A 117,563-nucleotide genomic window follows, 5' to 3' on the forward strand; every position below is an offset into this window, starting at 1 on the left:
ACTCTTCAATGTTTCAAGTGTGACGCAATAATAATAATTCTAGATAACGCATAACTTTCGGTAGCGCACTAGTTTAATTACAATGTGGAACATGATGATGTTTCTGGAACTATTAGTTAACTAATTAATCTAAACAATTATCAAGCTTGAAAGATATATTAGTAATTCAAACTATATTTGGAGAGTTTCGTGAATTACCTAATTATTAATATGGTGACTAACAATTTAGATTATAATTTAATTTAGAAAAATTGCCGTCACACTTTAATATTAAATGTAAATTCATCTTTGGTATGTAGACACTTCACATATACCTGGCCTCCTTTGTATATTAAAAAGACTTTAAAATGATGTACATTTTTTCCTCATTAATTACAACACTCTCCAAAAAATTGTAAAAATAACTTGAGTATTGTTATTCACTTGAATGTATTTGTCATTATTTAATTATTTACACGTAATAATAGTATAATACTATTCACTTTAATTTTATGCACATAACACCATTCATATATATAAATATTTTTTCAAATATGCATGCATAGTGCTATTCTCATATATGTGTTACTATTATTTTTAGAGAAACTCTTTAGAACAAGTAATTTTTAGTAATTTTGGCCATCAACAACACAAATACTAAATTATCTTACCAAATTTTTTAATTCACGTCGTTTTTTTGTTGCATGTATGCACAAGACAGAATTCGAACTTCCAACACTTGTTTAAGTGTATTAGTAAATTAATTATTAAACCAACCCAATTTAATTATATGTATTCGTATTATTTATTATTCATCTATATATATGAGAACTATTCACATGCTACCAAGTGAATTATTATGAGATTCTGACTAATCTATACTTAACAGCGATAACATTAGTTGGAATTTATTTCGCTCAGATCTTGGCTAATAAAGGTGATATTAGTCCAATATCTAAGCCACATTTAGATATGTTAATCTAATTTGGTACGAAAAAGGAAACAGCTACTTGATAAAAATGTCCAATGTGTAATATTTGCAATGTTCTGAAAATCGGACTGGACCGATCGGTCCGATCGGTTTAATCGTAAATCAAATATTTTTACGGTTTGGTTTAATCTATAAAACTGCTAGTTACAAAATCGTTTAAAAATTACTGAATTGATCGAAAACCGATCAGTTGGATCGAACCAAGAGTCGGCCGGTTTTTCTAAAATGGTATTGTTTCGCGTTTTGGATAAAAAGAAAAAATGGGAAGCCTTTAGACGTTCAGTGCCTCCTCTCAACTCTCATTCTCTCAAGCAGCTCTCTTCCCCCAAAACAAAAATCCTAGCAAACTAGCAGTAGCCTCCACCGCCGCCGCAAGGAGGAAGACACTGTCGTTATCGTTCTTGAGCTCTCCAACTCCTGTTTACTCCAACTCCTCTCAACTTTCACTCTCTCAAACGAAGCTCTCTTCTCCCAAAAAGAAACCCTAGCTTACAGTAGCCTCCACCGCCGCGGCAAGGAGGGAGACAGTGTCGCTGTCCGTCGCGCCGTCGTCGTTCTTGAGCTCTCCAACCCCTATTCACTCCAATCACAGCTTCGTCGTCGAGCTTAGCGTTCGTCGTCTGGTCTACCTCTGCTCATCTGCGCTTCTGCTGCCGTCCATCGTCGTGCTTGTTGCCTAGTCGCCATCGTCCATCATGCTTAACCACTTTCTCACATACTCTGCCCAGATTGCTCAGATCGAAGAAGGCAATGGCTTCTCTACTCACTGCTAGTGCTTGTTCTTCTTTTTGTTTTATTTTTTTCAGCAATTATACGGATTAGTGAATGATTAATTGATTATTGATTAGCTCTGTTCACTGCTATTGTGATGTAATTGTTATGTGTCTTCTTTGCTGCTGTGCTCTGTTGACTGTTGTGCTGTGTTTTTGTTTTCAATTTAAATTTTTCTTTGAGAACTTAGTTTTTTCATGCTTGATAAATTGTGCCAATTATGTATTTCTTGAAATTGGTATGACTCTGTAGATTCTAAATAGTGTGCTTCATGTTTCTGATTTCGACAATTTGAGTTGTTTATGAAGCATAATTCACTGTTATTGCAAATGATTTGGGACCACTTTTGAGAAGTGTATGAAGCAGATTACTTGCTGTGTTTGGAGTTGTGTATTAATTAAATTGGTTAATTTATTATTTGGGTCATGTTACAACTTGTAGTCAAAGAGAGTTTAAAGTTCCGATATTCACTAATTAGTTGGCAATGTTAATATTATTAATAATATTATTAGTAATACTAATCACAAAGTGGAGAGAAATTGTAGAATTTGTCACATGGGTTTAATTTGGAGAGTGATAGTTCTGAGTTTGATATTCCAATTGAATTGGGTTGTGCTGAGACATGGTTCAAGATTAAGGGAATTTGTGAGTATAAAATCCTATCTTTATTATTTCATTTTTTTCAATTGCAAAATTTAATTTTTGATATTTTTTAATGTTGAATTTGATTGATTATGTGGATATTTTAGACACTCTTTTGTTTATGATTCATGGAATTGAGAATTGGATTATTTGGTACTGTCCTATATGTATATTTATTTTATGTCTTGGTGCTAAGTCAACAAATATTCTCAATTACTTACCATTATGGTTTTCTTCTTGAATACAATTTTATTTTTCCAAAAGAAATCATAGAGAATTAGGGTTGTGAATTGTTTAACCGAGTGATGAGTGTAAAGTTGAAGATGATGATGACAAAAGTGTTCAGAAACATGTTTTAAGAGTGTTTTAAAAAAAATTGAATTTGTATTTTGATAAGATCATATGATAGAAGATATTTTAAGATTTATATTAGATTATAATTATATTTTAGGATATATATTTATAATTTATTTATTATTTTATTTTAAAACGGTTATTTCGATTGGACCACGATTGAATCGGTTAGATTAATGAACCAATAAACTAGTAATAACTAGAACGGTTCGATGACTGATCCGGTTTTTCGAACCTTGAATATTTGACTTTAGAATAGGAATTTGTTTATTTACATATTGAATTGTTTATTATGATTAAATATTTCAAACTAAAAATATATAAATTGTTTATCTCATGTGAGTCATTGTGAATATACTTTTCGTTTTTATGGGACTAGAACTGAAATTAAAATACTTAATATTGTGTTTGGTGATAAGAGATTAAAATAAAAATTTCAAGTTTTAAAATATAAAATTTTAATCATTTCAATACTTCTAAAAAATAAAAATATAGGGAACTAAAATTTTTTAAAAACGGAGATGAATTATTTTTTTTTTTATTTAAATACTCTTCTTTAATTTTTTAAATTTTAAATTTATTTTTCAATCTTTATATTTATCTTAAACCAAACATAATACTGAGATATAACTCAGTCCAATACGATTTACACTAAACATAATACAAAAATTTAATTTAATTTAATCTCTATCTTTTAATTTTTATCTCCAAATCTTTATTTATGAGTCTTAATCTCCCTTCCAAATCTTTATTTATGAGTCATAATCTTTATTTTTATGGATGATTTTTCTTTTTCGTATTTGAGTATTTTCACAGATATTTACGGTTATGGATCTCAATTGTCATCCCTAAATCTAACGTTGACGTTTATTAGTTAAAGGTTATTAGCTATTTTTTTAATAAATAAATAAATAGTATGAGGTCGCCTTATGTTAGTAAAAAGGTTATTAGCTATTTTATAATAAATAAATAAATAAGTTACCTAATAAACGTTAGTAGGTCGTTGGGGCTTGCACTAGCTAGGTGCTTTGTGACATAAGTCCAATAATAATTAAAGATAAATTCTTAAAAGTAGTGAATTAGGTGACAATAAGGAAGCTTCCTTTTTTTGGTTTTTTTTTTTAAATAAATAAATTAAATATTTTATTTCAAAAAATACATAATTTAGAGAATATTTATTATTTTGTATTTTATTACGTATCTTATTTATAATATAAATGAATTAATTATGAATATATTTTATTTATACTGTAAATGAAATAAGATATACACAAATTTTAAATAAATAAATCGTTTGCATCTGTGATATATAAATGAGATACGTAACGAAATTTAAAAATGTAAATAATATTCAAAATACTTATTTCAATAAATAAAATAATTAAAATATTTATGTAAAAAAATAAAAATGCTATTTGTATATCAAAATCAGTCATTAAAATTAATCACCAATATATTTGTATATAAATATATATGTGGTTTAATTTATTTTCAATATATATTTGTATTCCAATATGTATTTTATATTGGTGGCTGACTTTGGTGGCTGATTTTAATGTATACATACCATAATTCTTAAAAAAAAAATCCCCTTTTTTGGTTGTTAATCAAAGAAAAAAAAAACCTTCCTTTTTTGGTTTGGTTTTCATTTACCACTAGATGCATGCATTGTCAATAATTTACCACGAGTCATTTATTATAGAGACAAATTACTTTCGGTTTCGCTACGTTACCAACAGCATATCTGTCAACTTCTGCCAACTTTTATTTATAATTGTGTTTTATAGAAGTGTGTTCGTAGATGTGTCTAATAAAAATGTCTTTTTATAGCTGTGTTTAATAGAAGTGTCTTTATAGATATATTTTCTAGATATGTCTTTATATATATGTATTTAAAATATATTAATTATTAGACACATCCACGAACACACTTCCATGAAACACAATTATAAATAAGAGTTGGCAGAAGTTGACAGATAATATGTTGGTAACCTATATTTTTTCAATTACTTAACATAATTAAAACCAAACACTTAAGACACACGCCAATGCTAATTTATATAGCTTTTAAAGAAGGTGACTATAATTTACTTCATATTTACTCCATCACTATATCATATATATTATTGTGACAAACATTCTAGTTAAATAATAAAAATTGTCTGTTCCCCTAATATGAAAATTGTTGGCTATATCCTTCATCCTCAACTAACTATCAACTATCAACCTAATCATAATTCATAACCACTAAATGGCATTGCAAGAAGCTTAAAAAATTCAATAATTAATTATTTTCATAAGGAGTGGCTCCCTTGTCCATGCAAACCCCAAACATTTTCCATAGTCAATCTCACCTCCACCCCTATATATAAGTATCCTCACATTCCCATTCTTCACTCACTTCCATTTTCCTCAGTTAACACTAACATATCCATATATAGCTCTTTAATTTTTCCCTTATTTGAAGCAAAAAATAACAAATACCCCAAATTACCCTTTTCGGTAATTCGGAGCTGGCAAACTCAGAGTCAAAGGCATGCCTAGGGCAATTAGGGGAAAGAAACAAAAGAGTGGTGAGGGACTTCTACAAAGCCTTAACCTCCAAAGACACACAAACACTTTATGGGCTTGTGGCTCAAGACTTGGAGTGGTGGTTCCATGGACCACCATGCCATCGCCACCACTTGGTTCCATGGCTGACTGGATCCTCACCATCGCCACCGTCTTTGGTTCCTGATCTCGTCGTAGGGTTCGGCTCAGTTGTTGTGGCCGAAGGGTACGACGAGACCAATTTAATCTGGTGGGTGCACGCATGGACCGTTAATGAAAATGGTGTCATCACTCAAGTTAGAGAATATGTGAACACTGCCCTAACAGTGACTCAACTTGGTGTTGCCACGTCACCATCACAGGCAGTGCAAAATGCCTCTAAATGCTTTAGCATTTGGAAAAGCACTCTTTCGGATGAGTCCGTACCTGGACTCATTCTAACAATTTAGTATTTTCAAAGGAAAAGTCTAGGGGCCAGCAACTTTGTTAAATTCTGGCCAGCATATAACTAGTAAAGAAAAGTGAGTCATTGGATGAAATCTCAAACCAATCTCACACCATTAAAACTATCATTGATAGCTATTTGATAGCTACAAATCATAAAAATTGCTGGCCCTATCATTCCTCATTTTCAAATGTTTGTTGGCATTTGAATACTAATTCGATTAATGTCGAAATCACTGTATATGATGCATGTTAATAATGGAAAACCCTTGTTAGGTTTTCAGAACTGAACATACTATGCTCTTTGCCAGCATAGTGTCATGTTGAAAATGTATTGAGTCATATAGGTACCAAATTAAAAGAGTGAGTGAGTAGTGAGTGTGATCTAGTCAGTTGTTTTAATATCTTATCTTATATGTTCTGTTTGATTCTAGTTATGGTCTTGTGGAAATTATGGGTGGTTATATATGCAATCACATTAATTAACCACGTCATATGCCACGTCCTATCATTTGTGGATGTAATGTCACCGTGCTTTGTTTGTATATATGTTTAGTTTTATTAGCTTTTCTTGATTAATAAATTCCAATGTAAAAATATATGGTTGCCAACAATGGTACACATAAAGTGTGTGTGTGTGTTTTTTTTTTTAATTTTAACCTTTAATTCGCCCATTAACCATTAGTAGTCACTTGTAAAAGTGGTAAACTTTTTTTTTTAATCAAATAAATTAATTTTTAAAAAATAAAAAAAAATTATCATTTAAAATATTAGATAATTAATCTCTGATAAAATAAAATAATAAATTAATTTTTAATATTTTAAAAGTGATAAACTAGTTCTTAATTCTTCTAGAAATTATTATAATTGAGAGATTAATTAAATTGTCTAAAATTTGAAGAATAAAAGAAATTCATCCTGTGTAAAAATTAATAGAGACCAATTTGTAGTATCACTCTTTTTCATATTTAAGTTGGAAGAATAAAAGAATAAGGTGAATTCTATCATACTTTCTTTAAAATAAAAGGTAAATTATCTCTTATAATGTATATATTGAAAGTGATTCACTAAATAAGTTTTATAAAGTGGAAGAGATCTTTACAAATGCAATTGATGGACTTAAAGGTAGAGAAGAGCTTATAGTCTGTGATAATAGAAGTCATAAAGACATTTGAAAAGATTTTTCAGATCCTCAAGTTATAAACACAGTTAAAGACATTGTTGTTGATGATGTTAAATACAAGTTTCAAGGGATGGTAGATTCGGATTCTCATGAAATTAAAGACATTGTTGTCGATGAGGTGGAGATCAAGTTGAATTCAATTGCAAACAATAGGATTTGCAAGATGAGTTGACAATTATGCACAAAAATTTAATCACTTTCATGAGACAAAAATTTTGTGGATAGTGAACTCCGAGCATAAGAGGGTGGATGAGGCGCAGTGGGTGTATGTTGAGGTTGGAAAGGAGTTGTGCCTATGTAACAAAGATTCTCCGTACGTCGGTAGTATAAATGTTACCACGTGTAACAAGCTAAATACGTATGCACCTTGTTGATGGGTTTGTGAGTTCATCACAAAGAAATTTTTTCGGTAATAATAGCCACCACCACCACCATAAACTAATGGTGCTAAACTAAATTTAAATAATCATAAAAAAAAAGAAAAATAAAAAATATATATCTAATTATTATAATTAATATTTAACTTAATTGTAATTATAAATACTATATATATCTCAAGGATAATTTACTTTTTATTTTAGAAACAGTACTGTAGCGTTTACCAAAAAATAATTGTCAAAAATCTCTGCCACTTTTGACGTCTCATTTCGAATTGAATTTAAAATTAGGTTTCAATAATAAAAATGAAGACTCACAAACTTTTTTTTTCTAAAATTAATGATTTATTTCGTTTATTGAAATGAAATGAAAATAATCATGGGTCCAGTATTTAGACAGCCAAAAGATGAATCTAACATGATTTTTTTAAAAATCTTATTGACACAAAATTATGATAATTTAATATCTATATTTTGTGCATATAGCAATTTATTAATTAACAATAAATTTTTAAATAAAATTTTAATTCGCTACAAATTAATTCTTATCTTATCGTAATGAAAGATACAATTAAAAATCAAAATCTCACAAACTTTAGTCCCTTAAAAAAGAAACTCCGAACTATATGCAGATAAAAAGAATAAAAAGAAAACATAAAAAAAATAATATATTAACCAACAAAATCGTTAATTTGAACGCATTTTATTCGTAAACCATAAATATATGGTGATCGTTACAGTTACACACTTGCACACGTATACTAAAAAAAATACTAACAATATCATATTGTGAAAATTCATATCAATTTTACGTAAAATTAATAAATAAAAATCGTTAAATAATTTAATTAAATTTTTATCTAATAATTTTCGGTTATCAATTTTATATAAAATTAATTGTATCTGAGTTTTCAATATATATATATATATATATATATATCACCCAATTCTCTAAATTTCATTCATCCTAATAGGAAAACAATTATTTTTGTATGATTTATATGGCAAGGACAAGATCAGGTAAAGATCCACGAGCCCTAGCCCAAGACGTGGTCCGCCATAAGCTAACTTCTTCCTGGCGCTTACAACCGCCACCATCCTCATCGACGCGAACCACCACCACTACAGTGACCAAGGTGTTGAAGTACTCACGCAGCTGGGAAATTATCCCCTGCTTGAGTCCCCACACGTGCACCCAATACTCTCCCACCCCTTCCCACCCTTCAACAATCACACGCTCATCACCAATGGCCTTCACTCTCCTTGGCCTAAACTCGAAACAATCTCCCGTTGACTTCCCAGTCAACGCTTTCATCATGTGATGCCAATGTGGAGGCCCATGGTACCACCATTCAAGCTCTTTTCCCACTATCTTCTCTACCTTCGCCGTGTCGCCGCCTCCACGCAACGCCTTGTACACTGATTTCACTATCTTCCGATTGCGCTCTTCTTGTTCTGCCGCCGGTAGTGCGCCGGAGATTCTCTCTCGCTTCATCTGATCGAAAATGTACTCTTGTTCTTCAAGCTATCTCCAGAGTTTTATGCTTAACAAGAATTTTGGTTTTAGTTATTAATGTGTTGTCCATATGCTGGTAACGTTTCTCTTTCTCTCTCTATATATATGGAATCTGCGGTGACTACTATCAGAATTAAGATCATTTTTTTTAAAGGATCCTGCTAAGGAGACAATGGACTATTTGTACAATGTATATAATGGGCTGTTGAGTTACAAAATGAAAATCTTTCATACTATCTAGAATAACCATTCGAGTACTAACGATAATAAACATCTTCCCAAAAGTTTAAACTGATTTTGGGATTCACCAAGGCTCAAACTCTTGACCTTTCGAATCTAGCACTCTAATACCATGCATAATACTACTCATCTCAAAAGTTTCAGCTGATGGAAAAAGGTAACACTAATGATTATATCTCTAATACTCTCTAAACTTCCATTGTACACATTGTATAAATATTCTATTGGCTCCTCATACTTTCTCTTTTTTTTATATTTTAATAATGAGAAAATCTAGGAACCAGCAATTTTTGTGTTTTATGGCCAGTACTTAATCATAAAAAAATGAGTCATCTTTCACTATTGGATATAATCTTACACCATTAAAAACACTATTAATAACCAATTAATGGTTACAAAACACAAAAGTTACTGCCCTCTAATACTCTTCTTTTATAATATTTATTATTTTAAAATTAAAAAATTTGTGAAACTAAAAAAATATTATTTTAATTTTAACAATACTTTTTAAATAATTAAATGATCATAATAGTAACTACCATAACATGTAATATATATGACAAAGCAATCAATATTAATTACTAGGCTAGGTATATGATGGTAAGTTTGGTTGCGGTGAATATATAGTGATTACGGTTCTATACTAGTAATTTTTTAAAGAAAAGTCTAGGGGTCAACAATTTTTGTATTTTCTGGCCAACACTTAACCATTAAAAGAAAAGTGAGTGATTTTTTATCATTAAATATAATCTCACACCATTAAAAATATCATTGATGGTCAATTGATAGTTACAAAATACCAAAATTATTGGCCTCTAGCATTCCTATTTTTTTATTAAAGTCAACAATGATTGTACGCGTTATATATACTAGGTAAATATATAATAAAGCTTTTTATTTAATCTCATTTTGTTGTTAAAATTTTTTTATCCATTTTATTAGCTAGTGTATTTAATTAGATAAATATTATATCTTAAATATATTTAGATAAAAATGAGCAAGATAACCTACATGTGCATGACAACATGAGGAGTAAGTTTGTAAAATTTATCATTTTCATCCCAATTATTATTGGAGCACTGAAATGTAATTAAATTAATGAATTTGTATAAACTATAAGACCAAAGAAGATAGGGTATGTGTCAATTTTTAAGGCATTGACTGATATGCATCTGAAATTTAATTTGCATAAAACATAAGTTAATAAATTAATTAGAACTTTCCAGTCATATACACATTTTCTTTCTATAATTCTAATTTAATTAGATTTTTGGATGGTGACGATGTATGTAAAAGGATTAGAATTATTAAATTGTGCAAATGCGTGCACGCGAGTATAGCAATTACTTCTGAAAAAAATACTAAAGACCAACAAAGTGCGATTCTATTACAAAAAGACAAAGTTTGTTTAATTAATCAGAAAATGTTTAAAGTCAATACTTTAATTTGTGAAATTAATTACGGCCAGGATAATTTAATTGTGCAAATGCTTGCAGGGCCTACAGCATTTACTTCAGAAAAATACTAAAGACCAACAAAATGTGATTCTATTACAAGTATAGACAAAGTTTGTTTTAATTAATGAGAAAATGTTTAAGGTCAATACTTTAATTTGTGAAATTTAATTAGGGCCAGTATAATTTTATGAGTAATCCTATGAATTGACTTTTATTTAAACAAATATTAAGCGGGGAAGATAAAAATAGAGATAAATTTTACCCTAATGAAGTCTACATATATAAATTAAAATACCATATTTTGTCTGCATTATGAAAAGAATTTTTACGCTTATATGTTTTAAACAAACAGTTAGCTTTACTAAATTCAAAGGTGACTACTCATATTATCATAAGAGTAACTACTGTAAAAGAATAAATAAACAACAATACATGCTAAATAGTAAATAATTAAATATAATAAAAATATTATCGATGGTGAAAGATTATGTTCAAATTAAAGGGACCCTACACCACTTGAATTTAAGGTGATTGGGCCACATTATTTTTATTTATTTGACTCTTTGCCAATTGAATTGTGTGTCATTAAGCATCATTTGAAAACAAATCAGCTAGTGATGCTAACCTTACAAAAAAAATTATTTAGACTTCAGATAGACAAATATAACATATAAATATTAAAATATCTGTCATCTTTTCTTCTTTTTTTTTTTTTGTCGTGAAATTGAATTTTAAGTTTTGGATGTTGGAATATATGTGTGGCAGTTGTGACATTATAGAGTTGTGACCGGCGGAGATAGGTTTGTTATGGGGCGAGAGAAGATTTGATTTGATAGTTTGAAGGTAGAAATTGAGGTGCAGTCGACTTCACATGAAGTTGATACCTGAGAGTCGTTAGATGATTTGACTGATTTAACTCAATTTTTATCTAACGGCTCTTAGATATCAACTTCACATGAAGTCGATTTCACCTGAATTTTTACCTATTTTGAATAATTGTGAGTGTGAGTTAGGAGTAGTTTGAATTTTTGAGACAAGCTGAAGGGGAAGAGTGAAAAAAAAAGAGAGTGTAAGTGAGCGAAATTGGGAATGTTAGTAGATTGAGGCTAAAAAATAAAATAGCATGGTGTTAATCGTTTGGATCCCCGAGACCCCGACAATTATTTTAATGAAAATTGTTCAAAGTTTGTTGGTTCTTAGTTAAATTGATTGTCCGTTAAATTACTTTATGATTCGTTATAAGTTTTTTAAATTTATAATTAAATCTCTAAATTTAAAAATTTTTAATTAAATTCTTATATTATTCTAAATTTTCTAATTAGGTTCTTACCAAATCTAAAATATTAGAATTAATAAAAAATTTTGAAAATAAAAAAACGTCCAAATTTAGAAATTTAGGCTTTTAAGTATGAGTATTTTGAATTTAAAGAGAAAATATTCCATTAATTCTAACTTTAAGTATAGTAAGAATCTAATTATAAAATTTAAAACAACATAAGTATTTAATTGAAAATTTTTATACTGTAGAAACTTAATTATAAATTTAATGAAATTATAGAAATTGACAAAAATAATTTAATTTTGAGTGTCTAATTTTAAAATGAGATGATTCAAAACAAAAAAAAAGTTATTGTTATTCGTCAATTTGGTCTATGAGTTTTTAAATGGATCAATTTGTTTTCTCAATATTATAAGAAAAAAGATAGAAAAACAACGCATAGCAAAAATATGAATCTAAGTTTTTTTTTTTTTTTTTGTGAATTTTATCTTTGAACTTGTTAATAAGATGTTCATGTAGATCAAAAAGTGCCTTGTGGCATCTTCACATTATTTGACAATACCATATATATCCCAAATTATTTTGCATGTGTCATGTGAGGTGAGTATGATTATTTCGATTCATTTTAGCCTCTTATTAATGGCGTCAAAATAGACTATATAAGAGAAACTAACTTGATCCATAATTACAAAAACTCAAATGGTTTGTAAATAGATCGAATATCGAATTTTTTCAAATTCGATCCGATATATATATATATATATATATATATATATATGAAGAAAATCAAAATCAATATGAGTACAAGGTTATCAAATTATAGTTTCATACAAATGGTAGAAATTTAAAAAAGGTTCAAGTTGTAATAAATAGTCAGAGTCTCAATATGCATAGTGGTAGCAACAAAATTTGAATGCAATATATTTAAAAGGTTGAAAAACTTATGGAGCAAAACATTTTTTTTCAATGCAACTTGTGTGTTCACATGCATATTGCAAGTAATTGAAATTTGTGTGTTCATCACATGCATATGTGATGGATATTTCTGCCAAATTATTCACATTTGTTGCCTATATAAATGCTAAGGATTTAGTGTTTTAAAATGTCTAAATTCACAATGTAAGCCAATTAAGTTAGAGAGTCATGGGTGTGAGTTAGAAAACTCGCTGTTAAGAACTCCTAGAATTTTTTGTATTGGAGTTTTTTACATTTGTTTTGTATATTAAGTCTATTTATTGGTTTTTTTCGTAAGAAAAGATTTGTGTTAAATTTTATATCTTCTTTTTATATTAATGATTGTTTTTTAAATATACACCATTTAATTTAATACTATAAGATATTTTGAATATATTTGAGGTTTTAATTCATTTGAGTAATTGGTCAACAAATATTTTCTTTTGGTATTTTCTCTAATATAACATTCTTACAGTATAAATTGCTATACTCATAATATATTGTTAATTATATCAAACACTTTCAACTTTCCACAACAAATTAATTAAGAACCATTCATTATGACAAGCCAACCACCATGACAACAACTACCACAAAAAAACTCTGGATTTTTCAAGAATCCTAAAAGTTTGTTGTTGGATTCGTTTAGATGAGATAATGTTCTCTTGTAAAATTAGCATATAGTTCTCTCCTTCTCTTAAAAAAAAAATTAAAAAGTAATTGAGTGAGTGTGTTTGTGAGCACTCTTTCTTATTAGACAATATTCATGTTGCAATATTTGTCTAATACTAAAAATTTTTATTTTGGTTACTAAAAATTGAATTTTAAATTTTTTAATTATAGAAATTTTTATCAATTATGTTAAATATACACTAAAATTAATTATTAGAATAAAGTATACATTAAAATATAAAATATATATTAAAAATAAATTAAACAACACATATATTTATAACTAATTTTAATAATTAATTTTGATCTGTAAATAATATTAAAGAGATGGATAAATTTTTATATTATATTATGAAATTATTCATTCAAAAAAAATTAAGTTAAAAGATATAAATAAATGATTAAATTAAGAAGTGTGACTTATTTATTTTGCCCTATTTTAAACAAAAATAATATTTTTATAAAATATAAAAATTAAATTCTAAAATCTATCATTCAATAATAAAAATAAAATATCGTTATACAAAGATAATTATAAAATCTTGATTAGAGTATTTAATATTCTAAAAACCCTTTAGATGAACACTCAATAAGAATCTGCTCACATTAAAGCTGATTTCCGATGTAAATCGGTCTCTGTTCATGAACATGATTGATGCTCTGAATTTCGCTCATTGATAGATTTGATGTTATTTTCAAGAAGAACATGACCATACCGTCGTCACATATGATTCGAAGAACTACAAGTGTGGCCTATTAACAAACCCCTCTGGGATTGGTCTTCAAAAGAAAGGGTCTACAGGATTTTGATTGAGGACTATGAATTCATTACTTTTTTTTGTAGTTACTTGTCAAATTGTTGCTGTAGCTGCACGTAATTGTGGAGAAATCCAGTAGAATATTGACATTAAATAAGAATTAAATAACGAATAAATGACCCATCTTATTTCATCTCAATCAATTCCACATCTTATTTCATCTTAACATCAAGATGTAAATGACCCATTTTTATTTTTAATACTCAAACTCTTAAATTATATGATAAATTAAAGAGTAAATATCGTTTTTGTCTCAACGTTTGGGGTAAATCCTATTTGTGTCCCTAATGTTTAAATCGTCCTATTTATATCTTTAATGTTATCCTGCCGTCAATTACACATCATGAGTGCTTTAGTTTGAGTTTTAAAAATTTCTTCTTGAAGTTAGAATATAAATGTTTGAGATAGAATCGATGATCTACTCTAAAAAATAGCTCATCAAATGTTAAAACTAATTCCTACAACATTTACATAATTCACTTTTCTAGGGACATAATTGAATCTAAACACAAATAGTGGGTATAATATTAAAATCAAACACATCCAAGTGAGACCTAATTGAGAATGAATACATCCAAGTGAGAATAATTGAAAAATATAATCTGATTTGTTAATATAATTGATAGTAGGATAACATTGAATCATTTTTATAAGCGTTAAGAATACAAATAAGACGATTTAAACGTTAGAGACACAAATAGTACTTACTCCAATCATTAGGGACAAAAACGATACTTTACTCTAAATTAAAATATGTATTTTCAATGTGCCCAATCATATAATATCTATGGTGTGATGAGGTTTTACACTGAACCAAGAGATTTTCAATGCTCTTCACTATGGAATAAGAAGAATGAAACTAGAATTGAAAGAATAAGAGTGCAGTATATGAAACTAGAATTAAAAGAATAAGAGTGCAGTATATTAGCATAAGACTTCTGAACATGTGTGAACAAGATATATATATATGAATTTTACTCGATCTTCTTTAAAATAATATGTAAATTACTCTTTATGATATATCACAATTTAATTGGATATTTACTTTTAATTTGAATTACTATCTTAATCATAATTAGATTATATTGTAATTAAATTTTTAAAAGGGGTAAACATATCATTTATTAAAATATTAGAAACTGGTTTTTTTAATTTTTCAAATCAAGTAAATGGTGGTCTTAATCCTAAATTCTTCTTCCTTGTTCTCTCTCAATATCACTCAGCAACTCTTCCTCACCAATCAGCCTTTCCTGAAGTTTCGAACGGCCGAACTTCAGAGTCCAGAAGTCACGATCGCCGGCTCCTCTGATTCGTCTCGCCAGCTCTGGTGTGTATCTAACACTGCGTCGTCGTGTCCGTGGCTTCCCTGCTCTGTGTCATCGCGTCTCCTTGCTCCGGTGCATCTCTCGTCGTCGCATCCTCGTCCGTCGCTGTTGTCACCCTGCCCAGAGTCTGTTTCGCCGTGCTTTGATAGGTTGTGTTAGAAACAAGAGAGAAATCTAAGAAAAGTGTTTTGTGTATTATTCAAGTTGATCAAAAGTACAATGTACAAGGGGTATATATAGGTGCCAGAAGAATCAAAGTAATAACAGCATAGAATCCTACAATTAATATACAAATATGCTATATAAATACAAAAGATATATACTGATCTAAAATGATTCTAATGATTCTCTAATATCCCCCCTCAAACTCAAGTGGGAGCTAAAGATACCATCTTGAGTTTGGATAACAAAGTCCGAAAACGAGTCGGGTGATGAGCTTTCGTGAAGATATCAGCAGTCTGATCCAGTGTTCCGACAGCAATGAGACGAACACCATCAATAAGGATACGTTGCCGAACAAAGTGACAATCAATCTTAATGTGTTTGGTGTGTTCATGAAAGACATCATTATGGGCAATCTGAATAGCACTGCGGTTGTCACAAAAAACATCAGTAGGGGACGATTGAGGAGCACCCAAATCTTCGAGAAGCCAACGAATCGAGATAACCTCAGCAGTGGTGTCAGCGAGGGCACGGTACTCAGCCTCTGTACTTGATCGAGCAGTGAACATTTGCTTCTTAGCACGCCAAGAAATGAGAGCGTCGCCAAGAAACAAACAGTAACCAGTAGTAGAACGACGATTAATGGGATCACCAGCCCAATCAGCATCGGAGTATGCCTGAAGGAACAAAGAGGAATGGGCAGAAAAATAAAGGCCATGAAATAGAGTGCCTTTGAAGTAACGAAGAATGCGAAGAACTGCCGCATAGTGAGTAGTACGAGGAGCTGACAAGAACTGGCTAAGTACATGAACTGGAAAGGCGATGTCTGGTCGGGTGACAATTAAGTAGACGAGTCCTCCAACTAGCTGTCGATAGAGAGTATGATTATCCAAAATAGTGCCATCCCTAGGAGTAAATCGAACATTAGGCTCAAGAGGAGTAGACTCAGTGCGACTATCTGTAATTCCGGCTCGAGCAAGAAGATCTGAAGCATATTTAGCTTGAGAGAGATAGATGCCATCATCGGTGGATATGACTTCTAGACCAAGAAAATAGCTGAGAGAACCAAGATCTTTCATCTCAAAAGTACGCTGAAGGGACGCCTTAAGATCAGAGATACCATCAGCATCATCTCCAGTAATGATAATGTCATCAACATACAGAAGTAGAAGAACAACTCCACATTCACTTTTACAAATAAAGAGAGCATTCTCATGAGGACTGCAAGTGAAACCAAGACAGCATATGGTAGTGCTGAACTTGTCAAACCATTCACGAGGAGCTTGCTTAAGCCCATAGAGTGCCTTGCGAAGGAGACAAACTTTGCCAGAAGGACAAGAATAATCCGAAGGGGGTTTCATATAGACATTCGGTTTCAAATCTTCATTAAGAAATGCATTCTACATCCATCTGACTGAGAGACCATTTTTTGACCGCAGCAATGGCAAGAAGAGCTTGAACAGATGTGAGACGAGCAATAGGAGAAAAAGTCTCTTCATAGTCAATACCATACTCTTGCGTACAACCTTGAACAACCAATCATGCCTTATAACAGTCAATAGAACCATCAGAGTGAGTCTTAATCTTGTATACCCATCTGCTTCCCACAACTTCCTGATTAGAAGGAGAATCAACCAAGTCCCAAGTGTGTGCTTTTTCAAGTGCCTGTATTTCTTCCTACATTGCTTGGTGCCAATTTGGATTTGTGGAGGCTTCTCTGAATGACTTAAGTTCATGTTGATGAAGAATAGTAGAAAAACAATGATAATCAAGAAGATGAGAAGGTGAATTTCTCACCCTGGAACAGCGAGTGGAAGGAGGAGGCATGACGGTAGGAGTAGGAGCGTCATCCGGTCCGGAATCATCGGGAGATGGAGAAGGCGGAAGAATAGGAAGCTGTGGAGGGTGACTCGAGATAGAACCTGTAGAATCGTCACTAGGAAAAAAAATCAACATTGGGGTTAGTGAAAAAAGGTGACTGAGTAGGAGGAATAGACTCAAAGGAGGAGAACCGAAAAAACATGTGATGCTCCCAGAAGACAACATGACGAGATATACGAATACGTTTAGAGAGAGGAGGATCCCAACAACGATAACCCTTGTGTTTAGTGCCATAACCAAGGAAACAACACATACGAGCCCGAGGTTCAAGTTTACTATATTCATGAGGCTGAAGAAGAACAAAACAGACACAACCGAAAACTTGAAGAGAAGTATAATCTGGGGAGGTACGATAAAGACGCTCAAAGGGAGTAACATTACCAAGAACAGAAGAAGGGAGTCTATTGATAACATGAACAGCAGTAAGAACATCTTCACCCCAAGTACGCTTAGGACACGAAGAAGAAATAAGCATTGCATGAACAGAGTCAAGAATGTGACGGTGTTTGCGTTCAGCTCGGCCATTTTGTTGAGGCGTACCAGGGCAAGAAAACTCAGACAAGGTACCCTGTTCTGCAAGAAAGGTTAAGAGTTTGAAATCACGGTATTCCATGGCATTATCACGGCGAAAAATCTTAATGACCTTGGAAAACCGAGTTTTAATCATAGTGACAAAGTTAATATAAATCTGAGGTAACTTATGGCGATTGGTCATCAAATAAACCTAAGTAAAGCGTGAATAATCATCAATAAAACAACAAAGTATCGAGCTCCTCCCATAGAAGCGATGGGAGCGGGACCCCAAACATCAGAGCGAATGAGATCAAAAGGAGAGCAAGCAAGAGAGGAATTATTGTGAAAAGATAAAGCAGGTTGTTTTGCAGTTTGACAAGAAATGCAATCAAAAGATTCATTAGGAACCTGACCCAAAACACCTTGAGACACAAGAGGACGCAATTTTTCTAAGGAGCTGTGGGCAAGACGTTGATGCCATAAGTGAAGGGTAGATGGAGAAGAAGCAGCACAGAGATTTGGTACAAGAGGAATATGAAGATTCTCAACTTCAAACAACCTTCCAACCTTACGTCCAGTCCCGATGACTTGTCCCGTTCGACGATCCTATACACGACAACCAGAGATAGAAAAAGTGACATCAAAACCCAGATCAACAAGTTGACCAACAGAAATAAGATTAAAGTTTAAGTTGGGAATAAAATAAGTATCAGGAAGATTAAGAGTCGACTGGGAGATAGAACCCTTGTGTGTTGCGTGCAAGAGGGAACCATTAGCAGTGTTGACAGAAGGTCCATTTGTAGTGGTAGACAGAGACGAGAAGAGATTACGCAATGGAGACATGTGATTAAAGCATCCCGAGTCAAAATACCATTTAGAATTACCTGGAGGAGTCGAAAGAGCAGCAGGGGTATTACCAGAAAGGGAGAGAAGACGCTGAAGAAGAGACGCAATATCAGATAGAGAGACAGGAGACGGGTTGAGAGAAGCAGACGTGGTAGATTCAAGAGTAGCATCAACAGCAGAAGCAGGCTCAGGACGTGGTGGGCGAGTAGGACAGGTAGTAATCAAATTTCCCGAGAGCTTGCAATAATGGCAGAACAATTGTGAACAATGGTAGCTAATATGACTTTTCTGGTGGCATGTGCGACATTCAACAGAGGGACAGACAGAGAAGAGGTGCCCAAAACGGTTGCAATTTCGACAGAATTTATCCTTTTTGTGTGTGGTAGTAAAAACAACTGACTTTTCCATAATAGCAGATACAAAGATCACGGAGAGGAGAGAAAAACTGCAACTTGGGAGCCGAAAATGAGAAAATGGAGGGTAAAATTGGAAAGAGCTCACCAAAAAACCTTAAGGAGGGTCCCACTATGGGCCACGTCAGCAAAAAGGAATACGCGTGGCAGCTTCGGACTGGAGGGAGGAGACACGCTGAGCTGGAACGCGGGTCGGAGTTGCGGGTCGGATTGGGGCACACGGGGCGGGTCACTGGGAGAGCTGCAGCGCGACACGTGGAAGCCTGTGGAGCGTTCGATGTGCGCAAATATCCAACGGTTGCTGAAGCGTCTGGAAAGAGAGACAATGGGTGCGGCCATCGAGGTTTCGGCGGCACATGCGGAGGTTTTAGACGGCGTGGCGGAGCTCGTTGGAAAGAACGAGATAAAGGACCTAGAAACCTATTGTTTCTGGTAGAGGTGTTCATGGATCGGATCCGATCCGCATATCCGCGGCGTTTATCCGAATCCGATCCAAAAATTGTGGATATGGATCCGATCCGCACACTAATAGGATCGGATCGCGGATTTTGTATAGATATCCGCATATTCGATCCGCATATCAGTTTATCCGCAAAAAATAGAGAAATAAATAAGTAAATATTCTTTTTATATTTTATTTCAACTAATAATGATCATATATGTTGTATTATTTTAATTTATTATTTAAGAAAAGTATGTTTAATATTATTTTAAGAGTAAACATATTTAAAAGAATAGAAAAAATAAATTTTATTGATATTTTTTTTTTAGTAAAAATAAGCTTTTAAAATTTTTTTTTGTGTTTTGCGGATATATCCGATATCCGATATCCGATCCGATCCGCAAATGTGCGTATCGGATCAGATTGGATCCAAGCTAAAAAACTACGGATATTGGATCCGATCCGATGATTTTAGTGCGGATCGGATCGAAATTTTGGCAATATCTGCTCCGATCCGATCCGCGTTCACCCCTAGTTTCTGGAAAAAAACAACATAAACTCTTGATACCATGTTAAAAATAAGACTGAGAAAAGTGTTTTGTGTATTATTCAGTTTGATCAAAAGTACAATGTACAATGGGTATATATAGGTGCCAGAAGAATCAAAGTAATAAAAGCATAGAATCCTATAATTAATATACAGATATGCTATATAAATATAAACGATACTAACTGATCTAAAATGATTCTAATGATTCTCTAAAGATTCTCTAACAGGTTGGTTTTTTCTTCTCGTTCTTGAAACTCCCTATAAGTTTTTTTAGTTATTCAATTGGCTTATAATTTGATTACAATAAATGAGAAGGTGCTGCTTGAAAAGCATGACAAAGATGAAGGAATGAGAGAAGAGCAAAAGGTCAAAAGCCATTACAAAGGGTTACGATATAATTTTTGGAAATAATTTGAGGAAAAAGTCATGTTTCAATTTTTAATATTTTAAAAAATTACATAATTGCCCATTTTAAAAATTAATTTAATTATAAAATAGTCTAACTATGGTTAACCTAATAACTAATTAAAAAGTGATATATCATACAGAATAAATTATATATTATTTTATAAAAGGTATGGTAGAATTTACCATTTTATATATATATATATATATATATATATATATATATATATGCGCGCGCTGTGGCTTGAGGCATATTACAAGAACACCTTCAAAACCCTAACTCATATAACTAACTATCCAATGAGTCAGTCAACAAATTATTATAAGCGCAACTTTGGAGTAAAATCCCATAATGGTCCTTCAGATTGAGCCCGTGCACTAATGTTACTCCTGACTTTTGAAATGTTCTAATTGCACCCTTCAGATTGAGCTCCGTGCGAAATCCTGGTCTCTCCACCCAATTCCGGCGTGACTCGGCAGCCGGAGCGCTGAGCTGGCAGTTCCACCACCTCCATGTGGGCTTCATCACCCTCCACCATCACCATCGTTCCTCCTCTCCTCCCAACGGAGCCACTGCCCTTCTCTCTTCTTCCAATCCTCCTTTCCTTTCTCCCTTCCTCAAGCATTGCAGCCCTTTCCTTCTCTCAGTTCACCAGCCTTCAGATCACTACCTTAGAACCACCGCCGCAACCCTTTCTCTTTTCTTCTTCCTCTCTTCTTTTCTCTCCTTCCTCAAGCTTGGAGAATACTTTCAACAACAATTAGAATCCAACAAACTAAAGAAGCCACGCCCGCCCAACCTTCTTTCTTTCTTCTCTTCTTCTCTGAAACCCAGCCCAACCCGCAGACCTCCACACCAACCTTCCGTCCGTCCGTCCATTTCTACCGCCGGCGACCACCATCGCTGACCCTCCCTCCTCCCTTCTTCCTTTTCTTTCTTTCCTATTTCTCCATTTCTTTCCTCCTGTACGCAACACCCCTGTTCGTGGCGCCACCTCTGTCTGCACCTTCCAGTTCCGGTGAAAACCACCAGCGGCGGCGAAACTCTGTGCCACTACGACACTACCTTCACTCCTTACGCTATCTTCTTTTTTCACTCCTCAACACAGGTTCCATTCCTTCCTCTGTGTCTGTTTCTTTTTTTTCTAATTATTTTTTTTATTTCAGTGCCTTTTGATTCTGCTTTTACTGATCTTGTTAGACTTAGGATAGTTGATTATTTGTGTTTCTGGACTGAATGTGTATTGGTTGGTTAAAATTTTTGGGTTGATTGATGCTTACATTAAACTGAAATTGCTGTTTATGAATCCTGCATACAACCTGTTCGATAAATTGCCTGAAAGTTAAATCTTATGTCTGATCATCATAGGCTTCAAATTTTGTTTCCATTAGGCATTGTAACTCAGAGAAGAAGGCAAACCGAAATGTGAGGAAGGAGAGGAGGGTTAGTCATCATGGGTGATGGAAATGACAAGGAGAAGTAGACGAGGGGAGGACACCGGCAGAGTAGTGGTTGCAGCGGCTATTGCGGTAGCAGTAGTTCGGTAATGAGGAACAAAGATGAAGGTACCCGGCTCTTTAGCTGAGAAGAGGAAATGGGTGAGGAAGATGTGGCGGCGCTAGGTAAAGGCTGGAGGTGATGGTGGTGGCGATGGAGATGCTGGAAGCTGCGATAGGGCTAGGGTTCGGTGCGTGGAAGAGGGTGATGAAGATGGCAGATTGGCGGCGACAGTAAGCTCGGGCCCGGCAGAAGTGGTTCACCAGGAAAAAAGCTCGACGACTCTGGACCTGATGGGGAAGGAGAGGATAGAGGGAGGAGGTTGGATGCGGTAGTCGCAGATGGTGGAGGCTATGGTGGCTCGCGGTGGTGGTTCAGCCTTAGGCCAATGGAAAGAGCTACAATGCTTGAGGAAGGGAGAAAGAGAAAGGAAAATTGGGAGAGAAGGGTAATGGCTCCAATTGGAGGAACAATGGTGATGGTGGAAGGTGATGAAGCCCACGTGGAGGTGGTGGAACTGCCAGCTCAGCGCTCCGGCTGCTAAGTCACGCCGGAATTGGGTGGAGGGACCAGGATTTCGCACGGAGCTCAATCTGAAGGGTGCAATTAGAGCATTTCGAAACTCAGGGGTAACATTAGTGTACGGGCTCAATCTGAGGGACTATTATGGGGTTTTACTCCGCAACTTTGCCTAACTAGCTTTACAAGCAATCTGACTCTGCTCTCTAACCTCAACAGATGGGACCTTTGAATGAAAAATTTGAAGATAGGAAAATCTTAGCAATGGTGTCGTTTATGTTTTGGTAAGGTGCTGGATTTTTTCTCGAACCAAAAAGAAAAAAAAAATATTTGACTTCACTCGTACACCTTCCTAACTCATCCTGCTTCACCCTCAGATTCTGAACCACGCCACATTAAAAAACACCACTTCCATCTCAACTTGTGAGTGAAAAAATTGAAACTCATGTTGTAACCCGTCTTCACGGAGTAAATGTCATTTTCCTTGTTACTTCGTACAATTTTATCATCTTCTTGTCTGATTGGGGTTTATAGAATTGCTTGTTTAGTCTTGGGTTAAATATATTTTGAATGAGTTGTGCTTGTGCATTGCAGCCTCTATTTTCATTAATTAGCAAATAATGGTTAAATTAGTTCCTGAAGGATGAATTTTAAATCCGTCCACGAATGATTTTTTCAATCAAATTAGTTTCTGAAATATTTAAAATTAATCACGTTTGTTCTTCTGTCAATGGATTAACAGTTTTCGTTAACTTCCTGTTACTGATATGATGCTCGATATTTGCTTTGTGCAGGCCTCAAAATTTACGCATGACAAGAGAGCTACTAGCTGTAACTTGATTACTCTACGCATGACAATGGATTAATCACATTATTCTTTTTTTTTTCTTTGTAGGACAAGTGAAAAAATTCCTAATTTCCTATGCATAAAAAATAAAAAGATAGAGGGAAAGAGAATTCCCTTGGCAAATACCTCTTGTAGACTTAACAAAGTCTTGAGTCATGAATAAGACACAGTAGTCAAACACTCCTCTAATTATATCTAATCCATCGATCACAAAAGCTAATTTGCTTTGTAATCCTCCGGAGTAAGCTCGCAATCCCCACCTCATTATGTTCTTTAGAAAATGCATCAATTCATAAACAATAAGCACATTATCACTAATCAGTCTTCACCTTATGAAAGCGATCTGGTTATCACTTATGACTCTATACATAACAAACTGCATTCTATGTACTAGCACTTTAAAAATAATTTTATAGAACATAGAATCCAAGCTAATAGGTCTTATTTGAGTCATAATAAAAACACTAGTCACCTTATGAATCAAGCAAATGTGTGTGTGTGTCTGTGTGATTAAAGGATTTCGGCATATTACCTCCATTAAAGAAGCTTGTCACTGCTTGAATAATGTCCTCTTTGATCATGCTCCAGTAAAACTGATAAAACTTTGCAGTGAATTCATCTTCTCAAGGTGCAAAGAAAAGGTAAATGGAAAATTTGCTCTTCTATTCTCCTTCTCATTTGTCGGCCTTGTGAGAATTCAATTGGTGCTCTGGCTGACTTTTTGAGGAATTGTGCTAATTTTTTCACTCGGATCCCTCAGTTAGAGATGCAGAATAAATTCTGAAAGTACTCCTGAGCAATTCCTCCAATCCCTTTAGCGTTTGATGTAGTACCTCCACGACCATTTTCTAATTTTTCCAATCTGTTTTTCTGGTTTCCAATGAGTTTTAGAATGGAAAAACTGTGTGTTCATGTTTTTCCATTTCAACCATTGGACTCGTAATTTTGCTCTCCAAAATTGAACAAGTATTAGACCTGTAAAAAACCGGTTCGACCTGGCCGGTTTTTAGTAAACTCGGTGACCCGGCTGGTCATGTTTAATTGTTTATTATTTCAATCTCTCCCCTCAGGCCTCACCTCGTCACTCTCTCCCCTCACCTCGTCTCCGGTCCGTCACTTTTCTCTCGGTCTCGGACTCATCTCAGACTGAAGCTCGTCGTCACGGTCTCGCACTCTGTCGCGCCTTCCCTGCGCTCGCTTCGTCAGCGGCAGAAGCAGACGGAACCAGCATCTGGTCCCTCTGGCGGTGGTGGTGGTCGTCTTGTTTCGGCCGTTAGTTCAGTTGGTCAACTTCCTCCACCGTCAGTCCCAGGTGAGCTCTCTTCGATCCTGTTTTTTCAGACTTTCAGTGTCAATTTCAGTGTACCTTAGGGTTTCATAGTGAAATTAGAATTTTATGGTGATGGACTGGTGGTTGTTGTTGTTGTATGTGGTTTTTTAGAATTGTTGAAGCTGAATACTAGGGATTTGAAAATTATTATAGTTGAATTTGTTGTTGCAAATTATGAATGAGTTGCATTTGTTGTTGTATGTTGAAATGTTGCTGAACATATCACTGAACAAAGTTTTTTGTTGCTGGATAATATTATTGAGTTGAATTTTGTTGCTGGATAACATCGCTGAGTTGAGTTGAATTTGTTGTCGTAAGTTCAATTGTTGCTGAACATATCACGGAGCAAAGTTTTTTGCTGCTGGATAACATCGTTGAGTTGAATTTTGTTGCTGGATAACATCGTTGAGTTGAGTTGAATTTGTTGCTGATTATTGTTGCCGAGTTGAGTAAGAATGCTATGGAAGATATAGATGCATATCAAAATGAGGAAAATTTTGATCAAGCTCTAAATTTGTCCTATGAAGATATAGATGCCGACTTTGAGATCATCTTTTGGACTTGATTTACCGATTATATTATCTTTCGCTCGCTCTTGTTCATTTAGATTGAGATTTGAGAAAGTATTTTGTACTAGAGACTAATTTAATATCTCTTTTTGCATCATTGGTTATGTCTAAGACTTGATATTTGATTATTATTATGTTTGTAAAGACTTGCATTTTAAGTTTTAACACATGATTTTAGTTTTATTTATATAATTATATATTTTTTTAATTATGATCGGGTCACCCGGGTGAATTAATGATTTACCGGTTGAACCAGTGATTTGGTCATATGACTGGATTGATTACCGGTTCGGTTCTAGTAACTATGCCCTAGAGTTTCCAAGTCCCTTTCCCATAATTCATGGAACTTATGTGAAAATTGCTATCCTTAAATTGTGACTCCTTTTCAAAGACAATATATCTTCTTGTCTGGCTATTAATTCTTATAGTGGTGTTTTCATTCTATTTGTTTGTATAATAGATGATAGGAAAGAAGGTGTAAATCACATACAATCTTTGAGGGACTTCTCATATAAGGGGTTGCACTGTTGAATTCTCCCAAATTATGAAATTCAAATCTTCAGAACTAGGCAGATTTGGTCATGAAGGAATATTTGTTAGCAGATAATTCCATGTACATACATTATTGGTGGCAATTTTGGATATTGTGTCAGTTCGTTTACTTCAATACCATCGGAAGTTAGTTATTTACTTAATTAATTAGTTGCTTTAGGATCTTTAGGCTAATTAGCAAGTTGTAGTGATCTTAGACTAATTAATTATTCCCTAATAGGTTAAGTATCCTTCTAGCTTAATTTTAAATTGATTTTGGTCATTGCCTTGCTTTAGTCTATCATCAAAAGTAGTAATCGGGTGGATCAGTAGTCACACTTGCTGCTTATATCACTCACCATGAACTTACTAGGCCCTTTACAGTTAATTAATCTTGCTTTCTTCACCTGTTTTTAAGTTCTCTTAGTGTCATTTGTTTAAAAGGATTGCCATAGTATCTATCCTCACACATTGTGTTTTCTATGTATCTAAATCCAAGAAAAAGTAAATCATGCTATTGCATTCTCAGTTCCTTTTCCCATTGTGGCAAGTTGATGCGTATATGATTTGTTCTTGTGTTTTACATGATTAAATTTCTGTCAACATCATCTGAAGTTACTTTTCAAGTCTCAGTCTGCTATTTCCCCTCTGATTTTTAATTTCAGTTTTTATTATTTGATGGGAATAGCATTGCATCATGATGTGGGTAGCCTTTCTACCTTCTTATACAGGTTAAACTGTTTGTTGCTAGTATTTATTCTTCTGTTTCAGGTCATTTGTATTATATGGCATTGATATCCATTGGCAAAATCAAGTTATGGGACCTGGTTGCTGTAATTCACAAAAGAATAGCTCCCACACACTTCATTCATCTTGCATGTCTTATAAGTTTGTTTATTGCTATTTTTCTGCATAAAAAATGAACGAAAAAAGAGGTCTTAAGAAAATGATGTTGACCTCACACAAGGGTCAAAGTCCTTTGAAAAAGAAGGCTTTGGCAAAGAAAAGTATTTTTCAGCACTATTAGTGACTTAAAACTGGATCATTTTATTTTCTTTATTTTTTTTTGTTTATTTTGGTTTTCATTCTCTCCAATGCTATTTTCCAGAAACCCTTGTTCCCATGCTTTCTTTTTCATTTTTTGGCTCAGCCTACACATCTCTTCTTCTCTCACAGTCACTCATATTTATTTGACTGTTCGCCACTAGCTAGCAACACAAATAGCAACTTCAGTCAAAGTTACCTCTCCTACCAGCAACCTTGCTTTGCCCTCTTTCTCTCTTTTCTGCCAAGAGCCCAAAACTATTATTTTATTATTCCGATTTCTGTTGTTTCTAAGTGTTCTTTGTGTGCTGAAATTTGTGCCATTTGAGTGTCTTTGTGTGCTGCAATTTTTTTACTTGTGCAGAAATTCTTTTTATATATTCTTTAATTTCAATGAGTAAATAGAACTTCATTTTGTATTACAGAAAGTTTCTGAAAATTTCCTTTTGTACTAGTGTGTGTGCATCATAGCTTAGTATATCTCATTGCATCTTGAGTTCGGAGAGAAGAGATGGCTGGGCAATCAGATCCTGAGCTTTCACTGTTTTCAGCAGAGGAGGTATTTTTAAAATTTTTTGGTCCTTTGCTCTGCTTCATTCTTTGACATTGTTCACAGATTATTAATACGTTATGATTTGGTCACCGTGCAGCTTGAGTTCATTGCTGAGGATGAGATTGTGGACATTGTGCCCAATCTCAAGATGGGTCCTCTTAATTTCATCTCTGTAAGCAATAACCAATAAATGGAACGTCTCAACACTAATTCCTTTTACACACAGTGCATTGTTATTTACTTAGTTTTTAATAACAATGGCAGGGAGATTTTGGCCCGTTCATCCCACAGATTGTTGCCCAAGTACCGCTTTGGCTGGCTGTTGCATTAAAAAAGAGGGGCAAGTGCTCCATTTGCCCTCCTCAATGGATGTCTGTTGGTGAGCTTCTCTTTTCACATCTCTATCCATTAAAAATAATACGTATTATTTTTTCTTTTACAACCTATAATTGAGAAACCAAAAATATAGAATAGATGAAGGAAATTTGAAGGATGTGTTTGAACTAATATTTTCGAACTTCCAACAATATTCTCTCCTTATTTTGCACTGTGGACATTGGGTGCAAGTTTTTCTTAAATACCATTTTGGGGTATAGCGGAATTAAGCTAAAGTTTATGAGCACCATATTACAAAGTGTGGGTGAAACAACTCAAACCTTATAAGCACCATGAGATACATACCATTTTAGGTACTTGATTAAGTTAGAGGCATTGACAGGTAATAATTAGGAACAGAGATCAAATGGCCATTGACACAATCCCTTAATTTGGTATAAGTTTAGAGATCATAGATAATTTGGTTACTCTATTTCTATGGAATTGAATTAGGAATTTAATAAGTTCTCTTAAAGTTATGTTGATTGTTAAATGATTCCTAATCTGATATTTAAGGGGGATTTCTTCCCTTCACATTGAGTCATTTGTACTGTTTGAGCAATATTCATGCCTCTTCTATATTTCTAGAGTGTAACTAGAAGGGTTAATGGAAGAGTGAATTTGAAATCAAAACTTTGTTGTCATTAATAGTAGAAAATCTCCTTTTTGATTTACCTTAGGAAAATTTTCTTTTTGCCTTTTTAGAGATATCGGAATAACGAAAAAGATCTACACATGATTGTTTATTTATTTGGAAAAAGTATATGATAGGTACCAAGAAAGGTTCTATGGAAAGTTTTGGAAAAGAAGAGGGTAAGGATTGCATATATTTATGCAAGTAAGGATGTGTATGATGGGGTTACTACTAATGTAAAGACTCAAGGTGGTGTGATAGAGGAATTTCCTATTGGTGTAGGATTGCACCAAGGATCATTTCTAAGCCCATATCTCTTCACATTGGTTTTGGATGTGCTTAGTAAGCATATCCAGGAACCAATACCATGGTGTTTGCTTTTTGCCGATGACATCGTCCTTATAGGAGAAACAATGGAAGATTTAAATCAGAAGTTAGAGTTGTGGAGAGGAGCTTTGGAAGGATACGGTTTGAGCATAAGCCGCAGTAAGATGGTATATAGGATGTAAGTTTAGCAGGCGAGGAGGAAATAATAATATAGAAGTGAAAATTAGAGAAACCATTCTACTGCAAGTAAAATGTTTTAAGTATCTTGGATGTATGATACAGGATAATAGAGAAATTGAGGAGGATGTAAAACATTGGATACAAGTGGGCTGATCAAAATGGCGGAGTGCGTCTGGTTATATATGCGACAAAAAAGTACCTTTAAAACTTAAAAGGAAAATTTTATCGCACTGCCATTAGACCGGCTATATTATATGAAATAGAGTGTTGGGCGGCAAAGGATGAGTATGAACATAAGTTAAGTGCGACAGAGATGAGAATGTTGAGATGAATGAATGGTTAGGCACGTATGGACAAAATAAGCAATGAAGATACAAGAGAGAAAGTTGGAGTAGTGCCTATTGTAAAAAAGATGGTAGAATCTCGTCTCAGGTCGTAAATTGCTTGCAATAGCTTGATATGAGTAATCACTTTACTAGACGGTTTAAAATGTAACAATTTTTTCCCTTTTTATTGTTGATGGTGATGTGTTCTATAGTTTTGTACAATATTACTGCTCTCGTCTTGATCTATTGCTAGTTTAAAGGTTCTTGGTTTATGGTTTACATTGAAGTGAAATTAACAAATATACAAGGCCTAATATTATTCCAATTCCTTTTTCTTTTTCTGTAACTAGAGAAGTTGACTCAAGTTTTGGAAGCTGAGCGAAACTCGCAAGAGATGTCAGAGCAACTGCCATTTCACTATGTAGAAATTTCTAGACTTCTGTTTGACCAGTAAGTCCAGAGTTTAAGAGACATTGCTCTTCTCATAAGAAAAAGAGACATTATTCTGTTGTATACCATTTTTCTCTTAAAGCTTGTTTGGAAACCATTTAACATGAAAAAAGAATTCTATTTCCTTTAAGAAAAGAATTCATTTCTATTTGAAACTCAATTCCATGATTTTGAATGACTATAATATATTATAGAATAGAATTCAAGTTAGAAGAGTGTGTGAGTGGATTTGGAAATCAGATCCCTTTTGGTCTGATTGACAAATGAAAGAAAAATGAGAATTGAAATTCTCAAAAGAATTCAAATCATTCATTTTTAGTTCCAAAACAAGAAAAAGAATTTAACTCTTGAGTGAATTCTTATTCCTAGCATTCCAAACAAACTATTACTACATTGACTAACATCTTTTCAAATTTTAGTGCAAATGATGACATTTCGGATGCATATATGGTGAGTATAAAAATGGTCCTCTCCCTTGTGGAAATATACCCTGGTTTTTTTTTTTTCGGATGCTTTACCTTATTATTTTCTATACAGGTGAGATCTCTAATTGAGGACATCAGAGATGTACGATTTCATAAGGTTGAAACTGACCTGGAGGCATTCAATGGTCGCACAATTGCTGTTAAGGTAAATATTTTTTATTTCCTTTTTGCATTGGGTAAATTTGATTCACTGATAGTTGTTTACAATACCAGTGTTCCTGCCATATGTAATCAAGTGGTTCTTTCTTGTTGATTACATATAGGATTTTGTACTAAATTAAAGTTCTGTTTTAATAATTTCTTTCATGAAAGTAGAGTTCTGTTCACAAGAAAAAAAAATTACAAAGAATAATCTTGGCAAATAAATTTTGAGGGCCTCGAATGCGTAGGCAAGTTGCCAAAGTATATAGATATAAAATTTCCGATACCCAAACTAAACTCTTTTGTCGACATATTTCAATAAACTTAAATCTTGGTCATCTTGGAAAATGATATGTACATGACCATTATCTATAACAGATCAAGTTTTTGCGTGGTTATTTTGGTCTCATCACACTTTTTCCACTCCTAGATTGTTTTTGAATAAAGTTGCCTCCCTTGAATTTTAGATTACAAAAGCTGGGAGATAAAGAATCTTAAATTTTCTTGTGCTGTGTCTATTCCATAGTATTCATACTAATAGTCTAATATGCTTAGAAACCAACTGCAAGCATACAAGCAAGACAATTTGTTGCCTTCTAGTAGAGCCGTTTAATTGACTCTGCAGGTAAAAGATAATGATATAGTAGAATATAGAGAGAATGGGTTCTCACTTTCCTACACTTAAATTACAATTGTTGCATTGAGAATTGCATGCATTCCTACACTTGTTTGTTCTCATACTGAGTTAAATCCCAAAGTAGTCTTTGAGATTCACCGCATGCACTAAAATAGTCTCCGAGATTCCAATTGCGCCAATTATATCCCTGAGATCGATAAAAGTGTGCCACGTTAGTCTCTAATGGCGTGATGAGTCAGTTGATGGAAAAGGGCTGAAGGACTAACATGGTGCACTTTTGCTAATCTTAGAAACATAAATTGGAGCGATTAGGATCTCGAGGACTATTTTATAGTGCACACAACCAATCTAAGCAGGGGCGGAGCCTCTCATGTCTCAAGGGGGCCAATGGGCAATGGCCCCCCCTAAACTTCAATTTTTTTTATAAACTGTGTAAATTTTGGTTTAGCCCTCCTTAAAATTTTTATTTTTATCTCTTTATATTCGAAAATTAAACTTTGGCTCCTCCCAAAATTTTATGCTAGCTCCGCCCCTAAATCTAAGGGACTATTTTGGACGTTGACCTCTCATAATAGGTCTTTTTATTTCTTGCTGGCAATGAACAACATAATTCTTCATATATTGTAGATAAAAAATTTGTCTGCCATGGAAGTGAATATCGTTCGCCCATTCATCGGAAGAGCTTTACAGGCATTCTATAAGCACGATAGTCCGGAGTTGATACCGGATCCGGAGAGAGTTCCTGATAGGCGACCACAAGTAGTCCAAAATGCCCCAAGGGTATGTTTGTTATCTCTGTACTTAGCAATGTACATTTTCATTACATGATAAGTCCTGTAATGCTGTAGATACCTTTTAATTCCATTTTTTAAATCATTGATGAAAATTCAACATGACAAAAGCAGAAAAATACGTTTTGGACTTTCATATGCATCGATGGGTTTTAATGCTACTGATATTTGCTTTTGCAGAGGCAACTGCGAAGATAAAGTACTTACAGCTGGATCTGTGCTGCTGAATTCTTTGTACTAGGATAGCTTGCGAGTTGAGACCTGAGTTCTCAATAATCAGGAAGATACGACGTTTCCTTATTTCTCATAAATTTCACACGTTGCATGTAGTTTTGTGCAGTTAGCTAGCACGATAATCACCTTAACCCATGCTATGCATTTATGAATTTCCTATCATGTTGATGGAATTATGGGACATGGGTTGTCTGAAAGATCACCCCGACGTGGATTTTTCAACACTCTCTAGATGGGGTGATAACCTCCAGGAAATCATATGGACAAACCATTTTTCTATGGCGAACAAAAATATAAAACCAACTTGTACGTAAAGAAAGAGAAGCAAGCAACACTTTGCCCCATAAAATTACTAAAAAAAATTGGATGAAGAACAATTTCTAAAAAAAATTACTAAATTTATAAAAAACGTGTAATGATATTTTTTTGATTTTTTTTTTTTATCAAAAGAAACAATTTTAACTATTCACTATGACATTACCCTAATGTAATAGATAATAACAAATAGATAGATAACAGTTGTTTATAATGTAAGAAGAACCGGTAAAATATTTACACCAAAACCTTATTACAAGAAAAAATTCCATAATAAAAAAGTCAACAAAAAATAGAATTATGTTAAAGGACCATTAAATTTATTATTTTGAGCTATTAATTAGTTATTAATATTTAAAGTATGAGATAAAGTATGTTGTTGAATTATTAAATTAAAAAATTAAATTAATGACTAAATGATGACTCAAAAGTCAAAACAATAACATTCTAATGACCTTAGTATCTCTCAATATCTCATAGTAAGAATTAAGAAACAAGGATACCCGAGAACTATAATTCTAAAAACCGGATCAAACCGATTAATTAGACTAGTCCAATAAAAAATGGAAGCATTTGCGGTTCGGTTCTTAAAAAAAAACACCATTTCAAAAATAACTGATAAATCGGCTGGTCGGATCAAACTGAAATCTGGCTGGTTTGTATAAAACGACACTTGAATTAAAGTTAAAATAACAAAAAGAGTAATACTCCAAATAGGTCCCCAAGGAATTTACGGTCGGACATATTTGTTCCCAACAAAATTTAACTAAAATTTTGACCCTAACGTTTTTAGTTATACACCAGATACGTCCCATGATAGTTTGACCCAGTCAAGACGTCCTACGTGGAGGTTAATGGGCCGACGTGTCAGGTTAACTGTCACGTGTCACCTCCAGGACAATTTAGTCCCATCCAAGTTGAACAAAATGACGTCGTATTGGATCATGAGGCGAACGACGTCGTTTCGTGGAGGAAAAATTCGTCCCCACCATGAAAGACAGAGTTACGAAACGGCAACGTTTTAAATGGGGACCTATCTGCCTGTTCGAGGGGACCTATCTGCCTAATGATTATGCTTGTATAGGCAACGTTTTATTGTTGTAAATCTTTTATTTTTCTTTTGTTAGAATTTTAAAAATATCTTCATCACAAACACCATCAAGAACGCCACCATCTTAAGAATAAGCATTATTAACTTTTGAGGGATTAATCAATTTAAATATTACTTGGCTGGAATGAAACTATTTTGCATTTGTATGATATATAGCGTCTAGCATTTTTTGAGTTTCGGACGGCAACATCTCATTAACTAATCTTTCATTGCAAATTGGTTTTAGGCCGGGATCAAGGATCGTAGCCAAATTCTCTTTCTTGTTAACATTTGGAGTACATGGTTGAATTGAAATAACCATATTTTCAATATTTATACTTTATAATGGTTGAATCGTAATAACCATATTTTTTATTGGTTTAGATGTTTACAATGGAGTTTTTCTTTGCTACAGAGTTTTTGAATAAATTGTGTTGTTTGTTTGCTAGTAAGATTTAAAAGTGTTTGAAAGCAAATTTTGTAAAAGTTAATTGTGATGAGAGTGTATTTAAGCATGATGAAAAAATCAATTTTAGTTTTAATTTTATATTTTTACATACTTTTTAATTATGATCGAATTAACCAGTGAATAAGTGGTCCACCAGTTAAATCAGTGATCTAGTGATTCGGTTGTATAATCAGATTGATTATCAGTTCGATTCTGATTACTATGATTGGTAATATCTTATAAATGGAACAACCATAAAATGATATATGTTGTTATGGTAATTTTTAAAAAGAGCCATAAGAAAAAAGAATGTAATAATTAATGATGAATCTGTCTTCCGTGTGACTAAAGATTTTTTAGTGTATTGTTATGGTAATCACCCTCTTGTTCCTCAGATGTTAAGAGTCTCATCTTGGTTGTTTGTGTTTGCTAGGGTGTGTATGACATGGAAAAGAAGTGGAATCTGTATTGCCACATAGAGAAATCTCCGTAAATTTGTTGATGCAAGAAATTTTCTCTTTTTTTTTATCCAATTATTTGTTTGAGAATTCATTTTAAATTGTAAATTTTGACGTTTAAAGTTGATTATAAACTTTTAATAATAAATTATTGATAATTTATTGTGAAAATGGTAAAATTTTGAATTTTATTAGTTTAGAAGTCATTAAATTTAAATATTACAAATTATAAATTAAATTTTTAATAATTTTATTGTATATCTAACTAAACCGATTCAACTACGGTTTGATTCTGATTGGACCACTAAATTATTGAACCAATCATTCTACTGGTTCAGTTCTCGTAACCTTAATATTAATTAAATTAGTAAATTTGTTATTTGGCCGAAGTTCTTGATTGAGTTTAAGACTACAATACCCATTTATTAGTTGGCAATGTTAATATTATTACTAAGCAATAAATCATTTAGTTTTTATGAATTTGAGACAATTACTTGTTCATTATAATCATTATAATCAGTCTTGTGTTTATCCTTATCAATCTTTGTTCATTTTTGTGCTAACAATCTTGTTAAAATTATATATAAATTATGTCTGTCTTAATAATATAACGAGTATTTACTTTTGGTTCAAAGATCTATCAAAACCTTCACTTGCCCTTCCGTACGTTTGTCTATTCTTGTATATATAAGAAAAAAGTTTGGTAAATAAAAAATTTTCAGCCATACTTAACCAAAACTTTTTATAATTTACTTCATTTATATAACTTAATAATATTTTTATTTTTTATCTCACTCTCTTATCAATCTACTTATCATATTCTTATCAGTCCCATTTATTAATGATATTAATTATAATATTATATTTCTAACTATTAGACATTCTTGTAATCACTATTTAATATTTCCTTTTATAATTTGAATGTTATAATGTCATATGATTCTCTCTCCCATGCTTAATAAATAGACACAGAAGGAATGACATCTTTGGAGAGAGGTTCAAATCTTAAATTTAAGAATACAATAATGACTAATAACAATTAAGAACAATAATAATATTCATTAAATGATTTTAATTGTAATTGATTTTTATTTCCTTTAATTCATTTATTATTATTGCAAACGTTGAAAAATGTCAAAGCTTGGTTTAATAGGTTTTTCATTATTAATCTAGATCATGAAGGTTGTTTATTCTCTCCAGCTAAAATTCACAACTCTATTTCAATTACAAGTACAATTAGAATAAGCCAAGAAAATTTATCAGAAGGAGTTGAAGAAGTTATTGCATAAGTAACTATCAAATTAACACAGATGTTATAATTGAATCTGAAAAAATATCAAATTCTTAAATTAATTTATTCAATTGATAAATTTACTCATAACATCCATAAATTCATACGCATAATATTGATAATTTTATATTAATAACATCCATAATTTTGTACTCATAATATTCATAATTTCATACGTATGATGTCTATAATTAATAAATTTTTATAATTAATATTACCAAATTTTAAACTATGCATCTTATTGTATTTTTCAAATTATTTTATATGTGTACTAATAGGTCATGATTTTAATTATTTTAATATTTTTTATTTAATATTCATATGTATGCTTATTTATTCATTTTAATATGACGAGTTAATAATTATTTTTAAAAATTTATTTTTTAATTTTTGTTTATATCTTATTTTTTATGTTTTATTTTCTAATAGTTTATATGTAAAATATGAGTTGTACAGTAGAAGTTGTTAAAATTTTTAAATTTAACCTCCATAATTTCTACAAAAAAATTGCATTTTAATGGGTAATAATGTGATTGAGGAATTTAGGGATTTAATTTGGAAGAAACTGAAATTGATTTTGGAAAGAACATTAATAACTCAAAGCACGTAGAAAAACAGTAGATGATAAGGAGAATAAGTGATAAGAAGGTGTATATCACTTACTTATCAAGAGAATGAGAATTTTTATATGACATTTTTATATTGTAATTAATCTTTGACTACCTAGCATCACTTATATACTAATAATTTATGTTTATGTTTTTTATGTTTATGTCTTTGTGTTTCTGTTTCTGTCACTGTAACCACCCTACCCCATGAGGCCTGTGATTTCTGATTCCTTACAGCGTTCGCTGGCGGGGTTAGATATATAAAAATATAAAGCGTAGATAATGAATTAGTTGAGAAATTAGCCTAAAAGCGTTACCAACCATTAACTCGGTTTTTCCTTCCTCTTTTTCAAAAGCACGGTTTTCTTTTCCTTTTCCCAGTTCAACTGAACCAAACTTTTCCTACTCAAATCTAACCCTGATCACTTCTCCTCTCAGCGCCGTTTGGAACCATGGTCACACCTCCTCAAGCATGCATTGATGCTGTGTTGAGGTGAAGAGAAGCCACGAAGCCTTATGCACCGCCTCACCCACTTCCTTTTCTTCTATCTCTTGTTAATAGTGCTTCTCATTTTTTTTGAACCAAAAACATGCATAAATGAAGGAAAAGAATAGAGAAGGGAAGCAAAACGAAACTGAAGAGGAAGGAAGAAGCCATCCGCAGCAAGAAGGAAGGCACCCCACCTCTCATCACTCTGAATCTTCGAAGCTTCTTTGTTAGGTGAGAACTAACAACTCTCCTTCTTTCTCTTTTTCAGATTCAAATTTTGTTCTTCCCTTTTATTCCACCTCTGCCATTCTAATTCCAATTCTTGATAGAATAGTAGTGACCGTAGACAAGAACTCTTCCCTTGCTTGAGGTAAGGTCGGCCATTCATTCTTGAAAGAGAGGCCAAAGCTCCAATTCCATACGGTTAGGGTTCTGATTCCGGAAAGAAGTAAAAATAGAATTTCTAACTTCAAAAGAGGTAAGGATTAGAATTATGGGTAATGGGTAATTGTTAGATGCAATTTCTAGTTGAAGGTGATGAGTTAGTAAGGTTGATGTTGCTGAAATTCTATTGATTGGTTGGTTTATTATTGTTAGAAGAAGTGTATAATTTTAATGCTTTAAAGTGTGCTTGTATGATATAAATCATGGTAATTTCTGATAGGTACATGGAACTGAAATTTTGGAGTAGGGTTATGATATAATTAAAGTAGATATGGTGATGAATGAGAGGAATAGGGGATTAGTATAAGTTGGAAACCCAGAGGACTAAATTTGGTTAGTGAAATTGAGAAGTCTTGCTGCAGAAATTCCTAATCTGTTTGGACAGCAACTTAAAACGAAAACTATGAATAATCTGGACATGATTTTCAAACTAATCTATTTTTTTAACAAATTTTTATAAGTCAAGATTATTGCAGAAAAATTTCAGGGAATTTGGCCAAGTGATTTAGAAGATATAATTTTTTGAAGTTTAGTGGTTGCTGCAGATTTTTCTGGTTTCCTGATTCTGCAGTACCAACTTCCAGACGCTATAACTTCAGATTTAAACCAAATTTTGAGTTGCTCCCAAAAGGAATTTAAATATTTATTAGTATATTTTAAGTGAGAATAAGTTTCAGGTCAATATATATTTTGTATACTTAGATAAGTCATTTGGAAGATGGGTTGTTTGCTGAAAATTCTAAACTGATTCATAAAAATAGGGCACCTCTTCCAATTGATAATTAATTACTCAAATGAAGTGATATGAACCTGAAACTTGTGGATTTTTAAACTTGGGAATGTTTACTATAATTTCACCAAAATTTAGAGGCAACGGATTAGAATTGAAATTATTGTAAAATTTATAAAAATACTGCTGCTGTCTGTTTTTCTAGAATTTTGTAAATGCAATAGCAGAATTCTAAATCTTGTAAAAAATTCAATTCTAATCCAAGTTCAGCAAAACCTAACTTAAATTGAAGATTATGATCTCTAGAGTTACCTTACCAAGAAAAATAGGTCGTGCATAAGTATTTACAACACAAGAAGTTTTAGATTAAACAAGCTTAGGAAATGAAAAGAGATGTAAGTTACCCCTAAGAAGGGTTAAAGTTAAAGACAATGATATTGAGAGATAAAGAGAAGAAAGAAGAATGAGGAACAAGGAATGAAATAAAAATTGAGAATTATATTGAATGGGCCTTGTGGCGAACTGCTAATGCGAAAGTACCCGCCTAACGGATAGCCTGAGATTGCTAATGCGGAAATGTTCGCCTAATTGATAGTACAGTTCCTTACTGTGATACACATTGAACTGTTATTATAATGAGGCCTAATTGACATGGATAACTGTGATGCCAAGCTGTCTAATTGACACAGTAAAGGAACCATATTCGGGGTTCACTCCGAGTAACGTCGGGTTGCGGGTAGACAACTGACGCATGAGCTCATGGCTTGCACTAGGAACAGGCATGCATCATCTTGTTTGTGCATATGTACTTCTTGTGAATTATTTACTGCTATTTCTTTTTTGTTTATGCTATCTACTTATTATATGTATGTTTGTGCCTTGAATCTCTGTGTATGTTATTTTTTTTTCTGTTTCGCGACAACTTAGAGACAAGGACCCTAGGTTCCCTTTTTACTTTGCTGAGAACTCTAGGTTCTCACCCTTCCTCCCTTTCTTTTCCCCCCTCCCCAGACGGGTCCGGCAGAGGAGCTCTTTGAGTTTCGTTCTATCCTGAGCTATGAGGATCCAGCGCGCGACGGAGTCTTCATATGGAGCACGCTTGGGACCACTTTCTTGGACGATGTTCGGAGATCACTCTAGAGTTAGTCGCAGTGGATATTCCGCTCCTTTTTGGTGAACTTAGTATTACTTTCTCCTCGCTTTTGTAGTACTTTTAGAGGGGTAGGACATCTTAGTAGTTCGGTTCCAGTTTAGAAAATCTGTGTGAGGATTGGGACTATTTTTCTTTAATTTTGTCTCTGTAAATATAACTTGGTGCAGTACTCGTTATTTTAATACTTGGCATGTATCTTCAAACTTAACTTATGTTTATATATATATATATATATATACTCTGTTATCATGTGCTTTTCGATAATATGACTTTAAGTATTATCCTTACAAGTAACTATATGACATTTTACGAGAAATAGTTTATTCACGATTAAATCGATAAAGGCTGTTATTAATTTTTGTTTCGAAATTCTGAGTCTAGAGTTAAGTAGGTCCTCACGATAAGTAACTCCTGAACAGTTGACATTAGTCATGACGTGTCAAAAGTTGGGATGTTACAGTCTCAAGATATACATAAACCAAATACTGTAATCGAATTATCCAAACATCTTTTTATGAGCACAATGTCTAATAAGATAATACCTATCCTATTTATTTGAGTTAAATAAATTAATTGAACCGAAATCAATGTATATATATATATATATATATATATCCTATTTATTTGAGTTAAATAAATTAATTGAACCGAAATCAATGTCTATATATATATATATATATAAAATAAACCAGTTTTTAGACAAATAGGATGATGAACTAATATATACTTTTAAGTCAATATTTTGGATTAGTTCTATTGGATTTTTTTTAAATTGGACATTTTTTTTAATTAGATTATTTTGGTTCAAATAATTAAAATATGATAATACACTTTAACTTATTTTAAGATTAGAAAAATTAGTATTTATGTGCATGCTATATAAGTTTATATTTAATTGTTCCAATAAGTTATGCTCATTTTTATATCTAATATTCACATAATAATTTAAAATTATATTGTCTATTTTATTATTTTATTTTATATATGATTTGATTTTATAAATATCACATACGTATTTAATTGTATGTATTAGAAATATGTTAAATCATGCTATTATTATTGATAAAAGTAGAAAGTATAAACATTATTTGTATTTGTTTACATAATTTACATTTTAAATAGATTTAAATATTTTTTTCAAAGTATAGAGAAGAAGAAAAAAATATATAGGAGTGGCATGACAAGCTCTAAAATTGACTTTTTTTGTTGACAAAAGTCGACCGAAAATTTTACATTAATTATAAATTATTCCGTGAGAGACTTTAACAACATAACATATGATGCTCGTCATGGATTTTTGTGTTGAGCAAAAGTTGAGGAAAAGACACTATAGAAAAAATCCAAGGACGAGGTAGTGGCGGATGAAAGGTGAGGAACAAAGAAGCTTCCCAAGACGGATAGGAGAAGAGGCAAAGTGGGAAGGGGATGGAAACGCGAAGGAGATGTGGAGGGAGATGGCAGAAGTTATTAGAAGAACAGTGAAAGAAAATTTTTGTGAATCTAGAGGGATAGGACCAAGGGACAAGGAGTCCTGGTGGTGGAATGCGGGTATATAAGAAAAGATAAAGGTAAAAAGGGAGTGCTTTAAAGAGTGATCTTTGTGTCGCAATGCAGATAATTAGAAAAAATATAAAGCGGCTAAGAAAGGGACAAAAGTGTCTGTAAGTGAAGCAAGAACAACAGTATATGAGGGTCTCTACCAGTCTTTAAGTATGAAAGAAGGAGAAAAAGGTATATATCGAATCGCAAAGAGGCGTGAAAGAAAAATGAGATATTTGGATCAGGTTAAGTGCATAAAGCATAAAGACGGAGAGATTTTGGCTCAAGATGAAAAGATCAATGAAAGGTGGAAGAACTACTTCTACAAGTTATTTAATGAATGACAGAAGACTCTTCCGAATCTTGATCAGTTATGTATGAGGAAAGAAGATCAAAATTTTAACTACTATCGAATGATTCGATACTTCGAGGTAAAAGAAGTTCTAAAGTGGATGAAAAATGGCAAGGCAGTAAGACCCGATAAATATCCCGATTGAAGTTTAGAAATGCCTTAGAGAGAAAGGTATCAGTTGATTAACCAAGTTTTTTAATGAGATTTTAAGGTTAAAGAAGACGTCAGATGAGTGGAGAAAGAGCACATTAGTACCTATCTACAAGAATAAGGGGGATATACAGAGTTGCATAAACTATAGAGGGATCAAACTCATAAGCCACACCCTGAAGTTTTGGAAAAGAGTGATAGAATGAATATTGAGACAAGAGACACAAGTAACATAGAACTAATTTGATTTTATGCCAAGCAGATCCACCATTGAAGCTACATACTTGTTAATAAGGATGATAGATAGGTATCGTAGTAATAAAGAATCTACATATGGTGTTTATTGATTTGGAAAAAGCATACGATAGTGTGCCAAGAGAGGTCTTATGGAAGGTTTTGGAAAGGAAGAGAGTAAGTATAATATCGCATATATTCTTGCAATTAAAGAAATGTATGATGGGGTTACAACTAGTGTGAAGACTTAAGATTGTCTGACAGAGAAATTTTCTATTAGTATAGGATTACACTAGGGATCATCCTTAAGTCCATACCTTTTCACATTAGTCTTGAAAATACTCATAGAGCATATCCAAGAGTCTGTGCCATGGTGCATATTTTTTGTCGATGATATTTTCCTTTTGGGAGAGTCAAGGGAAGACCTAAATAGAAGTTAGATTTATAGAGAGAAGCTCTAGAAGTGTATGGTCTGCGCATAAGCCGTAGCAAGACGGAATATATAGAATGTAAGTTCAGCCGCAGAAGAAAACATCCTACGAAAAGTTAAAAGTTTTAAGTATATTGGATGAATCATACAGGATAATGGAGAGATTGAATAGGATGTAAATCATAGGATTAAGCAGATTAGTCAAAATGGCAGAGTGCGTCTGGTTTTATATGTGACAAAAAAGTGTCTTTAAAACTTAAAGGTGAATTCTTCGCACTACTATCAAACCGGCTATGTTTTATGGTATAGAGTGTTGAGCGGCCAAAAGAGAACATGAACATAAGTTAAGTGTGATAGAGATGAAGATGTTGGGATTGATGAGTGGTCATACGCGATTAGATAGAATAAAGAACGAAGATATAAGAGAGAGTTCGTTGGAGTAGCACTTATTGCGAAAAAAGATGGTAGAATCGCGTCTCAGGTGGTTTGGACATGTGAGAAGAAGACTGACAGAGCACCCAGTCAGAAAGGTGGATGAGATCGAAGATGGACAAATGTTGAAAGGCAGAAGAAGACCTAAGAAGACCATTCATAAAGTAGTCAAACGAGATCTACATATAAACGATCTCTTTATAGACATGATACATGATAGAGGTCGATGACATCATTTGATCTATGTAATCGACCCCATTTAGTGGGATAAGACTTTGTTGTTATTGTTGTATAGAGAAAAAAATAAGAACCGAAAACACTAAATAACAGATGAATAAAAATTAAAAAGAAGAAGAATAGGATAAAAGAAACTAAAAGAGAGAAAAATAGTAAATTTATCTAACTAAAAGAATAAAAATAGGAATTGAAATTGTTAATTTTTATCTAATTTATTTTTTATAATAAATTTTAAATATTTAAAAATAATTTATTTTTATTTTTTTAAAAGTAAATATTAATTTTTAACTTATTTTAATAAGTTAAGTATTATTTTTAGGTACTATATTAATCTGTTATATTATTTTTTAAAATTTTTATTTTTTAATTTTATTGTTTCTTCCTTTTTTTTTTCCTAATTCTTGTACTCTTAAAATAATTTAAGGCGTATTATCATATTTTAACAATTTGAATTAAAATAATCTAACTAAAAAAATATCCAATTCTGAAAAGAAACTCAGTTGAACTGCCCCGTATAACTAGTCCAAAATATTGGCTTAAAGTATAAATTAACTCATTATTTTATAAGTTTAATTTTAATGTACTAACAGTATAAAATATTTTTTAAAGTTATATAATTACAATCGTTTTTTAGATGACTATTTATGTATTTAATATAAAAAATAATTATTTTTATTAATATAGCGTTGTGCGCTTAAATGCACGAATAAAACAATTTTACATTAACTATACATCAAAATTAAATTCTTATTTTATTTTTCTAAAAATCGGTTTATTATATATATATGTGTGTGTGGGCGCGCATTAATTTTGGTTCAATTAATATATTTAACTCAAATAAATAGAATACATGCTATTTTATTAAGCATCGTCGTGACAAAAAGACATTTTTACTATCTGAATGTGAGTCGTCCTCAATAAAAAAAAGTCCTGGTTCAACTCTTAGAGTTAGTAAAATATGCTTTTAATAGAAGATATTATGAGAAAGAAAATTTATGTATATCAATTAATTTTTATATCCTCATTATTATATATAGTATATAGTATATATATGAACTAATAATTGTGTTTGAAAACTTACACATAATTAATATTTCTAGTGCTAGTCGTACTTAAGTTCAACTATTTTTTTTATTTACACAAAAGAAACTAACTTTTATTCAAAATATTTTCGTTCTATTTGGAAAAAATAGTTATTAAATAGAACCTAAATAAATTTATACATAAAAAACCCTCAATATATCTTAGAAGTGTATACTCATAATGACAAATAATGCTAGGGAATTGAAAAAAAAAAATACAGATGAATGAACCAAAATGAAAAGGATGTGTCTATGACTGAAAATGAAGCCGTGAACTTAGCGAATTGATATTCTTTGTTCTAACTTCTAACCACATGCCGCGTGAGGCTCAGTACCACTGACTCCCTCACACTACTTTTGTAATTTCTCTAACTATTAGTATTCTGATCAAGTATTTCTTCATTATGTGTACCATACCAAACACGCGTATTAAGGTTTTTAAAACATAGCTTTGGAGTTTATGGATCTTTCGCTTATAATAAGTATATATAATGATTAGGTCTTAATTATTATTAAAGACTTAAATCATAAAAGATCTTTGTCTCCTCCTTCACTTTGTTTGCATTGGGTTCCACCTCTAGTTCATTTTGTTAAATTGAATTGTGATGTTAGTTGTTTTGTTCCTTTTGGTTATGCTGGTTTTGGTTGTATCATTCGCAATCCTGATGAATGTTGGTTGAAAGGTTGCACTGAAAAAGTCAAAATGTGCAGTGTTCTTTTTGCAGAATTATATGCAATTTGGAGAGGTTTACTTCTTGTTTGAGAGAATAGATTTCGTGAGGTAGTTATTTGTGAAACAGACTGTTTAAAAGCTCTTTTCTTGGTAAACCAAAGAATACTTGGTAAAGATATTTCGGAATGGGATTTGGCAAAGCATATACAGCAGGTTATGAATTGGAATTGGAGAGTCTCTATTCTTTTAATTCAGAGGAATGCAAATAGTGTTGCAGATTGTATAGCTAAAGCAGCTGTTTCTGGCGCGGACATTCACTCAAATTGGAGCCAACTATGGAGTGAGCTTCAACATCTAATAGATTTAAATATGAACCTAGCTAATTAATTTAATTTTGTCTCTTTTTTTTTTCTTTTTTTTTCTATTTTTTTCTATACCAAATAAAATCATAAAAGATCTTATACCGTTATTTTATTTTATCTTATTACACTAATCATTGAATTTTAAGATCCAATAATACATAGTAACATTTAAAATTTTAAATAAATAACTTAATCACTTTATAGACTTTCAGACCTAAATATTCAACCCGTTTCGTAAAGTAAAAACTAACAATCAATAGTCATAAAATACATGTGTAATTACCCGTACCATGTATGTGCGATGCACGTGCTATGTACGTGATAAGATCGAATAAAATATCAAACTGATAATTAAATAAAAATAGAAAAATAGTATCACAAAATTTATAAAAAACAATAATAAACTTCTAATAAAATTTTCATTAAAAATTAAATTATAAACAAATTAAAAAATTGAAATCACAAGAGCATGTGCTCAACTACTTCTTCGTAAATATCAAAGGTGGATGGGGATGGAGGCTTAGCTTTGGTGGCGCAATAGTCTCTGCACTCATCATCACAATCGGATCATTGGTCCTTCCAGACACACCCAACTCCATGATCGAGCGTAGAGAGCACGAAAAGGCTACGCAACAACTGAGGAAGGTTCCCGACGTGGAAGACATTGATGAAGAGTTGTAGTTGCAGAGAAATTACATTCACAACTGACAATTAGAAAATTTTGCACATTGTAGAAATTCTTGACTAGTAATTTTGACACATTGTATGAATCCTTGAATAGTGCCATTATAATTAAAGTGGGGTGATTCAATTAACTGATCATATAGTTAGAAAATTTCGACACTTCAGAGTCAAATACATTATAATTAAAACGCGTGATACATTCAATTAGTTTATCATAATTGAAAAATTTTGACATTTATTAAGATATTTGACTAGTGTAATTTTTAACGAAAACGGTAATACATCTAATTGACTATAAAATAATTATTCACGTGATTGTGATTATATAGGTACATGCCACCAAATATAGGTACACAGTTTAGTAATCTCTCCGCTATATCAATAGATAAATTTAGAAATATGAATTTCTTTTTTTGACTTCTGATGGATCTCAATAATTCTTTGAATCACAAATTATACACAATATTAATTTAATTTATTTAAAGTAGTAATTTAATTTAGATATTATAATGAAATGTTATATTATTATTATTATTATTATTATTATTATTATTATTATTATTATTAACAAAACAAGTGTAATTACCCGTGCCATGTACGTGATAAGATCGAATAAAATAACAAACTGATAATTAAATAAAAATAGAAAAATAGTATTACAAAATTTATAAAAAACAATAATAAACCTCTAATAAAATTTTCATTAAAAATTAAATTATAAACAAATTAAAAAATTGGAATCACAGGAGCTTTGAACAATAGGTTCCAATTGTCCATCACAGTTGGGATCCTAGTGGCGAATGTGCTCAACTACTTCTTCGCAAATATCAAAGGTGGATGGGAATGGAGGCTTAGCTTTGGTGGCGCAATGGTCTCTGCACTCATCATCACAATCGGATCATTGGTCCTTCCAGACACACCCAACTCCATGATCGAGTGTGGAGAGCACGAAAAGGCTACGCAACAACTGAGGAAGGTTCCCGACATGGAAGACATTGATGAAGAGTTGTAGTTGCAGAGAAATTACATCCACAACTGACAATTAGAAAATTTTGCACATTGTAGAAATTCTTGACTAGTAATTTTGACAAATTTGTATGAATCCTTGAATAGTGCCATTATAATTAAAGTGGGGTGATTCAATTAACTAATCATATAGTTGGAAAATTTCGACACTTCAGAGTACCTGCCAAATACATTATAATTAAAACGCGTGATACATTCAATTAGTTTATCATAATTGGAAAATTTTGACATTTATTAAGATATTTGACTAGTGTAATTTTTAACTAAAACGGTAATACATCTAATTGACTATAAAATAATTATTCACGTGTTTGTGATTATATAGGTACATGCCACCAAATATAGGTACACAGTTTAGTAATTTCTCCGCTATATCAATAGATAAATTTAGAAATATGAATTTCTTTTTTTGACTTCTGATGGATCTCATCAATTCTTCGAATCACAAATATACACAATATTAATTTAATTTATTTAAAGTAGTAATTTAATTTAGATATTATAATGAAATGTTATATTATTATTATTATTATTATTATTTTTTATTATTATTATTATTATTACGATGGGTAACCGGAGATTGTTGGGCTAGACTCGCTGGGTTGGCCCAATCGTCTGAGGAAGGAAGCCTTCGAGCGGGTCTGCGCCTTGGGGGCCTCCGTCCGACTTGTGAGTATGAACGAATGGGGGTGGTACCTGCAAAGACACTCCGATGCCTAAGTCAGCAAGGGTGTGAGCAGGCCTAGAGAGTATTGGGACTTAGTGATACCTGAGGGATGTCAGTGTACTTATAGTGGTGAACCAATAACCACCGTTGAAATAGTGCCACTTTTTTAGGGTGTTAACCATCCCTTTATCTCAAGGAGATTAAGATATGGTTCTTGGAAGTGGTTAGAGAGATTCTAGGGGCAGTTACTCATTCAAACGAATGTTGATCTGCCAGCTAACTCTCGTCCCCGACTTCTTTAGGGTAAGTCGTGGTAAGAACCGACTTCGCAGGAGGAAGGTCTATGCTAGGTGAGGCTCAACCCTTCGGATTGGGCCTTTTATCTGTACCTGGGCCTTATCGTTGGGCCAGAGTATGAACAGTGCCCCTACTCGAGCCCAATTTCTTTGAAGATTTGGGTTCGAGTATTCTACTCGGGAATGTAGCCGACTTGGGAGGGAACCGACGTGTTTGTTTGGAACCGACGTGACTTTCGTGACTTTTGATTTTTCACAGTTACGTCTAATCAAACGTCGCGTCTGTTAGAGGTTCGCGTAGGTATTAATTACCTTGATAACGGTGCACCCATTAATGACTGCCCCGTTTTTACCATTATACCCCTAACGTGTTTATAAATACTTTCCCTCTCTTTCATTGTTTTGTTTCTGCGATTTTTCAAATTTCACCTGTTCGTGCAGCATTCTTGTGTTTGAAGGCTTTCATTTCCTCCAACCTTTTTCAGATAAAGGTTAGATTTTTCTTCTTCTCCTTTTGCAACATGCTTTCGGTTTGCATGCTTTTATTTTTCGGATGGATAGGTTGATTCGTAGGTTTCTGTTTGATTCCGTACTTTCCCCTTAGAGACCATATTTTTTTATTTTCTTTTCTTTTTCCTTTGTAGGTTTTACCAACCCCTTTTTTAAAAGAAAGAAAATGTCTTCTGTTGAAAGTCTTGCTCAGTGGGTTGATGTTACGGTCCTGGGGGAGGAACCTTTGGTTGACACCGAATTTATCACCAACCTTCACACTCATCACCGAATTTGTACTTTCAAGGAGGATGAGCCGAAGTATGAGTTTGTGGTCCCGGGTCCGGAAGACCGGGTTTGCTTCGGGAGGGCCACTGAGGCGGCCCCTCATTTCTTCTTTATGTATGAGAGCATGGTTACCCGTTTGGGTGTCTTTCTTCCATTTTCTGATTTTGAGATGTTGGTGTTGCGTCACTGCCGAATTGCTCCTACTCAACTTCACCCAAATTCCTGGGGTTTTTTGAAAATCTACCAGTTTATCAGCCATGCTTTAGACTTTCCGACTTCTTTAAGAATTTTCTTTCATCTCTTCCATATGACCAAGCCCTTCAGTGGGTAAAATAATAAGCAACAATGGGTGTCTTTCCGGGCTATACAAGGTCGGAGAGTTTTCACCCTTTTTGACAAATCCTTTCATGACTTCAAAAATTATTTTTTCAAAGTTCAAGGCATAGAGGGTCACCACCCCTTTTTCTTGGATGAGAATTCTTCCCCTCGCTTTCCCTTGTACTGGTTAGAGGCTTCCCCCTGTGAGAAATATGGTTTGGAGGATCTGGATGAGGTGGAGGCAGCCATTGTGGGGTTCCTTCGAGAAGTATGGGGGAGGGCCCCATATCTGGATACCAAAAAATTTCTCCAGGGGTCGTCGTCTTTTGTCCAGACACAACTAGGTAGCCTTTATCTACTTTGTTTTCGACTTGTTTCTACTGACTTGAAGTTTACCGACTTATTTTACTAATTGTTTTCTTTTACAGAGATGGCAAGGAAGAATTCAAATGAGTCTTACCAGAGAGTCCAGGAGGCCAGGGCGAGGTCTCGCGCCAAAACCGGTGGTGCCAGGGTAACTAGCTCTCCTCTTCCTCTTCCTCTTCCTCCCCCTTCTTCCTGAAATTTGGGGACTCCTTCTCAACCCATTGTTATTCCTGCTTCGGCTTCTTCTCAACCGTCCCCTCCTCCCCGACCTTCTCCTGAGCCAGAGAAGAAGAAGCGCAAGGCTTTAACGTCTGGCTCTTCTTTTGAAGGTGAGGCTAAGGTGGATGCTCCTGCATTTATCCGAAAGGTCATCTATCCCCATACCCATATAGGTATGGATGATGTTTCTATTTGGAACCACCTCACTATTCTGGCTGAGGAGAGCATCAGGGCGGCGGGGATTTGTGCCAAGTTCTTTGATATTTTTGAGAAGACTTCTCTTAGCTCTCTGGGTTCAACCTCTAAGGTTGAGGAGTTGGAGGGAAGGCTTTTCATATATCAGGAACATGAGAAGGAGTTGAAGAAGGAGGTCGCCAAATTGAAGGAGGAGAGTGATGGCCTCCGAGAGAAGGAGAGCAAGTTACAAGCCCTATGTAACATGGAGGAGGGCTTGAGAAAGAAGGCGCATGAGAGTTATCAGAGCTTATTTGAGGACCTTGTGGCTGTAAGGAGGGATTTGTTGAACTCTCGGACTGCCTATGCCGAGTTGGAGGACTCTATCGCTGAGGGGGCGAAGGAGGCCTGGAGGATTTTTAAGGAGCAGGTCGGAGTCCTTGATCCCGACCTGGATCTCTCTCCTTTGGATCCTGACAAGGTCGTTATTGATGGTGCCATAGTTTATCCCCCTGCTCCCGAGGTCGTCACCGAGTCAGATTTGAAGACTCGGGGGCAGAGAATCATTGAGTCCCCTCCTCGTCAAAAGGATGTTCCGAGTTCCTCCCGACCTCTCGGCACCTCTTCTCCGACTCCTATGGACACTTCTCTCCCTGGTCCTGATGGCGCTCCGACTTCTCTTCCCGACTCTGGTGGTGATGCTCTTTTAAAATTTGTTGGCTATATAAGGGCCCGGCCTGTGGGTCCCCCCTTTTTTAAACTCTTTATATTTGTGGTGGTGGTATGTTGACATTTGCCTTGGCCTTTTATGGCTGTAAACAAAAATATTTATAATTGCCCTTTTTTGGATAAGGGTTTTATTTAACAAAAATACCCTTTTTGGTATAAGGGTTTCAGCTACCTTTTTGTGTGCATGCTTTCTGACTTTGATTTTTCGAAGTCCCTTTAATCTTTTCTGAAAACCTTTTGCTTGTCTGTCCTTCTAAGCCTTTAAGGACTTTAGGACATTCTTTAAGCTTTTTCCTAGGTTTTTCGATCTCTTTCTTGTTATTCCTTGTGCTCAACTTTGTTTTATTGAGTTCTATGACTTAGGTTATTTTTTGCAATGCATTTTTTCTACTCGGTTTTTCATTTCGACTTATGAGTCGGAATGTCTCCGAGTTTCTCACGATCAACTTTTATAACCTCTTTACACCAACTTGTACCTCGTCGTTTTATCCTAACGACCATCTAGGTCGGTTCATGGGATTTTCACGTTTTGTCGAGCTTAAGTCGGCGCGTTTCGTAGGAAGAAAAATAAATGAGAAGGAATTTATAAGAGATATTGTAAAAGATCTTTATTAATTTGGGGAGGTACTTTACTGCTACTAAGGGTTTTTAATAATCTTTTCCCCCTTAGCCTCTACTATGATGCCTCATTAAAAACCATTCTTCAGAAAAAACCCTTTAATGTTTGGGAAAAAATTGTGAAGTTGGGAAAAGAGTACATCAGGGAGTAGAGTTCGCTTTTAACTATAATACCTTTTCATATTACAGGCATGCCACGATCTTGGTAACTCGGCGCCGCTTAAGTCGGTCACCTTATAATAACCTTTTCCTAAGACCTCGCTAACTTTGTAGGGTTCTTTCCAATTGGCAGCGAGTTTTCCTTCCCCCGATTTGTTGACTCCTATGTCGTTTCTGATTAAGACCAGATCGCTTAGTGTGAAACTTCTTTGAATGACCTTCTTGTTGTATCTGGTAGCCATCCTTTGCTTCAGCGCTGCTTCTCTTATCTGGGCTTGTTCTCGGACTTCGGGGAGCAACTCTAGCTCCTCTTTGTGCCCCTGTATGTTTCCGATTTCATCATGGAGAATCACTCTTGGGCTTTGCTCGCTGATTTCTACTGGTATCATAGCTTCTACCCCATAGACAAGTCGGAAAGGTGTTTCTCCAGTAGCAGATTGTGGCGTCGTCCGATAAGTCCACAACACTTGTGGGAGCTCTTCTGTCCAGGCTCCCTTTGCTTCTTGTAGTCTTTTCTTTAGCCCTGCCAGTATGACTTTGTTGGCTGCCTCGGCTTGTCCATTGGCTTGTGGATGTTCCACCGAGGTGAACTGGTGTTTGATTTTCATACTGGCCACCAGGCTTCTGAAGGTAGAGTCGGTGAATTGGGTTCCATTATCTGTAGTGATGGAATAAGGTATTCCATACCTTGTGATGATATTTTTGTAGAGGAACCTCCGACTTCTTTGAGCTGTGATGGTAGTTAGTGGTTCTGCTTCTATCCTCTTTGTGAAGTAGTCTATCCCCACAATTAAATATTTGACTTATCCTGGCGCCTGGGAAAAATGACCTAGCAAATCCATTCCCCATTTTGCGAAGGGCCATGGAGAAGTTATACTGATGAGTTCTTCGGGGGGAGCTACGTGGAAATTTGCATGCATCTGGCATGGCTGGCACTTTTTCACAAACTCGGTGGCATCTTTTTGCAAGGTCGGCCAGTAGAATCCAGCTCGGATGACCTTCCTGGCTAGCGACCTTGCTCCGAGATGATTTCCACAGATCCCATTATAAACTTCCTCTAGTACCTCGGTGGTTCTCGAAGTCGGTATGCACTTCAACAATGGTGTTGATATTCTCCTTTTATAGAGGATATTTTTCACCAGAGTGTAATGTTGTGCTTCCCTCCGGATTTTCTTAGCCTCTTTTTCCTCTTTGGGGAGGATGTCGAATTTCAGGTATTCGACCAAGGGGTTCATCCATCCAAGGTTTAGCCCGGATACCTCGAGGATCACTTGCCTTTCTTCTGTTTTTACCACGGAAGGTTCTTGGAGAGTTTCCTGGATCAAGCTTCTATTATTCCCCCCTGGCTTGGTACTTGCTAACTTGGAGAGGGCGTCTGCTCTGCTATTGAGATCCCGAGTTATGTGTTTGACCTCGGCTTCCGCAAAGCGCCCGAGGTACTCCAAAGTTTTTTCCAAGTATCTCTTCATATTTGGATCTTTTGCCTGATACTCTCCGTTTATCTGGGAAGTCACCACTTGGGAGTCGCTATATATCATCACTTTTGTTGCACCGACTTCTTCTGCCAGCTTTAATCCAGCAATCAGGGCTTCGTATTCTGCCTGATTATTTGAAGCTGGGAATTCAAATTTGAGGGAAACCTCTATTTGGGTTCCCCTTTCATCGACCAATATTATGCATGTGCCGCTCCCTGTCTTGTTTGAGGATCCATCTACATAGAGTTCCCATGTAGTTGGCTTTCCCTCTTGGTCTCCCGCGTACTCAGCTATGAAGTCGGTGAGGCATTGAACTTTGATTGCTGTCCGAGTTTCGTACTTCAAATCGAACTCGAAGAGCTCTATTGCCCATTGAACCATTCTCCCCACAACATCCATTTTTTGGAAGATTTGCTTCATGGGTTGGTTCGTGCGGACTCTTATTGTATGCGCTTGAAAGTAAGGTCGTAGCCTTCGTGAGGCTATTACTAAGGAGTAGGCAAACTTCTCTAGTTTGTGGTACCTTAGCTCGGGGCCTTGTAGAACTTTGCTGATGAAGTACACTGGATGTTGTCCGACCTCGTCTTCTCTTATCAGAGCTGACGCGACAGCTTTGTCTGCTATAGACAAATATAGGACGAGGTCTTCTCCAACAACGGGTCGGGTCAGTATCGGAGGCTGACTCAAGAATCTTTTGAATTCTTGGAACGCCTCTTCGCATTCAGGTGTCCATTCGAACCGACATCCCTTTCTTAATAAAGAAAACAGTGGAAGGGATTTGAGTGTTGATCCTGCCAAGAACCTGGAGAGGGCTGCAAGTCAGCCATTCAACTGTTGAACCTCTCTTAAGCAAGTCGAACTCTTCATTTCCAGGATAGCTTTACACTTATCGGGATTTGCTTCAATCCCTCTCTGTGTTAGCATAAAACCCAGGAATTTTTCAGCTTCTACCGCGAAGGCACACTTTGCGGGATTTAGTCTCATCCCGTGTAACCTTATGGTGTCAAAGACTTACGAGAGGTCTGTCAAGAGGTCGATTTCTTCCTTGGTTTTTACCAGCATGTCGTCGACGTAGACTTCCATTAAGCTTCCAAGGTGAGAAGCGAACACCTTATTCATCAGCCTCTGATATGTGGCCCCTGCATTTTTCAACTCAAATGGCATGACCACATAGCAGAAATTAGCTCTGGGCGTGATGAATGATGTCTTCTCCTAGTCTGACTCATGCATCGGGATTTGGTTATACCCCGAGTAAGCATCCATGAACGACAAGTATTGATATCCCGAGCTAGAGTCTACTAGTGTATCAATACTTGGTAGTGGATAAGGGTCCTTTGGACATGCCTTATTTAAGTCAGTGTAGTCGACACACATTCTCCATTTGCCATTTTGCTTTTTGACTAGCACTACATTGGCTAGCCATGTTGGATATTTGACTTCTCTGATGAAGCCGGCTTCTAAGAGTGCCTGTAGTTATTCTTCTACTATTAGGGCTCGTTCCGGGCCGAGCTTGCGTCTTCTTTGTTGTACAGGTCGGGACCCTGGGTATACCGAGAGCTTGTGGGACATGAGCTCGGGATCTATCCCGGGCATGTCGGAGGCTTTCCAGGCAAAGAGGTCGGAATTGTCTCTTAGGAGTTTAGTCAACCCTTGTTTTAGGGTTTCCCCTAGGTTGGCTCCTATGTTGGTATTTTTTCCTTCCTCTTGGCCGACCTGTATTTCTTCGGTTTTTCCTCCCGACTGTGGTCGCAGCTCTTCTCTGGCCCTTGCACCGCCGAGCTCTATTGTGTGAACTTCTCTGCCTTTTCCTCTCAGGTTCAGGCTTTCATTGTAGCATTTCCTTGCCAATTTCTGATCTCCCCTCACCGTTGCTATTCCCGCTGAGGTCGGGAATTTCATGCAAAGGTGGGGGGTGGACACCACTGTTCTGAGTCGATTAAGGGTAGCTCTGCCAATTAAAGCATTATATGCTGACCCTACGTCGATGAATATGAAGTCTATACTCAGAGTTTTGGATTTTTCCCCTTTTCCAAAAGTGGTGTGAAGGGGTAGAAATCCCAGTGGTCTTATTGGCGTATCGCCTAATCCGTACAAGGTGTCGGGGTAGGCTCTTATTTCTTTCTCATCTAACCCTAGTTTATCAAAAGCGGGCTTGAAAAGGATGTCCGCTGAGCTTCCTTGATCTACTAGGGTTCTGTGGAGATGGGCATTTGCTAGGATCATGGTTATTACCACTGGATCGTCGTGTCCAGGGATTACTCCTTGCCCATCCTCCTTTGTGAATGATATGGTTGGAAGGTCGGGTGACTCGTTCCCGACTTGGTAGACTCGCTTGAGATGCCTTTTGCGAGAGGACTTGGTGAGTCCCCCTCCCGCAAACTCTCCTGAGATCATATGGATATGTCTCTCCGGAGTCTGCGATGGCGGGTCTCTTCTATCCTCATCGTCTCGCTTTCTCTTTCCATGGCTGTCCGACCTTTCTATGAGATATCTGTCAAGCCGGCCTTCTCTATCCAGCTTTTCTATCACATTTTTAAGGTCGTAACAGTCATTTGTTGAGTGACCATATATTTTATGGTACTCACAGTAGTCGCTGCGACTCCCCCCTTTTTATTTTTAATAGGTCTGGGAGGTGGCAGCCTTTCAGTATTGCAAATCTCTCTGTATACATCCACTATAGAAACCTTTAGAGGAGTATAAGAGTGATATTTCCTTGGTCTATCGAGACCGAGTTCTTCCTTCTTCTTGGGTTCCCTCTCCCTCTCTTTTGTTGAGGGAAGATGCCCAGGTCGCCAACTCGAATCTCTCAGCTTAGCATTTTTCTCCATGTTGATGTACTTTTCAGCTCTTTCCTGTACATCACTTAAGGAGGTGGGGTGTCTTTTTGATATGGACTGTGAGAAGGGACCTTCTCTAAGCCCATTGACTAACCCCATAATGACTGCCTCGGTGGGCAGGTCTTGGAATTCTTGACATGCTTTGTTGAACCTTTCCATGTAGGCTCGTAAGGATTCTCCGACCTCCTGCTTTATTCCCAGGAGGCTTGGCGCATGTTTTACTTTGTCCTTCTAGATAGAGAACCTCATCAAGAACTTTCTTGAGAGGTCTTCAAAACTGGTGACTGACCTCGGGGGGAGGCTGTCGAACCACTTCATCGCTGCTTTCGACAGGGTAGTCGGGAAAGCTTTGCATCGCGTAGCGTCGGAGGCATCAGCCAGATACATCCAGCTTTTGAAATTGCTTAGGTGATGCTTCGGATCTGTGGTTCCATCATAGAGGTCCATATCGGGGCTTTTGAAGTTCCTCGGAACTTTTGCCCTCATTATATCCTCGCTGAAGGGGTCCTCTCCTCCTAGGGGCGACTCTTCCCGATTGTCGCGGGAGTTCCGACCTTTGAGGGAGGATTCTAACTTCAAGAGTTTTCTTTCTAACTCTTTTCGTCGTTCCATCTCCTCTTTTAGGTTCTTTTCGGTCTCCCTTTGTCGCTCCCGTTCCTGTTCCAATTGTTCCAGGCGGCTTTGGTGGATGTGGACTAATCCCATAAGTTCAGTTGCATAGGACTGTCCGTCCTTCTCCGATTCGCGTCCTTTTGAGGAATTCACCTTCGGAATTTTGACTCCGGAGGTACCCTCTCTATGCTGGTCGTTGGCTCCCTGATGGAAGGCTAGGTCTGCATCATTGTTTCCGGTATCCAGATTCTCTTGTTTGGAATCTGTCTCCACATGACCCTCTTCAGGGGATCTGTCCACCATCACTGGTTGATCTCTCGGGTCCCCGGCAACGGTGCCAATGTTACGATGGGTAACCGGAGATTGTTGGGCTGGACTCGCTGGGTTGGCCCAATCGTCTGAGGAAGGAAGCTTTCGAGCGGGTCTGCGCCTTGGGGGCCTCCGTCCGACTTGTGAGTATGAACGAATGGGGGTGGTACCTGCAAAGACACTCCGATGCCTAAGTCAGCAAGGGTGTGAGCAGGCCTAGAGAGTATTGGGACTTAGTGATACCTGAGGGATGTCAGTGTACTTATAGTGGTGAACCAATAACCACCGTTGAAATAGTGCTACTTTTTTAGGGTGTTAACCGTCCCTTTATCTCAGGGAGATTAAGATATGGCTCTTGGAAGTGGTTAGAGAGATTCTAGGGGCAGTTACTCATTCAAACGAATGTTGATCTGCCAGCTAACTCTCGTCCCCGACTTCTTTAGGGTAAGTCGTGGTAAGAACTGACTTCGCAGGAGGAAGGTCGGTGCTAGGTGAGGCTCAACCCTTCGGATTGGGCCTTTTATCTGTACCTGGGCCTTATCATTGGGCCAGGGTATGAACATTATTATTATTATTATTATTATTATTATTATTATTATTATTATTATTATTATTATTATTATTATTATTATTATTAGTGTATAAATTAACAAAATAAGTGTAATTACCCGTGCCATGCACGTGATAAGATCGAATAAAATATCAAACTGACAATTAAATAAAAATAGAAAAATAGTATTACAAAATTTATAAAAAACAATAATAAACCTCTAATAAAATTTTCATTAAAAATTAAATTATAAACAAATTAAAAAATTGGAATCACAGGAGCTTTGAACAATAGGTTCCAATTGTCCATCACAGTTGGGATCCTAGTGGCGAATGTACTCAACTACTTCTTTGCAAATATCAAAGGTGGATGGGGATGGAGGCTTAGTTTTGGTGGCGCAATGGTCTCTGCACTCATCATCACAATCGGATCATTGGTCCTTCCAGACACACCCAACTCCATGATCGAGTGTGGAGAGCACGAAAAGACTACGCAACAACTGAGGAAGGTTCCCGACGTGGAAGACATTGATGAAGAGTTGTAGTTGCAGAGAAATTACATCCACAACTGACAATTAGAAAATTTTGCACATTGTAGAAATTCTTGACTAGTAATTTTGACACATTGTATGAACCCTTGAATAGTGCCATTATAATTAAAGTGGGGTGATTCAATTAACTGATCATATAGTTGGAAAATTTCGACACTTCAGAATACCTGCCAAATACATTATAATTAAAACGCGTGATACATTCAATTAGTTTATCATAATTGGAAAATTGACATTTATTAAGATATTTGACTAGTGTAATTTTTAACTAAAACGGTAATACATCTAATTGACTATAAAATAATTATTCACGTGATTGTGATTATATAGGTACATGCCACCAAATATAGGTACACAGTTTAGTAATCTCTCCGCTATATCAATAGATAAATTTAGAAATATGAATTTCTTTTTTTGACTTCTGATGGATCTCATCAATTCTTCGAATCACAAATTATACACAATATTAATTTAATTTATTTAAAGTAGTAATTTAATTTAGATATTATAATGAAATGTTATATTATTATTATTATTATTATTATTATTATTATTATTATTATTAACAAAACAAGTGTAATTACTCGTGCCATGCACGTGATAAGATCGAATAAAATATCAAACTGATAATTAAATATAAATAGAAAAATAGTATTACAAAATTTATAAAAAACAATAATAAACCTCTAATAAAATTTTTATTAAAAATTAAATTATAAACAAATTAAAAAATTGGAATCACAGGAGCTTTGAACAATAGGTTCCAATTGTCCATCACAGTTGGGATCCTAGTGGCGAATGTGCTCAACTACTTCTTCGCAAATATCAAAGGTGGATGGGGATGGAGGCTTAGCTTTGGTGGCGCAATGGTCTCTGCACTCATCATCACAATCAGATCATTGGTCCTTCCAGACACATCCAACTCCATGATCGAGCGTGGAGAGCACGAAAAGACTACGCAACAACTGAGGAAGGTTCCCGACGTGGAAGACATTGATGAAGAGTTGTAGTTGCAGAGAAATTACATCCATAACTGACAATTAGAAAATTTTGCACATTGTAGAAATCTTTGACTAGTAATTTTGACACATTGTATGAATCCTTGAATAGTGCCATTATAATTAAAGTGGGGTGATTCAATTAATTGATCATATAGTTGAAAAATTTCGACACTTCAGAGTACCTGCCAAATACATTATAATTAAAATGCGTGATACATTCAATTAGTTTATCATAATTGGAAAATTTTGACATTTATTAAGATATTTGACTAGTGTAATTTTTAACTAAAACGGTAATACATCTAATTGACTATAAAATAATTATTCACGTGATTGTGATTATATAGGTACATGCCACCAAATATAGGTACACAGTTTAGTAATCTCTCCACTATATCAATAGATAAATTTAGAAATATGAATTTCTTTTTTTGACTTCTGATGGATCTCATCAATTCTTCGAATCACAAATTATACACAATATTAATTTAATTTATTTAAAGTAGTAATTTAATTTAGATATTATAATGAAATGTTATATTATTATTATTATTATTATTATTATTAGTGTATAAATTAACAAAACAAGTGTAGTTACTCGTGCCATGCACGTGCGATGCACGTGCCATGCACGTGATAAGATCGAATAAAATATCAAACTGATAATTAAATAAAAATAGAAAAATAGTATTACAAAATTTATAAAAAACAATAATAAATCTCTAATAAAATTTTCATTAAAAATTAAATTATAAACATTAAAAAATTGGAATCACAGGAGCTTTGAACAATAGGTTCCAATTGTCCATCACAGTTGAGATCCTAGTGGCGAATTTGCTCAACTACTTCTTCGCAAATATCAAAGGTGAATGGGGATGGAGGCTTAGCTTTGGTGGCGCAATGGTCTCTGCACTCATCATCACAATCGGATCATTGGTCCTTCTAGACACACCCAACTCCATGATCGAGCGTGGAGAGCACGAAAAGGCTACGCAACAACTGAGGAAGGTTCCCGACGTGGAAGACATTGATGAAGAGTTCAACGATCTTATTGCCGCAAGTGAGGAATCGAAGAAGGAAAAATTGAAAAGTAAGAAGAGATCATAGCAATGTGAAATTTCATATAGGACTAGAATTATGTATTCTTAAGGATTATTACCTGTTTTGTGGTGACAATGTAAACTTTTGAGCTTGCAAATCTTAGTGCATCAGCAGTACCAGGATAGAATCTATAGGTATAAAACACAATCACCAATAAGCAAGAGTTTAAAAGTCAAAAACATAATCACGCAAACCCTTTTTCTAAAACCCGAAAATCAAATCTTAGTTGTTTTTGTCTGGTGTATCGAATAGTACGAATATACATGCATCATACCTTAAGATCTTAACATAATTCTGGACAGTACTGACAGATAACTTCTATTAAATCTATACTGTTAGATCATCTTGGTGAATTGAATGCTAAGTTTAACTCGGCACATTTAAGACATTCTCTTAATTGAACTACCTGTTTGCTCCCATCCAACCAGAGAAATCATTCTGCAACCAATCATCCCTGACCTTTCCAAAAAGATCTATCAGTTCATCTTTATTCTCATCCCATTCTTCCATCACAATAGGCTTCAATTTGATCCATGTCTCCAATATACCCTCAACTGTGAGCCCTTCTGCAACCTTTCAAGAAGAACTAATACATAAATCAAGTGATATTACACTTGTCAATTCATAATAAAAAGGTTAAATTACACTGACATTTCTTCATTTAAGTTATAAAACGCCTGGTGTAAGCATGATATTACTTAATTTCAGAACAAGTTAGTATAATTTAAGATGACAAAAATCAAGGTGATCTTAGGCTTCAAATCAAACAATTTAAAAAAAATAATTTTAAACAAAAAAAATTTAAACCAAATTATATCAATTTTACAAGTGTAATTACCCGTGCGATGCACGTGCCATGCATGTGATAAGATCGAATAAAATATCAAACTGATAATTAAATAAAAACAGAAAAATAGTATTGCAAAATTTACAAAAAACAATAATAAATAAAGAAAGCCTCTAATAAAATTTTTATTAAAAATTAAATTATAAACAAATTAAAAAATTGGAATAAGAGGAGCTTTGAACATTGGGTTCCAATTATCCATCACAGTTGGGATCCTAGTGGCGAATGTGCTCAACTACTTCTTCGCAAATATCAAAGGTGGATGGGGATGGAGGCTTAGCTTTGGTGGTGCAATGGTCTCTGCACTCATCATCACAATCGGATCATTGGTCCTTCCAGACACACCCAACTCCATGATCGAGCGTGGAGAGCACGAAAAGGCTAGGCAACAACTGAGGAAGGTTCCGGGCGTGGAAGACATTGATGAAGAGTTCAACGATCTTATTGCCGCAAGTGAAGAATCGAAGAAGGTGAAACACCCTTGGAGGAACCTGCTGCAGCGCAAGTACAGGCCTCACCTCACCATGGCAATCATGATTCCATTCTTCCAGCAATTCACGGGCATTATTGTCATCATGTTTTGTGCGCCTGTGTTGTTCGGCTCCATTGGCTTCAAGGACAACTATGCTCTCATGTCAGCTGTCATCACCGGCGTCATAAATGTGGCTGCCACTGTTGTGTCTATATATGGGGTTGACAAGTGGGGTAGGAGAGCCCTTTTTCTGGAAGGCAGAGCCCAAATGATTATATGTCAGGCCGTAGTAGCCGCTGCTATTGGAGCCAAGTTCGGAATTGATGGAAACCCCGGTGATTTGCCAGTGTGGTATGCTATTGTGGTGATGATGTTTATTTCCATCTATGTCTGATATATTATAATCTATTCAACGAATGAGATCAAACCCCACGTTTTAAACGTTTTTGCCTAAGTATTTATCTCTGGAAAAAATACCAAAACAAAAAATTATTGTTACATTGGATGATTTTAATACGAAAAAAAACGTTAAAGAAGATTCTAAATCAAAAATTACGTTGGGACGGTTTCGATTTTGACCCTCAACGTTAGGGACAAAACAATACTTATCCCTATAGTTATCATATTATTATTATTATTATTATTATTATTATTATTATTATTATTATTTCGATTGATAATTGATAAGTAGTTTAATAATGCATTAAATATTGATTTTATATAACTATAATAAAGATATTTCCTAAATTAGTATAATTATGCATTAATACTTAAATGCTAATTATAGTATAAGTATAATAAAGATATTTTTATAAAATAAATTTAGAAGAGAAAATGTACATTCATTTTGGCGGGAAAATGGATTCATGAGGAAACGACACCTCACTTTTATTAGTTGGGAGAAAACCCAATTTTAGTATATTAAGTAGATTCTAACAGAAAATATATAATATCGAATAGATAAATCTTTAATTAAAATAGAATTTTGAAAATTTAGATTCCAATGTTATTATCTAAATTTATAGTTGTTTCTTTCTATAAACAAATACTATAGATATTAAAAATTCTCTTTTGACCATAAGATCATTATTCCTTATAAGTATACAAATTCATTGCCCATGTCATCTCTTTTGATGAAACACAGTTATTGTGGAAAGAGGCGGAGCCTCATAGTAAGAAGGGACAATCGCTCCTAAATTTTAAATTTGTTTCGTATAAAACTATAAATTATATACAAATTAAATTTTAGTTTTTTTATCTCTAAAATTTGTATTTTAATTTTATTTGTTATAAAATTAATTTTTGTCTTCTCCAATAATTCAGGTAGTTCTCTCTAGCTCATTGTGCACAATATATATATATATATATATATATATATATATATATATATATAGTTTAAAGACACAGGTTAACACTACAAATTAAAAAAATAAAAAATTTAAAAAATTTAAATTTTTAATATATTTATTTTATATTTACTAAAAAAATATTTAAAATATTTCACTAATAATAATCTTATCTTATACCATTATAGCACATATTAACTAAATCGATATATGTGTATATCAAAATTAGCCATCAATAAGATACATAATTAAATACAAAATACACATTAAAAATGAATTAAACTACACATGTATTTATGTTTACAACTCTGTTAGGGAGACAATGAAAAATCTTAACAATATGAACAATGAGTTGGTTATTTAGTCCAATAGATAGAAATAAAAAATAAAAATCACTCCACAAATTACCCTAAATCCAAAAACCCTCCTTTAGTTATTTCACAAAAACAACCATCCAAACCCTAATTACAAACAGTTTTCACCCCAAATCCCTTTTCTTCCCCAGCCGGCAGCCACTCCTAACGTTCTTCACTAACCATCCTACCTCAGCGGCGTCAGAGACACCCACACCATCCGTTAGCTTCGACCCCAATCCAGCCCCTTCTCTTGCTGGCAACCAACAGCTCGGACGGACGCCACCTTCCCGTCGCGGGTCTTTGTGCCATCCGCCGGTAGCCCGCGTCGAGGCAGGCCTTCATCGTTCCCGTCGAGCGTTTTTGGTGCCCGGCTCTCCTCTCTCTCCTGCGCCGGTACCCACCCTGGAGGTCGCATCCTGCCACCGTCGTCCTAGCATCCTGAACATCCGACATCTGTGATTAAAAATAACCATCCAATAACTCACTAAAACGACCATTTGCATCCATAATGATTGAAACAAACAGCATGTTTTAATTGTAAAGTAATTAAATAACCATCCTCGTAAGAAATAAGAATAACCATCCATCATCATAGTGAAATAAACATCTGGATTATTTTCAGTTAAACTTCTAAACAATTCAGAATAAAACTTCTCGATAATCAGATGTAATGTTTTTTTTTACCAAAGATAGGATACTCGAACCCGCAACCTCTTAATTGAGTATGGGGAGACTATACCATTTGAGCTATAACTCATTGGTAATCAGATGTAATGTTAGTAGTGGCATTTGTTCGATACTCAATAACTTCTCGAAGCGGGTCCCTTCTCGGACGTTCGCGGAAAGCTGGGCGGCGTCGACTGTGTTCTGGACAGCGACGGCTGGTGTTTCTGGAGGCATCGGAGCAGAGAGAGTGGAAGAAAATGCGCGAGAGGAAGGCTCTGCAGAACGAAAATCACACGCAAAGAAGGGAGGTTACCGTATCGTAAATGCACCATTTGTAAATTCTTATTTTTTTTAAATTCAAAATTCGAAATTATTAGAAATTAATTAAATTAATTATCATCTTATTTTAATTTTTTTAACTCTATTGTTCACTAAAATCATTATCTTCCTATACTCTTTTTTATGTTTAATGGTGAGTTCTACCCAACCCCCTCTAAATGAACATGTAAATTACCCCTTGTGACGTGGCATGTTTTAATTGGATTCTTAGTTTTAGTTTGAGTTAATTTAACTCAATAAGAATTAATATCTTAACTAAAGTAAGGTAATTTTGTAATTAAATATTTTCATAAGAGGGATGAATATATAATTTTTATAAATATTAAAAAGTAAAGTTATATTTTTATCATTGTGCAGAAACTCAATTCACTTCAGTCCCATTTCTCTCTGAAATTGAAAGAAAAATCAACTCAACTATGTACAATGGAAAGCTGTTTCCATTTCCAATGAAGATAATTTTGCTGGAGACAAAACGGAGGAAACTGTGAGCGCATACGAACTTGTAGAGCACCCAAACTACTCCTTTTGTTTTGGTGATATTGTGTTTGCGGCTCAAATGATAGTAGCTGTCTCACGGCTTGCTTAGACTCAAAATCAATCATCCTCATTCAGAGTTTAGAGCTTGAGCTTCAATGGCGACGAAGAAGCAGAACGATGATAACACCAAGAAGGCGGGCTTTACTCACTAGTGCCCCCCAGTCCCCAACCTTCGTTCTCACCGTTGAAGAAGCCGTACGCTCGCCGTCATTCTCACTCTCAAGCAGCCGACTCGCTCTCGCCCTTCCCTTAACTCCCCTTTTCTAGCAAAACAGTTTTGGAACTGCCCTCCTGAAGTTTTTTTTAGATAACTTATTTTTCATGAATTTGATTTGCCTGAATTATGATACAGTTCTGAATTTATTTGTTATTGATTTGATATTGTTCTGAGCAGAATTATAATTATTTTCTGAGGGATAGTTTGTATATAAATCTTGTGCAATCTTATTATATGAACAAGTAAAATAAGGATTTCTCTTCCATGGTGTTTTGGTTTATTATTTATTTATTTGTCTCTGAGTATTTGTGTGTTTTTTTTTTTTTGGCGGAAGAAAAAAGAATAAAAGGGGGGGGGGGTCGGGGTATCATTTGTTTTCCTTTAGCTTTGTGGTTTCTTTTCGGTAATCTTTTATCCTATGTTGTATTTTCCCCTCCCTATCAAATAATAGCTCATATAAAAGATTCACTAAATTAGAAAGAAGATCTTTCCATGCATAAATTTCAACAATTGATTACGAAGTGTAATATTACAGGTGTTGGTTGTCTGTATAATCTTGCTTTTCGATGCTCAGTAGTTTTACATCTTTCTTTGCCAGCTAAGAAGTTTTGCTCACATTGGATAAGGAAAAGCACAAAGTGGAGGGTCGAAAATATTATTATGTGTTCAACAGTCTTCTATATTGCTTGCTTGTTCTGCATATACTGGTGGGTGCTGATATTTCGGATGCTTGTTAGACAAATTCAAGCAAAAGGAAAAATTAGTGATGATGTTCGATCTGGTAAGTTGAAAGATCATGGCTTGCTAATGTAAACTCTTGATTCAAAGAGCATTGTTCTCAATATGTTTTGCATGCTTAGTGTCTTCATGGAAGTAGACATGCTTTAGAAGTTCTGGCACGAGTTATTAATTTGTGTCATCTGAATCTGGTATCTGTATTGATATGGTAGCTAGGTGTTGGTTGATTTCTTCCCCTTAAATTGCTTCCTTCAATGTAATTGTATATGATTGTAGGACATCTTTGTGCCTAAACACATTGCTGTCTGCAGTTTACTTTTATTCAATAAATCTTGATGGATTTACGTCAACTATATTGCTTTATTTTCAGTAGTAGCTTCAGCCTGTAAAAGTTTCAAAAGCTTAATATGAATTTTTTTCAACTGATTATTTGATATCAAACTGCTTCATTTCCATTATGCAGATTCAGAAGATGAAGATAGCCATGAAGATTGAGATGGAAAGCAAGACCATAATGTAATCTTAAGGCAAAGGTGAATTTTGAATGGTGGCAACTGACAAGTTGTTTCGCACTTTGGAGTTATACAAATATAGTCACATTTTTATGTGGAATCATGTTTAATATATTAGTTAATTCTATAACATTTAAAAGCTTTAGAAGGGTATTCCACAAGTAAAATGGCTTGAGCCATTGACACTCATCAAGTCATTGCCTCTCTCGTGATGTATGTTTTGAACATTGTGTTTCTCTTTGAGGCAAGATGGAATTCAAAATGTCCATTGTGTTAGGTTTCAATATAAATAGATATAGAAATTATAGGCATCTGCATTAGTTTTATTTAATCTTCTGTGTTTTCCTTAAACTGAGGTAGATGTTGTCTGGTTTCTTTCTTGCAGATGAATTGTCTTAGCTTCGAAATTCTTAAATCAATCTACAATGGAGCAGTTGCTAATGATTATGAACTAAGATTTCAAGTATTAGAGGAATAGAATGAAAAGAAGAAAAAAAATCCACTTTACTTTACACATTTCCACCGTTTACTTAAATTCAAGTTTCAGGCAACCAAGATCCTCTAAAACAAGAAACACTCAACATTAAAGGAAAATGTATAAGCTAATTACTTCTATGCACACAAAGACAACTCAATCATTGCTCCAAACCTATCTTTAAACAAATTCTTAAAATCCGGAAGAACCGTGAAAATTCCTCGGTTCCCTTTCTTTAATTATTCTGAACTCTCTATGCCATGTTTATTAATATTAACCATAATTCACTTGCGGAGGGAGTAGGACATTTATTTATCAGATCTCATTAATCATTATGAATTTGAACTCACTATGCTGTTCTGTGTCTAAACAAGGATTTGCAAAAAATATTTTTTTTTTCAGTCCAATCAGAATCATATCTTACAACATAAAAAATCAGCATGTTAAAATCAAATTGCACAAGGAAGTAAGAGTTGGAACAATCTATTAATGGTGATTCTACATTTTGTGATAAAAAGACAAAACATTCAGTAGTTCCAACCTACAAACACTTGATGAGATACAAATCAGAAAACCATATGCTTATTTAACACCTTACATGACTTACAATTTCAGAATATAATAAACAAAGCAATAAAACCAAGCACCAAAGGAACTAAGGTAGATATGCACGTAAATACATAAAACTTTCCATAAGAGAAAGTGCATAATTCAGTCTACAACTCAACTCTGTAAGAAGAGACTCTTTAAACAACAAATCATAAGGCAACTATACAAAAAAACTATTTGATAACATAAAACAGCCAAAATTGCTAGAAAGAAATGCATAACAGCCAATCAGGTCACATATCTTCTCCAGTTACTACACTTTTGAATCCTGGCAAAGCTGGAAACCTTCGTTTGCACCCAATTGTGCTTGAGGCCCTCCAGCAGAACTAGGTCGACTAGTCAGTTGAGGGAAGTCATTCATGTCAAAACGAAAATTATCACTCGAGTTTACATCATTCAACATATCCATAACATGGCTTTGTGAAAGTGGACCACCAGCATTGGGATAAGAGTTTCCTAGCATTGAAATCACCTACGGAGATCCTGAATCATCGTAAGAAAAATATTTGTGCATTCAACATGCATGAAAACAAATATAAATAATTTCATCAAGCATATTACATACAAATCTAAAACAACCATCAGTTCTTTAACAGTTTTCAACATGTGAAAGCGAACAATGTGGTTGCATAAAAGAAGGCCAACTAATTGGATAAGCTGAACCAATGCAAACAGAAAATAAAGTCATCTTCTCTATGGCTGCACTTGCACAAAGCAAATGCAATTAGGGGTCATTGCATGAGAACATCTTTGTGGATAAGTATTGTTCAACACCATTATAATGGACATCCATAAAAATACGTACCTTGTAGAAGCACAACACTCATCAATCGATTCTGTCCCTGTACTCCTAAGCCACCATATCCACTGTTTGTACTCATCAATCGATTCTTGCCCACCTTGAGGTTGTGCATCGGCAGAATCCAGATCATGTAGCATTACATCCTTTAGGGGGAAACAAAATTTCAAATCACAAGAAACTATTACCATCAAGCCAGTGTATCAAAAACAATCTTACTGGGTCTGAGCATCTAGATGTGTTCCTTTACAAAACTTATCCAAATAATTTTTTTTGTGTTAAAATAACCAATGAGTCAACAACAGCACAATCATCACAATGTAATTGTTCATCATCCTCATTCTTACCATTGCTCGGTTTTGGCGTCTGGATTCTAAGAAAAGCACTCTTACTCTTAACCTGTTTCTTTGGAATGCCATTATATTCATGAACCCTATCTGCTCTATCATAATCGTACCTATCCAGTTCCAAAGCCGTTGTCTCAAGAGAAGAGTCTCGCGCCTCTTCCGAGCAAAGTTTTGATTCGATACCGGAATTCGGAGAAACAACCACACGGCAACGGCGGTTTGCTCCGCCAAAGCACTCCTTCCTGAACCTGGAAGCACTGCGGTTAGGGTTAGAATTTGAAGGAGACTGCGATAGCATTGAACTACGGTGACGCGAATCGTGTTCGAAAAGAACAAGAACCTGAGGAACAAAGAGTGGATTGGCGGGTAAAAAAATGGGAGGGTTGAAATTGAATGCGGTAGGGTTCACAAGAACGTGGTTGGGAACCTGACGGAGATGGTGGTGGTTATACGGCGGAGGAAGAGGAATGTACGTATTTGGGCGACGGTAATGATGAAAGTAGGGATCCATGGCGGCGGAGAGAGGAGATAGAAGGACAAACGGAGATGGGAGAAGGAGATACAGAAGATTAGGGTTCATTGTGTGGAAGCTTGATTTGGGGAAGAATTAAAGATTGAATTTTTAATAAATTACATAATTATCCACTTTGGGCTATAATTTAATTACCAATAGTTTAACCATAGTTAACATAGCAACCAATTAAAAGATGACATGTCACAGAGGGTAATATACATATTATTATAGAAAGAGTAAAGTAAAATTTACCTTAAATATATGATAACTGATTTGTTAACTTATTTTTTATGTTTACATAATATTTTAGTTATATATTTAATTTTGGTACATTATTAATGTAAAATAATTTTATATGAAATATTTAATTATATAACATCACGTCAATAAAAATAATTATCTTTTATATTAACTACATAAATATATGATCATCTAAATAAATATAATTAAATAATTATATAAAATATTTTATATTATACATTAAAATTAAATTCTATAAGTATATGTATTAGTTTATATTTTTTTAGCGTGTATTTTATATATTCTAAGTCTCCACGGTTTAATTTAAAAATGAAAAGTTATATTATATATTAACCATTTGATATATTTCGAAAAACGGGAACAAACTGCGGTAATCAGTTAATTTAGGTTTCAGGTTCACCAAAACAAATGTGCATCGATATGTGAATATGATGAAGCCAAGGTAGGTTATACGGTCCAAAGTAATTAGAAAATTAATATATGGATGAGTTGGATTCTGACAAAGGGATGTGCAAACTAATCTAAAGAATTGTGTAATATTAATATTTGAGAGATGGGAGATGAGAATCCATGTGAAGAACTGAGTAATTAAATAGAGAATAAATTAAGGAGGAAGATATGTATATGCCAGCTTGTTTTCTTTTGTTTCTTTTTGAATGTAGCGTGGAGATGTCGCTATTTGCCTACTAATTTATATTTCGGTTTAAAGGACAACAAGGTATGCTACCCACATTTTTATTTTTTATTTTTTAAAAAAATTGTTATAAATCTGGCTCATTAATTTATTTTGTTCCTTAACAAACCAAGGCTCACTTTTGTTAGAGATCGTTTATATTATTTTATTTTATCAGTTTAAATATTTTGATGAGTAATTTTATAATATAATTATAGTTTTATATTTAAAAAGTCTATAATTCAATCTTTGGTGAATAAAAAGATGACATAAAATAAATAAAAAAAAATTGTGCAAAAATTAAATAAACCAAAAGAGATTTTTGTTCGAAAGAAAGTGTTAGAGATATAATAATTTATGTTACTTCTTTTTATCAATTTAAATTTTTAAGATGAGTAATTTTATAATAATTTTTCTTCCTTTATTCTTTCTATTTCTTCTACTATATATTTATATATCTTTTTCTTGACATAATTTTCCTTTTAAAAAACGTTTAACCAAACTTGTTTAATTTTGCTTCTTGATTTAACTGTCATAATTAAGCGTCACTTTTAGATATTTTTATAAGGATAATTGGATCAAAATTCAGCATTTCGATTTATTATTGTGGTGATTTCGGGGAAAAATCAAGTGAGATAATATAAGATGAGAATACATTATATCCAACTCAAAATTTTAAGGTGTCAAATATATGAGTCTCTCATTTTATAAATTTCTCACTCTTCTTTACTTTTTTTTATGTGAAACTAACTTCAACATTCCTCACACTTACGACACTAACAGTTTTGAATAGTAGATGTTAAATTACTTTTTTCGTAATAAGCATATGTTGTTCTATACTCCGATCCTAGGAGCTTTGACATAAAATATGATTATAATAACTCACATTAAGAAGTAGGAGACTAGGAGATAATTAATAACCAACTAGTTCCACTACACTAGCAATTAATTATAGAACGATTATTTGACTCATAAAATAATTAAAGGGTAATCAAAAGTATGGAGAAAGCGTAGGCTGACAATCATCATCCCTAATTGGAACTTGATCTATACTTAAGCTTAAGATCATAATTTTTAATTTTATTTTTTACGGTATTTTTTATCCAATATGTCAAGAATTAATCCGTTATAAATTTAAATTTTATTAAAAAGTTATTATTTATCAATAAATTTGCTGCAGACACAAGATAAAAATCAAACTTTTAACATTTATTTAAGTAGATAAATAAATTAACCATTCAACCAACTTAAGTTAATTTGTTTAAGATCATAATTTAATAAAGTTGTTACTCAAAATTTTCTTTTTTATGACCTAAAAAGAAATAACCCCATTTATATAAGCTTAAGTTTTTTTACCAGGTTTTCTTCAAATGAATTAAAAATATAATTATACCATCTTTCTAATTATTGGTACTTAGATTGGTTAATTATTAATTACAAATGTTCATCTACTTAATTAATGCCATAATGTGGCACATAATAACAATCCAGGCCAACAAACAAATTCGTTAGTACGGATAATCATAATAATAATGTCAACTTCTATTAGGTCTTCTTAAGTTTTTCTTTTTTCTTTTTTGAAACAGATAGATTCTTTGAGTAGACATATGTGCCTAACATGCATGTTCCAATTAAATACTCGTATCCAAAATAGTACTAGTAAAATATACAGCTTAATACATAGAAAAATGGGCCCTATATATATTCAAAACTATTTAATCATTTCGATCATTCTAAATTGGAGCCACAACTAATAAAGTTTATACCTAATTAAGAAATTACATCTAATTAATCATGAGTATTCTAAAGACTAAGCTTGCAAAAATATACATAGAAAATATAAAGATAGAAATATAACCATAGAAAATAAAAAATTCACTCGAAAATTCGGATAATATTCAATTTAGTCTTGAATTTGTATGTGAGTCTTATTTTAGTCTTTAAAATTTCAATTGCTTTTATTTAATCTCTAAATTTTGTGAACACGACTCATGTTAATCTTTGAAACAATTTTCAGTGTACAAATGTTAACAGAACATTGTCGTTGATAGCCGAATACCATGCTAGACTCTGTAAAATAATGTCGTTTTGATTTTAGCATTTAAATAATTTAAAAAATCAAAAGTGGTATTTATCGAAACTTTACCTAACAAAACAAGTGACGCGACATTACTTTTCGGCTATTTGAATGTCAAAAACCAAAACTGCATCATTTTAATTACAGGTTTTAGCGTGGCATATGACTATTTATATCAGCACTTCATTAACGTTTTTGTACTAAAAATCGTCTCAGAGACTAATGTGAGGCATGTTTACAAAATTTGGAAACTAAATAAAAGTAATTGAAATCTCAAAAACTAAATTAAAACACGTATGCAAATTCAGGACCAAATTAAATATTAACTTTTTGATAATTACTTGAGATTTTCTATGTTTGCTAAAATTAACCAAATATAACTTAGTAACCCTAACCTATGTTATTAGGGAAATCATTAACTTTTTTATGCATTAAATGAAGTGTTATTTTATAAAAATTCCTAATTTAAAAAAAACTAATAATAAAAACTTAAGATAATTTTCAATAATGCATCCATTAGAAAATGAAGAAAGTAAAATTTGTCCTTAAATTTCCAATTGTAAATGGCCATTGAAGACAAATCAGATAGCCTTAACTTGCGATTCAAATTGTGGGGCACGAGATAACGTGAAACGCTCTTTTTTCTTTAGATATTTGCATGGAAACTTGAGGATGAAAATGGATCCTCAGTGTACAAACTTCAATAATTTTTTCACTCTTAATCAATTTCTATTTTTGTTTTCTATCCATTATTTTTTCTTGTGTTTCAGCACATAAATTATTAGATTTGATAAAAAAAAATCAATTAAAATAATTCAATTCACCCATATTGATGATGATGACTGCATCTAGAAAAACCAAAATAATAATAACAATAATAAATGTAGGGAAAAACAAATTTACCAAAGCAAGATGAAGATTTTATCCACAAAGATCAATACCCGCATATATTATAAAACATGGGGAAAAAAGGAAAAAAAAAAAGGAAGGAGGATCTTTTGCTATGTTTCAATAAATGAACCAAGTTTTTTGGTTCACTCTCCTCCTTGCCAGCATGTTTAATTTGACATCACCGGCAAAACAAGGAAAAAAGATAAAAAGATAAAAAAAAAAAAATTTAACTAGTCTTCAGAGATACTCTCTAAATGAGGTCGCCATACACCAACACGGCCTTTCCGGCGATCCTTTCCTAAAGATTTTTTATTTTTAGAAGCTATCTGAGTGAGTGCATGGAAGTGTGATGACGAGTCGTCATCATCACACTTCTTACTCTTTTTTGACAAAACTTTTTTGTTAATGTCACTATCACATATGCTTCCGCTCTTCGCAGTGGCAAAACGCTTCTTTTCCGGCAACGATGATGCCGGAATCAAGAAGTATATGCTTCCCCTCTTGAGCTCTGTCTCTGGAGCAAGGATCAAAATCCGGCGAACGACACCTTGAGAGCTAGGTTTGCTTAGAACATGATTAGGGTTTTCCCTGAGAATCTCTCCGGCAGTTATTGGACGTGTAATCTCTTCCACATAACCATTCAAATGCACTATTCTTATCAAATCAAGAGCACCACAAGGAATAACACAAGCCAAACAACACCTTAAGCTATTACCCATAATTATAATGTATTTTTGGTTTAGAATAATATGATCAAGAGAAATAATAGCACCCAAAAAGGGAAAAAAAATAGAGAAAATTAAAACTGATCTAGGATTTGAACCTGGATCAGAAAAAAAGAAAAAGAAAAAGAAAAAAAAAGAGAGAACAAAAGAAGAAAACCTTTTTTTTGTTGTGTTTGAGTTACTAGAGCTTTGAGAACAAGGGAAGGGGTTGGAGGATGAGTGGTGTATATATAGTAACAACCGTACTCATAATGCAATGGGTGGATTTAACAAAATTTATAAATTATAAATAAATTAATAATTGTGATGATGACGTTTGAAGTTAATAATAATGGAACTGAGTGGATTCAATTTACCAAATTGCCCTCCATATATATATATAATGTGTGTGTGTGTATTATTGTTTTTGCAATTTTTTGGGGTTTGGATGAACACATGCGGTGAGGTGGGGCTTCCTTACCTTCTTGCTGTGTAGTTAACTAGTTTGTAGGGTTTTGTCCGCCATGTGTAGATAAATAATAAGAACTATTGACTGGTATAGTAGTAAACTTTGATAATTAATTAACAGAAATATCTGATAACAAAAATAGATTAGTCAAAAACAGTTAAAATTTATTTTTTTTAGTTTAATAATTAATAAATATTAAATAAGATAAATTTTGATAAATTTTTTTGTTTTTCTAATATTATCAATTAATTATTGTTATCTGTGACATAATAACAGAATATTCAAAAAAATTTAAAAAAAATTTAAATAAAAATGTAAATATAATTTTTTTTTATTTATTTAAAAAAATCCGTCAAAATAATATGTATTTATTGATAAATAAATTCATAATTTATACTTATTCATTGTGTCCAACAATCTCTAGTTCTATTATTAATTCAGACAATATTTCAATACTAAAATATTGCCCTTCTGTTTTCAGTTCAATTTTTGCTAAGTATTAATTGACAAAGGTGAAATAGTAGTTAGTTTATTATAATAAAAATGTTATTTGTACACTAAAATTAGTCACTAAAATTAACTTCTAATATATTTGTGTATAAATTATAAATATATATGTAATTTAATTTATTTTCAATATGTATTTATATTTTAATATGTATTTTATAATAATAACTGACTTTGGTAATTAATTTTAACGTACAAAATAGCATAATTTTATTATAGTTATGATATAAATATGTGCGAAGTTTTAACTTTTTTATTTAAACTTTGTACTTTAGTTATGTACTATATATAATATTTAAAACGTCAAAATAAAAATGTAAACGGTGGGAAACTGGGAATGCATAAGTAAGATTCATCTACCTGCGCTATAGACTATAGCAGTTTGTCTTATATATATATGTTAAATAAAAATATATTTATTTACTCATTACTGATCCAGAATTTGCTACATTAATTGCTGTTAGTAACAGCAAATCATTGTTAAATAATCGTTAAAAAATCATTGTTGAATATATATAACAGAAGAAACAAAACATCATTTCCCATAAACTGAGACCTGGATTGATCAACGATTAAGAGCTTCAAAGATCATGAAGCTGGCACGGGAAGTAGTGTGAACTGCGAAGGTTATAATCAAACAAAATAATGTAACTAAGACTTTGATATAATCAAATAGATATCTTAAATTAATTTATTTTAATTTCTATATTAATATAACTTTTTTTAATTAAAATAAGTTTAATTAATTCATTTAGGATACTTTTTTAATTATATTAAAATTTTAATTATGTTATTTTACTGTTAAAAATGTCATACTGGCGTTTTAATATTTTATATTAGTATTGTATTAATATCAGTTAATAAATTATAAGAATAATAAAAATTTATAATTTGTAAATTTAAGAATTAATTTAATCACTTTTAAAACTAAAATCTATTTTAATACACAGTAAAAAAAGTCAGAACTTGCCTTATTTAGCATTCATTAATTATCGTAACAATTAATGAATATTAAATAAGGCAAATTATGGCTGTTTTTGGTTGATTTTCTTTGGTTACCAAACATTTTTCATTAATAAATGGTGCAACAATGTCTGAGTTAGAGTTAAGAGGAGAATTACCAAAATTTTTGCTTGCATTGCCATAGAGATATAAGGAAGAAAAGAGGAATTACCACGAGAAAGAACTAGTAGGTTATATTCATTAAACATACTAGAATATATAGGGAAAAATATATTCATTAAAACTAACAAATGTATTTAAGGTATTAAGTATTATCAAAACTTAATATAAAACTATTAGATAAAAAAACAAAAAATTAGTATAGAAAATGACAAAAAAAAAGTAACAATAGAAGTAATTTTTAAGATGTGCAACAAAACTATTAAGCATAAAAATTTTAGTATACGACACAAAAATATTAGTGACCAACACAGAAAATTTTATATATTAGCTTAAGAATTTTATTTTCTATGAACTTTTACGTCTGTGAATCACTATTAAGTTTTATTAATTTTGAATTCTTTTGGAGGAGATTTGAATATTTTTTTATTATTATTTACTGTAGTTATTTAGTAAGAAGTGCCGAAATTTAAATTTTTTTATTTTTATTTTTTTGTTATACGCAAAAATTTATGTACTATATCGATAAATTTTTGTGTTTTTTAACAAGAAACTATGTGTTTCTTCTTTATTATTTATTTTTTTTTTTGTCATCTTTGTTTTTTTTTTATTTTATTTAAAAAAAGAATATCAAAAGAAAAGAGAAAGAGAAGGAAAAAAAATTAACAAAAAAAAAACATAACAACGATGGCAACGCAGTAATACAAAAAAAAAGGAAGAGCAGAAAAAAGAAAATAAAAAATACACGAAAAAAAAGAAACATATAGTTCATGTAAATGTTATATGAGTAGTATTTATTAGGCTTAAGTCAATTTAATTAAATGTAGTTATTAAAAATATTTATACGTAAACAAGAATGTTTTAAAAATATCAATTCTAGTAATATAAACCTTTTTCTTTTGAAGTCATGCATTTGAAATCTTTGGTTTGAGGTGCATATATAGGCAAGAAAAATTGCATCTTTGCAATCTAAAGTCTTTTTTTACAAGCATTACAAGATTTTGTAGGTGGAAAACATACAAATTCTTATTACTTTAAAATTCTTCAAGACTTATTCTAGTGAGTCAAATTGATACTTTCATCTTTTAATAAAAATTTTTAATATGTGTATTATTATATAAATAAATTCTTAGTTTTTATTATAAAATAATTAAATTTCAAAAATATGAATATAAGATAATTTAGTTCTAATTATGAATTATATTACCAATTAGTCTAAAATTTTGTTAGAATAATAAAATTAAAATTGTCGATGATTTAAAATTTAATTTATTTTTTTTTTGGTGACTAAATAGAAAAGAAAGAAAAAAAAAGATACAAAACCAAATTAATTGGCTAGGGTCATATCTAAATCTATTAGATGTTGAAGCTCACTCCATGGTTGGCTCCAATTCGAGTGAATGTCCGCGACAGAAGCAGCTGCTTTAGCCATACAATCTGCAACACTATTTGCAGTCCTCTGAATTAAAAGAATAGAGACTCTCCAATTCCAATTCATAACCTCCTGTATATGCTTTGCCAAATCCCATTCCGGAATATCCTTACCAAGCATTCTTTGGTTTACCAAGAAAAGAGCTTCTAAACAGTCTGTTTCACAAATAACCTCACGAAATCCACTCTCCCAAGCAAGAAGTAAACCTCTCCAAATTGCATACAATTCAGCAAAAAGAACACTGCACACTTCGACTTTCCCAGTGCAACCTTTCAACCAACATCCATCAGGATTGCGAATGATACAACCAAAACCAGCATAGCCAGAAGGAGCAAACCAACTAGCATCACAATTCAATTAACAGAATAAACTGGAGGTGGAACCCAATGCAAACAAAGTGAAGGAGGAGACAGAGATTGATGCATAGCAAAAATAGTGTGAAACTCCCTTACTGAACTACGAATCAAACTCACCACTTTACTAGCACTCCATGAATCATCTATATTAAATAAGTCCTGATTCCTGCTTCTCCAAATCCACCAGATGGTCGAAAAGAAAAGAAAAACATTTTCACTCCTTGCACCTCTGTAGAGCCAATCATGTAAATTCGAGTTATTTGAATACAGGCCTAAAAGGTTCCAGACCTCCTTGGCACTAGGGCACTCCCGAAGACAATGAAGAATTGATTCAGAACCATTCTGACACCGATGACAGGTGCTAGATAAAGCTAAACCACGACCCAAACGAAACTCTGCCGTAGGAATAGCATTATGAAGACTGAGCCAAATCAAGAACTTGTACTTCTCAGGAATATGCAGTCGCCATACCCACAACCAATTATCATGCTCATTCCAGTCAAACTTTCTTTTGGCTAGCCAACTGTACCCACTCCTAGCTGAGTAAAGTCTAGAAGATGCCACACCCCACGACCAACCCGAACTCTCTCCAGCATTCAAATCCACTAGTTGATTGGTGACGTTTACTATAAGCATTCAAACGCTGTTTGACATCTTCTGGAATGGTAGAGAAAATATCATGGAGATTCCATTGACCATCTTTCCAAACGTCTCTAATAGTTAAATCAGAGTTAGATATATGTACAAAAGGGACATCTTGAGCAATTGGGCCCTCAATACTCCAATTGTCAAACCAAAAAGATTGATCAAGTGACCCAACGCACCAAGAGAAGGCATCCTTAAGAGCACCAAAAGCCTTTGAGATACTCTTCCAAACATGAGAAGCATTGCAAGGGACAGGGCCATCTAAAACTCCCTCATTCCTTAGATACTTCGCCCTCAATAGAGCAACCCAAGGCTTGTCCTGACAATGAAAAAGTTGCCACACCAATTTACCAAGTAAAGATATATTAACACACGCAGGATCTCTAACACCCAGGCCACCAAATTTTTTTGGAGTGATCACGGTCCTCCAATTAACAAGAGAAAGACCTTTACCATCAACTTGACCCTTCCAAAGGAACTGTCTCATCATAGAAGATAATTTATCGCAAACCCAATTTGGAAAAAAAGATACCTGCATATGATAGACAGGAATGGATGCTGCAACAGAATTGATCAAGCAAAGTCTCCCTGCTTTATTTAGAAGCCTTCCTTTCCAATTAGCTAATCTTCCCCTCACCTTTTCAATCACCGAATGAAAAGAAGCCCTACTGGTACGGGAATGATTAAGGTTAACTCCAAGATATCTTCCTAAGTCCAAAGCAAAACGTATTGAAGAAACACTAGTAAAAATATCTCTTCTACGAGCAGTCACATTTTTAGAACAAAAAGCTTTAGACTTTTCAAGATTCACTTTCATGCCAGATGCCTTGCAAAAAATGTTAAGAGAATGCATGACCATTTGGACCTGACTCTTTGTAGCCTGACAGAAGAGTAAGAGATCATCTGCAAACATCAAATGAGAAAATTTTGGGCCACCCCTAGTGACAGAAACTGGTTTCCACACACCCTCAACCACCTTATGAGATATATAGCAAGCAAGTCTTTCCATACAAAGCACAAATAAGTAAGGAGACATTGGATCGCCCTGTCTAAGCCCCCTTCTAGGAGCAAAACTATCCAATCTATTCCCATTCCACATAATAGAAAGAGATGATGCACAGACACAAGTCATAATCAAATTAACAGTGATGATAGGAAAACCAAAAGCAATGAGAGTACTCTCCAAAAACCTCCAATCCACCCTATCATAAGCTTTTTCAAGATCAATTTTAAAAGCAAGAGTACCTTTCTTGGATTTTGTGTGCTTCATGAAATTCAGAATTTCTTGGGCCACAATAATATTATCAGGAGCACCACGACCTGGAATAAAACCTCCTTGTAAAGGACTAACAATATCTGGAAGAAAAGGCCGAAGTCGGTTAGTCAATACTTTGGTGATAATTTTATAAACAACATTACACAAGCTAATAGGCCTGAAATCCTTCATAAAGGTAGGGTTATCAATTTTAGGAATAAGCACAGTCAGAGTTTCCATGATGCTAGGATTTAAGAACTCTCCCAAAAAAGCGCTCCGGACAATATTCCAAATCTCAGTGCCTACTATCTCCCAATATTCTTTAAAAAAATAAGCTTGAAAGCCATCTGGACCAGGAGCCTTAAAAGGGCTCATACTGAATACTGCTGACTTGACTTCCGCAAAAGAGACAGGGTCAATTAACCTAGCACAAGCCTCAGTGCTTAGAGTGGGCATCGGAACATCCCCTAAACAATCAACCTCAACCTCTTCCGTTGTACCAAAGAGATTCTTGTAAAAAGAGAGGGCTTCTTCCTGGAGAATATCTGGATCAGTAGACCAAGACCCATCTTTAACATATAATCCATGTACTCTATTATGGTTTCTACGCACCAAAGTCTGAAGATGAAAGAATTTAGTGTTTCTATCCCCATACTTGACCCACTGCTCTCTAGATTTTTGGTACCAAAAAAGTTCCTCTTGCAACAAAAGCCTATTGTAATCTTCCCTCAGTTCAGCTTCTTTAATTCTCAGAGATAACACATCGGTAACCTCTAAACGCCGTTGAATCTGATCAATCTGATATTCCAGCTTATTTTTTCGCACAAAAATATTTCCAAAAATCTTTGAGTTGAAGTCCAAAGAAGCCTGTTGAACCATCTTAAGCCTTTCGGTAACGCCTCCAAACTCTTGATTCCAAGCCTTACTAATAACATATTTATAAGAAGGATGTGTTGCCCACGCAGCTTGGAACCTAAAAGGACGTGAACCTTTCACTCTGGGGCTACCATGACAACGAACTAAAATAGGACAATGATCAGAATGAAGCCTGCTAAGAATTTCAGAATAACCCTCAGGAAACATTGTCATCCACGCCTCATTAACTATAGCTCTATCCAACCTTTTAGCCAAGTCCCTACCAGCCTGAACTGCTCTATACCAAGTATATCTCCTACCAGTCACTTTAAGATCAAAGAGCTCACAGTCATCTAGAGTAGTAGCTAATAGACTAGCTCTGTGAGAAGAAAAATAAGCACCTGTACTCTCATCTGGTGCCACAATCTCATTAAAATCACCAACTGCCATCCATGGTCTATTATGGCCTGAATTAATAGAACGCAAATGATCCCAAAGCATACATCTTTTTTCGAATTGAGGACTCCCATATACTGCAATACAAAGCCAAACTAAGTTACCCACACTCACTTTCACTGTGATACATTGGTCAATTTGATCAATAACCACACAAGAAGCATTAGCAATAGAAGATAGAAACCAAATGCCACCCCTGTGTCCTATTGCTTCCTCAATACCAACACAATGAAAACCCAACTTATCCCAAAAATTCTTCAAATTATTAAACATGGTATGAGTCTCAAAGAGAAAGAAAAAAGATGGTTTATATATTCTCACCAAATTTTTGCAATGCACACGGGCCATCTTGTTAGACGCACCCCTCACATTCCAGGCTATGATATTGAAACTATCCATAAAATAGCAAAAAGGGAGCTCCAATAACAAACCCGAGACTCAACATGATGTCCATGTCTTCGACGATCCTGCCTTTAATGGACTCTCAAGTTGCAGCCCAATTTTCTCCGTCGAAACTTGCACCATACCCGCCGTCGATGCTCCATCCTTATCTACTGGTGAATTCTGCAAAGAGTTTGGGCGAGGACGCTTTCGCACAGTGCCATTTGTTGTCTCACCTTGCTGCTGATGATGAACATTGTGCCGGGTCCCCGAAGAAGCCACACTAACCGGTTTTCCAATATTGATGCCCCTGCTTAATTTTGCTTTGGATCCAGTAGCATGTGTTGTACGTTGGTGATTAGGCCTTGTCCAAGTATTGGTAGCCTTGTTAGGAGACTTCTTTACTTTTGGTTGGACCTGATGGGTGCTAAGAGAAGGCTTTTGACCCATTTTATGCTTTCCTTTCCTAATCACTTGAGTCCAACCTTCCAAATCCTCATGTTGTGCATGGTCTACATGAACAGCATGCAAATCACTCTCCACCAAATCCGGGACAGTAACTTTTACAGTCTCATCTCCAAGATTCTTGCCAAAATGAAAACTTGCCTTTTCTACATGTACTGGATTTTTTGAATTTGAGCTTTCTGGCTGCTTTGCTACATCGCTGATCACCTTGGCATTAGTTCCTCCTCCTGCATTGCTGTCAGTCTTGCACACCTTCATATCATGACCAAACTTGAGACATGAGCCACAAATAAGGTGAAGACTTTCATATTCAACCTCATATTCAACACCTTCAACAAGAATCTTCTTAGTCACTGGCAATCCTAAATCTATCTGAACACATGCTCGAGCATATCGTCCTCTTTCAGCTAATTTTGTTGCCAAATCAACCTTAACGGGAATGCCAACTGCAGCCGCAACACGGAGCATTGCATCTTCTTGGTAGCACCAGATTGGTAATCCAGAAATTCTAATCCACACTAAAGTTGCTCCAAAACAGTTTTCACTTGATCTAAACTCTTGATCCCAAGGCTTCACAGCCACATAATTTCCCTCGATCATCCATGGACCTCCTAAGAGAACTTTTTCTCGCTCCTCAGCTACATCAAACTTCACAAGAAAGTAGTCAAATCCCACGTCCAATAAACCAAAACCTCCCTTAATCCTCCATACCGTTCGGAGTTTATGAGACAATGCAGTGTAGCTATAATGTTTACCTAGCACCTTAATTACTATAGCATCCTTATAAGGTTCTGCCAAGCAATTCTTAGCTTCTTGGGTAAACGTGACACTCGGTGGCAAGAGATCTCCTTGCTTCCCAGAAACTACCGCAATGTTATCTCCCGATAAAGTTTCAACAAGTGAAAAAGCTTTAGCAATCTTGGAACCCACAACTTTGTCCCTGAAAGAAACCTTCAAAGGCTTAGAAACCCCTCCCGAAATATGATCCTCCTTTTCCCCTGATGCAATCCCTCCCCCACTCTCCCCCTTATCTCTTCCGCCGACATTATCGGCTGCCTCACCGTGTTTCACCCTCAAAGTCTCTTCCCCGCTCACTCCGGCGCTCATCTTCGATTTTCAAAATTGTACAGAGTACGGAGTACAAAATTTAATTTATTTAAGTACACTTTAAATGTTACTCTAAAATAAATTATTGACGGCACAAAATATTACTCCACCAGCCTGGCCAATGATTCAGCTTTTAATTATTTTAATTATTGATGCCGTCCCCAGCTACCTATAATTCATGAATCAATTTTTGCCTTTTTACTAAAATGTGAACCAACCTAAACTTTTCTTTCTTTCTTTCTTTCTTTTTGGAAAAAAAGAGTTCAACGGAATTTTGACAGGAAGTCAAATTAAATTTGTATCAAAATCTTATTTCGAATAGTAGATATAACTTTTTAAAAAAAATGAATTCAACCCAAAAATTACTTAGTATTTATATTGAAAATATACAAAATATTCAATAATATTAAACTATAGCAAGAATTGTAATAAAAAGGAGATAAATAAAGCAAACGAAAGCTTTAAATAAATAAAAGAATAAAATTAAAATTAAAAAAAGCAAATATTTGAAAAGAACAAGAAAAATGCGAAAAAAAGTTAAAATAAAATAAATTAACAAAAAATAAAATAACAAAAGAAATAAAAGAAAAGAAAACAACAGAAATAAATTAAAAGTGGACTCCAAACACTCACATGTACTTGCTTGACGTCAGTGTAATTTGGATTTTTATTTACAGAATTTTGTATAATGATAAAGTGTTTAGATTGAAGTCCTCTAACTCTTCTAAATTTCTCTTGTTTATAGACCATAAATAATGAATTGCAGAGTGCTCCTTTCTTGGCACGATCTAACCTTCTCTTTTTATCTCTACTCATGAACTTGCCTTGCCGGCAAAGGATCTTGTTTTCCAAAATTGACACCCCACGCGTACGTCTTTGTTTTTATCTTGGTCGACAAACCTCACATTCTATATAGTACTCCCAGATAAAATCACGTACAATTATCAAATTTCGACTTGGGTCTCTCTCGACTTGACTCTTCTCGAAGTTCTATTTTTTTTTATGGTCGAATCCTTATTCCATCGAAATTTTAACCACACATGATCAACTGATTTTGTCCCAAATTTTTTCGACTCAATTTATATTCGATATCATAGTCAAATTTCACAACCAGTCGAAATTATACCAACAGTTACAAAAGCTAAATATAAACAATGAAATACAAAGCAAACCAAAAGAACTGTACTTTATTCCTCTACATGCTCTAGTCCTAAGCTATGTTACCTTCTTCTTGTTATCAATTTTTTTATGGTATCTCTTATCTTAATATGTCAAAAATTAATTTGCATTCTAATTTGAGTTGGTATTTATTCAAAAAGAAATTAAAATTTTTAACATTTACTTAAATAGACGAATAAACTAAATATTCAACCACCAACTGAAATCAGTTATATATCTTAAAGTAAATATTTTGTTCATTATTATATAAAAATGATAAAAAGGAGAGAATGTGACCAAAATCTAAAATTTGGAAAAAATTAAAATTTTGCGTTCGACTAATTAATTTTTTAATTAATATCATTAATTAAAAAAATAGTTTTATATAAAAAATAAACTGCTATTAATTAATTAAAAATTAATTTCATATACTTATTCTAAAATTTTCGCGAAGATGAAGATAGCGAAGCATGCTTCCAAGAATAAGAGACTTTGAACAGAGTTACTATTACTACTATTATTATTGAAGGAAATGGGGACGAGGTCGTTATTTTCTTTGATGAAAGATATTTGAGGCCCCCTCTTTTATGAAAGAAATTAAATTAGGCAATGATAATATGTCCAACTCATTATTCATAAAATTAATAAGGACCATATACTTTTATATATATTTTGTGTAAAATTAAATAAGAAAACAAATATCAGCCAGGGAATGGATGAGATCATATTATTATTTAGGGGTGCTTTAATTTCGGCATTCCAAAATTCGGTTGGATCTCAAACATATTTTATTTTATTTGATATATATGGGTGTCGCTTTCCACCCTATGTTAGGATAGACCAGCTCACCTGAAGTTATACATTCATTTAAAAGTTATAGTGGTTGGATTAATACGTCTTCTTTTCAGAAGATACGGTCCACGTGTCATTTCGTAACGGTTAGGTCAGTATTATAGAAGTCACATTAGCGTTTTTTGTTGAGTCTAATTGGGTGACTTTAACGGAAGGATAAATTTGTCCGCGTTTTAGAAGGGTCAAAGGTATGACTGTATTTTTCAATTTTTAGAAACAAAAATATCCGCAAAAAAAAAAAGTCAAGAACCTATTTATTCTTTATATTTTTTTTTAGTAAAATTTGTTTTCTTTATTATATATATTATTATTTGATGTATATATTATACATCTATTTAATAAACTCTTTATTTCTTAGATCAGATTTAATACTTTGTTAGGTATAATTTTCAAAATTATATATGTTTACTAGAGGTCAAATTTATCTAATTTAAACTCCTCTTATATTAATCAATTTGGATTAGTTGAATTTAGATTAATTGAATAATCAGTTCACTTGCCCATTTAAATAAGTGTTGGGAATTTGAATTTTACTTTATACGTACAGTGACCCATTGATTAGTAATCAAACTTTAAATAAAGTTTAGATTCACAACAGATTAATCTTTGACCTGTAGAATAAAAAGATACCGTAAATAACTAAAAACAAAAAATCTTATATTAACTAATTTGCGTCGAATTCAAATCTTAAATAGTCACTTCATAATAAATTAGGATCGAATTCAAATCTAACTAAACCCCCAACCAATAATCCAGTTGTAACCCTAGAATGAATGGATCACAAAATTTTGGACGAAATTAAAGCCGCGTGAAAAATAAGACAGGCATTCATGTATACAAATTCGGTGATGAGATCAAAGGTACATTATATATTGTTTCTTATATATGTATGTACGTAATTGTACTGATGAACATTCTACGTATATCTAACTGTTGCGCCGCTGGCTTTTATGTTTTCAATTATGTGCGAATTATATTGTTATATTTTATTTTAAATAATGTAGCTGGCGATTGTTTTGTCTTTATTAATTATATTCTTAGAGTTCAACAGAATTCAAACATGAGATTATATAATTGCAATAATTAACTTCGTTATCAAATGTTATTAGCTTTAATTTTTGTCAGTTCAAACAATAGCCTCCGTGAAGAAGAAATTAACTGATGTCTAATATATTACATTATGTGATGTAATTATATGTTACATCACCAAAATCTGCTGAATATTCTTATCAAATTGAATAACAATTTTTTGATAAACAAGTTATAAGTAGGTAATTTAAGTGTATTGAACACTAAAATCTTGAATTTTATTTATATTTTGTTATTAGGTTTATTAAATTTTAGTTTGAAGATTTAATTAAAATAAAAAATATTGATTTCATTAAAGTACAAACCAATAAATAATTTTGACTTTTTTTATTATTTAAAATAGTAGTGAGATCATCATATATATAAAAATTAAATACAAAATAGTTAATATATGATTATATATCTAGCTCACAAAATCTAATAGACAAAAAAAATTCTACTTAAATAACATATTAGAATAAAAGAACATTAATATTAATTTTTGTTTTGATATAGATCATATATAAGTTGGTGATTTCTTTGTAAAACCAGAACTCGGGAAAATATGAAATGAAAATTAATCTATAAAACATTACAATCATACAACTAGATAACTAATAAAATTCATTTCTTCAGTCAATCCATGAAAATTAAAATCCATTAAAATTTAATATCTCACATTTAAAATACAAAATTAGTCTCCCTAAAAACAACACATTTATATTTAAAAGAAAACTCAATCTAAACCAAAAAAAAAAAAAGCTAAACCTTAAGTTCTAAATCTTAAATCCTAAACTTTTAAATCTTAAATGTTAAACCACAAATCATAATTTTTAAATCTTAAATTATATATTTTTTATTCTAACATTTTACTTTTAATGGTGTGTGGTTGAATAATAATAAATTGAAGACCAACACAAATATATATTTTACCGTTCCTTTGGATGATTAAATTGAAAGTCTAATCTCTAACCACATACATTACCATTGAGTTTTGACAAACCCGTTGGATCTGTGTGTGTACTATATTTCCGTTATGTTGAGATTATGATAAATTATTAGCATTAATTAATCTTCAAACCGTCATGATTAACCAACGTACAAGTACCTCTTCTCTTTGGTTTTCTTTACCTAGATATTTTATTTGATTAAATAGTTGATGAGAAGAATATATCCATCATCCATTGCAATTTTTGGCAGCTAAGTGTTGGGGACCACATCAGAGAGACGAAGCTTCGTGGAACTAAGGTTTCCGGCACCGACCACAACACCTAAAAATAAACCTCAAGCAAAGTATTTTCCTTTTTTTTTTTATAAATTAAAACCATTTGTAATGGTTAGAAGTGATAGAGACATAATAATTTATATTTTTTTATTAGTTTAATTTTTTGGTACAAAAAAATTTATAATATAGTACGTAGTGTCAAAATTTAATTTTTATAATAAAAAATTATGAACTTCAATCCTTATTACTTAAATATAGTGCACGAGCCATGCTGATGCTATTTAGCATTTTATACAAGATTCCAAGTCTACCATTGAATTTGAATATACCAGAAAGAAAGTGATCTTTGAGTTAGTAGTAGTTGGTACTCTACTCTAAAAGCCAAAGTTGACAATTTTTTATTGTGACATGAGGTTAATTTGTACAATTAATAGTTTTGTTTTTTAAGTAAATAAGAGAAGCTCTATATATAGAGAGAGAGAAATTATAATAGAGATGATGTTATATTAATAGTTTATTTTATTATAAGGGAGCTACTCTGATAAAGACGTCTAAAACGTCTTTTTTTAAAAATATTTTTTAATAATTAAAATTTAATACATACAATCGATTAAATTATATTATTTTTATCAAAATTAGGCCAAATAAATTAATTTGATCAAAAAATGGTGAATCAAATTTTGAATCGATCTAAATTAATATTATTTTTTATAAAAAATGACTACAATACTCCTATTATAAAAAAAAGACTAAAATACTCTTATTATATATATTTGAGAATCCTAAATTATACCCTTTTTTCTGTCGAGTTTTTAAAATTAATATATATATATATAAAATAGGGGTATTTTAATTTTTTTTATAATAAAAATATTATAGTAATTTTTTACAAAAAAATATTAATTTATACCGGTTCAAAATTTAATTTATTAATTTTTTGGTTAAACTGATTTATCCGATTTAATTTTAATAAAAATAACACAATTTAATTAATTATATATATTAAATTTTAATTTTTAAAAAATATCTTTAAAAAAGACATTTTTAATATCTTTATCTAAATAACTCCCCTATTATAAATGTGAAACAACAACAAATAAGAAAGAAAATAAGATAGTTTCTTTACCCAAAGAGAAACAAGAGTTTTGGTCTGGGAGAGAGTTATAATTAAGTGATGAGCGGCAAAATAGTGAGAATTTTATTGTTAGAGTAATTATTTAAATTTGTTTTTGAAATTTTTAAAAATAAATATTTTAATTTTTAAAATGGTTTAATATATAATATAATTTTTAACGTTTATTTTCATCCATTAGTATTTTTTTATTAAATTTTTCTGTTATTCATTATTAAGTATTAATTACTGACGTAATAAGTTATAACCGTTAAGTATTTACGTGTAATAAGATAGACAAATTAATTTCTATAACTATTTTAAAAATGAGACAAACAAATCAGTTTTTTAAATAATTTCAAAAATAAAATAGACAAATTAATCTCTAATTCTCTATAGCTATTTTAAAAATAACATCGCATATTCTTCTGTTGTGTAACTCTCTATTAACCTTATATTATTCTAATTGCATCTTTGTGATGCTGATGCACACTAAAATAACTTCGGGAGTTGCAAACTGTTTAAGTCCACTAGAATTTTGATACGATAATCTGTGATGAAATTATACAAATAAATATCACATTACAATTGCAGTATACATTAGTTCATTGGAAACTAAAGTGACGGTCTTATCCAATTTTTTTTTTTTTTTTTTTTTGGAAGAAGATAAAAAGAAAATTGGTTAAATTACAGCAAGGCTTGATTTCCGGCACCTTCTCAATCTTAAAATGGTTGGTACGAGTACGACTGAATATCACTGAATGGACCCTTCATATGAGAGCATTACATACCCGCCCCGATGGTTATTTATTTATTACATGATCGATAAATAATGTTATTTTTTATCAGTATTTGATTAATAATAATAATAATTTACATATATATTTATAAATATTTTTTACATAAAAAATTATTTAATTTATATTTATATATTTATCAAAAGGAAAAACTACCATTTGTACCCATAAATTTTGCGAACGCTGACAAAAGTACCAATCAAACAAGAAAACTAACGTTGTACCCATGAAAGATGGGTTCCGTGTGTCAATAGTACCCAAACCGTAATTTTTCGTTGACTTTTAATAAAATTCCCAAATTACCCCTTCTATCTTCCCCAAATTCCAAATTTCACAACCCTCATCCTTCGTCTTCCTCTACTGCTACCAGCCACCAAAAAATTAAAAAGATTAAAACTGTGGATTATTAATTATCTGAGGTTATTGTTCAAATATTATGGATTTTGTAGATCTGGTGTAGAAAAAGATAAAGAAGTTTGAAATTAACAAAAAAAAATATATTTTGGTTCTTTGGTGTCACTGTGGGAACAAGAGGCGCAGAACCAAGAGCTTTTGGGAACGGAAGGAAGGATAGGTCGGAGATAGAAGATATGATAGCCTCGGTCGCATTTGTTGCAGAGGAGAAGCTTCGCTGAGAACTCACCGGAGGACCAGCACATGCTGATGATGTCGTCATCGAAGGTGGGCTTGGGAGTGTGGGTCCTTCTTCGCCCTGCATTCCCCTGGCCATGTCTTCGATCATACTCGGCATATTCAGAAGTTCATCCTCATCAATGTACCCCGCCACCATCATCCCTCCTTGTTCTCCAGTACTCAAAGTGAAACAAGATCCTTCAACAATAACGTTACTACCACCACAACCTTCTAGAGGGTTCTGCGCTGGCCTCCAAAGCCTAGCCTGAGCAACAGCGGCGGCTGCGATGTGAATATCAGTCCACCAAATGGCATGAAGATACTCTAACAGCGGCCCCTTTTTTCTACAGATCGACGGCGCTGAGCAGTGTTTGGAGTCACCGTTGGAAAGAGAAAGTGGCCACCGACCTCTTGTTGGCTCTGGTTGCTGAATTCTGCTACTTATTGCTTTGGAATAAGAAGAACAACAATATTCAAGTTAAAGAGGTTGAAGAGTTTGATAAGGGTGTGCTTTTTAGTGTTGTTGTTGCATCCGAAGAAGAAAGAAACAATAAGGGTAATGATGTTAAAGTTGATTTGGATTTAGATTTGGAGAACAAATTAGGATTGGAATAAAGAGAGATGGAGGTTGAGGATAAAGGTTGGAGGAAGACATCACGTACTTGGGTCTTGAGGAAATGGTGACTAGCGGTGGCAGAGGAGACGAAGGATGAGGGTTGTGAAATTTGAAATTTGGGGAAGAAGATAGAAGGGGTAATTTGGAAATTTTATTAAAAAATCAACGAAAAATCACGGTTTGGGTACTATTGTCACACGGAACTCATCTTTTATGGGTACAACGTTAGTTTTCTTGTTTGATGGGTACTTTTGTCAGCGTTCGCAAAATTTATGGGTACAAATGGTAGTTTTTCCTTTATCAAAATTATATATATATAAATTAATACAGTTTATATTTATATTTTTTATAATTTACACATATAAATTAATAAAATTTATTTATTAAAAATAATTTAATATTTGTGTTCGTCAAATAATAATAAAAAATATTAAAAATTGCTTACTTAAAAAAAAATATTTATTTATTTTTTTATATTGATTTGTAACGCAAATGTGGCCGTGTGCCTATGGTTTTCTCTTTGATTTTGATATTCCACAAATTGCATCATTTGGTAGCTATAGTTCTTTTTGTTTGTGGTGTAACATAAGCTACTTTACTAAGATCTTATTGGTATCTCTCACTATATGAGACTCCAAATAACTCCAAACAGAGTGATCTGGATTATTGGAGACGAGTTATTATCAATATATACGTTGAAATAGACTTATCATCATGATTTCGTTTGGTATTATGCATTCAATAATACTAGAGCAATCACTGGATCGATATTATTGAGATAATAATAAAAGTCTTCTAGGAATTTCCACCACAGACTATAACTTAATTTTCCAGGCTTTTTTATTTTTAGTTATGAATTTTTATAGTTTGATTTGAATATATTTATGCACTACAGCAAAACCAATAGATGGCGGCGAAAATTTAGCAGCGGATTTTGAAACCACCGCTAAATAGAAAGATGCCGGCAGTTTGAGTGTCAATTTTCAATTTTTCATGAAGTTTAGAAAATTAATTACAATATAAGTCAATTAAGCTAATTCTCTTTTATTTTTATTTTAAAAGTTAAAAAATTAGAATAATAAAAAAGTTTTTTACAAAGGATTTATTTTTTAACTAGTTGGCAAGAATTAACTTCACCTTTAATTTAATTGAAAAAGTATAGGTAGACAATAAAAATATTAAACAATATGAATACTAGATATATCGAATGTTCAATTTACTAAATGTGCAGATAGTTATTTTAATATTAAGATTTATGTGAATAATTTAAAATGTAGTGTATTTTATTTGAATTGGACTAATTTTAAAGCCTGATATTCATGGTGTTCAAAAAAAGCATTAGTTGTCTAGTATAACCCTAATTAAATTTCTAACAAAACGGTTTCATGAAATGCATTAATTGCATATTCGATACAATAAATGCATTAAATACATGTTATGGGGGTCTTTGACCCCCTCTATTCAACAAAAAGAAATACATGTTTTGATTGGTAATATATATTTTCTTTTAAATAATATTTTCATGTTATGTTTATACTTTATACAAAAAATTATTTATTAAACCAGTTATTTTAATAACATATATGTTAGAATAAAAAATATATACTGAATATAAATCAAATAATAAATATATTTATACATATAAATATATAATAATTAATTTAATGATTAATTTTTTTTTGTCATTTTGTGTATCTATGATATTTTGAATAATCGTATTTAAAAGATAGTTGATAGAAAAACAGAGGAGAAAATATTTCTTCTCTGAAGAAGTCCGCAATGTAATATAATGTAGGAATGCATCTCTAAGTATATATTGGACACATTTTTTTAGTTGAATATATACATGTAATTGGTAATTAATAATAGGGAGATTGATTACTACTTTGTCTTCCATACCATATATATATGATAACAGTAATATTAAGTAGATAAAAAAATAGTTAGATGTTATTTTATTGAGGAAGTATAAGGAGTCAATAGAGTATCTGTATAATGTGTACAATAGGAATTTAGGGATGTTCAATTCAGTAGAATATCAGATGTTTATTATCACTGGTACCTGGATGATTATTCTAGATAGTATGGATGTATTGTGTTTGAGAAATTAGTTGTATTTTACTCTAAATGTTCATTTTTTAACTCATATTGAGCTAAATAAATAGCTAATTGTACACATTGTACAAATACTCCATCGGCTCTCTAGCGAGATTTTATTTTATTTAGTATATATTTATTAATTATTACAATAATTAATGAATATTAAATAAAATAGATTTTAGCTAATTTTGATTAATTTTTTTTATTATTAAATATTTTCCTCTGACAATTGTGCACGTAGATTAAATATTTACCTAATCATTTTCCAACTCTCTCACATTGTCGTAATAACAACCAAATCTAAATATATTTTTTTCTTAGCATGCACTACTGCTTCATGTTTTGGAACAGCAAATGAGATCTTGAAAGAATAGAGAGATCAATTTAAAGCATTGGTATTAACTGGCAAAGACTTATAAGAATTATTTCCACGAGTGGGTAAGTATCATATCAAATCAAATCTAATATAAAAACCTAAGCTCTTGGTCCTAGATAAATTGGCAGATAGCCATCCATAATATGGGAATGGTGCATGCACGGGTTCAAGTGGCTAGAATAAATCAAGTTGATTGAATATATTGATTGGGGTTAGTATTAATTATAATATAATAAATTACTTAACTAGCTTGTACATGTTGAATGGTATCTTCTATATATGTCATGATGAAGAATGTGACCTAATGGATGTATAGAATATATTGAAAAAATATATATACAATATTTTTGTGTACATATTCTTTTTATATTAAAAGTAATAGATAAAAAATGTAAAAAAAAAAAATTGAATTTTTTATATAAAGAAAATATAAAAAAAATCAGTCAAATTTATTTCTCTTGTATATTCGACCATTCATAGGTTTAATTTATGAAGTGGTCAAAATTAAAGAGGCCTCGAAAAAAAATAAGTGCTTGTTGGGTCAACTGTGCCGTCCGGATCACCTTTGTCGGGAAGACTTTCGATACTTCACCTTGAATATTTTTTAAACCAGATCGATTATAACCATCGGCTCTGATACTACTTGTTGGGTCAACCGTGGGGAGCTCTCGACTACCGGAAAGACTTCGGGGAGGAATCAAATAAGATAACATAAGATGAGAAGACATCACATCCAACTCAAAACCTTAAGGTACGTAGTAAATTAATGAATCTCTCATCTTATAAACTTCTTACTCTTCAAAAACTAATTTTATGCGTTCCTCACATTTACAACACTAACAGTGCCTAATTTCTTTATGTTAGATGCTTAGGAGTAGGAAGGTCTTGAAGGGTGGAGTGTGGAGGCGCCAAAGCATCATGGCTTAGGGAGGTTACATAGGAATAATGGACGGATTTTTTCATTTCTTTTTAATTATTGGTTAAGTGTGAATTTTTATTGTATATTTTTTTTAAGTTGAACAAAAAAAAATATATGAAAATATATTAAATGGTATAAAATCATATTTAACAAAATAAATAAAGAAAAAAATTAAAAAAATTTCACTTTCATGCAATAAGTGCTGAGTCAACAAAGTGGAAAAAAAGCATTGGAAGTCTTTTTTTTATTTTGTGGTCATTTATTTTACTTTTTAACAGAAATAAAAATAGCCGCTCTTATATTTTTTGGTAATTAGATATTAGTCATCTTATACTTTGTTGCTAAAAGGTTTTAGTGACAATTATACTATTTTCGGTAAAAATATTTTTAATTATCGCAAAAAGTATATATAATTACCATTATAACATATAAAAATAACGGCAGATATATAATTGTTGCAAAAACATAAATTAAATAAGATATACAGTGATCGTTATGTTATTACCATTAAAATTTTGTCGGTAAAAATAACTTTTATTGCAGTTATGTATTATATTAAATAATTTAATTAAGTATATCAAATTATCTAATAATTTTTAATTATTATTTTATATAAAATATTTTTACGTGATTAATCACCTTAATTTACTCCAAAACACCATCCTAATTGGAGTATTTAATCACCTTAACATCCATGACTGACCTTGGAATATTTAATCAATTAGATATTAAAAAAAGTAGTATGAAAATAAATATTATAGGAAACACCACAAAGCGTTTGATTTTATTTAATGCTACAATGAAGTTTTTAGATAAAAGTTTTTTTTTTCCTTGTGTAATATATAGTTTTTGGTCGGTCTTTTGTGTGTCATCTAATGAGATCTATTCTATAATATATTTTTTTGGACTTGGATAATGTTTTTCTTTTATAGGTGAATATTTGTCGTATGTTTTGGACCTTAGTCAAGTTTTTCGTTAGGCCCAAAAGATAGTGCTAGATCACAGAATGAAGCAGAAACCTGCGACCCAATGGCTATTGACTGAATAAGGAGTTAGCAAAGCCACTATTAATTTTCCTTCACAAACCAACTTGGTTACTCGAGTGCACTAGAGATATTGTGAAAAAAAAAAAAAAAACCTTCACATATTGAGAATTCGAATTTTATTTATAATGATTAGTTTTTAGTCTGTCGGACTAGAGATACTGTGAAAAAAATCCTTCACATAATTAAGTTGAGTTGGTCTAATGATTAGTTTACTAATCTTAAACAAATGTGAGAGTTTGAAAAATTCCCAAAAAAAAAAAAGGGGATCCCTTCACATGATTATGGAGCTAATTAGTAGCTTCTCTACTGATGAGACTTATCTTTAAGTTTGATGTTGATATAATGCTAAATTGGTAGATTATTCTGAAATAGCATCCTATTTTAGAAATTATTTTTTGTTAAAATTTCAGGTTATTTTTTATGGTATACTTCTGTTTCATGGAAGCTAGCTTAACAGTTCTATATCAAGGTTGAATATTTTACGTTAGTTGACTTTGAATTCTACTTAAATAGTTTATTGCTCTCTGGAAATAGGATAATGCAAAAATTTGGTCCTTTTCGTGGGAACTCTCCTCAGATAATTCTAGCTAATATTTATTGATTGATTTATTAATTTACTTATTTTATGTTTGTTGAATTTTGTCTCGATTTATAGTATACACAGATACGGATAATCAGATAATCAGAATATAACTGATTGACTCGATCCAAGTTAATTAATCTAGTATTTATTGGATACTTGGATAAAATTCAGTAAAACCTAACTTTAATCGGTTTAAGTATTAGATTCATGGTTACAAATCTAAATCCACCCGATTAGATTAGATTGTATAATATAATATATAATATACATTAAGATATGTCAAATTGTGAATATTAAATGATATTTATTTAAGTACGAATTTGATGATGTATTATAATTTGTAATGATTTATTTTCTCTTTTTTTTACTATTACAATTTATCGAATTTTTTCTCATTTTATTCTTTTTTTTTAATTTAATTTTTAAGTAAATACTCAATTATCCAAATAGCTTCGATCTGAATTCAATCCGTTCAAATTAGTTGTTTGAGGGCACTCATCTTTAAAAAAAAAAAAAAAAAAAAAAAAACTCTTACTTAATCCAAACTAAACCGATTAAATTTTATTGGTTCCATTCTTTTTCTGCTCCAATAAATTTAAACCAATCTGATATGTGTACTCCCCTAATTTATATGGTAATTAAAATGCTTCCCACCAAGAAAAGGGAAATAATAAAATACGTTAATAAATAATAAGTTGATTAATTAGATGTAGACGAGCCCCTATTGCTTCAGGCAGTGGAAATCATGAGACCCCGTTAGTCGGAAACGATATACAAATTATTGTAACTCCTTTAATAATAATAAATTATAAATATGTCTTACTTAAACTAATATTATTTTATACAAATATAAATTGTTTTACAATATTTAATTTTTCTAAAGAAATAATAATAATAATAATATTCGCTAAGAAGGACTCAGCTATACAGAGACTTTAATTTATAGATTTCGTAAGTCTTATTATTTAAATATTAAATAATTTTTTTTGGCGATTTAAATATTAAATCTGTTCCTGCGTGAGAGTTGACTCCGAAGTATAGCACGTTCTGATAACACACAGACTGACTTTCCTTGGAGTGGTGGGAGAGGAACGTCGTCTTCTACTGGAGGGGTGGCGTTGGATACCTGAAAAGGGACTCCAACGCTCAAGTAAGTGTAAGTATGAGAGAGTTCAGAAGAAAAACTAGAGTGAATAGCGTACCTACAACTTGAGTATGTAATTCGCATATATTGGGGTTTGTTGAGGGTGGTTATGCGGATTTGTTGGACTGGATGAGGTCTCCATCCGTTGTGTCCTCTATTTTCGAAGTTGAGGAGAGATTTAGGGAGGGTTCATGCGTTAGTTCAGTTCCGAGTTTGTTGTTGTTTGTTTTATTTTACTCTAACGGATCATAGCCCCCAAGGTTGACCTGTTTCTTGGTTTATGGACAGGTTAAGCTTATACTCGTGGGTTATAACTCGGAACTGGGTTTCGTGGGAATTTTCGTGCCGAGCTATAACTCGGAGCCCCCAAGCTTAACTTGTTCACTGTTTTTACTTCAAGTTGTTGTGATTTGAATTTTCGCGCGGAATGCTTAGTAGGAGAGAGAGTTTTATTTTGGAAGGATGAAACTGCATTTAATGCACTTTGGGTTACGGAAAAGGGTGTTTATGATCTGGCCGTTGATTGAATTTGATGATCCGCACGTTGGACGGCTGGGGTTTGTTCTGAGAGGTGTAACGTTTGTGATGGGGGTAGTGGATTGACTGTCTGGTTTTTTTGTTCTATCCATTTGCATGTGGTCTTTCGTTTTTTCTTCTCTCTTGTTCGCGGAAGATGAGTAAAGGTTAGTTGTATTCTCCCTTTATCTGCTTTGTCTTGTCATTCTTCTTTGTCTTCTCTTCGATATTGTTGTTTGAAAATGGAAAAGGGGAAGAAGGTAGAAATGGGGTCAGTTGTGAAGACAGAGGTGAAATTGGTTGAAGACGTGTGGGTTTGGGATCCAGTGAATCCTTATTCGTGGGTTGCTGAATCGGTGAAGGGCTATGCTTCTGTGTTTGATGATGAACTTAGTGTTGCTTAGTTAGGTTCTGTTTCTTCATGGATTAGGGAGGGTAGTGATTTGAAGCTTAAGTTCCTTCCTTGTTCCGCTAACGATCGTGTTTTCCATCGTGGAGAGGGGTTTGAGTTCTTTTTCATCTATAACTGTATTTTTGTTGACCTGGGTGTTAGGTTTTCCTTTTCCGAGTTTGAATGTGGTGTGTTGATGCAGTTGAAGTGTGCCCCATCACAGTTACATCCTAATTCGTGGGCGTTTGTTAGGGCTTTTCAGATTTTGATGAGTTGTTTGGAGGTTGAACCGTCGCTGGAGGTCTTCTTTGCGTTGTTTCAGTGTAAGGGGGTTAAGTAAATCGGGCCCCACGGTGGGCGCCAAATGTTCCTGCGTGAGAGTTGACTCCGAGGTATAGCACGTTCTGATAACACACAGACGGGCTTTCCTTGGAGTGGTGGGAGAGGAACGTCGTCTTCTACTGGAGGGGTGGCGTTGGGTACCTGAAAAGGGACTCCAACGCTCAAGTAAGTGTAAGTATGAGAGAGTTCAAAAGAAAAACTAGAGTGAATAGCGTACCTACAACTTGAGTATGTAATTCGCATATATTGGGGTTTGTTGAGGGTGATTATGCGGATTTGTTGGACTGGATGAGGTCTCCATCCGTTGTGTCCTCTATTTTCGGAGTTGAGGAGAGATTTAAGGAGGGTTCATGCGTTGTTAGTTCAGTTCCGAGTTTGTTGTTGTTTGTTTTATTTTACTCTAACGGATCAAAATCAATTGAATCTTGATTCAAAATTATAGAGCTCTAAAATGAATTAAATAAATCCAATATATCAAGTTGAAAAGTCTTACCCAACTTGAGAGCATACATACAAGTTACAAGTTGTTGTGAATCTTGATTATTTCATCAAAGCATGGAATGTTTCATTTAAATTAATAATTATTGTCTCTAATATAAGATCACAGCAAAAAGAACATTGGTAAGCTCTAATTCTTTTATCATCCATCACCGTCATTCTTTCATTTGTCAATAAGAACTAAAGTACAATACCATATATATTTTCTAATAAAGAATAAAAAAAGATTAAGCAATGTAGCTGACCAAAAGAAAATTGTTGTTCATAATAATTATTTTATTTGGTTTTCAGTTTTCAACGGTTGGTAGCAATGAGAAACATGAATTACATTCTGACTCTTTTTTTTTTTTTATGATATTTTTTAACTTAGTAGACTAATAAAAACTAATTTATTGTAGATTAAAACTCTATTTAAAATTTTGTCGTTGATGAATAAATTATTATATGCATAAGATGAAATTAAAACTCTCTATTAGACTAATTCAGACTAATCACATTCTGACATATATATTTGATATAGAATAATAGTTGACACAGAATATTATTGATGAGAGAAACTTTCAACTCAAATATAGAGTAAATTTTGTTTGATAATTGTTTACGATTTTAACCCTTAATTGAATTTGTAGGAGTTGAGTAAATCCAAGTTAATAGTCATTGACGGATGAATTTGTTATAGGAGTAGAGTCTTATACAAGAAAAGAGAAGTAGATAGGGATATGATCATTTATACGTCTTTTTTTATCAATTTAAATTTTAGTAAAAATAATATTATGATATGATATTAAAATTTTTATGACTTAACTGTCTAAAATTCGACTCTTGTTATGTTCCAAAAAAAAAATAGTATAGGACCAATAAAAAATATTTATAAAAAAGAAAATTTACACAAATTCAAATAAAAAAACTCTTGTTCAATTCGTATCTTTTAAGTGACAAATTAAATTTAAATAATTAATATACTATCATTTCAATATATAATATTTATGTAACAAATATATATATATATATATATATATATATATGTCTATGCTCATTCTAAATTCATATTCTCATTCAGCCTAGAGAACGCTCAACAACCAAATTTTTAAAAGAGAAATGGTATTTATTCTTTAAGTTTTTAATCTTTAGTTAGTTTTTTAATTTAAATAATATTATTTAATTAATTTAAATATCTATTTTTATAGAAAGTTATTTATTTTTTATGGAAAGTTACTTATTTTTTATTTTTTTTTTAAAATTGAATAATGAACAACTTTTAAAAGATACTTAGTTACACTGTTTTTAAAAGTATATAAACAAACAAGTGCACTATTTTCTCTACTTCTAGATAAAAATCGGTCAAAATAACACCTCTTTTATCTATTAACTTACCTATCCTAATTAGAAACCACATATATTTAAATTAGTTACTGAATTTGCATAAAAAATATGTTTTACAATTTTCTTTTCTCTCTTTTTCATTTCATCACAATTTGAATAAGCTTTTCAACAATTCAAATAACTAATAAGAAAAAATGTCTACTACTACATTACTAGAAACTTTTGAGCAATTTTGTACACTAAAAAAAATTGATTTACTATGTTATCTAAAAGTTTGGTGTTTAATTATAAAAAAATTAAATAATTATTTAATTTAAAAGTATAAAAATTAATAAATTTTAAATATTTAAAATTTGGTTTAAAGAGTAAGTTCGATAAAAATTCAACATCAAGTAAAATGCATCAAAAAATTGTTTTGAAGAAAATTAAAAGATAAATTATCTTTAATTTTATGATATATTACATTGAAAAAATTGGTTTTTACGGTGATTTCTTCAAGTAATTACAATAGTTGTATCATTGTCATTATAAATATATAGTTTTAATTACTCTATTGGTCCATATAGTTTCGTAAAATTTTTAGGTTCTTATACTTTTTTTTCTTTTTAATTGGATCCCTACATCAATTTTTTTTTTCAATTGAGTCCCTACACTTTTTTTTTCTTTTATTTGAGTCAATACTGTACCAATTTTTTTTTTTAGTTGGATTCCTATACAATTAAGTCAATTACTACCAAAAGGGACTTAATTGAAAAAAAAATTTAGTGCAAGGACCCAATTAAAAGGAAAAAAAGTATAGAGACCTATTTAAAAATTTCGCAAAACTATATGAACCAATAGAGTAATTAAACCATATATATATATATATATATATATATATATAAAGGAAAAAAAGTATAGAGACCTATTTAAAAATTTCGCAAAACTATATGAACCAATAGAGTAATTAAACCATATATATATTTTCAAAAAACATCATAATCTTAAGCGTTATTTTAGATATTACAAAGATTTTTACGAAACTATCATAATTTTTATCGTTAAAATGACGAGTTTTTACTAACAGTATTTTAATAATTTGAAATAGATATTTAACATCTATTTTTACCAAGTAAAAAAAAATGGCAGTTTTTTTATCGTTTAAAGTGACGATTAAAACTGTCATTTTTGCTTTATTAAAATAATGTTTTATACTGTTTAAAATGATTGATTTATTTTTCTTCGATTAAAATAATAATTTTTATTCGTTTAAAATAGAGATTTATGCTGTTTAAAATGATAGTTAAAATCATTTTTTTATCAGGTTAAAATGATAGCTTTTACTCGTTTAGAAGAGTGGTTAAAATTTCTTATATCATTTGCATATCGAATTGCCAAATACAAGGCTCTAAAAGCACTAGTACTAAAATTTAGTAAAAAAATAAGTCATTTATATAATATAAGCATCAATATAAAATACACATAAAAAATACCTAAAATAATATATTTAATTTAAATAAATATATGATGATTAATTTGATAAAAAAATTTATATAAATATTTTTGAAAAAAAATGATTTACGTAACAATTTATATAGAGATACTCTTTTGATTTATTATTCAAAATTTTATTCACCCCAATAATAATTTATTTGATTGATTTTAAAATGTTTAATATCTCATTTCCTTATACTATTATTCATTAATTATATATACATATATAAAAAATTTTAGTGTCAAAATTAAAAAATTTTTTGTGTCATGGCTAAAAAATTTCGGCGCTATTTTTCTGTATAGAGGATGATGATGGCCAAGATGTGGATGAAACAAGGTATAGAGGAATGATAGGTTCACTTATGTACCTTACTTCCTCTAGACCAGATATTGTTCAAAGTGTGGGTGTATGCTCAAGGTTTCAATCTCACCCAAAAGAATTCCATCTTTCGGCCGTTAAGCGCATCATTAGATACATTAAGGGAACTAGTGATTATGGCTTGTGGTATCCTAAATCTGATAACTTTTGTGTAGTAGGGTTTTGTGATGCAGATTATGCGGAAGATAGGGTGGATAGACGGAGTACATCCGGCATGTGTTGCTTCCTTGGAAGCTCACTCAACATGTGGTCAAGCAAAAAGTAAGCCACAGTGGCTCTATCCACAGCTGAAGCCGAATATATTTCTGCATCTGCATGTTGTTCACAATTAATTTGGTTAAAAACGCAGTTGGAAGATTACAAATTAAAGATCAATAGTATACCCTTATTTTGTGATAATATGAGTGCTATTAACATCTCAAAAAATCCTGTTTTGCACTCAAGAACTAAGCACATTGAGATAAAATATCATTTCATTAGAGAACATGTGCAAAAGGGTACTATTGATATTCAATTTGTAAAATCTGAGGACCAACTTGCTGATATTTTTATAAAACCCCTCTGTGAAGACAGATTCTGCTATTTGAAAAAAAGTTTAGGCATGATTGATTTAAGTTCTATTGATAACTTGTGAAATTTTGATTCTGCTCAGTTTTGTCTCGTAGGAATGGACGAGATAAAAATAAGAGTGTGTTGGAAGGGATGTGATCAAGGGGGAGACAGCGCCAAAAATTAATTCTCATGGGCCCACCAAATTTCCTTGACCCCACTCTGACCGTTTTGTTAGTTTCTCTCTCTGAAGATCACAATGTCCTTTTGTTGTCTCATCATATCTTATTGGAAGTGGTTATTATCAAATCAAATCCTTCTCTTCACCTAATCCCTTGATTCTAGAAAACCACCTTTCAATTTATTTCAAATAAAAGAGAAACTCCTTGGGTATTAACCGCCACTCAATGGACATTTAATTCCCTTAATTCTCTCTCTACTCTACATTTATTGTTTCTCTAACCTCCCTCCTCCCTCACTCCATTCGGTTTCTACTCAACCCCTTCATATCCTACTTCTCCATTTTCACTACCATGAAAAAGAAAACTGCTCCCAGAAAAAGCGAACGAATTCTCTTCTCTCAAAAACCGTCCACTCCACAATCTCATACCCACATCCATATTCACTCTACATCATCATCTTCTCCCTCATCTCCCTCAAAGCAAACCGACACCATGCGTAGGAAGGTCATAGCTACAAAAACTTCTTCAAGGAAGAAGAAAGAGAGAGTTCCCGTGGAGGAAGAGGATGAGTCTCACACATCACCCATTCCGTCACCACCACCATCTCCGCAGAAGAAAGCCACACCCGGGAAGAGTGGCCAGAAATCAAAAGGATTTGCTCTGCACAACACCAAGGAACCTGCAAACCTGGAATCTTTGGACTTCAAGAACAAATTCAACAAGACACACTCTCACTATGACCCTGCCCGATTCAACTCCTGCGCTTCATATGAATTCCATAAAGAAGTCCTGGAAAAGCGTCATCTCTGTGCAACCTACCTTGTCAACTTGGACTCTTTCACCAGCAAGGGGATAAATGTGTCTCCTCTCTTTGAACTGCTTCAATGGACCCCTCTGCTTCACATCCAGAAGCCGGTTTACCCAGGTTTAGTTCGAGAGTTCTACGCTAACATGAGACTTATTGATGGCACTATCCATTCATATGTGAAAAGAGTTCACCTCACTCTTGACACTGTCACCATTGGGACGGCCTTAGGCTACAAAGAGGAAGGGCCGAAAGCATACATGGCCGAAAAGTGGGACTCACAGGTCGGCGTCACTTATAAAGTTGTTCTTCAACACATTTGTGAGAATCTCTCTGGTTTGGATGGCACTACCCCTACCCACAAAGCCCTCGGATCAACTAACTCCTTGCTTCACAGAATTATCACACATATTCTGACTCCTCAAAGCGGCTCCCATAATAGAGTAACAATCTCTGATTCTCTAATCATCTTTGCACTTGTTACATCTACTCCAATATCTTTTGGTTATCTTATGATCCGACATATGTGGGAATCGGTAAAGAGCACCAAAAAGGCAAATCTGTCCTATGGTATGTTCTTAACCAGCATCTTTGAATACTTTAAAGTTGACCTTTTGAATGAGGCTGTAGAGAACAAAGTGTCAATGATCAAGGGAGGTGGAGCAGTTAAGGGAACAAAGGGCAAGAAATCTAGGGTTTCGGAAAGTGATTATGAGAGTTGGTCCGAATCTTCCAAGGCGACAGAATCCATTAGGAAAATTCTCACTGAATTTGCAAATATGTCAGAACTCATGATACAATTCCATAAAGCAGGACGCAAATTAGCGTATGAAAATGAGAAGGCTTGGGGAAGATGCAAAGATAAAGTCAGTTTGATGCTAGAAAGTCTTGATGAGGATCCGGGAATGGCGAGTGACGAAGCAGCTGAAGCATCTGATCTTCAGTTCTCTGATGACTAATCTTCTGTTTAAGTATTTGATATTGGCACACTTTGCCTCAATTTGATACTCTATTTTGGTTTGGTATTGTTAGCACCATAACTCTGTGATACTTTGTGGACACTTTTAAAAATATTTTGGATATTCTATCTGCTATGTCATATTCTTCTTGCAGGTGCCCCTTGATGACAAAAGGGGAAGGAATTGGTTTCTGAAAATTGAAACTGAAAAACAGGGAACTGGAAACTGAAAATAGGGGATGAAATTCTTTTGAGAATTCATGATCACCCTTGTTGAAATGACACAGTGGATGCTTGATAATGCTTGTTGATAATGCATTTGTTGATAATGCATTTGTTTTATCATGATTTCTGTTGATTAATTACTGTTGATTACTTGATCTTTATTTTGATAAAATGCTTGGTTGATTGTTGATTATAATTGTGATGTATTTATTTTACCTTGATATAATAATTGCTGTTTTAATTTATTTTTGGCAGTTCCTTTAAATTGAGAAATATAAAGTTTGCTATTGTTTGAAATGATCATCATTGATTAGAAATTATTTTTCCTTTGCTATGATCAATCTGTTTTGATTTGATTGGAAAATATTCAGGAAATATCATGCTGTTTGTTTTATGTATGATTGAGCAGAAAATCAAATTATTGATAACAAATGAGTTTTGATTATCATTTAGTTCTGCTCATAAATCAAGCCATTCAACATTACATGATGAATATGTTGAATAACATTACTGCCTTAGGCTTGATGAAAATTGTTACAGGTATAAAACTTCCCTTGATAAAATAGCATACATTAAGGGGGAGCCATGTGACAAGTAGAAAGGGGGAGAAATTCAAATATTCAAAGGGAGTATTCTACACTCCTATATACAGGGTTCTCATAACTCTCTAAGCTGACAGAATTTCTTCTCCTTCAATGTTTATCATTTTGTAATTTTTTGTTTAATTTTGTCATGTCTTGAGTCTCATGGAAAAAGGCAAACAGTGAGGTTTGTATGAAAAAGCCATAGAGCGGAAAAAGGCAGAGAGTGTAAAATTAAAAGAAAAAGCTATAGATGTCCTTAGAGTTCCTTTGTACATCTGTGTTGTGTTTCATGATTCTATGGGAATCCCCTTGTAAGTTGAGTTAGCACTTTACAGTTGAAAGCTTGGCAGTGACCAAGTCAAGTTCAGTTTGGGTTTAGATTCTGGACTTGTCCCGGATAGGAAGGGTAGTTCCTAAAAAAAATTGGTGATTGTAATCAAGGATGATTATAGTGAAATTCTATCATTTTTGTGATGGAGACTGGATGTAGGCTGCCTTGCACTTAGCAGCTGAACCAGGATATATCTTGGTGTAATTCTCTTTCTTCTACTCCATTAATGTTTCTGCTGCCCAGGAGATAAAATTGAAAATATCTCGTGCTGACTGACGAGACAAAAAGAAAAGTCTCGTGGCTGGGGACGAGACAAAAGAAAAAGTCTCGTGACTAGTTACAAGATAAAAAGACAAAGGGTTTCAGAAGTAGTTTCAAAAGTCAGCAAGTATTGTCAAACAAAAAGGGGGCTAAGATTCAACCTCCCCTTCTCTTAGCCACTGATTACCATCATAAATTTATTAACAAATTAGAATAAAATCAATTACACTAAAAATATCTTTTTTTAAAGACGTTTACATGTGTTATATTATTATTAGATATCTTTATTAAATCGATTAATAATTTATTTTTTAATAAATAAGAACAAAATCGATTAATTATAGTAACAATAATAAATTCAATTGTCGGCATTATAATTATTAGACCCAATTTGATCTGATCGAATTACACAGTCTAAATCGAATATCTTTAAATTTTTTTATAAAAAGACAAATATATCCCTGACTTTTTGTTTTGTGAACATTTAAATTCCTAAAAATTTAAAATTACAATTAAATTCCTAAAAAAATTAGATTTATTGTTATTGTTATAAAAAAATCGATTTTATTCTAATTTATTAAAAAATTTAAAAATAATCGGTTCATTAATGGTTCATTAATATGTTAAATAATAATACGACACTTAAAACATCTTTTTTAAGTATCTTGTCTTTATGGGAGGATCCTCATTTTTTTAAGATATATGTTAGTTAAACTCTTAATATAAATACTCTTAATACATAACCAACTAACTAACCCTCCTACGTCACTTTCCTCACGCGGAAACTATATTAGTATAGGACCTAACTGTCTAAAATTCAACTCTTACTATATTAGTTAAACTATATTAAATTTTTTATGACCTAACTGTCTAAAATTCAACTCTTACTATGTTCCAAAAAAAAAAATTAGTATAGGACCAATAAAAAATATTTATAAAAAAGAAAATTTACACAAATTCAAATAAAAAAAACTCTTATTCGTGTTTTTTAAGTGACAAATTAAATTTAAATAATTAATATACTATCATTTCAATATATAATATTTATGTAACAAATATATATATGTTCATTCTAAATTTATATTCTCACTCAGCATAGAGAACGCTCAACAATCAAATTTTTAAAAGAGAAATGCTATTTATTCTTTAAATTTTTAATTTTTAGTCAATCTTTTAATTTAAATAATATTATTTAATTAATTTAAATATCTACTTTTTTATAGAAAGTTACTTATTTTTTAGTTTGTTTTTTTTTCTAAAAGCTGAATAATGAATAATTTTTAAAGAATATCTAATTACATTGTTTTTAAAGTATATAAACAAACAAGTGCACTATTTTCTCTGCTTCTAGATAAAAATCGGTCAAAATAACACCTCTTTTATCTATTAACTTACCTATCCTAATTAGAAACCACATATATTTAAATTAGTTACTGAATTTGCATATAAAATATTTTTTATAATTTTCTTTTCTCTCTTTTTCATTTCATCACAATTTGAATAAGCTTTTTCACAATTCAAATAACTAATAAGAAAAAATGTCTACTACTACATTACTAGAAACTTTTGAGCAATTTTGTACACTAAAAAAAATTGATTTACTATGTTATCTAAAAGTTTGGTGTAAATAATTATTTAATTTAAAAGTATAAAAATTAATAAATTTTAAATATTTAAAATTTGGTTTAAAGAGTAAGTTCGATAAAAATTCGACATCAAGTAAAATGCATCAAAAAATTGTTCTGAAGAAAATTAAAAGATAAATTATCTTTAATTTTATGATATATTACATTCAAAAAACGTCATAATCTTAAGCGTTATTTTAGATATTACAAAGATTTTTACGAAACTATCATAATTTCTATCGTTAAAATGACGAGTTTTTACTAACAGTATTTTAATAATTTGAAATAGATATTTAACATCTATTTTTACCAAATAAAAAAAATTACAGTTTTTTATTGTTTAAAGTGACGATTAAAATTGTCATTTTTACTTTACTAAAATAATGTTTTATGCTGTTTAAAATGATTGATTGATTTTTATTCGTTGAAAATAGAGATTTATGCTGTTTAAAATGAGAGTTAAAATCATTTTTTTTATCAGGTTAAAATGATAGTTTTTATTCGTTTAAAAGAGTGGTTAAAATTTCTTATCTCATTTGCATATCGAATTGCAAATGATAGTTTTTACTAAATTTTAGATTAAATTAAAATATAAGTATCAATATATGATATAAGTATCAATATAAATTACACATAAAAATATCTAAAATAATATATTTAATTTAAATAAATATACGATGATTAATTTGATAAAAAAAAATTATATAAACAATATTTTTGAAAAAAATGATTTACATAACAATTTATATAGAAATACTCTTTTAATTTAAGAATAAGTATTGTTTTGGTGCCTAACGTTAGGGTCAGAATCGAAACTGTTTCCAACGTAATTTTTTATTTAGAATCATCCTTAACGTTTTTTTTTTTATTTAAATCGTCATTTTTAATAAAATTTTTAATTTTATTCCTAAAATACCCCTATTTTAATAAAACAAATTATAAAATTAAAAAAAAAAGAGCATGTTTTGGGGGGGAGGGGAGAGGAAGGAAACGCGTTTTGGCGCGGGGGGTGCCGAAAGGAAACGCGAAGGGGAAAGGGGAAGGGGGGAGGGGATGGCGCCGGCAAAGCTTGGAACTGCGGTCGCCGTCGCCGGAAGAAAGAAGAAAGGAGAGAGGCTGCGACGGGAGAGAAGAGAAGAGGGGAAAGAGAGAGGGAGCGCCGGTGGAGGGAAGGACCGTTCATGCATGCTTCTGCCGCCGTGGAGTGCATCGCCGGGAAGAGGAGGCCGACGCGAGGAGGGCGGTGAGCGAAGGAGAGAGAGAGGAATCCGAGGCTGAGCTGGTCCGCGCACGCTCCGTCGTCGGTCCTCACACGCTCCGTCGCTGCCGCTGGTGATGGGTGGCCAAGCGCCGGTGGTTCTGCATCTGCTTCTTCTTCTTAGTCTGCTTCTTCTTCTGCTTCGGCTTCTGCATCTGCTTCTTCTTCTTCTGCATCTGCTTCTGCTTGAATTTCTGCTTCTACTTCTGTGACTGCCTCTGCTTTTGCTTCTATGACTTTCTTTGCTTCTGATTTTGATTTGTTGTTTTCCGATTTTATTGTTGTTGTGTGTTGATTTGGTTGTTGAATTTGTTGAATTTATGTATATTTGTTGAATTTTTTATTCCTGAATTTGTTGAATTTGTGTTGGTTTTATTGATGTTGTTTTTCTTGGTGGTGGAGGTAAATATGGTGGTGGTGGTGGAGGTAAAGGTGCTGAAGGTAGTGGAGGGCATTTTTGTCCAGAAAAAGTTAAAAGGACGATTTTAATACGAAAAAAAACATTAAGGATGATTCTAAATCAAAAATTATGTTGGGACGTTTTGATTCTAACCCTCAATATTAGGGACCAAAACAATACTTATTCCTTTAATTTATTATTCAAAATTTTATTCACCCCAATAATAATTTATTTGATTGATTTAAAAATGTTTAATATCTCATTTCCTTTATACTATTATTCATTAATTATATATACATATATAAAAATTAAAATTTTAGTGTCAAAATTAAGAAATTTTTTGTGTCATGGCTAAAAAATTTTGGCGCTATTTTTCTGTATAAATTCTAGATAATTCCAAACTCTCGATTCTCCTCTTCTTCTTCTTCATTTCACCAAGAATCGAACTCTTGACCTTTCGGATCTAGAGTTTTAATACCATGTCTTGATACCACTCTTTTCAAAAGCTTACGCTGATAGGAAAAGGTAACACTAATGGTTATATCTCTAATACTCCCTAAACCTCCATTGTACACATTGTACAGATATTCCATTAGCTCCTATACTTTTTTTTTCTACTTTTTGTTCACTTACTCATAATTCTTTTTGTTTCACCCGTTAATAATAAGAATAAAAATAAGAAAAAAAATATTACAACAACGAGAAAGAGGAAGAGAAAAGGAAAAAACGTAAAAATAACAGTAACAACAAAAGAATAACGATAAAAAAGAAAGTGCAAAGAAAAAAAAAGTGATTCACACATATATTGTGTAAGTAATTTTTATTGAATTTGGACTAATATAATTAAACTTAGTTAATAAAAATTTTAAAAAATATATAACAGAACCTTATTTTTTAAGGGAAAAGTCTAGGGAGCCAGTAACTTTTATGTTTTGTGGCCAGCACTTAACCATTAAAAGAAAAGTGAATGATCTCCCACTATTGAATGTAATCTCACACCATTAAAAAAACTATTGATAACCAATTAATGGTTACAAAACACAAAAATGACTGACCCTAGCACTCCTCTTTTTTAAGATATATGTTAGTTAAACTCTTAATATAAATACTCTTAATACATAACCAACTAACTAACCCTCCTAGGTCACTTTCCTCACGCAGAAACTATATTAAGTTCCAGAATGAATAGTTCGTTGAAGTATTAAAAGTCTACATATAATATTATCATGATTAAAATTATTTAATCTCAAATTCAAATATATAAACCCTCTAACACCACTCACTCAAAATATCACAAAATCACTTCGGAAGGGAAAAAACACCATGGAGCACCTCCGTCGCTACGTACAGAACCAAGACTGGTCAGAACTCATCAACAACAATGAAGGAGCCATGACGGCTCCCAAAGACCTTAGCGTTGCAACCTATCGAATCTGGAACAACGGCAAACGCTTCCGCGCCCAATACACCATCATCATGGCCGGGATGGTGGCAGTGTACCTCGTCATGAACCATTTCATGCTCTCCGTCCTGCTGGCCTTGCTCGCCGGCGCATGGCACCACGTCCTCCAGTTGCAGCCAGGGCAGCAAGTTGAACTCATTGGGCGCGCGTTCATCCGCGCCGAGTCTCTCATGTGGCTTTGCCCCATTATCATCGCCGTGATTGTGCTGAACAACTTGTTAGCAGTATTCGGTGCTGTGGTGGTGGCTGTGTTGGTGGTTTGTGTTCACGGTGCTATTCTGGATCCGGGTGCTGCACCAAATAGGAGGCGATGAACTTGCATGGTGTACCTTTTCTATGAGATGCTATAAATGATTAGAATATTACTTTGCTAGGTAGATAATGCTTTTTTGTGAACAATATTAATAATGGACTCTAAAATTGGTCTAATAAAGTAAAAATATACTATACTCTCAAATTAGCCACTTAAATCTTAATATTAAGATAACTATCTGCATACCTAGTGAATTGAATATCCAATATATTCATTATTCACATTATTTAGTATTTTCATTGTTTACCTATATTTTTTCATTAAAATATATACTTTTTTTTACTAAAGATAGGAGACTCGAACCCGTAACCTCTTAATTAAGTATGGAGAGACTATGCCATTTGAGCTATTACTCATTGGCCATTAGAATATATACTTAAACGAAAATATTTAGTAACAAAAATAAATTAGGCAAAAACAATGAGAATTTGTTTTATTTAATATTTATTAATTATTACAATAATTAATGAATAATAAATAAGATAAGTTTTGATTATTTTTTTTGTTTTTCTAACATCATCGATATTAAATAGATTCCTATAAAATTTTATGTCGAATATTTTTACGCTTAAAATTTTTTATTACATTAAAATTTTAAAATTTTATAAAAATAAAACATAAATTCTTATTTTAGTCAAATCCATTGTTTTTATTTAGATAAATAAATCTCCAAAAGTATAACAAAAAAATCTATATATTTTATTTTTATAAAATTTAGGAACCTTAACGTAATAAAATTTTTTTAGGATGAAAATGTTTGATATAAAATTTTTTAAGGATTTATTTAAATATGGATGAAAACTTAGATATAGTCAATTTCACGTAAAATTAAATAGATACTCAAGTTATTAGAAGGTGATTATTCACTTGTTCAATTATATTGGTCTAAAATGTTATTCTATTAATGATATAGTTAGTACTCCATAATGTTTAACAATTTCTCCTTTAAGTTAATTTAAGCAGTGCCCTCAAACAACGATTAATTCTTTTTTTTTTAATCAAAGATAGGTAAATTCTGTAAATGAATACAGGAAAATTTGTCATTTGAATTATAATTCGTTCCAACTATTAATTTTTTGTTTGAAAGGTTAAAATGTGGAAGATGTATCTATCCGTTCGATAGTTTGCGAACGTTAATGCATAAAAATGCATGTGTATTCACGCATGCATGAACTGGAGCCTCTCACTGTTGACATAATGTAACATGTATGATAAAGCCCAAGCCCAATGGATATAAAGGAAGGCACTTAATAAAAGAGAGGAACTAGGCCTAGACCATGTTGTAAAAACCAAATCTAAAAATTAAAAAGACTAAGATACACCAAAACACTAAAATAATAAAATATATATAGAGTAATGAAAGTCGAAAATGGTTAGTTAATTAATTAGTAAAGGATGTCTTCAAATTTTAAGATAAACCGAGTTCAATATAAATTATTAATAGAAAAAGTCTTGAAAATTAACACTACACGGTCAACATTACAATCAATATTCAATACAAAAAAGAATTTAAAATTCTAAAAACAAAAATATCTAAAATTTAATTAAAAAATATTCAAAATTTATATTTAACAAAAACTCATCTTTAATAGATTTTATATTGAACTTTGTTTTTCTAAGTTATATTATTTTATTTCAAAAAGATAACTGAAATCAACTATGAACATATTACATTATAAAATGAGTATTTTAAAATGGCTAAAATAGATAAAACTATAACAAAACATTAGATAAGGAACTATGAAATTATGCATATAGAGAAAAAAAAAAAAGGGGCGACCAGCTTACCAGCTTCTGCTGAAGAATTCAAAGTATGGATTAATGATATGAAGTTGGTGGACTTGACACTTAATGATCGCAAATATACATGGTTTAGAGGTCAGTTCTACAGTCGTATTAATAGATGCTTGGTCAGCTTAGAATGGTTAGTTGCGTACCCTAATACTCGTTTAAGAGGATGACCGAGAGACTTATCAGATCATTGCCCTTTGATAGTAGAAGAGAGAAGAATAATCCAGGGTCCAAGACCATTTCACAGTTTAGACTCGTGGTTCACACATGAAGGCTTTCTAAGGATGATGAAGAAAGAATGGAGGGAATTGGGCGATGTATAGTTTTTGGATAAATTGAAGGCACTGTCAAAACCACTGGGTAGATGGAACAAGCAGTACTTTGAGAATATACCTGAGAAGATACAAAAATTTGAGGACGAGATCAAGAAAGTGGACGATATGGTTAGCAACGGAGTATATGATGGTACAGTAGAAGCAAAAAGAAAGGCGTTGGTAAGATGTTGTGAGGTATGGTATACAAGACAAGATATATACTGGAAGCAAATGTCTAGATCTCGACAGGCCAAGGAGATGGACAGGAATACTAGATACTTCCACAATATTGCATCAGCAAGAAGAAGAAACAACCGGATTGAGTCTTTAGTGATTAATGGAAGGTGGGTAAGGAATAATGCAAGAATTAAGGTCGCCATTAGAGATTTCTACAGGAACCTATACCACCAGAAAGAGTCGCCAAATATTAGCTTTCAAGATGGTCTAGTCAATCGGTTGGAGATAGAGGAAGCTCAAGCACTAGAGGTGTTACCATCGGAAGAGGAAGTAAAGGATGCAGTTTGGGGCAGCGAATCATCTAAGGCTCCAGGTAGTGAAGAATATAACATGAACTTTATAAAAAAGTGCTAGGAGGAGACTGGAGTGGAATTCACTAAAGCTGCGATGAGTTTCTTTGAGACAACGAGGCTACCAGCAGAATCCAATGTTACTTGGGTAGCACTGGCTCCAAAATTTATGGGTGCGAAGGAGATAAAGGATCTTAAACCGATCAGTATGGTTGGATGTGTTTATAAGGTCATATCAAACGTGTTGACAACAAGAATGAGGAGTGTAATGCCAGGGTTAGTGGGGGAATCACAGAATGCATTTGTAAAGGGCAGGAGGATACATGATGGAGCGTTAATAGCATGTGAAACTGTACAATGGCTAACACTAAAGAAGAAGGCATCAAATTGGACTTCCAAAAAGCCTATGACAGAATCAAATGGAATTTTGTTGATATTGTGCTAGAAAAGATGGAATTTAGTAGAAGATGGAGGGCATGGATTACAGAGTGCATTAGATAAGCATCTGTCTCCATAATGGTTAACGGGGAACCATCAAAACCGTTCAAGATGGAAAGGGGACTTCAACAAAGCGATCCGTTATCACCATTTCTATTCGTGCTTGTTGTAGATGTGTTGAATAGGATGATCGGAGAGGTGGTAAGAAATAAGAGAATAACCCTTCTTTTAGTCGGTAGGGATAATATAGAGTTATTACACCTTCAATTTGTTGATGACACTATATTGGTCTATCCACCGGAGGAGAAGACAGTGAGAAATTACAAGAGACTTCTGAGGTGTTTTGAAGTGATGTCCGGATTGAGTATTAATTTCGACAAGACTAGTTTGATACTAGTGAATTGTAATCAGGACTCAGGAGCGGGTTGGTCGGATGTGCCGATTATTAAGGTTCCAGGCGGCGAGTCTACCAGTGAAGTACCTGGGTATTAATTTAGGAGCAAGCCCGAGGTTAGTTAAAACATGAAAGCTAGTAATAGATAAGGTAGAGGAGAAACTTAGTTTGTGAAAAGCAAAAGTGCTCAGTAAAGTAGGAAAGCTGGTTCTCATCAAGTCAGTGATTAATAGTCTGCTTACTTACTATTTGAGTTTGTATAAAATGCTGGTGACGGTGGCAAAATAAATAATCTCATTGCAAAGAAAGTTATTTTGGAGGAAGGACGATGGACGACTTGGGCTAGTTCTTGTAAAATGGGAGTTGATACAGGCACCGAAGAAGTTAGGAGGGCTAGGTGTGGGAGATGCGATGATTCGTAATATCGCATTATTGTTTAAGTGGTGGTGGAGATTTTCTAAGAAAGATTGTCCTTTATGGAAGAAGGTTGTGTGCTCCTGCAATAATCTGAATCCTGGGCAGTTATTGTCTACTCAAGCTATACCAGCAAAAGGGGGCCCGTGGAGAGATATATGCCACTTGGAAATAAAAGAGCAACATGTTAGACAAAAGATGATTGACGGTCTGGCTATGGAGGTAGGTGATAGTAGATCAACCAAATTTTGGGAAGATACATGGTTACAGTTGGAGAAGTTGAAAGACTCCTTTCCGAGGCTCTACTTGATTTCAAATAATAAAGGATCTGTGATTGGGGACTGTGGGTTTTGGAATGAGATAGAGTGGCTATGGAACTTCCAGTGGAGGAGGGAACTCCGCCAATGGGAGACTGACAGTTTGAACCAACTGCTTGATATCTTGCAAGCTGTGAGATTGATAAAAGGCGCACAAGATAGAATAGTGTGGAAATTTGATAAAGAAGACGTTTATACTACTAACTTATTTGTGCAGGTTTTGCAGGTATAGACTTTGACGGATGATATACTCAGCTATCAGTTCACAAATGGAATCTAGAAAGGATTAGTACCCCCTCGAGTAGAGTTATTTACTTGGTTTGTGCTTGTAGGCCGAGTTAATACAAAGGATCGCCTGAGCAAATTAGGCATTATTGAACGAAGTGATAATGTCTGTGTTATATGTAACAAAGAAATTAAAACTGTGCAACATTTGTTTGTTACATGTGAGTATGCTTGGCAGGTGTGGTGCACATGGATGACTTATGTGGGTCGTGTATGGAGCATCCCAGGTTTCATAAAAGAGCTCTTTGAGAGCCAGAAGACGATGCCATTGAGAAAAGAAGGGTGAAAGATATAGTTAGCAGGATTCTTCTAAGTTATATGGAATATCTGGCTATGTAGAAATGAGTTCATTTTTCAGAATAAGACAACAGATGTGGTGGATTGTGTTGCTATGTCGTTTGGTTATTCTAGGGGATGGTGCAAAAGTTAACCCATGTTGTTGATTGCTATGCTGGAGATGACATAGGAGTTTCTAAATTTCATGTTATGTCTTTTGTACGCTCCACTGAGTGTGTTGAGCTTGTTTCTCCTTTAAAAAAAAAAAAGAAAAAGAAAAAAAATAATTGGAACTAAAACTCAAAGAAGTGGGAATCAAGAGAACTATGGGCTTCTGGCTATGGCGGAAACAAGGAACATTAGAGGCTACAACAAAGTTGCTCGACGACTCGAGACGTATCGGCTGTACTCTTCTTCCGCTTGCATAGCTCGAATAAGAATTTCTTGGGGTTCGCTTTTCCTTGTTGAAAATAGCTTCATTTCTGGCGAACCAGGACTGCCATAGGAGATATGTCATTTGTGTACTTCAAATATGGTAGTTTTCCCTCTTTTTTAGTTCTTCTATCACTTGATTCTACCAATTCCATACTTTTAAAGCTGGATTTCTTCGAATGACACTAGCCAACGGTGACAGGTTCCAAGCTGCTACTATTTCTGGGCATAATACCACCGTGTGAATTCGGGATTCTGATACTGTCGAGCATCTGGGGCAATTGGGGCTTATTTGGGGTAGTCTTCTGTGTAATTTTTTCATTACTGCAAAAAGGGGAATGATCTCCAAACCATGGATTATCTCTGGTTCTAACTTCACCTTGAGTAGTGATATTCCATTTTATACCTTTTTCTAGTATTTTCTGTCCTTCTAGTAAACTCGGCCACACTTATGAAGGTCTGAATCCTACCTTAACTTCCATAAAAGATGTATATCGAAAGTATTTATGCTTGAAAATCTTGTAGAACAAAGAGTATGGCTTGCTAAGTAGTCTCCATCCCTACTTTGCCAACATGGCCAGATTGAAAGCTTTGAGATCTTTAAATCCGAATTTCCCTTTCGCTTTGTCTATGCTTAATATACTCCGGCTAATCCACTGCATCCTTTTTTGTTTTCTTTTTGACCCACCAAAATTGCATCATCAATTGATATAATTCATCCAAAAGAGAATATGGTAATTTAAAGCAACTGAGAGTGTGATTGAGTCTACCGCCTTGATCAGCACTTTTTTTGGCATTGGTAGAGAGAAAGAAGCATTTCCAGTGCGCTAGTTTTTTCGCTACCTTATCTTTAATAAAATCAAAGGTCTCTTTCTTAGATCTGTTAACAATCGAAGGTATACCCAAGTACTTGTCCTGAGCTCCAGCATTTAGTATGCCTAGAATAGTAAACAACTCTTCCCTTGTATGTTGCTCAATATTCTTGCTAAAGAAAATAACAGATTTTGTGAAATTAATCACTTGTCCACTCCTGTTCCCGTACTGATGGAGTATCTACAATAAGTTGAGACAATTTTGTTGATTTGTTTTGCAAAAGAGGAGGGAATCATCAGCAAATAGCATATAATTGATGGATGAACATATGATATTCAATTAAGTTCCTGAAATAATCTATTCTGTTTTCTTTTGTGGAGCAGGTGGGATAACCCTTTTACAAAAAAAAAATATATAGTGAGAGGGGATCTCCTTGTTGGAGACTTCTACTTGGTTTAAAAAAACCAGTTGGTGAGACGTCCACAATAACAGAATAGGTGATAGTTGACACACATGTTTTCATCTATCCAATCCATTTAGAACAAAATCCCAACTTTTGCATTATAAATTGGACAAAATACTATTCCGCTCTGTCATACGTTTTGCTCATGTCTATCTTTAATGCCAAATTTTCTTCCTCCATGATTTTATATTTCAAAAGTGCATACATTCATGAGGTACCAGCATATTATCACTAATTAACCTTTTTTCTGATAAATGCACTTTGATTATTGCTAATTAGTAGATTCATAAGAGGTTGTAGTCTGTGTACCTACTTTTGATATGATCTTGTAATAAAAGGTCGTGCTTAGACTAATAGGCCAAATCTGTTGCATTATAGTGACATTTGGTACTTTTGGAGTCAAGCATATTTGTATATGATTAAAGCCCTTTAGGATGTTGTACCTCCAAAAGAACTTTTCGCTGTTCTATTCACATGCATTTTGATAATCTCCCAATAAAACTGAAAAATCTTGGCGGTGAAACAATCCTTTCCTGCTACTGCCTCATCATTAATGGAGAAAGCTACCACTTTATTTCTTTTTTGGAGACTGGTTTGGTAAGCCTATTCATGCCTGAGCTGATATTAAACTTGTTTGTTATAAATTATAATATTAATTTTTTAGCGTTACTCTTGTGAATAAGAGTCACCTTAGTGAGTGATATCTGATATGTAAATATTCCTCCCTCCGCAACTTCTACTTTCTACCACCATGAACCATCCCCATCTTCCTCCCTTTCAGCTTCCATACCGCCACCATCGCCTCTCTACAGCCTTCGAACTCTATCTCCCTCTTCCTTCGAGCTCAATGCTGGTGAACCTTTCACCCATTGGGTTCTCATTGTCACATGATCGCCACCCCGATGCATTACTGGCAGATTCACTCTAAGCCATCGCTATCAATGATGAGTGTGGTGAGGTTACGGAGGGCTTAGCAGAGGAGAGATTAGTGAGAAGGGAGTAAAAGTGGCTAGGATTTAATGGAGTTGAGATGGAATCAGCAAATAAAGTGAGGAATTTACCAATTTGGACATTTCACGGATCATGAATATTATTTTGGACTTCTCATAATTCCATTAAGAAGTTAATGAATGCCATCCTCGTAGTAAAATTGAAACCACAACGAAATATCACATTATTCAATATCCAAAATATAATCGAATCCAATCAAGCTTAACAGATAATATTACATAAATTAATTAAAGAATAGAAGTAAAAATGGTGTTGTTCTCATATATTATTGCATGGAGTGTAATCCATAAATGTGGATATGCAAATTAAAACTTAGTAACCTGCAAAATGCAAATTACGTTTTGATTACACCTGAAAATAGCAGAGCTGCATGCAGGCTCCAAAACGCAGCATGCGTTTGGCAGAAAAATAGCTTGAAGCCTCGAAACGTGTCCTGCTCCCTGCATGCGCAGGCAATGACTGAACGTGTTGACCACTTGGAACTCCCAAAACGCAAGTTGCGTTTGGCAGGCTCCCAAGCTGCATGAACGACACGTGTTGGAAGAGAGCGGTGATGGAGTATAAAACCGAAACTGAAAGCAAAACGCAGGAAGTAAAGGTAGAAGAGGTGAAAGGCTTGTTGAGAGAGAGGTTATAGTGAGGGGTTTTAAGTTGTAAGGTTGTGCTGAGAATTTGTGAGAGGAAGAAGAAGAGTAGAAGGGTAAATATTATAAAATAAAAAATGGTTCGTGATTTTATTAAACGTGAAGAACACATTATTGAGTATTTGGATCATCCCCAATGGATAAGTAATTTTTTTTAATATTTAATGATATATATATATATATTCGAATATTGTTTATTTGTATTATAATAGATAATTTTATTAGTATTATTATCGTTATTATTAACAGTATTATTAGGATTTATTATTGCTACTGAAATTATACTATTA

At 33.0% G+C, this 117,563-nt stretch overlaps 4 protein-coding genes, 1 long non-coding RNA gene, 1 other non-coding gene and 1 pseudogene across 8 annotated transcripts; 4 read left to right on the top strand and 3 right to left on the bottom strand.

Annotated features, from left to right (window-relative positions):
* Positions 1-5,214: 5,214 nt before the first annotated feature.
* LOC107644425 (senescence associated gene 20) lies at positions 5,215-6,334 on the top strand (the record flags this gene model as incomplete). Its single annotated transcript, XR_015902652.1, has 1 exon — positions 5,215-6,334. It is a non-coding gene; the product is annotated as a senescence associated gene 20 (transcript).
* Positions 6,335-8,261: 1,927 nt separating this feature from the next.
* LOC107616153 (senescence associated gene 20-like) lies at positions 8,262-8,859 on the bottom strand. Its single transcript, XM_016318149.3, has one exon. It carries the CDS (start codon positions 8,784-8,786, stop codon positions 8,289-8,291), a length of 498 nt encoding a protein of 165 aa, XP_016173635.1. The 5' UTR covers positions 8,787-8,859; the 3' UTR covers positions 8,262-8,288.
* A 15,839-nt stretch (positions 8,860-24,698) lies between these two features.
* LOC107644435 (DNA replication complex GINS protein PSF2) lies at positions 24,699-32,459 on the top strand. Of its 3 annotated transcripts, none has more exons than XM_088500850.1 (9): positions 24,699-24,940; positions 26,830-27,661; positions 27,753-27,827; positions 27,920-28,034; positions 29,848-29,947; positions 30,367-30,397; positions 30,485-30,577; positions 31,838-31,990; positions 32,182-32,459. In XM_088500850.1, exons 2-9 carry the CDS (start codon positions 27,614-27,616, stop codon positions 32,197-32,199), a joined length of 633 nt encoding a protein of 210 aa, XP_088356976.1. In that variant the 5' UTR covers positions 24,699-24,940; positions 26,830-27,613; the 3' UTR covers positions 32,200-32,459. The 3 variants fall into 3 exon arrangements, with proteins under 3 accessions (XP_088356976.1, XP_088356977.1, XP_088356975.1); XM_088500851.1 differs by having other exon boundaries at positions 27,528-27,661; XM_088500849.1 differs by having other exon boundaries at positions 27,558-27,661.
* A 4,270-nt stretch (positions 32,460-36,729) lies between these two features.
* On the top strand, positions 36,730-65,436 carry LOC110268876 (uncharacterized). The gene is made up of 4 exons (XR_015902671.1): positions 36,730-37,166; positions 37,270-37,413; positions 64,600-64,782; positions 65,203-65,436. It is a non-coding gene; the product is annotated as an uncharacterized LOC110268876 (long non-coding RNA).
* Positions 65,437-71,904: 6,468 nt separating this feature from the next.
* Positions 71,905-72,816, bottom strand: LOC107644587 (uncharacterized). Its single transcript, XM_021115914.2, has one exon. It carries the CDS (start codon positions 72,614-72,616, stop codon positions 72,128-72,130), a length of 489 nt encoding a protein of 162 aa, XP_020971573.1. The 5' UTR covers positions 72,617-72,816; the 3' UTR covers positions 71,905-72,127.
* A 7,433-nt stretch (positions 72,817-80,249) lies between these two features.
* On the bottom strand, positions 80,250-81,651 carry LOC148575568 (uncharacterized; annotated as a pseudogene).
* A 27,051-nt stretch (positions 81,652-108,702) lies between these two features.
* Positions 108,703-109,155, top strand: LOC148575569 (PRA1 family protein B1-like). The gene has a single exon (XM_088502361.1). It carries the CDS (start codon positions 108,703-108,705, stop codon positions 109,153-109,155), a length of 453 nt encoding a protein of 150 aa, XP_088358487.1.
* The last annotated feature ends 8,408 nt before the right edge of the window (positions 109,156-117,563 follow it).

Source organism: Arachis ipaensis, chromosome B1, assembly GCF_059453495.1.
Source record: "Arachis ipaensis isolate K30076 ecotype BB chromosome B1, ASM5945349v1, whole genome shotgun sequence".
In the NCBI taxonomy this organism is placed as follows: domain Eukaryota; kingdom Viridiplantae; phylum Streptophyta; class Magnoliopsida; order Fabales; family Fabaceae; genus Arachis; species Arachis ipaensis.

Coding starts and splice junctions, on each gene's coding strand:
- LOC107616153 (XM_016318149.3), bottom strand. CDS start 8,786: ATGAAGCGAGAGAGAATCTCCGGCGCACTACCGGCGGCAGAACAAGAA.
- LOC107644435 (XM_088500850.1), top strand. CDS start 27,614: ATGGCTGGGCAATCAGATCCTGAGCTTTCACTGTTTTCAGCAGAGGAG. Junction 27,828..27,919: donor GTCCTCTTAATTTCATCTCT/GTAAGCAATAAC, acceptor TAACAATGGCAG/GGAGATTTTGGCCCGTTCAT. Junction 30,398..30,484: donor ACATTTCGGATGCATATATG/GTGAGTATAAAA, acceptor TTTTCTATACAG/GTGAGATCTCTAATTGAGGA.
- LOC107644587 (XM_021115914.2), bottom strand. CDS start 72,616: ATGGGTAATAGCTTAAGGTGTTGTTTGGCTTGTGTTATTCCTTGTGGT.
- LOC148575569 (XM_088502361.1), top strand. CDS start 108,703: ATGGAGCACCTCCGTCGCTACGTACAGAACCAAGACTGGTCAGAACTC.